This window comes from Panthera uncia, assembly GCF_023721935.1.
Source record: "Panthera uncia isolate 11264 chromosome A1 unlocalized genomic scaffold, Puncia_PCG_1.0 HiC_scaffold_16, whole genome shotgun sequence".
Taxonomy (NCBI): Eukaryota; Metazoa; Chordata; class Mammalia; order Carnivora; family Felidae; genus Panthera; species Panthera uncia.
The window spans coordinates 9,439,580-9,582,066 of NW_026057576.1; the positions used below are offsets into that span (position 1 = coordinate 9,439,580).

The following is a 142,487-nucleotide window of genomic DNA, read 5'->3' on the forward strand; positions in this document are numbered from 1 at the left end:
TTTGCAGCAAGCAGTACTTTTAAGGAGCCAGTGATGAAAGGCGACGGCAGCAGTTTCCTGAAATTACAGGTAGAGGGTGGTAGGTGGTTATTCTCCACTTGGTCTGTCTGGGGCCAGAAGAGTGCCCGCGTGAGGTGGCGACTTGGACAGCCCAGTGTGCGGAGTTGTGGGTCTTGGCCGAGCACAGCGTAACCGTCAATGCTGGCCTCTCTTCTCCAAGTCTTCATCCCCCTGAGAGAAGGGTGTCTGGGGAACGTGTAAACTTCTGCGGGGAGTTTTACAACGTGTGACTCTTCAGTAATGAATATGCTTTCATTTATTTATTAAAAAAATTTGTTTTAAATGTTTATTTATTTTTGAGAGAGAGAGAGAAAGAGAACAAGCCAGGGAGGGGCAGAGAGAGGGAGACACAGAATCCGAAGCAGGCTCCAGGCTCCGAGTTTCGGTACAGAGCCCAATGCGGGGCTCGAACCCACAAGCCGCGACATCATGACTTGAGCCAAGGTCGGCCGCTCAACCGCCTGAGCCACCCGGGCACCCCAAATATGCTTTCATTTAAAAAGAGATGTGGAGTGCCTGAGATTTTAGGTCACTCTTATATTTCTTCTTAATGTTCAAAAACACTTCTTTGCATTAATTGTCTTTTTCTACCATGAGTCGTTTTCATCTGGGAAGCATAACCCAACCTACTGGAGAATATTAAGACTTTTCTCTTTAACGTTGGTGAATATACTATGAAAAATTTAATACATTTGGGGCTAAATGACAGTCAGCAGATACTTCTTGAATCTTGTAAGGAACTGGGCTGGATGCTTCGGGGACCTCCCTTCTGCCCAAGACTCTCTGACACATCATTCCTGCCCACAGATCGCTTTAATCTACTTTGGGAACCAGGAGATATATAAAAACGTTTCAAGACAGCATGTGCCAACTGCATGGCACAGATGCTAAGTGTTTTAGGAATGTTAGGTGGGAATAATCACTGAACAGTCAGTAAAGAGTCAGTGGAAGAAGTGGGTCTTGGGCTTGTCCTTGGCAGGATCCTTTAGCTGGGGAGGAGAAGGAACAAAGGCGGAGAACAGAAGATCAGCCCAGAGGAAGCACAGGATTTACATAGGCTGCGATGGGACATAAAGAAAGCTAATTGGTGACAGAGCATGGAGGGCCCTGAATACCCAGCGAGAAAATTTGCGTTACGAATGGTATCGTTCATAAGAGTGGAAAATTTTTAATGACTTAAATACTCATCAAAGGGACAACGTACACATTTCTATGGCATATTTATCCAAAGTGCGGCGAGGATGCGGTGAAAATTTTGAGCAGGAGGCTTGATCACAGCCAGGTTCGGGAGACGTTTCGTCCAGCACGGGAGGATGGGAGAGCGAGCTGGAAGGAGGATGACCAGTTGGGTGACTGTTTCTATAAACTCGATGTGGAGAGAGGAGGCCTTGATGGGGCCACGGAGAATGGAAAGGACACGAAAGACAAAGGCTTAAGGAGAAAAGCAGTGGGATGCGGTTGATAAACATGCACGTTAGAGCCGTTGACTTGGTGCTACTGATGGCAATGACTCTGGCTTTCAGATCTAATGATTGCATAGGGGTTTTTTAATGTTTATTTATTAAATTTTTTTTTAACGCTTATTTATTATTGAGAGACAGAGACATGAGCATGGGAGGGGCAGAGGGAGGAGGAGACACAGAATCCGAAGCAGGTGCCAGGCTCTGAGCTGTCAGCACAGAGCCCGATGAGGGGCTCACACTCATGACCTGAGATCATGACCTGAGTCAAAGTCAGACACTTAACCGACTGAGCCACCCAGGTGCCACCCCCTCCCCCCCGCTTTTTAAAAAAGAAGTTCCACAATTTTTCTTACAGGTCTGCCATACAATAGAGGCTCAGTACAATTTTTTCAATACATGGGCTGCTCCAGGTGCCCTGTTGTATTGCTGTAGCCCTTACTAGCAAGATTGTTTTTCTGATTTCTAATCTAAACATTGCTGTATATTAAAACCCCATTTCTCAAGTGCATCTTTTGTGAAGAGGAATTAGTTAGTCTCGCTGGTTGTACACCTCCGTGTGTGTAAAGTAAGGCATGCTTCAGCTTGGTTTCATTATGATAAATGGTAACAACCCCTTTAACATTTGTCTTTAAGTCTGATCTTGCAATACAAATTTTCTTGTATGAGCAAGGTGCTTGTACAAAATAAAAATTGGATTTGTGTAATGTCCCGGAGACCAACAACCTGGAAAGACTTTATTTATTCGTATATTTATTCATATATTAACTGAAGTGTTACTTTGTGCCCTAAGGAAGACAGCATGATGACCTCAGGGTAAGAGGGGATTTCATAAACACAACGTAAGTATGAACATAAAAGGTTGATGTATTTGATTACATTTAAAATGTATGTTAAATGAATGAGCAGAAAGTAAACAGATTTAAAAAACAAATAGACTGAGAGAAGACCTTGCAACACGTGTGCCCCACAAAGCCTTAGTATCCAGAATTCGTAAAAAATGCCTACCAATTAGCAGAAGATAAACAACAAAACAGAAACGCAGGCAAAGCATCAGTGAAGAGGAAATCCGTATTGCCAGTAAACTCATGAGAAGACCTTCAACTCTTCTAATAATCTGGGAAGCAGCGTCACAGTGAGACGTCATTTCACACCCACCGGACTGGCAGAATGTAAGAGACTTGAAAAACAATTGGTGAGGGTGTGGAACACTGGCGCTTTTATCTCTTATGGATGAGAGCTGGCCACATGCCCTGGAGAGCAATTTGTCAGTTTCCTGGTGAAGTTAGACTCTTTCCCTCCAGTGCAGAGTATCCCTCCTCCAGACTTGTACAGAAGGATGTATACAAGACTGTTTGATCCAATATTGTTCTTAACATGGAAACATTTTAAATGACTCAAATAGTCATCTAAAGGATCTATATAAATAAACATGCTATATTTAGACACTGCAATGCTATATAGCAGTTTCAATGTGTATATATCTAAAAATGTAGTGTTGCCGAAAGCATAGGTACAGAAGTCCATGTGACTGGCAACAGATCAAATAATACAGAGCAGGTTATAGGGGGAAGTCGTGGACTTCCACATTTCCTCTCCTCCTTGAATCCCAAACTCAGAGAAAATGTTTTCTTTTCTTTTCCTTCCTTCCTTCCTTCCTTCCTTCCTTCCTTCCTTCTTTCCTTCCTTCCTTCTTTCCTTCCTTCCTCCCTTCCTCCCTCCCTCCCTCCCTCTTTTTCTTTTCTTTCTTCCCTCCTTTCTTTCCTACCTACATTCCTTTCCTTCAAAACAGGTTCTTTATTTAGTTCTTCTTGTGGCTACCTTCAGAACTCTAGATTATATGTTGTTACCTCTATTTACTTATTTGGAAGACTTTTGACATTATCTTTTAACTCTTCAATATGAAGATTTTACTTTGCACTGCCCAATCTACCACCCTCTTCCCAGTATTAATATTTATATTTGTGATAGGCAGAGTTTTTAAGTTTATAAGTACTCCTCTGTGGTTCTCTGAATGTTCCATTTTCATAGCAACCTGTTCTTGTTGCATGGATACAACAGGGCTGGGGGTGGGCCTATGGTTCAGCCTACAGACTTTCACTTAACATTTGGTTGTGGGTGTGGCTTCAGCTGAGATTGCATCTGACCCTGCAGTAGAGCCCCTCATTTGCCTGGTAAGCCCCAACGGTTTGCTCATATATAAGGCAGATAGACTGCCTAGCTGATGTGGACTTCCACAGTGGTCTGTTCTCAAGCCAGTTACTTTACCAACTAGGATTTGGATTCAGAGCTCTGGGTAAAGTGGGCGAGAAGGGGGCTGTCAGGCTGCAGGGGCCTCCAAATAGAGGCTTAAAGAAAGAAGGCTGAAATATTTTGTTTAGTATCTTTGGGTTTTGTTTTGTTTTGCATGGGAGTAAATGCTGAGTGCTGGCTTTCTGGGTCATGATGGGAAAAATGGTGTGAAGGGTAGTTGTCCATGTAAGACATTCACGAGTTCTGTCTCTTTTCAGCCCACTTCTTGCTTCTGTCTTCTAGCCCAGCTGCTGACTCGGAGCCCAGAAACATGTTAGGGTTCTAGTAGGTAGATCAGCTTCCAGCATCTCTGCAACAACCACAGAAAATTCGAGACTGTGGCTTCTTTTTCAGTTTCATTAGTTTAATTTGTTTCATTCTGTCTTGTAGCTTTCAAAAATTTTTCCATACCTCTCTTGTTGGAATGGCAGAAACCACCAGCTGAGCACCCAATATTCATACTATCTTCCTTACTCACAAAACCCCTCTATTGGGAGTGGTAGCTGAATAACATAGCCTCGCTTTCCTTGCACAGAGAAATGGCCAATGAAATGTAAGTGGAAGTCTTTAAGGCAGCCTGCCAGAAAAGAAAAAAAAAAAAAAAAGCAAAAAAACCCCCCAATAACAACAACTCTTCAAAGAGACATTGGGCTCCTGGCTGGCTCAGTCAGTAGAGCGTGTGACTCCTGATCTTGGGGTTGTGAGTGTGAGACCCACACTGGGTGCAGAGATTACTTAAAAACCTTTAAGGACACCTGGGTGGCTCAGGCGGTTAAGTGTCTGACTCTTGATTTTGGCCCGGGTCATGATCTCATGGTTTCGTGGGCTTGAGCCCTGCTTTGGGCTCTGTGCTGGCAGCACGGAGCCTGCTTGGGATTCTCTCTCTCCCTCTCTCTGCCCCTGCCCCACTCGTACTGTCTCTGTCTCTCTCAAAATAAATAAACTTAAAAAAAATTTTTTTTTAAATAAAAATAAAAATCTTAAAAAAGAGAGAGAGAGAAAGAGATTGACAGACTCAGCCAGCATTTCTTCCTGCTTATCCTTCCCCCTTTCTTTTCCTTCCTGTGTGGAATAGTTCTGTTTCTTGTAGCCGTGGCAGCCACTTTGGCACAACTAGGAAAGGTCAAGAACTCTTGGAGACCTCAGCCCTGGCATCTTTCTGTATTTTCAAATATTTGCCCCTTCAGAGGAGGATTAGATATCCTTGCCTGCTGCCTTCGGACTGTGGGAAGAATATACTTCCATGCTTCATTGTCAGGTTTGGCCGTGTGATTTGCTTCGGCTAATAAAATATGAGTGTCAGAAACTTGCAGAGCATTGCACATGTCCACTCGCATTTTTGCTCTCTTCCCTTTGCCGTTAAAAAGGCACATCAAGGAGAGAAGCTGTTCCTTTAGCCCAGTTTCCGTTATGGGAAGACATCTAGAAGTGACGGGTAACCTATAAAATCAGTTAGAAATAAACCTTTGTTGGGGCACCTGGCTGGCTCGGCTGGTAGTGTGTGTGACTCTTGATCTTGGGGTTGTGAGTTTGGGCCCCATGTAGAGCTCTACGCTGGCAGCATGGAGCCCACTTGGGATTCTCTCTCTCCCTCTCTCTCTGCCCCTCCCTCACTTGCGCTGTCTCTGTCTCTCTCAAAATAAGTCAATAAACTTTAAAATAAATAAATAAACAGGTAAATAAATAAACCTTTGTCGTGGTAAGCCACGGAGATTTTTAGGTTTTGTCACCACAGTGTTATGTAGTGAAAGTTGGCTTGTGCGATACGTAATAGGATACAGAAATCGTGTGTAACAAACAGCATATTAGGTGTTGGTGTTTCAGAGCTGAAGGAAAAGAGTGAAAAGCGCTCACACATCCCAGAGAGAGACACTCGCTCAACCCGCGGCATTTGGCCTGATTTGGGGCGACCAGTTCTGAAATTCTGCAGTTGTGACTGTTTGGATCCCCTTGGGAGCAGATACTGAACTGGTTACCAGTGCAAGAGGTTTATGGCAGAGCAATGGCTGTAAAAGCTGATGGAGGAAACAGGATTGGACGGGGACGCCCCAGACTATGGTGGCAATCTGAGGAAGTATTAGCCAACCCAGTGGGGAGCTCTGGGCCAGCAGTTGTCCACTAGTGGGTACCACGTGGGGCAGGCATAGCGAGGTCCTAGGGTTCCTGTCTGAGGTTCCACAGTGACCCCTCTGCTGGGGAGTCTGTACGTGTCTATCCCTTCAAGTGGGTGATCCTTTTCCGGGTGATCTGCCACCACTCGGCTCAGTCCCCGTCCTCAGAAGCAGTAAGCGCTGGCCTCTTCCTGCTTGTGTGTCCCCACGGCAGGCAGTTCTCTGGGCAGGGATCGTCTGGGGCTCCCGACAGCTACCTTCCGCAGTGCCCATCTGGGCCGTGGAAAACCCTGTGCATCTCTCCCCTTTTTGTTAAGCTGTGGTAAAAACCATATTGCAAACTTCACCATCTTGATCCTTTAAAATGTACAGGTCAGTAGGGTTAACTGTATTCACACTGCTGTGCAACAGGAACCGTGTGCGTTTTTAGCCGACGAATTCCAGGAGCTCCCGCTGTTACCCTCATCCCATGCCCCTGGCACCAGGGTCCATGCTTCCCAAACTGAAGAGACACAAATGGAGCTCTAGCAAGATCCATCCCGCTGCCCTCTGCCCATCCCACAGCAGCACCAGGCACATGTCCTTCCGCGTGCGAGAGGGGCTCCCGCTTTCTTCCAGCGGTTCCCTTATATCTCCTTTCACTTGTTGCTTGATCTGGGGGGAAAAGCATCCAGCTCCTGTCTCAGGGAGGGGGAAGGGGGCAACTTTAGAACTTTAAGGCTAACGTTTCTTAAAACTCCGTTCCTGGATCCCTAGAAGTAGGTGATTTTTAGGGGATTGTGGAAGCCATGCAGGTGCTCTGGATTCTCTCTACAGGAAAGAACTCGCAGGGGCACCTGGGTGGCTCAGTCAGTTGAACGGCAGCCTTTGGCCCAGGTCGTGATCTCACGGTTTGTGAGTCTGAGCCCCCATCAGGCTCGCTGCTGTCAACACGGAGCCCACTTGGGATCCTCTGTTCCTCCTCTCTCTGCACCTCCCCCACTTGTGCTCTCTCTCTCTCTCTCTCTCTCTCTCTCAAAAATAAAGAAAGAACTTGCTGCCAGAGGGGAGGGGTGGGGGAGATGAGCGATATAGATGAGGGGGATTAAGAGGTACAAACTTCCAGTTATGAAATCAATAAGGCACAGGGATGAGAAGAAATCGTCAATAATATTGTAAAAACGTTGGATGGTGACAGATGGCAATCACACTGGAGGTGGTGCGCATTGTATAATGTATAGAACTGTTGACGCACTACCCTGAACACCTGAAACTAACATGACATTGTACGTCGACGAAGCTCCAATAAAAAGAAAAAAGTAAAGAAAGAATCTGCCGGGTGCCGTGAAGAGTGTGGACCTCTGGCCTCCAGCCGTGGCACCCTCAGCGTCCGCTACAGTATTTGAGCCAAGACCTTGTGCTTCTGTGAAGTTCCCAACGGAGAGCTTGTCCACGGGACAATCACAGCGGAACCTCCAAACTGGCTCGGAAGAGAAGTAGGCACGGGCTACCATGACAGTGGCCGCTGGACGGCAGAGAGAAGAGCAAACAGGACCAGCTAAGTAAGGAAACAGCACAGGCACTCCCTTCCCACCCCCACTCCCCGCCGCCCCCCCATCTCTTCTTTCCTCTGGTCCTGAGAGGGAGCTGGGGAGGAGGCAGTGCGGTGGGGGGGGGGGGTCTCGCTGCTGGCCTTGGCCTGTGCATGTTCTCCATGAGCAAGCTCCGAGTCTCTGCTCTTGGCTTTTGCTCCGCACGCCCACTCCAGGGAGGAAAGGAGAGCTCCCTGGCCTTGCACACGGAGTGCTGGTGTTTGGTGATGTCTCACAGGGAACACCCTGATTTCACCCGGAGGGCTTGGTGAAGTCTCTGATGGGAGGAGCACAAGCAAGGCGGGACTTACCCACACTGGAGAAGGCACTTGGAAGACAGAGGCTTAAAGTCTAGCCCAGGGAGACATTTCCTTCTACTCTGGAGCAGAATGAGGACGGGCTCTTGGCAATGTGGTTGAGGACAGACACAGTGGCAGAAGGAAATCCCCGGTGAGGGGAGGTGGAGGGGAGGTGGACAGAGAGGAGATGACACAGAGAGGACAGAGAGAAAGAGAGAGAAGGCAACAAGGAGAGGAGAATATAGAATGGAGAAGGTTCAGGATACCCTGATGCCAGATCTAACACTCGTATCCCAAATTAAAGGGCGTGGGGATCTTTTGTTTTTAAATTTTTTTTTAACGTTTATTTTTATTTTTGATACGGAGACAGAGTGCGAGCGGGGGAAGGGCAGAGAGGAGGGAGACACAGAATCTGAAGCAGGCTCCAGGCTCCAAGCTGTCAGCACAGAGCCCGACACGGGGCTCGAACTCACGGACCGCGAGATCGTGACCTGAGCGGAAGTCTGACGCCCAACCGACTGAGCCACTCAGACGCCCTAGGACATGGGGATCTTTATGCGTCCTGTGAGATACCTCCAGGTAGTGTTCCAGAGTCTTGAACCGAACGATAGGTGGCCCCCCCACCACCAATGCTGTGTAAGCACACTCTTTTCCATAATCACTCCTGCATAGCATTTTTTCATTTTTATTGATTTGCCTTAATTTAATACATGTATAAGAATATCTTCCATTTAAAAAAAATTTGCATTTCTTTAATAGCTTTGGAGGCTGTGCACTTGATTCTGTGGTGATTTACTCTGCCAATAAACATGTAATCCTACCGTGAGCATGTTTTATCTGTGTAATAAACCATAATAAAAAATAAAAAGGAATCCGCTGACTATGAATGAGACACGTTGACAGGTACCGGGGTTAGAGAGGTTCGAGAGCGACTTGCAGTTTGGTTGGGGACCCTGGGCCTGTGCATCAAAGGGATTACAATCAAAAAAGGCAGAGTTTATTGGACGCTGGCTGAGCGTTCCAGAAGACAAATGCTGGAGGCGTTTCGTGTAGGGAGAGAGCAAGACTGTCGTGAGGGATGAGAACAGATACATTTGTGACCTTCATGAGCTCACCCCTGGCACCGTGGGCTGTGCCTGTCGGGGTGGGGATGGGAGTTCAGGCTGGCATAGCGTCGCAGGTCTGTTCTCGGGGAGGCAGGAGGAGGTGGGCGCACAAAGGAAGGGCCGCGGGAGTGAAGGGACAGATGGACCAACGGCCAAGTGGAGGAGGGTCGCCCCACCCGCACGCCTGGGTCGCCTGAGCAGCCTGCCCTGCTTTGCCAGCCCTTCCGACCAATGTGTCCCGTCAGGAGCTGCTTCGGGAGAAGGAAGCCGGGAGGAAGCTTCCAGCACAACGACCCAAAGGGAAATGGCTTTTACGCGCACGGGACTGTTGTCCTATCTTTCCATATGGAGTGTATCCTAGAAAAGTCCCTTTCTCTGGCAGCGGTGCTAAAGGGAGGGAACGTCCTCTGCGACAGAATCCACAGCAGCGTTCATTCTCCCATTTATCAACCGCGGACGCCGTACCCGCCTCAGACCGTGTCCTCGCCGTTGCCTGGAGGGCCCCTCGCTTCCGTCTTGCAACAACCACGCTCACCTAACTCTTCCTTGAAGTCTTAACCAGGGTTCGAAGGGGGGGGGAAAAAAAAGGAGGCCATTTCCCCAACCTGGCTCGGCTGGCCTTGCAGAGATTCTGAATTCCCTTCTGTGAGTCAGGCTGGGGGTAATGGCTCTTGCCCCAAGTGCTGAGCACACAGTTCGAGAGCCCGGCTTCCTGTCCGTGTGTGCCCACTGAAAGCTGTGAGGCGGAGGGGAGGGAGGCTCCGAAAGGCCGGCCCCAAAGTAACAGCAGCATGGCCTGTGTCCCCCCACCGTGGAGCCCAGGCAGGGGAGAGAAAAGCCACAGGGGGAAAGAGGACGATGATAGGCAGATGGTGAGAAGCGGTTTCCAGAAACTGGGAAACAGCCCCATCTGACTGCAAGAGAAAGACATACCGAGGGAGGGCAGGACGGAAACAGAAAACAGCTGGCCCGGCTGGGCTGGCAGGGACGGGCTTTCTCATTTTGTGGATGAGGAAACTGAGGCCCAGGGAGGGGAAGTGGTTTGCTCAAGAGCAGATTCTTGAAAGAATCATCTGCTTTCGCCCTCCCTCTCCACTTCCTCACCTTCCCTGCTGTCCTGAGTCTGAACCGAAGGGCAGGCAGGCTGGAAACCCCGTACAGAGGGGCCGGGGGTGAGGGAACGTGAGAGAAGCTGAGTGTCCGGGCCTGCGTTTGATTCTCATTCCGGGCCGGGAAGGCAAGATCTTTAAGACTGTCTCTGCTCCCTTCTGCTGATCTCCCTCGGAGCTCTGCACCTCGAGACAGAATCCCCGGGGGAATCGTAGCTGTGTGAGCTGGGGCGGGGAGCCACAGGCGTGGTTGTGTGCAGAGCTCGGGCTCCCGCGGTTATGCAAGCGGGTGCTGAAACTCTCCGGCAACCCTTTCTCCTAACCCCTGTGAAGACATCTGTCCTGAGCATTTCACGTGAAGCTTCGGAGATAAGAAAGGCAGGACCCTGCACTTCTGCTCAGTTGCTGCCTCCTCCGGGAAGCCCTCCTTGTTGCAGCATGAATCTGGCCTCCCCCCAGGGGTCTGCTCACCCATAGTATTAGCCCTACTTTTCTGCCTTAGCCCACTCAGCCTGGGTTTGTTATATGGGCTTCTGTCTGCTTCCTTCTCTAGACGGGAAGTTGTCTGGGGCCAGGAGGACCCAGTCTCGTTCGCATCTGTACCCTGCCTGCCTATGTCCCTGCACAAATGTGCTCCATGCTTTGGAGCCCGGAACCAGCTGTTAATGGAGGCACATTACACATCTTCGGTGAGCTCCCCGAGGGGTCTGAAGGGTGCAAAGAAGAGGCATTTGGGTGCAGAAATAGGAGGTGATTGTAAGAATGGGTGTGGAAGGAAAGACAAATGCAGTGCGTGGAGTGGAGGGTGAGTGGGAGGAAAGAAGTGAAGTCAGAAGGGAAGAGCGGAGAGGAAGAACCCAAGCACCAGGAAAGGAGAAGGGGAGGGGAAGGAAGAGGGGGACGGACCTCGCCCACCGGGCTCTGCAGCAGGCTCTTTCTCTGCCCCGGAAGCCTTGCACAGACGCACAACCTCAGCCAGACCTTCCTGGCGTTTTGTCTGGCATTCTAAAGCTCAGTCTTTTTTTTTTTTTTTTTAATTAATTAATTTTTTTAAATGTTTATTTATTTTTGGCAGAGAGAGAGAGAGAGAGACAGAGCATGAGCGGGGGAGGGGCAGAGAGTGAGGGAGACATAGAATCTGAAACAGACTCCAGGCTCTGAGCTGTCAGCACAGAGCCTGACGCGGGGCTTGAACTCACAAACCGCGAGTTCATGACCTGAGCCGAAGTCGGATGCTCAACTGACTGAGCCACCCAGGCGCCCCTAAAGCTCGGTCATTTAAAAAGATCTTTGATTCCCACCAATACTCTGATTTCGGACATTTGGAAAAAAAAAAAAAAAAAGTCATGGCCCTTGCATGCCGCCCTATTGAGATTAAGATGAATATATCAATTGAAACCATCTTCCCCTTAATTGTTATTTGTGGAATCAAAAATTCCCATGATCATTGAAGCTCTAACATCATGTTTGGCTGTTTCAGGATAAAGTTTGCATTTGATGCAAAATAACCATGAGGTATATGTGTCTGTAGGTGCGGGTAATAGGATTTTTTAAAATCATTATACCTTTTGCCCTGTTGTTTCTGCCTTTACATCTTTTAAATCTGCTGCTGTTTGGCAACGATAGCCTGGGGCTCAGGAGTTTTTTGTTTGTTGTGGTTAGGAAGGCTTCTGCCCCCCAACTCACCCTCCATGTAAGAGTAGGAGTCAGTAGAGACATTTGGTTTGCATACACGTTTCATCTTATGGTCAATTTGTCCCAATATCCTGTACAGCCAAGGGCCTCTGTATAGTGTAGTGATTTAAAGTGTGGGCTCTGGGGGTACCCAGGTGGCTCCATCGGTTGAGCGTCTGACTTTGGCTCAGGTCATGATCTTGAGGTTCATGAGTTCGAGCCCTGCATTGGGCTCATTGCTATCAGCCTGCAGCCCAGAGCCCTCTTTGGATACTCTGTCCTCCTCTCTGTGCCCCTCCCCGGCTTGTGCTCTCCCCAAAATAAATAAATATTAAAAAAAAAAATAAAGTATGGGCTCTAGAGGCAGACTGTCTAGGTTTCTACCCCAGCTCGACCACTTATTATCTGTGTGTCCTCGGGCAAGCTCCCACACAGAGGCTTGTTATTCCATTTATGAAATGATAATAGTGATGCTTAACATATAAGGTTGTTGTGAAAATCCATCAGATAATATATGTAAAGTGCTTAGAACAGTGTCTGGCACATAATAAGTGCTTAGAAAATATTAGCTCTTATTATTAATAATCAACTGACATATATTTCTTGAGTGGGGTGGTGGGTACCCGGTGTTCATTTTATTAAGCTTTAAAATGTGCATATGTCTTATAAATCCTTTTTATGTGTATGATATGTCTTGCATGCATTAAAATAAATGCATTAAAAATAAATGAGCATTTATGAGGTTTGTTTTAGCAATCATATGTCCCAGGGTTCCAGGAAAACAATGAAATAAAATATTCCATCCCATTATTGGATTCATGTAGCAAACAATGGGACCGCCCAGGTATTCTTATTCATGATTCAAAAAAAAAAAAAATACGGTAACTATAGAAATAGTACCGATTTTCTAGGAATTGATATATGAGCATGTATTTATTTTTTCCCTTCTTGGACCGTCGGCAGGTTCTCGATTCATAGAGTCACTAGTATTGAATCATTGGTATGCCTGTCCTCTCCAGGCCGCTTCAGAGCGGGGAAGGACAGTACTCAGGTGAGGACTGATCCATTTACCCAGGGAGGGATGCTGCTGAGAAGGCTCACCTGGCGAACTTGAACTTGATCTTAATTGACAGTCCTGTTCCTGTTTCCCTTGTTGGCTCTCAACGCCTTGAGTAGAAAGATGGAGAGGTTGGCGGTGAGGTTTCGTTCTGGGGACCAGAGGAGGGGGTCCAGATCTTTCTGGACAAAAAAGACACAGCCGTTCGTCTCTGATGTAGCTTGAGGAGGTTAATGTTGCCCTCAGCAGCTTCTACAGCAGACGCGGGGGTTCCGCCCCCTCACCGTGCAGGCTGGAGAGCATCTTCTGAATTGCCCTTGAAATCTGTTGCTGTCATGCTCCTCCCTTTCCTGTGCTAACGGTTGGTTGTGTTATAGTGCTTTGTGTACCTGTTTGTCTCCTCTGCTGGATTTCAAAAATCTTAAAGGGAGACACTTCATCTCGTTTATCTTTAAATACCCACAGTGGCTTGCTCAGCGAGTGTTTGTTGAATGTATGAATGGCTGATTAGGTAGGTGAATGAATGAATGAATGAGTAGGAACCATCATTAAAAAGCTGAGGATAAAGCGGAAAGATTGGGCCACAAAATCTTCCAGGTAAAATATTTTTCAAAAATTAGGAATATTCTCGAATATTCCAATGTGCTGAGTTGACGGCGTAGAGAATTTTGAATGTGGCTCCATTTGTCTGGTCATTCATGAGAATTTACAAATGTTTCACTAGGCTGAGACACTGTGGCAGCAAGGACCATGTTTATCCCCAAAAGCTAGCACATAGTAGGCACATAGTATGATGCTAAGTGAAATATTCTCTTCTCTTGTAGGATTTAACCCAACCAGTAACCCTGACAGGAAGGAGGACACATTCAATTCAATAAACCCATATACAGCATCTACTTCTGTAAGTACTTTCCCAAGGACTGGGTGAACAAGAGAATAGATCATGGGTCCTTTCTTTCAGGGGTTTTCGGAGGTAGTTAGTTACATTTGTACCCAATTGTAACACAAGGCAGAATGTGATAAGCACTACCATAGAGGTCGAAATGCTAAGTGCTAAAAAAAAAAAAAGAAAAGTGGGGGGTGCCTGAGTGGCTCAGTCAGTTACGCGTCTGACTCTTGATTTTGGCTCAGGTCATGATCCCAGGGTCTTGGGATTGGGCTCTGTGCTAGGTGTGGAAGTCACACCTTAAGATTTTCTGCTTGAGATTTTCTCCCTCTCTCTCTCCCTCTGCCTCTCCCCTCTCATTTTCTCCCTCTCTCTCTCAAAAAAAAAAAAAAAAAAAAAAAAAAAAAAGAAGAGGAAAGAAAAGAAAAGAGAAGAAAAGTGAAGAGAAAAGAAAAGAAATGCTAAGTGGACCAGGAGGGGAGGAATTTATTAAAGCCTGTGGGATCTGGGAGGACTTCATGGCCGTGTGAGTCCTGGTTGGACAGGTAGGATTTTGTCAGGTAGAAACGGGAGGAGGATCATTTGTTCGACTGCAGTTCAGGGTGTGTAGGAAGAGACGGTGAGGGTCAAGGTGGAAAACTGTCTCCAAGATGGCGCCCAATGATCCTCAACGCCTGCTATTCATGTTCTTTTGTAGTCCTCCCGGCATTGTCTCAGGGGTGGTCTGTGTGACCAACGGAACGTGGTGGAAGTGATGGTGTGTGACTTCTAAGACTGTGCCACAGAAGATGTCGCCACTTCCCTTGCTGTTCTGTGGACTGCCTGCTGTGGGGGAAGCTAGCTGCCTTGTGGTGACGACACCCAGCAGCCTAGGGATAGACCCGCGTGGGGAAGGAACGGAAGCCTCCCGCCATGAGCCAGCGCCAACCTGCTCCTGCTGTCTGTGTGAACCAGCCTTCTTGGAAGCTGATCCGCTAGAACTGGGTCAGAGCTCCAGGTGACCACAGTCCCAGCTGATATCCTGACTGGAACTTAGGCGAGACCTTGAGCCAGAACCGCTCAGCTAAGACGCTCCAGATTTTCTGACCCACGGTGACTGAGAGACAGTAGGTGTTCTCTTGATGCTTTAAGGCTTTGGTTCTGGGAGTCGTTTCATAGACAGCAATAGACACACGCACAGAAACGAAGGCTTGGAGAAGAGTTTGGGAAGAGCCTTCCTTTTCAAGGCGCCATACTGGTATGCGATGGGGGCGATGTTTTTTTAAAGGCGTAAAAGATGATGATGATTGTGAGGATGTGTGTGGCCTAAGTTGGCAAAAGGAGTGCCGGAGCAGCAAGAAAATGTAAGAGGCCACCGCAGTCGTCCAGACGAGAGGTAATGAGAGAGCGGAAGCGGAGGCACCGCCAGGGGACCGGAGAATGGCACGTCAACGCAGGGGGGTGAAGGCGAAGAAGTCACGAAGGTGACTCCTGGGTTTTGAGCTCAGGAACACGGGGGAGCCATGATCTCATTTACCCGAAGAGGAAACACAGAAGGGAGCCCGCGTGGGTAGGAGTCAAGAAGTGGGGGTGTCTATCTCCTGGCGAGGAGAGCTCCCTGTGTTCAGAGCTCCGCGGAGGGCTGGCCACCAAGGCTCCTTCACGGATCGGGCCGGTCGAGAAACCTCTCCCCGAAGGACGAGGCTGTTCCATTTCACAGCACATCTTCCTCACTGCCAAGTGTTCCCTGGTGACAGCCTCTGCCATCGATATTTTTAGCATGTGGCCTTTCTGAGCCTGAAAAACAACATCCACTTCCTGGAACTTCTCCTCCAGCTGACAGCCAGGGACCCACGCAGGCGGGAGCTTCAGCGGGGCCTGACAGGCGACAGTCTGCCAATCTGCTAGGGGAGAGGAAGGCAGGCCGCGAGTTGGGCACAAAGGCCTCCACCCCGCTCCCTTCTGTCCTGCTCTTGAGGCCTAACGACGTCAGTGCACGTCAGAAGCTGAAAAGTAAGGAAGCCTGGGAATAAAGCCCAAGAGGCAGGAAGCTTCTCCTGCAATTTCCTTCTATGACAGCTACATCAAGTCTGAAGGTAATACCTGGCCAGGTGACCTTAGAAAACCACCAGGACATAAATATCGCTTTTATAGTAATCCTAGGACAGGCCTGCGTGAAAACCCCCTGGGACTCGTCACACGTGCTGTTGCATCCCATGGAGTCAGATCTGAGGCAGAGCCAGAAAAACATCGAGGGAAACGTGAGAGAGGGTGAGGGGTTTCTCCGATGGGGTCTGCAGCCCCAGGCCAAGGCTGGGGGCGGGCGAGAACACACCGGACTGTTCCCCAGAGTTGTAAGAGTTCTCTGCCAGGATTTTAGAAATTGTGCTTTTTAGAGTTTATGATCGTCTAAACGGGTTGGAATAAGCGTATTCGGTGCTGATTGACCCCTTATGTAGGAGTACTACCTCGCCCCTCAGGACCCATATCCACAAATGTGTTTTGATGCTAAGTGGCATTTTATTTTATTTTATCATTTTTTTTTAAGTTTATTTATTTATTTTGAGACAGAGAGAGAGAGAACAAGCAGGGGAGGGGCAGAGAGAGAGAGAGAGAGAGAGAGAGAGAGAGAGAAAATCCCAAGCAGACTCCACACGGTCAGTGCCTGGAACCCAGTGCGGGGCCAGAGCTCAAAACCCACGAGCTCCTGACCTGAGCTGAAGTCAAGGGTCAGACGCTTCACCGACCGAGCCACCCGGATGCCCCCTCCAGTGGTGTTTTAAAAGTGGTTGCAGACCGATGGAAAAGACGAAAGGGTGGTTTTAGTACGGAACGAAGCGCTGGTGTCCCGTGGAGACCGGGTGACATCTCCGTGCCGTGTCTCAACAAAGGTGTAGCAGCAGCTCAAAGCAGGACTGCCAGCAAAGCTGCGGGGGACAGGCAGGGCCACTTTCTTGGTTTGAGGGATGTGCTGCAGATGGACAACTGCAGGATTTTCTTTCTGGGGCCTCAGCGGGGGGATAGGGGAGGATTTGGGGAGAACGCTTGCCCTGGAGCCGGAGGACAAGACTATGTCTGTTGGGTAGTGATAAATGGGCAAGGGAGGAGATCTTCCACGGAAGGGCCTCTACTGCCTTGAAAACTGCTTCGAGCTAATACCAACTCACCACATATGTGGCTGGGTTGGATACCAGGGTGCAGGATGGGGACAGAACCACCAGCGGGACCTCAGAAGGAGTCCAAGCACCAAGGATACGCCCCCTCTCCTCCGTTGGCAAACCTGACTCCTATTCTAGTTTGGGTCTCTTGGAACTTCAAAGATTTGGGTACGTTTGGTTCACACACCCAGTTTTCCAGCAGTGAGTTATTTTTTTTAATGGTTATTTACTTTTGAGAGAGAAAGAGAGAGAGAGAGAGAGAGAGAGAGAGAGAGCAAGCAGGGGAGGGACAGAGAGAGAGGGAGAGAGAATCCGAAGCAGACTCCAGCCTCTGAGCTGTCAGCACAGAGTCGATGCAGGACTTGAACTCGAGAGCCGTGAGATCGTGACCTGAGCCAAAGTCGGAGGCTTAGCCAACTGAGCCCCGGGCGCCCCTGCAGCTGTGTTTTTAAAGCTGGTCCCAGGATGTCAGGAACATCTGGTAGCCCACCTTCCCCTGGGCCCTGAGCTTCCCCTCAGGAATAACCATATGTGTCCTATTTCCATGCAACATGACTGGTACACAAAGCTGACCCACCTACACGAGAAACTCCATTAAACTATATGAGGAATGCAATTAATTTTACACGCTTTGACATGATTTAAGGACTTGTGGACGGAGGTGTGCTGCGTACCACACCGCCTGCTGTTGATTCTTCATTTTTTCTGTTATTATCTTTATATTTTTTGCTCCAGGTTTTCCTTCCTGAATCAGGATGGATGGCATTAGCCACATTAAAAGAAACACGACTGCGGGGACTTAACCAAATAAGGTTTTTTGCTTAGTTTAGGTTAGTTTTGTTTTTGAGATACTTACATGATGTAAATCCACATATTTTCAGTGTACTGTTCAGTGAGTTTTGGCAAAGGTACTATATAGTTTATGAAACCACCCCATTGATATATAAAACATGTTTATCACCCTAGGAAACGATCCTATGTCCCTTTCTTGTGAATCCTGACCCCTTCCCCTAGGCAGCCACTGTTGTGATTTCTCTTACCATGGCTTAGTTGTGCCTGCTTCTAGAACTTCATATAAATAGAACAATACCGAATGTATCCCTTTGTGTCTGACTCCTTTGATTCAACGTAATATTCATAGTATTCATCCACGTGGTTGAAAGTTTCAGTAGTTCTTTCCTTTTCATTGCTAAGTAGTATTCTAGTGAATAAACATGCCACACTTTTTGTACCCATTCTTTTGTTGGTACACATTCGGGCCGTTTTCAGTTTTTGCCTGTTGTGAATAAAGCATTTAAAAACATTATTGTATACGTCTTTTAAGTTTTCACTTTTCTGGGGCAAATAGCCAGAAGGAAAATGGTTGGGTAATAAATAGGTGCATATTTAATATTTCGGGAAACTGCCCATCGGTTTTTCCAAACGCCCACGATAATTTGAACAGCAACGTGTGAGCGTTCCGTTGCCCCGCATGCTCGCGGACAGAAGTGTTGCCAGTTTTAAACGTTTTGGCCATCCTGGCGGACGTGAAATATCACGTGGTTGTGACTACATGCCTTTCCATGCGCTCTTTGGTCATTTCTGCAGCTTTCACTGTGACGTGCCCTTTGAAGTCTTTAGCTCATTCTTTAAAAACCCTGGGTTGCATTTCCCTTTGTTTTCTTTTCTTTTTAATTTACAGCGGTGTGTATATTGTGGATACAAGCTCTTTGCCAGATAAATGTGTTGTGAATATTTCCTCTCAGTTTGTGGTTTGCCTTCTCATATTCTTAATGTCTTTGATGAGTGGAAACTTTAAATTTTGATGAACTTCAGTAGATCAGGTTTTAATTGTATGGCCAGCATGGATCTATTTCTGGGCTCTCTGTTTTGTTCTATTGATCTACTTGTCTACTCTCACTTATGCCAGTTTCCACCTTCTTGATTCAGATAGGGTTTTCAGTTTGTTTCCAGAGGTAGGTGGACCCGGGCTGGTCAAGCTGCTCAAGGGAGTTGTCTTCGCAGAGCCAGGTTCCTTCTGGCTCTCTGCTCCACCGTCTTCTTTGAGCGGATTTTGTTTTCCTGGAAGCAAGATGGCTGCTTCGTCAATGGCGTCCCATTCTGGCCTCTGGCAGGAAGAAGAGGACAGACACGTTAAGACTCAGCACGCTGCTGAGTCTGCCCCTTTATAATCGAAGAAAAAAAAATCCCAAACCCAAATAACCAAACCATCATAAAAACCTTCCGGAGGCCCCAATCAGGACTCTGTTCACATCTCAGAACCGATCACATGGCCACCCCCTAGTGGCAATGGAGACCAGGGAGAGGAATATTTTCACGCTGTGCGACGACTACATTAGTGTACCCACCTCTGCGGCAGAAGGGGAGTGATCGCACCTATCACTTTGGACAAATCAGAACCCACCCTTGCAGCTGGATGTAGGTCAATCTCACAAACCAGGAGAGTGCTACAAAACGTCTTGGGGGAGGGGCGCCTGGGTGGCTCAGTCGGTTAAGCGTCTGACTTAGGCTCAGGTCACGATCTCACGCTCCGTGAGTTCGAGCCCCGCGTCGGGCTCTGTGCTGACTGCTCAGAGCCTGGAGCCTGTTTCAGATTCTGTGTCTCCCTCTCTCTCTGACCCTCCCCCGTTCATGCTCTGTCTCTCTCTGTCTCAAAAATAAATAAACGTTAAAAAAAAAATTAAAAAAAAAATCACCTAAAAACGTCTTGGGGGAAAAATAAAGAGTGAGGACAGGGGTGCCTGGGTGGCTAAGTCGGTTAAGCGCCTGACTTCAGCTCAGGTCATGATCTCATGGCCTGTTTGAGCCCCGCATCGAGTTCTGTGCTGACAGCTCAGAACCTGGAGCCTGCTTAGGATTCCGTGTCTCCCTCTCTCTCTGCCCCTCCCCTGCTTGCGCTCTGTCTCTCTCTTTTTCTCAAAAATAAGTAAACATGGAAAACTTTTAAAAAGAGAGTGAGGACAAAGAAACATCCAGAATATATATATACATATGTATATATGTATATGTGTATATATATATATATATATGTGTGTGTGTGTATATATATAATATATATAAGTTATTATATATATATGTTTACTTATATATATATAATATTATACATATATAAGTTATTATATATATGTTTATTTCATGGCTTCTCAACCTGGTAAGGGGTACACAGGAGGGCATAAGATTCATGAACGGAGTTTTTCAACCTTCCTTCCACAAGGCTGCCCCTATTTGCAATAGAAGCAGCACTGTCTTATTCAGGTCATTAATTACATTTGCAAGGTTTTTTTTTTCAATATATGAAATTTATTGTCAAATTGGTTTCCATACAACACCCAGTGCTCATCCCCAAAGGTGCCCTCCTCAATACCCATCACCCACCCTCCCCTCCCTCCCACCCCCCATCAACCCTCAGTTTGTTCTCAGTTTTTAAGAGTCTCTTATGCTTTGGCTCTCTCCCACTCTAACCTTTTTTTTATTTTTCCTTCCCCTCCCCCATGGGTTTCTGTTAAGTTTCTCAGGATCCACATAAGAGCGAAAACATATGGTATCTGTCTTTCTCTGTATGGCTTATTTCACTTAGCATCACACTCTCCAGTTCCATCCACGTTGCTACAAAGGGCCATATTTCGTTCTTTCTCATTGCCACGTAGTATTCCATTGTGTATAGAAACCACAATTTCTTTATCCATTCATCAGTTGATGGACATTTAGGCTCTTTCCATCATTTGGCTATTGTTGAGAGCGCTGCTATAAACATTGGGGTACAAGTGCCCCTATGCATCAGCACTCCTGTATCCTTTGGGTCAATTCCTAGCAGTGCTATTGCTGGGTCATAGGGTAGGTCTATTTTTAATTTTTTGAGAAAACTCCACACTGTTTTCCAGAGTGGCTTCACCAATTACATTTGCAAGTTTTGACTCTTTGAAAGGTAACCGCCTCATTAATATCTTAACCGAATCTATGTCTTAAAAACTTAAAGACAGAGAAAGCATGATGGCAAATGTTTGGATCCTAGAGATGTCGGGGAGAACAACAGCCACTTCTGTTCAGAACCTACTCTTCGTGCACTTAGTGACAGACTGTATTACCTTGTCCCACAGCAGGCACTGCTCAAGTTCCCGGCATGGATATTGCACAATTTCTTGCCTTGAGATCCCGTAAGTCCGTCTATACTGCCTGCTATTGAGTAATTCGTTTAGCCTTTAATATTAACCTATCCTTGTTCTTTGAAGAAATTGATTTGAGGGATAGGCAAGTGCCTAGCAGGCCTCGACTCAAACAGTTTTCCATTTGGTGGGGTGAACTGAGGCACAAGTATCTCCTGTCGCAGTGATAGCTAGTGACCGTTAAGAGTCGACTCGAGTTGGAACAACCCGTATTTACTGCTGTATTCATTTCCTAGAGCTGTCATAACAACGTACAATAAACTGGGAGGCCTCACACAACAGGAATTCATTCTGGAGGCTAGAAGTCCCAAATGGACATGTTGGCAGGCCATGCTCTCTCTGAAGGCTCCAGGAGAGAATCTTTTCCATGATTTTCTCTCAACTCCTGGCATTGCCTGCAAACCTTGGCTTGTAGATCCATCACTCCAATCTGTGCCTCCATTGTCACATGTGCCTCTGTTGTCACCCCCCCCGTCCCCCGCCCCGAGTGTCTGTCTTCTTATAAGACACCAGTCATGTTGGAAAACGGCCCCCCTGACCCCAGGATGATCTCATCCTAACTTAAATAACTACATCTGCAGTGACCCTTTTTGCAAATAAGATCACATTCTGAGGCTGCAGGCATTAGGACTCGAGCGTATCTTTCGGAGGATGCAATTCAACCAGTAACAGCTGCTAAGACATGTCATGGAGTTTGTAAGGTGGGCCGGGACCAAGGTGCCAGGATTTTTTATTCTGCAAGGCCCAGGAACAAAGCCATGCTAACAGGAAGAACACATTTGCCTCAAGTCAAGCCAGACTGGGTTGCTACTCCAGATTACAACGGATACTGTCTGTCGTAGCTCTCTTTGTTGGGGACTCTGAAGTGGAGTGAAACACCCACCACCACCATTGCCCTTGAATTAGAGCCCAATCCAGCCGGAGGGGAAGAAGCCGGCTCGCAAAGACACAGAACTGTAGGCAGGGAGCATCGTCGGGAGTTTTGGGTCCCGGTCCTGGATGTGCCTAAGCCAACTTGCCTCCAGCCATGCCTGGGCATAAGAGCCCACACATCTTCTTTGCTGCATCTCATTTTCTCCACTCCTAAATTGGCAAAAGCTGAGCTGAAGAGAGGTTGTGCATCTGAGCAAAGCCTGAGAAGCTGGACTTCCCAAGACATAAGAAGGAGCACTTTCTGGGGATGCGGGATGGAGGAAGGGGCGGGGGTTGAAGGGCTGGAAATGGTGGATGGGGAGGATTAGCTTTCTAAAGAGGGGAAGGGGCGAGGACACCGGGCTGCGAGGGTAGAGTAGGAGACAGATTAAGAGGGGGTGGCACAGACGTTTGAAAAGAGGAAGTGTCCACGTGGGACACTTGTCCTTCTGTGGACCTGAACCTATGAGCCTTCCTCTCTGCAGGGTACAAGGAAATGAGTAAGTGAGATAACATTGCAACTTCGGGTCCTCTCCTTGCACTGCCTCTGACCCCACAGTCAGAAGACTGTACCAACCCCCATCCTCATCTGAAGTGTGTTTTGTCTGGTGAGGCTGATGAGGCATGAGGCACCCAGGAAAGGAACAGAAATCGCTTCCCGGCACATGGGACTAGGGAAGTGGAGGTGCCACAGCTCTGGCAGAGGTGAGGCTGAAGGGGCACCCGCTCCCACTGTGGGGGCTCTGCAGGCCCTGATTTCCCCACCCCCACCTCTGCCCCTCTCTCCCCTCCCACCCCCGAGCCCCGTGCCAAGGGGGCGTTCCGACACAGCTGGATGATCTTGCTAGAGCTCTGTAGAGTTGTCGTCACTGCAAACAGGACCTCGCACAACTCCGGGAAGTCAACAGAAGCAAAAAATGCTGGCATTTAACCGCAGCTCTCATGGAATGCACGGGAAAAATCTGAAAACCTCTGAATTTGGGAAATCTTTAGGCCCCCTGGGGAGCCTTGGGAACATAGAAGATGTTGGCTGTCTCTGAGGTGCTCGTTGTGCATGTGTGCATGTGTGCGTGTGTGTGTGTGTGTGTGTGTGTGTTGGAGGCATCTTCTACGTGCCCCCCTACAAACCCACCTGAGTCCTCGGGCACAGGCAGTGGTTTTAAGAGCCGACGGCTCCCAGAAGCGCGAAGGTCCTGGGATGTACGTCCAACTCCACCTACTTTCTGAACCAAATTTCTTCTCCAGTCTTGTTCCATAAATCTGCATCCTGGGGTCGCACTCCTAATCAACAGCTAAGGGATTCTTACTTGCCTTGCACTAAATAATGGCGAGTCCCTGAAAGCTACTTTGTCGAGGGAACTCCCAGCCCTGGCTCTTTCTAAAAGGATGCTGAATAAGCATTAGGATAAGTGATGGATGTACTAACCTTAACAGAAAAAACCTGAGCCGCGTGTTCCGAGATTCATGAAGGGCTTAGAATATGTCTCCGTTCCTCTGGAGGGAGAGGCCAGAGGACCCTTTTTCCTCTCTCCTGAGAAAGACACCTGGGCAGGGAAGGGCTCCTTCCCTCCTCACAGAAAGGCTTTTGCTGCGCAGGGGGAGGGGGAGGGCAAGGAGAGGGAGACATCCAAAGGTGCGGAAACCAGGGGGGTGAGCGCTTCGTTATGGTCGTGTGTGAGTGATCCCTTTCCGCAGGCTGCACTCGTTCTGCCCCGCTCTCCCTCCTCCCCTGGCTCCTGCCCGAGAGGCAGCGGCTGGCAGGGGGCTTGTCGGGGGGGGGGGACCCCTGCCAGGCTGCCAGCTGCCCGGGAGCCCAAGGGGTGCTCCGGGGACCAGCACGTGGTGTGCAGTCCGCTGTCGGGCTCTCGTGGCCGCGCCAGAGGGGAGGACCCTAGACGTGGGAAACATTGGCAGGTGGTTCCGTTGGGGGACTTCTTGTGGCCTCTTAGACGACCGCCTGCCAACGGGCCCTGGGCATTTGGCAGAACGTCTCCACTTAGCTTACGGTCTCTGGTTCCTGTTGGGAAACTCAGGGCTTGCCAAAGTGTTCATTTTACTAAGCGAGCAACGCCGTTCTTGGCTTCTGTCTTGCTACTCACTGCAGTCTTGTGCCGTGCTCCCCCTTTTGAGCGTCTGTCAAGGTCGTAAGAGATTAGCCCTTGGCGGGGGCGGGGGCCCTTCTGAGGTCAGATCGTTTCTCAACTGGCTATGGCATGTCGCAAGGTATAGGAGGGCTGTCCTGGTCCTTGGGCTCGCCACCTTGCTCCTTCTCCAGGTCGACGTGCGCCCATGACCGGTTGCCTAAGCCCCCCGGGGCCTCCATGAAACACCTAGGTCTCACTGGCTTTGGAGACTGACAAGTATGGCCTTAAGTACCGTGCTCGAACTTGCTGTGTGACCACGGACAAGTTGCTGGGGTTCTCTGAGCTTCACTCTCCTCATCTGCAAATGAGGGCAGTCATCATAGGGACTTTGGAGACGTTGAGTACGAGCCACCTGGTACCGTGCCTGGTGTATTTACCACACCTGATCTCTGTTACCTTTTGCTACTGGGAAGATTCTCTGCTGTGAGGAATACGGCTGTGCCACAGTGCCCTGGCCAAGGTGAAGGTGGTGCTGCCTTCTCAGGCAGTGGGCGTGCCGAACATCTCCACGTGCATCCGGGCTCGCTCAGGAACCTGGATGCTTCTCTGTCGGCGGCGCCGTGCAGGGGAAAAGGCAGCCGCAACCTGTTAGCAATTACGTTGTTATGATTCTCCGAAGCCAAAGCAACCTTGACTGGGACTTCAGTTTCACCTCCTGTTTACCGGGTGACCCCTCAGTCTCAGTGTTCTTCTCTGGATAAGGGGACAACAATACCTCTGCATAGGGTTGTTTTAAAGTCTAAATAAAGTAACGTGTGTAAGAGTGCTTGCATTTAGCTGCATTCGATAAATATTCCCACATTGTCACTCACCTGTCTCCTTATTCTAGCTTTTGATTCTCTTGCTGGAAGTATGGACTTCAGACGACTAAGCTTGTTACGATCCTATATAAAATGACCAGGCTTCTTAGGGCAGCTCAGAGAATCAAATGCTGTTTTGTTTAGTGAATAGTCTCCGTTAAATCTGTTTGAGCTGCTCAGGGTTGTCTTTGCTATGTCGGACTTCGCGGAGTGTGCTGGACAAGTGGGGTTCAGGGACAAGTTCCACGTGAGTGAGGAGGGACAGTTGGGGCAGTTCTGCAGGTAAACTTGAGGCAACTGCTCACTTGTGCATGTAATTCAAACACAGCCTGAGGACAACGAGGCTGTGGTTCAAATGCTCCTTTTTCCCTCTTTCCAAGGATACTTTTAAAATGTGTGTTTGCGTTTGGAAAGTGTGACTGGCATTTGTTTTGCATTTTATAGTGTCACACACTATCGGATAGTGTGGATTACTTAAACCTTAAGCCCTCTGGCCGACTAAAAAAAAAAACCTCTAAGTGGTTCTCAGCAACCTTCATATACAATGTAAATTGCAATATCTATCAGGATATGTGAGAACATCTGTTTTTCTTCTAATGCAGTAAACATATAAGGGTCTCTGGGGACATATTTTAAATAGACTTAATACAACATGCAGGAATGATAAGCAAAATATAATCACGGTCTTAAGGGAATGTGAGCATTTCATATTAATAACGTTGGAAACTTATGTTTAATGCAGTGCTAAAAGTTGACAATTAAGCATGTAAGAGTCAGGAAATTCAATTAAAATTATCACAGTAATATGAATTTAGCCACATCCTGTATTGGTTATGAAATCCATTTAGCACCGCAAACAATAATGTTTTCGGCTGGTTTATTCAAAAGGAAAACAGGAACAAAAACACTCTAATGCTATATATATTCTGGTACTGTGGTCAGGCTAATTTTGCTGGGGGAAGAAGCTTAACTTCTGAATCTTTAAATGCCCCGTCATTTGATCTGAGCATTCTCTTTCCTTGCCTGTTGCATCATTTCTGTCAATAAAATAAGGCCGAGCAACCCCCACAGGACTTCTCGCCTCTCCCTGCTCTCTGCGGAGGACGAGGACCCGTCTGCCGCCCGAGGGCCCCCTCCTGGGATTAGAGCCGCTTTTCTAATTTGTCCCTCCACTTCTCTGCGGGCGCTGTGGTCGCAGGGATGGGAATTCTGTGTGGATGCTCCGCCCCTCATCTCGAGCTGGGAACCCCCTGTGGCCATGTACTTGGGGGGAAATGAAGCTTGTAATTCCATTCTCGGTCACGGCACAGGGTTCGTGGACCCTTCACCGAGTCTACTCTACATGCCCCCCCCCCCCCCTTCTGCCGGCCGCACACGCCTCCCTCTGGTCCTTTGCTATCCGAGACCACGGAAGACGGGCGTTCATTTTTAATACACACACGTCCGCAGCAGGTCTGATATTGCCACCTCGCTGTCGTGTTGCCATGCGACCGTGTGCGAGCTAGGGTGCTTATCAAGCATTCACTCGACGGTAGCCCGAGTCAACGTGGCACCGGGAACTTAGGCTGTGTGCCCACACGTTCCCCCCCCAGCAAAGGGCTGCAAGGGCAATGATAATGAAGAGTCTCGAGGGAATTACACCAAGACTCATCTGGAAGGTTGTCAGACCTCTGAGAATCACCCTTGACTCCTCTTCCTTTTATCCCTCATCCCTCGCTAACCCTTGCAGTTACTCCTCAAGAAACAGTCCTCCAACCCACCGCCTTCTGCCCAAGGTCACTGCCACCACGCCAAGTCTAACTCATCCCCTTTTCTCCATAGACCTCTGGCGCGGCCTCCCAGCTGCTCTCCCCGTCTCCACCCTGCTCAGCTGATGGCAAATGCCCATCCTGTTTCGAGACAACTCCCCTTAAAGTCCTGGAGTGGCTTCTCTCTGTTCCCAAGATCATTTTGAAACTCCTGGCCGCACTGGCGAGGCCCTCGGTGAAGTGGTTCCCCAGGCCCGTCCCCTCCCATCTCCTCAATCTAGTTTCCAGCTAAATGCCGAGCGTTTCAGTTCCTCAGCTGCCTTGTGACCTTTCTCCTGCTCGGGATCTTTGAACACATCATTTCCTCTTTCCTCCTGTCTCTGCTAAGCTGATTCCTACTCATCCTTCAGGTTTTAACGTAGATGTACAGGTTGAAGATTTGTCAACCCTGCATAGAGCAAGGCTATGGGGGCCATTTTTGCTCACTTAGTGTCTCTGTGTCACATTCTGGTAGCTCTCATCGTATTTTATTATTTTATTTTGATGAAAAAATTATTTTAATGTTGATTTTGAGAGAGAGAGACAGAGTGTGAGCAGGGGAGGGGCAGACACACACACACACACACACACACACGCACACACACAGAATCCAAAGCAGGCTCCAGGCTCTGAGCTGGCAGCACAGAGCCCGACACGGGGCTCGAACTCAAGAGCTGCGAGATCATGACCTGAACCGAAGTCGGGTGTTCAACTGACTGAGCCGCCCAGGCGCTCCTCTCATGATATTTTAAACTTCTTCATTATTATCCCATTTTTTACGGTGATCTGCGATTAGGGTTCTTTGATGTTATTATGGTCATTGTTTTTGGGGTGCCGGGAACCACGCTGATATAAGAAGGTGAAACGAATGGATAGATGTGTGTGTTCTGACTGCTCCCCTAACCAACCGTCCCTGTCTCTCTCCCTCTCCTCAGGCCTCCCTGTGCCCTGAGACGCAACGATATTGAAATAAGGCCAATGAGTCACCCGACAGCGGCCTTTAAGTGCTCAAATGGAAGGAAGAGTCGTATGTCTCTCACCTTAAATGAAAAGCTAGAAATGATGAAGCTTCGTGAGAAACGTGTGTTGAAAGCCGAGGCAGGCTGAAAGCGAGGTCTCTTGGGCCCAACCGGCAGCCGAGTTGCGAATGAAAAAAGAAAGTTATTGTAGGCCCTTAAAAGTGCGGCTCTAGTGACCACACAAATAAGAAAGTGAAGCAGCCTTATTGCTGATGTGGAGGAAGTCTGAGTGGTCTGGATAGAAGGCCAAACCAGCCACAGCATTCCCTGAAGCCAAAGCCCGATCCAGAGCAAGGCTTAGCTCTCTGTAACGCTATGAAAACAGAGAGAGGTAAGGAAGCCACTCGAGTTTAAAACCAGCGGAGGTGGGTTCGTGAGGTTTAAGGAAAGAGGCCGTCTCCGTAACATGAAAGTACAAGGTGAATGTGTAAGCACTCGTGTAGAAGCTACAGCAAGTTCTCCAGAAGATCTGCTGAAGAGAATTCACGAAGGTGGCTACACTCCAGAACAGACTTTCAGTGTAGGCCAAAGTGCCTTCTGTTGGCAGAAGATGCCACCGAGGACTTTCAGAGCTGGAGAGGAGAAGCCAATGCCTGGCTTCAAAGCTTCAAAGGACAGGCTGACTCTCTCGTTAGGGGCCAGTGCAGCTGATCACTTGAAGCTGAAGTCAACGCACATTGTCCATTCCAAAAATCCTGGGGTCCTTAAGAACTATGCTAAATCTGCTCTGTCTGTGCTCTATCAGTGGATCAGCGAAGCCTGGAGGACAGCACATCTGTTTACAACATGGCTTACTGAATATTTGAAGCTACTGTTGAGATCTTCTGGTCAGAAAAAAAGATAACTTCCAACAATTCCGCTCATTGACAATTCACCTGTCACTCAAGGGCTCTGAAGGAGTTGTACAAGGAGATTAATATATTTTTTTTGGATTAATGCTGTTTTCAGGCATGCTAATGCAACATCCATTCTGTAGCTCATGGATCGAGAAGTAATTTTGACTTAGGAGTCTTAAGAAATACATCTTGTAAGGCTAGAGCTGCCATAAATAGTGATTTCTCTGATGGATCCGGGCAAAGTCCATTGAAAATCTTCTGGAAAGGATTCACTGTTCTAGATGCCATTAAGAACATTCATGATTCGTGGGAGGAGGTCAAAATATCAACACGCACAGGCGGTTGGCAGAAGTTGACTCCCACCCTCCTCTCATCTCCCTGCATAGTTCTGGGTTAGTGTGGACTACAGGAGGCATTTGACATGAGTTTGGAAGGTAGACGCGAACCAGCAGCCATCTTTTTATGCTTAGCAGTTAGGCAGGGCACATGGCTCTCTGGCACACACATTCTTGCCTATCTGCTGGCTCAACCGGTTGACTTAGGGCAGTTGGCTGGGCCCTCAGTTCTTCCAGCTTGTTCTAGGAACTCCTTCAGCTTCTCTGACTGGACTGTGACGAGGCTGCCAGATTCTCCGGCAGAAAGCCGCAGTCATTGAGGTTTGGGCTTAAAGTCGGTGTGTGAAAGATATGGGCTCCAGCCTGTCCTCGTGGTTTCCTCACAGATTTTAGCGTCTGTCCAGTTCTTGCTTCCCCCGCTTCATGTACCTCCCTACCTGCCCCTGTTTGCCTGTCGGCTTGCCCTTTTGGATTTGAGGCTCCAGCACCAAATGGAGAACCACTTGTTCCCCACCAAGTGGAGAACAGAAGCTGCACAGTTAAGGGTTGAACTGTGTCCCCCAAAAGACCTGTTGAAGTCCTAACCTCCCGTACCTCAGAATGTGACCCTGCTTGGCAATGGGGTCGTTGCAAATATAATGAATTAAGAAAGGTCACACTGGGGTAGGGTGGACTTTTGATCCAACATACTGTTGTCCTCATGAGAAGATGGCCATGTGAAGACAGAGACCTAAGGGGTGAGCACTAGGTAGTGACAGGTACAGAGACTGAAGGGCTGCAGCTGCAAGCTAATGGACAGCAAGGACTCTTGGCCACCACCAGAAGCTGGGGGGAGCAGAGAGGGACCTTCCCCTTATAGGTTTCAGAAGCCGATGGCCCCGCCAGCACCTTGATTTTGGATTTCTTCTACTCTCCAGAACTGTGTCCCGATAGGTTTCTATTGTCTTAAATTTCTTTACAGCGACCCTAGAAAACAAATACATTCACATAGACAGTTGTGTAAGCTCGGATCCCTATGACACATGCATATACGTGTATGGATTATATGTATAAATATAAATATATAAACACGTACATAATCTTCCAGCAGCTCTGCTTCTCTGGTGAAACCCCGACTGCGACAAGACACGTGTTTTCATCCCTTTTGGACAAATATCTGACAAGGGACTGCCAGGTCATAGAGTAAATGTGGATTTAGCTTTTTAAGAAACTACCAAACTTTTTCCGAAGCGTTTTTATTTGTATTTAGCCCTTTTTTTTACATTTACCACTTTACGCTCTGACCAGAAATGGGTTAAAGTCCCACTTGCCCCACGTCCTTGGTAACCATTCCAGAAGGTTTATGGTGGGATCTTTTACTTTGCGTTTCCCGATGACTAATGACACCGAGCATCTTTTCACGCGCTTATCGGCCATTTGTAGATCTTCTTTTGTGACATGTCTGTTCAAGTCATTTACCCATTTTTTTTTTTTTTTTTTTTTTTTTTTTTTTTTTTAAAACGGAGATTGTTCATCTTCTTATCACTGGCTGGGAATAAGTTCTTTATATATTCTGGAGAGACTACATCCTTCATCAAGTTTATGTATTACAAATATTTTCTCCCTGTCTGTGGCTTGCCCTCTTATTCTCTGAATGGTGTCTTTTGAAGCACAAATGTTTTAAATTTTGATGTTTTTCTTTACCCAGCTCAGACTTTTTGTGTCTTTAAAAAACAACGACAACTTTTTACAGCCTAGGGAATCTAGTCCATGGCATTGTAATAGCATTGTCTGGTGACAGATGGCAGCTTCACTTGTGGTGAGCACAGGATAACATACAGACAAGTTGAATCACCATGTTGTATACCTGAAACTCATGTAATGTTGTATGTCAACTGTACACAGAATGAAAAAATGAAAGAAAAAATAAAAAGATGAAAAATAAAAAATAAATGAAAGAAATAAAATGAAAAATAAATGAAAGAAAAATAAAAAAAAATGAAAGACAAACCACTTTGCCCTCCATACGGTCACAAAGACTTCCTTTTATGTTTTTCTTCCAGAAGCTTTGCAGTTTTCGTTTTTAGGTTTGGGTTGAAGACCCATTTCTAGTTATACATGTGCGATTTGGGTGTAAGGGTCAAGGTTCATTTTTTCCCCCTCATGAATGGCCAGTTGTTCTAGCACCCTTTGTTTGAAAGACATTCCTTTCCTCATTGAATTACTCTGTCAAAAATTAACTGGGCGTATATGAGCCTCACAATTTTTTATTTCTATTAGAACTGAATGCGTCCACATCTGGTCATGCCCACTACTGACCTCCTTTCCATAGAGAGCCTGTAAGACAAGCTGATAGCTGGGGAAAGGAACCCACACAAGATACTGCTTTTGTACGACACACATATGATGTTTTCTGCTCTTATGGGTGACTTACTTAATCTTGCCACAAGCTCATAGCCACACACTGCGTTTTGTGTGTTTGTGATACGGGAGGGAAGACATTTCCTGGATGCCACCTCGGTTTCTTACAGTCTGCAGACTTTAGCTTCTATTCGTTTCTTTGCGCTGGTATTATCAGCTTATAGCTTGAGACTCTAGGACATGGAGATCGTATCTGTGAATGTCATTTTCATTTGTAAAGCACCTAGCTCAATGCCCTGGGCGTGTGTGCGATTTAGTCAGTAGGACTGAGGTTATGGCCAATTCACTATCCCTCAGTTTCCTCATCTATTTATTGGCATGAAGGCTCATCTCTGTTTAATTCAATTCAAGTCAGGACCATGGGCTGTTTGTTCATGTAAAGAAAGACCATCTGATAGTAGCTGGGGAAGGAGACTTGACAACTTTAACCAGGCTGATTTGGTTCTCCTGGAGACTATTGATGTGTGTTATCTAGAACGCACCATGGCCTGGTCTTTGTTGATATCACCTATCTTTCAGATCAATGTGGTCTGAATAGTTTTTAGAATAGCTGAAATTAAAGGAACTGCTTTGTACCCCTCTACAGTGTGCGCCCGTGGGCCTGGGCTATATCTCTACGTCCCAGCTAGAGTTGATGGCCCCAGCCCGGGAGAATTCTGTGCCCGCTGCCTCGCTCCCAGCACGTATGTACAGGGAAGTCTTCGTCCTGATGAACACGGAGGGCCACCCTGTCTGGAAAGTGAAGGGAAGAGATATCATGGAACGGCAACATGTACTGGAGGTGAGATGAAGGATATGTGAATGTTGTTGCTTGACAGCCTAGGAAGTGGCCCCATGTTGCCATGGTGACGGAAGCCTGTTGACGCTAAGTGTCTGAGCAGCTCCCATGTTTTTTATAGCAGCTGGTCAGTGCCACTGCCTTCTCTGAATTGCTGCCCCCCTGAGTGGCTGCGTGGCCCCAGCTGTCCTGATCTCTGTTGACAAATGGTTGTCCTTCACAGTCAAACTACCAGCAGTACTCTAATTAATGAATGTGCTAATTATCCTTCCCTACTCCCAGCACATTTGTCTAACTAACCTGTCACACGCTGTAAGTGCAGCACAGGCATGATCACGGGGGTGCTGGGAGCAGGGATCTGGGAGCAGAGGGCTGGGCTCATAGCTCAGAGCCGTGGGATAGTTCTAGTTAAACTACCCTTACAACAGCGGGGTGTCTGGGGAATATGTTATTTCCTGTGACGTGTATTTGTTTTCCTTTCCTTCCTTTTAAAAAAATCTTTCTTGGGGCGCCTGGGTGGCTCCACTGGCGAAGCCTCTGACTTCAGCTCAGGCCATGATCCTGCAGTCTGTGAGTTCGAGCCCCGCGTCGGGCTCTGTGCTGACAGCTCGGAGCCTGGAGCCTGCTTCGGATTCTGTGTCCCTCTGTCTCTGCCCCTCCCCCTCTGTGCTCACACACTCTGTGTCTCTAAAATAAAATAAACTGAGCATTAAAAAAATAAAAAATAAATCTCTCTTTAGGGGCCTTGGGCCATTGATGAATGAATGCCCTAGCCTCTGAGGGGCCCGCCCAGCACCGATGCAGAAGCACCAGCGAGTCCCAAACTCTGAAAACTGTTCCAGAAGCAGCATTCAGAGCGGTTGAGGACCTAGCCTTTGAAGCTAGAGGAGCCCGGGTTTGAATCCTGGTCCTGCTCCTTTACTACACGGGGGTCCTTAGGCATGGAGTTTAACCTCTCTGAACCTCTGTTCTAGCCCTTTGGGCAATGGGAGGAGTAACCTGTGCACAGAGGGCTGTGTTGAGAAGCAAAAGCACAGGCCGATCAGGGCCGCGGGGCCTGTGCCCGGTCTGGTCTGGGCCCCGCCAGGCCCGGCTGCCCACCCGGGGACCATCTCGTTAACAGTGGGAAAGGAGAGCCGGCCGTGCGCTCCCCTCCCCCGCTCCCCGGGCGCCCCTCGTCTTTTTGTTCGGTCTCAGCAGCTCTCTATTGAGATGAATGGCATTTCCAGAGGCTTCACCTCTGATAAGTGTTCCTCTGCGGCGGCAGCCGGAATCTTAATGCGCGCCCTGTAATTTAACGGCCATCTCGGCTGACTATTAAAACGCTCTTCCCGGGTGAAGTGAACTCGCTCCATCGGCACGTGCTCACACTGCCAGGGTGACTCCGGGGAGCTCGGATGTGGCTGGCCCCCCGTGGGAGGGAGGGGGGTGCAGCTCCTGAACTCCTACCAGGGCCTTCTCTTCTAAAGGGGAGATGGCTGGGCATCACCCACCCCCACCGCCAACCCCCTCCCCCCACAATCCCCATCCCCCCACCCCACCCCACTCCCACGTTGCGGGGGCCCCTGGAGGCTTGGGAAGCAAGAGGAGAGGTTGCCCTTCTTGGAAGGCAGGAGCCCAGGCTGGGATGATTTTCAAAGACATCGTTGGACTCTGTTGATGCTGTTTGTTGTGTGCCTGCGGACACACACTCACACGCCAGAAACACAAACGCCCGAGCAGGAAGGAGACTAGGCTGAGCCTTCAAGACACCAGGCTGTATGAGAGAGACACTTCTTTGATAACTGGGTGTTTCAATCTGGAATTACAAGGAGTCGACAGTCACAGTGTGATAGTGTTTACGTACACCTGGCATGCCTCCACCCCTCCCAATCTTTCTTTAGGGAACGATATGGAAACCACCAGTTCGTTCGTTTTCCTGCCATCTGGTTGTCCAAGGAATGATATGTGACTACCCAGAGCCCGTGAGATCGTTCTAAGAATTCAGATGAGAGAAGTCAGTCCTTTAGAGTGTGGGGAAAAGTGATCTGCAGAGAGAATAAAGCTGACAAACCAAGAGAAAGTTGAGAGAGGAAGAGAGAGACTGAAAGAGAGAGAGAACTCTATTTGAGAGAGAGAGAGAGAGAATGCCTGACCTCCAAGGCCCAGCCACATCTCTGTTCTTTTCAACTTTTGGTTGCTTGGTTCCTTGGATTTTTTGAGCCAATCATTTCCCCCCTTTTCTTTTTGCCCACGCTAGTTTGAGCTAAGTTGCCACTGTTTGCAACGGGAGTACTTTAAAAAGGGACTGGCCTTCGCCTCTGATGCATTATCTCTAAGTTATGATGAGCATTAGAAAGGCAACCTCTTTATGAGGGTCAGGCTCCTTATCTACACGGCCCTAAGCAGCTCCTGAAACTTAACCAAACTTCCCATACGAATCAGATCTCATTAAGGTGAATATACAAATCTCGCTGGTGCTGAGCCCCCTAAGCGGTCTTGTGACATCACACCTGGCAGAGTGCCCCAGGCACTCAGAGAGTACTCAAGAGTGTCAAGACCATATCTGGATCGCCCTAGCTACTGGCCTCCATGCGTCCACACTCTGGACACTGCCTCCACGGACGTCTGTCTCTTCTCAGTAGAACGGAGGACACCCAAGCCGGCCTCTCCCACACTACGGTGCAGCTCCCTGCGGCCACCAAGTATAGTGGCTAACGTTCTCTTTCAAAGTGAGGTTTTGATAAAGGCTCCACTCTGTCCCTGCTAAAGAGTTGTTGGGTCTGGGCCGAAGATCGCAGGAATCTCGCATTTTCTGTGTGGCTTCCGAGGGATTGCCATTTACACGGAGAAAGCTGTCCCGTAAAATGCCAGGTCACCACCTACCTTCCCCAGCGGGCTCACTCTTACACCTTCTCTCCTCTCTTATCATTAATTACACTGAGGCCATTGCAGGAAGGTGTTTCAACAATGAGCTCTGAGGGGTCAAGCCATGGTGTTTAATAATACTTCTGTTCAAAGTTTTCCTTACGGGTCATCTGTAACCTCATTTCTGTTCCTTATCTACATTCTTTGGTTTAGTTTTAATTCTCTTGTTGCCTTTTTTTTTTTTTCCCTTGTGGAAATAGAGATGTCAGCTGTCCCCCTCTTACTCATTCATCCATTTATTCACCCATCCAGGCCTTATTCTGTGGCTGCTACTCTGGACCCTGCCATGTGTTATGTATTCTGGGTTTTTTCCTGGGAATTCAAGAAAGCAGTCACAGCATTCAAAACACAGATCTTTTTGGTGCTCTCTAAATAAAACACAAGTTTTGTTTTTAGTTTATTTATTTTTAGAGAGCGAGAGAGAGAGAGAACCCAAGCAAGTTTCATGTTGTCAGCACAGAGCCCGACGTGGGGCCCCATCTCATGAACCGAGAGATCATGACCTGAGCTGGAATCAGGGGTCAGACACTTAACCAGCTGAGCCACCCAGGAGCCCCTAAGACATAAGTTTTATTTTGTCTTCCCTTCCTGCTCGTCTTCCAAGCCCTGCTTCTCCTGGCAGGTCACACTGAGCCAGGACACTTTGGTGGCTAGTTAAAAAAAAAAAAGAAGAAGAAGAAAAAGAAGAAGTCACCGTGTAACTGTGCTGGGACCTTTGGAAATTCTAGTGATGAAAGGCAGGGCCCTCACTTCCTCTTTCTGAGCAGCACAGGGTGTCACCAGACAGGAGCAGTCCTTGCCGGAGAGCCTGAAGCAAACATGGATCAGGAAACCGTGGGCAATATTGTCCTGTTGGCCATTGTCACCCTCATCAGCGTGGTCCAGAACGGTAAGGGAACGCCCTCACTCAGAGGGGGAGACAAAACAGATTTTGTTTGTCAATCGCTTGAAAGTCAGAGGCTCACACCGTTCTCTGTGTCTGTGCACACTTTTGCCCACTTTCCCCTTATTTGTATTTGTTTTCTTTTTGCTTTGAATGTATAGGATATATGCATTTATGCATGACTTTGGGGGTTTCCTTCTGGTATTTCTTGCACTTCGATGTTGGTGACTAACCATGTTTGTAAAGCCGGGACTGCGATCTAGAAGCTTTATAAAAACCCTTACTAAAGTGTCTGCAGTCAGCATTTTAACTATTAATTACTGTGGCCAGAGACCGGGTGGGAGGCAAGAAGCCTAGAAAGGGAAAGTGAAATACATGTTGTCTCAAGACACTGGGCTTTTGTTAAGCGCAGCTGGGCTGACTTCAGTGAAACTGACGTTACCTGTCACCTGTAGGCTAAAAAAAAAAAAAAAAAATTGAATTTGGATGGTGGGAGGAAGAAATCACCTTATTATCATTTATCTCTGTATTGCTTCTTTTTTCTTTGGAAGAAAGAGATTCTTTGTAATATTTTTTTTTCCTAGCGATGTATAGTTTTGAAGCATTTTTCATACGCATTATATATTAACTATTAATGTAAAGAGAGAGAGGAAACATTTTTTCTTGCACGGGGTTTGCATTTCCATCCACCTCGCTATCACTTAAGAAAACCGAGCAAGGAAGAAAGAAATACGCAAGGTACCGGGACCTGAAAAAGACAAGACTGTGTAACATTTTCTCTTTCAAGTTCCGAGTTAGGACTGCCACAGATTCTTTTTCTAAGTATTTCCAGTGGCTTTGTGTTTTGCAGTTTATTAAGATAGAGGAAAAAGGAAAGTAACTACCAAGGGCGGCTGTTACCACTTAATGGTAATTATTGCGTGTTCACACACTGTTGTCACACTTCGGAAATTTGAATGTTTCACCAATTTGGGATCCTCTGTTATTTCCCCCCAACTTGAATCTGGACAGAGGCTGAGGATTAGCCTTCTGAGCCCTGAGTAAGGCCTCCCTGAGACCTCCCCACACCAGAGAGACCCGCTTTCCCCTGTATGTTTCCTCTGTGGAACAACAGTTGGCTGCTTTTTGACCCAACTATTTTCATGTTAAATCCACACAATAAAGTTGCAGCTCCGAGAGGGAACAGGTGGGTTGTTTAGTCTGCCATTCCTCGAGCCATTGCTATTTCCTGCAGGCATCAGGAGCTCCCTTGGCCTTGCGAATCAGCAAGGGATTCATTTATTCAACGTGCAGACACCTCCAGGCTCCAGGGACCGCCCCCCCCCCCCACTGCCCTTGTGATGGTCAGAGTCCTGGCTTTATGGGGACATAGCTGTGGGGTGGGTGTCCCAGGAAAGAAAGGATAGGGAAAAGAGATGACCAGGCAAGGTCAGTAGGAAGCCTTCAAAGACGGTTCTGGTTGGGTGAGTGGGCGGTGCTTTTCCAGCTCTGTGTAGGGTCTCCCCTCCCACCCTCCCCCTTGTAAATGGCAACGTAACTGACAAACACCGGTGGACCTGGGAGCCAGTGCCTTGTCACTGGCCAGTGTGGATGGGGCTAAGCTAGCTGGAAGGCTGTAGGTCACCCCAAACTGCTGCCTCTCGGTTCAGAGCTGAGCTGGGGGAGGCCGAAGGGTCTCCTGTTGTGAGAATAGAGTCTCTTCATCGCTCCCGAGATGCAGAACCCGGTCCGGGCCTGTCGAGTGGGTCCCGGGCTTTTCCCCGAGTGCAAAGCAAGCCCTGATCCGACTTGAGGGGGACGGCGAAGTTCCTAATTATTTTTGGCAGATGAGATTAAGTCTTCTTCCTTGGTACGGTGTGGAAGGGGAGATGATAGGCGGCCAAATGTCTGAGCCTTAACAGCCGCGGCGTGGGGGCCTTGACTTTTGGCAGGCCATTTCAGATAGATGGCGACACAACACAGTGGCCTCGCTGCTAGAGCTCCAGCCGCTGATGTGGGATGAAGGCTGCCCGGTGGGGAGCTGCAAACCTGGACCAGGTGGAGCCACCGTTTGGGGCCCGGAGACTTTTTCAGGCTCTTTTTGAAGCCACATAAAAGCCATGCTTTCCCTCTGAGGCCGAGACCCGGACTGCCGTGTGATGTGGAGACCGCTGGGTGAGGCCTTTTACTTGTGACCGTCAAATGTGCCCATGTCGGGGAACAAGACAAATCCAAACGACCCGGAAGAGAATATCTGTGCTCGCTTACACCTGGGCTTTCAGGTGAACGCAAAGGTTCAAGTGCCTGTCCCGAACCTCTCTTTGCAATGCTAATTAACCTCAAGGTTGCAACCATGGGTCCTCCTCAGAGAGTTCAGAAAATATGCAAAAACGGTGCCTTTCTCTCCCTGCCCCGCCAAATGCCACTTCAAACCCTTCCTCTTAGTTTTAAAAAATATTTCCGTGTTGTCGCCCGGCACCATAGACGTTGTCTTTGCCCCACGACAGAGAGGTCCGGTCCGCATGTGTCCATGATGGTGTCCAGGGTCTGTGCTCTCTGTTCACTGTGTGAGAACCTCATTTCCCAGAAAGAGGCCAGAGCCCGGCCTGCCCGCTGGAACTTCCCCCTCCGACTCTGAAACGTTGTTGAGTCATCAAGATCTTTGAACCTGTGGCCCTCTTCCAGCTCGATCCAGCAAAACACAGATCTGGAAGCACAGAGCAAGTTTCAAATACGTCGTTCCAAGAAAGCTGGGCCAGAACCACCAAAGGCTGGTTTCCCAGGGAATGCAGATAGATGCATTTCCTATAAATAGCATCCAGAGGGCCTCCGACCCCTCCTGCCGAGGTGCCAGCAGTGTTGACATGCAGAAACACGCAGGCAATAAGCATGGATTTGGAGAAAGTGATTTCCATAAGTAGCCCAACTAGTTAGATTGAGAGGAGAAGGTGAGCCGAGGGGAAGGGCCACTGAGCCCATGCATGGAAGCCTGAGTGGCAGCAGAGAAGAGATGTCCTCCAGCAGAAGAGCTGTTCCTGCCGCCCTTCTGGTTGTGGGGAAAGGCGGTGGGAACTGGCATCATCCTCTCGCCTCAACTCTCTTCTTACCGTGAAGCCAGGAAGGGAGACATCGTGGCCCTGCTCTCACAGGGGTTTGTGAGCATAGGACAAGGAGGGCTAGAGAGCTGGCAGGGAACACCTCCATTTCCGTGACATCCCTGGTACTCCCACCCCCACCACACACACTTGAAGTGAATCTCACGGGCACCATATTGGAAGACCTAACGGCCCAACGTAGGGTTAAATGGGCCGTGGAAACAGGACTCAGGAGGCGCCCCCAAGGCAGAAATCTTATTTGCAGCATTCTCAACAGCTCCGGCCTGGACCCTCCCGTGATAGAGAGCTCACAGCTACTGAACTCCCCCTTTCCCTTGTTAGGTGTATTGGGAGTTTGCTTTGTGTCGAGCATGGTGCTTTGTGCTGGGCATAATACTATTTCACTGAATCCTTGCAGCCTGTGAATTATATCTATATCTATCTATCGATCTATCGATCCTATTTTACAGATAAGCAAAGTGGGGCTTGGAGAGGTTAGAACAATGGTTGGACTGAGATTCAATCCAATTCCAAAAAGTAGACGCTTATGCTATATTTATTGCCTCAAATTCATTTATTCAAATGCTCCCTACTCAAGAACTTCTTTCTTACACATGCTGAAATCTACTGCCCTGTAACTTCTATCCACTGGTCCTGTTTCTATTGTCTGGAAAAGCTTGGGCTATGCTTGCTGCTTCTAGGTTTACAGAGTCAGCTATCCTGTCATCAATGTATCATTTCCTTTGTGACTTGGTTTCCAGAGTCCCTTGTCATTGGGTTACACCCTCCCACCCATCTTGCCCTGAGCTTTCTAAGATGCAGACAGACGCTTCCTGTACAGGGAAACTCACTCTTCCTGAGATCCAGACATCAATCCTATTAAGATAATCACAGGTGCATTATTCTTTTGAACACTTGTTATCGCACTGCTGGCTCGTATTAACTTTGTGCCTAAGTCCTCAAGATCTTTTTATGTGATCCTGAGAAAGCTGTTTGCCTTCTCTGGCTCCCAGCTTCCTCAACTGACAAGTGGGGCTACGATAACTTCCGTACGTGTCTGTTGAATATATCGCACGGAGAGGCGCCCGGGTGACCCAGTCGGTCAAGCGTCCAACCTTTGATCTCAGCTCAGGTCTTGATCTCAGGGCTGTGAGTTCAAGCCCCGCACTGGGCATGAAGCCTACCCAAAAAACAAACAAACAAACAAACAAACAAACAAACAAAACCACCCTGCAATGGAACAACCTAGGGAAAGTAGCCTGCGGTGCCCGGCATGCGGTGTGTGTGCTCTTTAGTGGTCGGCAGCCTTTTCTCTCTGTGTCTCTGACTCTGGCGCTATCTCTCTGGTTTGGCTTACCATCAGCAGCTGGCCAAGATAAGCGTATCAATGGTCTCTGTGCTCGAGGTTTCTGTAACATGGTAGAAGATAACACGGGGGTGGGGTGTGAATGGGGGGTGAGGCGTGGGCAAAGGAAGGCAAATTCGTTCAAGTGTAGCTAAGAAGGAGGGAGAGGGAAAGCCTCGTAGGCTGGGGCAGGCTTGCTTTTTTGTTTAATGGGTAGGAAAGATCCGAGTATGTTTCTAGGGTCAAGAGAAGGAGGAAAAAAGAGAGGGAAGGTTCAGGAATTGGGGAGAACACTGATGAGACAAAGGCCTGGAGAGGCGGCAGGAACGGGCTGGAAGTCACAGGTCGAGGGCAAGCCCTGCAAACGAGGAAGGCGTCTGTCTGAGCAAGGAGAGAGAGAAGGCAGGCAGGCACGGAGAACTATAGCCACGTCGTGCTGCTGGTTGCAGAAATCACCTCTGACTTTCTTAATGTTATCTCTGCCACCTGTTCAGAGGCGAGGGCCTCTTAGGTTCTGGGCCCTTAGGTTCAGAACCCTTAGGTTCTGGAAAGTCAGTGAGCAGGACTTCCTGCTGTCCTTTGTGCTAAGAAGAGACATTCAGAACAGACAGATGTGTACTTAAACCCCGTGTGGCTGGTGGGTCCCCTGCAGTGAGCTGCAATGTGACAGCAACAGGAAGAAAATATTCTCATCTGCCCCCTTGGATCTGAGTCCCCAGCTTCACTGTTCCCCAGTGGGGTGGCTCTGGGAATGCCACCCAACCCCCCTGAGTCACTGGGGCCTTGTCTACAAAGGGGAGACAGCATGGCTCACTCCGAGGAGTGGGCACAAGGCCCATCGAAGGAATAGATGTCAGGGGTCTGCTGGAGGGTGACGCCCCCTGCTTACCAGCGGGCCCGTAGCTGCTATGCCCCCAGACGGGCACGTTGCTAGGGTACAGCTGTGCTTTTGCCCAAAAGGAAACCAGAGAAGGCTTTTATTCCTATACACGGTTGATAAGGCTTCCATTTCACAGCTTTTTGAGGAGGCTAATATCAAGCTGATGAAAAGGCATCCCACAGGGACCCCTGATATTCTGGAAATAGGAGCAGAGGCGTAAAAGAGGAGGGGAAGGGAGAGAGACCTTCATCCCTCCCCGCTCCATCCAATCTATAGACAGACCCTTGGGATTCTGGCTTCTCGGCAACCCCCCCGCCCCCAGCCCACCGCCCCACCTTAGCGGGCTCCCTATCTTCCGTTGTCCTGGTCCTGACCCCTCTGGACGCTCCCCATGCAGAAGACCGAGTGGCTTCCTGCTTCCACCACTTGCTCAGCTTATCCCTGCCAGTGACTCCTTGTGGCTCATGAGATGGGCATGAATTCTGATTTTCTTACCGCGGCTCACATCAAGGTCACAGTCACGCCACCAAATCCGGCAGGCGCTTCTCAACTATCCTCTTCTCCAGGCCTGGGCTCGCTTAGTGCTTTCTCGCTCTGTCCACCCTGTGGGCACTGCACGTGGCCCCCCACCAGGCTCTGCGTTCCCCTCCATCCGCGGCTGGGCGCACTGGATAAATTTCATCTAAGTGTTTTGTTCGCGGTTTACCGTCTGCCTCCTCCTCTTCCACCCCCGCCAGAGCATGAGCTTCTCAGGCCAACGTCCTTTGTGTGTTTTGTTCTCGGATGCAAGCTAAGTGTCTGGCTCGTGGCAAGTCAGAGGTTAGTAGAGACAGCTGCTGAGTGAATTTCTGGCAAATGACGTTTGACAGAAGACATTCGGGCTGTTTGGAGGGCACACCGAGGAAACATTTAACGTTCTAGTAAAATAAGGGGACAACAGGCTCATGAACGTGCCCATGGTAAACCAGATCCAAACCTTTCCCTCTGTCAGGGTTCTTTGCCCACAAGGTGGAGCATGAAAGCAAGACACAGAATGGGCGGAGCTTCCAGAGGACGGGAACACTTGCCTTTGAACGCGTCTACACTGCCAAGTGAGTTCAAACCCTGATACTGCAAACCAACAGAGTGGGGCCCTGGGGAAAGGGGGCCTTCCTACTGGAGTGAAGGCCACCGTCAAGGCTACATGTCTGTCTGGGTCGACCTTCAGAGTGCCAGGAAGGCAGAGCTCCCAGGGACGATTGAACCTCACCTGGGTGGGGGGTGTTGGGGGCACCCTTGGTCATCTTAATAAGGGCTAGTGTTTAAAGAAAGGAATCAGGGATAGTGGGGGCTGGAGTGGGGAGAGGTGCGATCGCCACAGCTCCCCCGTGCTCCAGAAACCTCTGAGCCAGTCACGTAGCCACAGCGTTACCGATTTCCTGGGGAATTCGTCCGAAGGGACTACCATGCAAACCAGCCATGCAAACTCATCGGCTGGCTTTGGAGGCAACAGGTGGGATGCGATGGTGACAGCCTTCAGCTCACTGTCCCTTGCGTCCCCCTTGGGGGGACATCTGGAGGTGTGCCAGGACCTTTGGTAACGCCCACTCTCCTTGAGCAACCAGAACAAGAACAGAAAGAATGGGGGAGCTGTGCAATTCCTCCCCATCCCCCCCACCCCCCCACCCCCTGCCATTCTTTACTTTTGAATAAAAAAGCTGTTTGAAAATACCTGAGCAGCTCAGAGAAGGAGATGGGAGCTACTCGGGATGCAAATCTGAAGGGACGTTATTCACACACGCGTTTTTCCTTTATGCAGAATGTATTTGAACAGCAGTTTCAGGCAGTGGCCTGTCTGCTTCTCTGTGCCTGTGACCAGGGGCCTGTCACGGGGAAAGGCTTCGGAGAGGAGCTGGCCAAGGAGCTGGCCTTCAGTCTCAACTCGGAGGTGGCTCTGATGGCCGCAGAGATCTTTCCACAGGGGCAGTCGTGGATACCCAAGGAAATTGGCACAGGCTGATATCCAGGGCCCCTCACCCTTTCCGAGCCCTTTGCCTTTTGGGCTCGGGACTTGAGGCCACTCCCGAGTGCTCGAAGCCCCTCCAAGACCTCCCCTTTACTCGGGCCCTCGCCACCTGCCGTGGGGCCCCCCTCGCTCACACTCTGCTGTCCCGAGTAGGGTCATTCCAGCAGTCTGGTCTCAGGGAAATCCTTTGCTAAACTACCTACGGGGATATTTCTCTTTTAACATGTGGACCTTCGGGGTATTAATTCTCAGAATCAGTCGGAAAAGTTTAAAGATGTGTCTGAAGCCATTTTAGACACCGACGCTTAAAGGAGCGTAGGGAACGTACGTAGGGCGCATCTGTCTTTGTGCCATTTGCAGGGTGAGCCGTGAGAGCGCCTCTCAGACACTCTGCGTGCGAGAGGTGCGAAGAAGGTGTCTTTGATCAGGGACGACCCGAATCGCTCTCTGCAAACAACCCCGAAGGGCACATTGACGCTATTTGACTACTTGGGAAAGAGAAGCTTCTTTCTGCCCAGATCTCCGCGTTATTAGCAGTTGCACCGGGTGGCTCCGTTCCGGAGAAGCCGGGCGGCGCAGGTGACCTGCGGTGGTTTCCCCGCACCTCGTGCGGAAGTTCAGTTTCCGTTTTGGCAGCAACGAAGACGACGTGGAGGAGGCCAGGCCGTCCGGGTTCTGCCGCGTCCCCCAGGGGGGCGCTGGCTCTGCGCCTAAGGAGTGGCTCCGCCCATACCTGGCCCGGGGGCGCCAGCCTCCAAATTGCAGAAGTCGCCCTTTGGTGGCCGCTGCGCTGCGTCATTTGGGAGGGCGGGTTTGGAAGTTCCGCAAGGCTGCGGGGTTCCGGAGGGAAGAAGGCGCTGGAGGACCGTGGTGGCCCATCCCGGCTGCGCCGGGGGTCCCCACGGTGTGGGCGCGTGGCCCAGCTCCCCCAAGCCACGCGTCTGTGCTTCACCTCCGTGGGAGGAGAGCCACAAGAGTTAGGAGGAGAGGGAGTTGCAGAGCGGGAGCAGCTAAGGGGGAGAATTTTCTGGAAGAGGGAGGCGGCCCAGACGCTGCTGTGGTTCTGTTACAAAGACCACTTCCTCCCTGACCCAGCTGACGGCACTCTGTGTGCCTGTGGTGGTTTGTCCAAGGGCTGAAAGATCAGGGCCACGGGCCACCACGTGCTGGGAGAACCCAGAGGCGCAAGTGTGCCTGCGTCTGCCAGGAAGTTCCTGCCAAGGGGTCCTGTGTCATAGGGACTCTTCTCCGGCCGTAGCTCGTCTGGCCCCCAAAGCACCAAAGAGGGTGCGAGCTGAGCCGTGGACGTGCAGCAAGAAAAGAACAGGGATTTAATCTTGCTATCAAAAAAAAATAAGAAATTAAGCTTTGCTCGGTTTTAATACACAGGTTGAGAGTGCTGTGTGTATCATACCCGTCACAGGGTTGCACGATCAGATCTTCTGGTTGATGGGGTGTGAGATCATAAATGTTTCCAGACCATGGCTGTAAAGAAAAACTAGCATAAAGGATAAATGATGCTGGCGGATTGAAACGCCTGATGCAGATTTTTCAGCACCAAATATAACTGCTGAGTGATGCAGACGGTTCGAGATCAGGGGGTGGGGGGGGCAGTTGATAAACGGGTATCGCGGCTGGGTGTGGCCCATCGGCTCCAACGGGGCCCCGGTTAACGGTCTACGAGGGTAGAGCCGAGTCAGGGTTTGAGAGATAAAAAGAATCTTGACCTTGACTCTGTTCACGTGTGCAAGGCGTAGTCCAAAGCCGTGTTCCCAGATGATGAGCACAGCTGGAACAGAGCTTGATTTCTGGAGAAAAATCTCAGTTAAACTGACCCAAGATTCTTCCCCATGATGCTGGTAAGCACGGGCTGCAGAGAGGTGACGGGTCTCCGGAGAAATGTAATTTTCTACACACGTCCCATAGATTACATGTTCCTGGGCTGGTAACAGGTATTACAGAGGAGAGCAAGTTCTGTAAAACAGGACTTTTGAGAACTTCTAAGGTACTGAGGAACACTGTGATTCTTGGTTCTCCAAGAAGGGGAAGTCTTTTTTAACTACAGATACACCCCCATCCCTTTTTTTGGGCAGATCATATCCAGGGTTTAGTGCTTTACAAAATGCATTTTTTTGGAAAACGCCACCCTAATGTCCCTTCTCCCCTGCACCTCTCAAAATCCACTTTGTTTATTTTTATTTTTTTTTAACATTTATCTATTTTTGAGAGAGAGAGAGAGAGTGGGGGAGGGGCAGAGAGAGAGGGAGACACAGAATCCGAGGCAGGCTCCAGGCTCTGAGTTGTCAGCACAGAACCCAACGCCGGGCTTGAACCCACGAACCGCAAGATCATGGCCTGAGCTGAAGTCGGACACTTCACCGACTGAGCCACCCAGGCGCCCTTCAGAATCCGCTTTAGGCTCACTTCTAAGTAGGGTGGACTTGTAAATAACTTGAAGCGAATAGTTCTGCATTGAGTCCATCCATTAGTATAGCTACTATTACTATTATTAGTGATCATTTACTTGCTTGCAGTCAACCTAAACAAAACCCTTAGTAAGTTCTCCTGCACTTCTTCCCGAAGGTGGAGAAAAACAAAAGGGAAAATATGAGTCCTTTTCTCCACGAACACAGCAGAGTGACTTGTCGACAAATCGGGCAAGTGCCTCAGAATCAGACCTGGGGAAATGAAGAGAGCCAAGATGGGCCTGTCAATTTTGTCTCGTAGAAAGAACGGCACAAAACCCTCCACAAAAGAAAATTTGGAGTAATAATAATTTGTCCGCAGGAAGGGCATTTCCACTGGGGACTGTAAGAAGGAAGACATTGGAGAGGTAACAGTCACCGTTTATTGAATGCTTGTTCTGGGCTGGGCACCGCTCTCTCATTTTATTTTCATAAGCCAGGGCGGTAATTACTTACGTCTCCACTCACCTCTTATAGATGAAGAAAACTGAGGCTCAGTGCACTCACGCAGCGGCAGACTAGGCATCGGACCCAGGCTTTGTGCCTTTAAAGAGCGTGTGAACATCCATCCGGCTCCACCTCAAGGGACGGCCCTGTCACTGACCAGTGACACTTGAATTCAGCCCGGCGGTGGCTCTCTGTCAAGGAGGGACATATGCTTGGGGAGCTGTGGATCGAAGACGGGTCAGAGACTCTGGATCGGAAAAAGACTGGCTTGAGCTAGATCGAGGGACAGGAGTTGGGAGTTTCATTCCAATCCAGACAGACCGTGTTTTATGAAGGACTCGGGTGACTTGAGACAACAGGCAGGAATGACTGAAGGACTGATCCAATGTCACATTACTATACCGTTCTCTCTAATGAGCAAATTCCTTAGATAATTAAGCATTTTGAAAAACTGCATCACCCAGCCCAAGCCAGTACTCAAATACAAACAAAACCAGAAGCATGTGAATGAGGAGGACGTAGGGGCGATCTTTGGCATTAATAGATCGTCAAATTGTTGGAGCCTCAGGTATTAGATCCCATCAGACATAGAACATTATTCAATTAAATAAATAATTTTATTAATTCAATTAAATAAATACATAATAACGTGACCTAGTTTTCCAGGGTCACATTCTCAGTCCCAAGGCTGTGGGTTTGTTCCTCTAATATGTAATAGCTGTGACGTTGGGGCGCTCCATAGCTGCGTACGGGACCTGTTTGTTTGCTGAGTACTTCACCCCAAATGATAAGTCGGTTCAAGGCTCCTGCCCTTCCTCCGGGTCTGATTCCGAGGCGCTTGCCGGGTTTGTGGACAGGTCACTGTGCTGTGTTCAACATGATGCACCACACCATCAATGTGTTTGTGGAGAAAAGGACTCGTATTTTCCCTTTTGTTTTTCTCCACCTTTGGGAATGAGACACAGAAGTACTTACGTAAGTACTACTGTGTCCGCTAGATCAGTGAAACCCCTGGGTACCCAGCAAGCTCAGCGGGGCTGTGCTCTCTCCCCTGTGCCTGTATCCCAGGGTAGGATACGCTGCTTTCTTACCTTTAATTTCATTGACCTCTCCGGTGGCGGATCTTTTGATCGTCAGAGGGACACGAAACTTCCTGTGGTCAGGGACACGGCACATCCTCTCTGGGTTCTCTGCGGGGGATGGACCAGGGCTCGGTCATTCCAGAGTTCTCAATGGTACCACTGAGGCATGAGACGCTATCAGTCTGAATAAGGGTCCGTCGCCGATTTAGGAGGAAAGTCATGAGAACCAGATCGGGGAGGGTCCAGATGAAGGAATCCAAGGAAGGAATTCGGATAAAAGGCCAAATACGTTTTGAAGAGTGCATCTTTGCTTTGCCTGTTAGTTTGAGTGACATTAGACCAGTGGTTTTCAAACTTGAGTGTGCTTCAGAGTCACCTAGAGGGCCTGTTAAAACAGTCAGCCCGTTAAAACACAGATTGCGGGGCCCCACCCCTGGAGTGTTTAATTCTGTAGGTCTCAGATGGGCATTAACACTTGCAGTTCCCAGGTATTTCTGATGCCTGCTGATCCAGGGACAACACTTTGAGGACCACCGCACTAGAGCAACTCTTAAAGCTTACGTGGATCTTAGAGTTACTATCAGTCTCTTAGTGTTTCAGGTGAGAAAACTACATCCAAAGTGATTATTTTGCCATTGACAAACAGATGGTGAATGTCAGGTCAGAGGTGAAACCTTAGTCACATGCCCTTTCCACTCCATTGCACTGCCCTTCCCCATTCACACTTCCATGTCTCGTAAGGTGGTTTTTCCACGGATGTGCGTGTATTTTTTTTCTTTTTTCAAGTGTTTATCCAAGGTATAGTTAGTTCAAATATAGTGTAATATTGTTTTCAGGAGTAGAATTGAGTGATTCATCACTTACATGCAACACCCGGTGCTCAACACGACAAGTGCCCTCCCTGAATGCCCATCACCCATCTAGCCCATCCCCTACCCACCTCCCTCCCTCAACCCTCAGTTTGTTCTCATCATAAAGAGTTCCTTGTGATTTGTTTCCCTCTCTCTTTTTTCCCCCTTCCCGTATGTACATCTATTTTGTTTCTCAAATTCTATATATGAGTAAAAGCATAGGGTATTTGTCTTTCTCTGCCTGACTTATTTTGCTTAGCATATCCTCTGGGTCCATCCACGTCATTGCACATAGCATGAGTAATACTCCATTGTATTTATGTATACCACGTCTTCTTTATCCATTCATCAGTTGATGGACATTTGGGCTCTTTTCATAGCTTGGCTATTGTTGATAGTGCTGCTGTGAACTTTGGGGTACATGCACTGCCTTTGAAACTGTACTTTTGTATCCTTTGGGTAACTACTTAGGAGCGCAATTGCTGGGTCGTAGGGTAGTTCTATTTTTAACTTTTTGAGGAACCTCCATATGTTCTCCAGAGTGGCTGCACCAGTTTGCATTCCCACCAACAATGCGAAAGGGTTCCCCTTTCTCCACGTCCTCGCCAACATCTGTTGTTTCCAGAGTTGTTCACTTTAGCCGTTCTGACAGGTGTGAGGTGGTATCTCAGTGTGGTTTTGGTTTGTATTTCCCTGATGATGAGTGATGTTGAACATCTTTTCATATGTCTGTTAGCCATCTGGATGTCTTCTTTGGAAAAACATCTATTCATGTCTTCTGCTCATTTTTTCCTCTTCCTTCCTTCCTTCCTTCCTTCCTTTCTTTTTCTTTCTTTCTTTCTTTCTTTCTTTCTTTCTTTCTTTCTTTCTTTCTTTTCTTTTTGAGGATGGGGAAGGACAGAGGAAGAGAGAGAATCTTAAGCAGTTTCCATGACCAATGAGGAGCCCGGCATGGGGCTCGATCTCATGACTGTGAGATTGTTACCTAAGCCAACATCAAGAGTTGGACTGACTTAACTGACTCAACCTACTGAGCCACTCAGGCACCCCTTCTGCCCATTTCTTAACTGGTCTTTTTGTTTTTGGGGTGTTGAGTTTGACAAGTTCTTTATAGATTTTGGATACTAATGCTTTATCAAATATCTTCCCCCATTCTGTAGGCTGCCTTTTAGTTTTGTTGTTTGTTTCCTTCACTGTGCAGAAGCTTTTTATCTTGATGAAGCTCCAGGAGTTCATTTTTGCTTCTTGCGACATGTCTAGTAAGACGTTGCTACCGCCGAGGTCAGAGAAGTTGCTGCCGTGTTCTCCTCTAGGATTTTGATGGTTTCCTGCCTCACATTTAGGTCTTTCATCCATTTTGAATTTATTTTTGTGTATGCTGTAAGAAAGTGGTCCAGTTTCATTCTTCTGCACCTTGTTCTTCAGTTTTCCCAACACCATTTGTTGAGGAGACTGTCTTTTTTCCATTGGGTATTCTTTCCTGCTCTGTCAAAGTTGAGTTGAGCATGTAGTGGTAGGTCCATTTCTGGATCTTCTATTCTGTTCCACTGATCTATGTGTCTGTTTTTGTGTCAGTACCATACTGTCTTGATGACTACAGCTTTGTAATATAGCTAGAGGTCCCGAATCGTGATGCCTCTAGCTTTGTTTTTCTTTTTCAGGATTGCTTTGGCTATTCAGAGTGTTCTGTGGTTCCATACATATTTTAAGACTGTTTGTTCTAGCTCTGTGAAAAATGCTGGTGGTATTTTGATAGGGATTGCATTACATGTATGGATTGCTTTGGGTAGTATAGACATTTTAACAATGGTTGTTCTTCCAGTCCATAAGCATGGAATATTTTCCCAGTTCTTTGTGTCGTCTTCAAGATACTCCATAACTGTTCTACGGTTTTCAGAGTACAGATATTTTACCTCTCTGGCTAGATTTATTCCGAGGTATCTTATTGTTTTTGTGTGATTGTAAATGGAATCAATTCCTAGATTTCTTTTTCCGCTGCTTCATGATTGGCGTAGAGAAATGCAACAGATTTCTGTACATTGATTTCATATCCTGCGACTCTGCTGAATTCGTATTAGTTCTATCAATTTTTTGGTGGAGTCTTTCCAGTGTTCTCCATAGAATATCATCTTGTTTGCAAATAATGAAAGTTTGATTTCATTCTTGCCAATTTGGATGCCTTTTATTTCCTTTTGTTGTCTGCTGAGGCTAAGACTTCCAGTACTATGCTAAATAGTGCATGGTGAGAGTGGACATCCCTGTCTTGTTCCCGACCCCAGAGGGAACACTCTCAGTTTTTCCCCATTGAGTATGATATTAGCTGTGGGTGTTTTCATATGTGGCCTTTATGATGTTGAAGTATGTTCCATCTGGCCCTACTTTGTTGAGGGTTTTTATCAATGTGGATGTGCATATTGATGGTCCTGACCGAGACTGTCAACTTTTCCAGAGGATATTTGCTATTTTTTTAGTGTAGTCGAAAAGCTAACAGATATGGTTACAGAGTTGGACTGACCAGGACGTGCATCCTGGTCCCACCACCTTGTAGCTCAGTGACACTCAGCAGTTAGTCAACTTCTCCCAACCTCAGTTTCTCATGTGAAAATGAGGGTAACTGTGGTAGACTGAATAAAGAGCCCCCAAACATCTTTACATCCCAACCCCGGGAACCTGTAGGTTCTGTTACATGGCAAGAAGGAATTCAGATCGTTAACCACCTGACCTTAAAATCAAGAGATTACTCTGGATTATTTGGGTGGAACCAATGGGATCACCAGGATTCTTTTCTTTTTTAATGTTTATTTATTTTTGAGAGAGAGCCAGAGAGTGAGTGGGGGAGGGGCAGAGAGAGAGGGAGACACAGAATCTGAAGCAGGTTCCAGGCTCAGGTGTTAGCACAGAGCCCGACGCGGGGCTCAAACCCGTGAACTGCGAGATCATGCCTTGAGGAAGTCAGACGCTTAACCGACTGAGCCACCCAGGCACCCCTAACAAGGGTTCTTTAACTGTGAAGGAAGGAGGCGGAGAAGTGGGTGTCAGAAAGACCCTCTCGGCCACTGCTGCCTTTGAGGTTGGAAGGGGGCCACAAGCCAAGGAATGCAGGTGATCTCTAGAAGCTGAGAAAGGCAAGGCAAGACCGATTCTTCCCTAGGATCTCCAGCAGGCTTGCAGCCATGCTGACCCACCTTGACCATGGCCCAGTGAGACCCATTTGGACTTCTGACCTCCAGATGATTTGTCTTGTTTTAAGCCCTGATGTTTGGGGCTACCTGTTCCAGCAGCCGCAGAAAACGCATGCAGTCACCCTGCGCGCTCACACGGCTGCGGTGAGTGTCCGGGGGGGACAAAGGGTGTAAAATATCAGCATGGTGGCTGGTGTGAGGGGAGGGCCCCTCCCCGAGAGTGAAGACTGAGCCCTGAACACGGCGATCGCACCACCAGCACGAGACTTTTCTGAGCGTCAGCTTTTCTGAATCGACCCTGGTTTCTTTCACGCTCGAAGCTCATCTCCCCGCCCCCCTCCCCAGCCTCGCCTGTGGGTCTGAGCTGACTTGTGTGTCTGACAAAGGTTTCTCAGTTGGGCTCCTCTCTCCTGCACCCCCCACCCCCCACCCCCAATCCTGACAGCTGCCACAGCCCTGCTGTCTGTGTTGCTCACTTTTCAATTCCAAGAAGCACTTTGGCACAGCCAGGAGCAGGAACCCTGCCAAAACGAATCCATCAAGAAACCGAGTCTCCGACTGGCTTCACTGAGGAAGGGACTAAATGGATTCTGAGCATGTATTTGCTTTATACCACTGCCTATGTCTCATAAGTGGAGTCATGAATGGGGTTCGTGCTTCATGCGTGATGGTGATTATCGGCTTGGGGTTTCAGGTGATTTTCAGACGGTGCCGCGGTAGCGTGTTTCCTAATGCTTCTTCTCCTTATTTATTTATTTTTTTTATTCTACAGCCAAAACTGTGTGGACGCGTACCCCACGTTCCTTGTCGTGCTCTGGAGCGCAGGGCTGCTCTGCAGCCAAGGTAACTCTGGCTTCTCCTTGTGTGTTCTCTTTCTGGAGCGTGCGCCGTGGGGAGGTTCAAGCGCGGGCTCTTTTGTTGAAAAGACTTTGCTTGACCTCCAGCTCCGATCCCCGTGAAGCCCTCGGAGAGGTGAGAACCCTCGGGAGGTCGTGTTTCAGGCATGCTCTGCGCCTGTGCGGAGCGGGTGCGATAATGCATTGCTAATGCTTGCTCTCCGGTGGCTGGTTGAGAGCTTCTGCGCCGACAAGGGTGGTTTAAGGCTAAATGTGACTCAGAATCCTTAAGCAGTGTTAGCGCAGATACAAGGGCATTATAAATGAGGGCGCCTGAGGGATCTATTCTGGGACCAACGTCACTCTGCTCTTCTGCTAATAAGCTGGCAGGGTGGCAGGTCCTCTGTCGGGCCTGGGTCTGCAGAGCCACGGGCCGGATTCCAGGTCCCCAGCCTTCTCTGGGGTTAGCAGCCGCCCACGGTCTTGACTTCAGCAGGTTGACTCCCAGAGTTGACTTAAAAGGACCAGGAAACCAGAGTCGTGTTTTTCGGGTCCCCTTTGGAGATTGGCACTGTGCCTGGCGGGGGGCGGGGAGGGGGGGCTGGCGTGACCTGGCCAGCTTCCACAATGCGGCCCCCCGCGGGGGTGTGTAAGAAAGGGCCACAAGTGTCCCCCGAGGGACTCTTTAATCCTTACCTCTTCTCCCACTTGAGGGAGTAGGTAGAGGGCATATTATCTCCCTCTGTTATCTTTTTGTTAAGTTTCTTTATTTCTTTTTGAGAGTGGTGGAGAGAGCGAGTGGGGGAGGGGCAGGGAGAGAGAGGGAGAGGGAGAGTCCCACACAGGCTCTGAACCCAAACCGAGAGCCAGACGCTTAACCCCGCGGAGCCACCCAGGCTCCCCTCCCTCTATTCGCCTGGAGAACACTTTGGTTAGGGGAGATGAGATGACGGGCTCAAGGTTACTCAGCTGGTGAATAACAGAGCCAGAAACAGAGCCCAGGTCTCTGGCGCTAAGTCCTGGATTTTGCACCAGGGCTTTTCTGCATTATCCACGTATATGATGCATAGACCTTGAGCACCTCCTACGTGACAAGCCCTGTGCTTAGCTACACGGTGATAAATAACAAGACGTAGTGGCCGAGCACATGGCACTTGGTGAGATGAACCACAGGAAGAAAAGCGAATGGATACATTGTTGCCGAGAGTGAGAAGCGCCATGAAGGAAAGAAATCAGGCGCAGGGACAGAGAACAGAGGTGAGGGATGGCAGCAGAAACTCCTTCAGGGACAGCATGTGGTCTCCTCCCGTGCTCCATAAGGCCGTTATCACTCACTATTTATTTACCACTATCTATCCCGAGTGAAATAGGAAACGTGTCTGGCGTCACTTGAAAAATCAAGCCAAACTATGCTTATACGAGGAGTTACGATTCCTTTTAGGTCCTAGATGATACTCGATAGAGATGGATGTAGAGTTGTTCTAGCTAGATAAATACAAAGGGAGTGTGAAGGTGTTTCAGAGCCCCGGGACTATGCATTTTCTGCCAAGCAGTTGTTGGCATTGCTAGGGGTCAAAAGTGTCAGTAAACCCTCTTCAGTAATCGTCACTTCTTACGCTCTATAGTAAATTACTGGATTGTTTAGTCAAAAGGAACCTCAGAGATCATTCTAGCCCAGATTCTTCACTTTACAGGAGCAGGAGCCCGAGTCCCAGAGGGACAAGCGGTTTGCTCAAACCTCAGAATTTTCGAGTCCAGATTCGAACCCACTGTGCTTTTCCTACTGTTCCAAGCGGCCTGGTGGGTCCACGAGGCATGAGCACAGCCATTTTCCACCCCTGACTCTTGTGAGCTCATGTTCAGTTTAGCTCCCGTTGAGAGAGAGATGTGCTGGTAAGTTAGAGCAGAGCCATCCAGATGGGACAAACCAGGAAAAACTTTGTTCAGGGCAGATTGTGAATTGTGACAGTTTCGTGACTTTCAGATAATAGCATGAACTTCATAAGTGGTTTCTTTTGTGTTTTGGTTTTCTTACCTGTCACATAACACTAGTATTTTGGGAGGGTCTGGGGACTGACAGACTGGAGACGGTTCTTTTTTTTTTTTTTTTTTTTAAATTCTTAAGTGTTTTCTTTCTTTATTTTGAGAGACAGAGGGACAGAGAGAGAGAGAGAGAGAGAGCACACATGCATGAGCAGGGGAGGGGCAGAGACAGAGGGAGAGAGAGAATCCCAAGCAGGCTCCGTGCTGTCAGCGCAAAGCCTGATGGGAGGGCTCTAACACACGAACTGTGAGATCATGACCTGAGCCAAAATCAAGAGTCAGATACTTAATCAAATGAGCCACTCAGGCATCCCTAGAGACTATTGTGAGGACACTCATTGTTGGTGTTGTGACCCTGGGCTGTTCTTCACTCATCCTTCCTAAGCCTCAGTTTCCCCATTTGTAAAGCAGGAATAATTGAGTTCCCAGGATGCTTGAGAGACTGTGCATAAAGTCCCTGACATAGTGCATGGCATATATCAGATTGAACCATAGAAAACTGCTGATGCCTGACAGTTTAGGATCCACAAAAATAGCAGTTTCATATAGCTCAACCTAACAATAGAAGCCCAGTAAATGTGATTATTGATGGCACGGGTGGTGGTAACACGGTTTTAAAATTATACAAACTTGGTTTCAGATTCCACCTTGTTAAAAAATAAAATTCAACCGAATAAATTTGAAGACCTAATCGGCTTCATTAAAGGATTCACGATTCCGACACCCCATCTAGCAAGCAGAGGGGGGTGCAGAGGGGTTGTACAAAATGGAAGGTTTTTATAGGAAGGAGGGTGAGGCAAGAAAGTTGTCAGCAAAAGAAAAGGATTTTTTCCGGGCAAGGTTTCTTTCCCTTAGAGAGGAGAGGAGGGGCCCTTATCCTGCAGACCTCACCTTCCTTCCATCCCCCACGTGGGAGAGGGCCCATGCGACCCATGACTGCCTTGGCTCGGATCAGAAAATTCCTGACTACAGATTAAGACTGCATTTTGGAGGGAGATGGAAATTGCTATCAGGTTAGATAGGAAGCCCAGTCTGGGGACTTGGCCTAACTGATGCCATCTTGGGTGTGTGGTTTTCTTTTTAACAATCTTTTCTTTGGCTTACTTGACGTTTATTAATTCACTTAACAAATAATTTTTGAAAGCCACTATGTGCCAGGCGCTATGCCAAGCACAGAGATGATGGCTGGCCAAAGATGTGTGTCCTCATGGGTCTTTTGGTCTGGTAAGTGCAGCTGGGCAAACTGACTTCCTTGAGCCTAAATTTCCTCATCTGCCCAATGGCGACAGTGATACGCTCTTTACCAGGGGGCTGGGAGGATTGGAGACCCAAGTACCCAAAGTGCCTGGGGGCAGTGCCTGACATATAAAAAGCACTCTGTCGACACAATTAATTTGGCATTTGAATAATGCTGGCAGGTCTTCAGGGTGCTTTTATACCCATGCACTTATATCACCCTCATAATTATTCCTGAGAGGTAGGAAAGCTGCAATCAGCCCTTTGTCCAGATGTAGAATGAGTTAAGTATTAGCTCCTGATCTGAATGGTTCTTGTGGGGTTGGGTTTTCTAACTCTCAAATCCAAGGTTCAGGACTCCCGATGCTCACAGATGCTCCTCAGGGGACTAGAAGGCAAAGGGAATCTCCTTCCCTACAGATGTTTTCTGAATTGGCAGCAATTTTTCAGAAAAGGTTGAGCATTGCACTGCCTGGTGGCCCAGAGGGGAAGGGTATACTTTTAAGAGAGCCAGCCTAGAGCTGGGCTTGGGGTTCGGGTCTGGTTCCCCATCCCCCGCCCCAGACCACATCACGCACACACACACACACACACACACACACACACACACACACACCACCCATCCCACCTGGCAGTCTTACACAAGCCCTTTGACCCCTGAAGCCCAAGTTTTCACATCTCGAATAAGCAAAGATGATATTGGGCAGGTGCGAAGGATTCAGATTAGATGATGGGCAGGAAAACACTTTGTAAACTGTACCACGATGCCCGTAGAAAGTGACATTACTATCATCGAGGTCCTAGGTTTCTACCAGCCCTGGGCGTTTGCTGAAGTTCAGCCCCAGCTGCCAGCACTTGAGGCTTCTGCTAGATTTTGTGACCAGCATTCGTTGTATAATGACTGGATTAATACCATGCTAACTTAGCATGTTCTGGCATCTGTGAAACTCACACGGGTGTTTCCTTTTCTCCACTCAGTTCCCGCCGCCTTTGCTGGCCTGATGTACCTGTTCGTGAGGCAAAAATACTTCGTCGGCTACCTGGGGGAGAGAACTCAGAGGTAGGCCACTGGGACTGTTTAAGAACCAGGGTGTGAGCCACACTTTTTGAGCAAGAAGAGGGATCGTTCACCACCATATTCTGCCCAAGATTTAAGGCTCTGGGCGGGGGGTCACTCGGGGCTGGAGGGTGAAGGCTATAGTATCCCTCCCCCTTTTCCCCCTGAACTTTGCGGGCTCGGCAAATACAGCTGGGGGACTTGATTCCTACGCCCAGTAACAAATTCCTCTACGTGGCGTCGGGCCCACGAAGGATGCTTTCACACCGCCCGCTGCCCATTCTTGCACCCCCTCTGCCCCCTGCTCTACTCCCACCCTTCAGAGTCTGACTTTCTGGGTCTGGCTTCCCAAGGCCTCCGGTGAGTGAAGCGTTTCATTGTTTGCCTAAAGAAGTGAGAACTAAAACGCGCACCTTGTGATCAGTTCTCTTGAGTAACAGATTTTCCAGGGACCAGCAGGAAGAATGTTGCAAAAATAGGACGCACGAACACTCAGAGGACGGAGCCTGTGAATAGAGTCCCCGTTGCATGGCTGATGGAGGCTGCCAGACGGAAAGCCCCAGAGCAGCAGCTATAACTTTGGCTACACCCGGTTTGGGAAATCCGGATTTCCATAAAATAAATGAGGATACTTACAGGAGACATGTTATAGTCTACCACCAGTTCCTCAGGATTCTTGTTAGAATGTTTTTTATTTATTTATTTTTTGAGAGAAAGAGAGAGAGAGAGAGAGTGAGCAGCAGAGGGGCAGAGAGAGAGGGCGAGGGCGAGAGAGAATCCCAAGCAGGCTCCGCGTGGCCAGCGCAGAGCCCGATGTGGGGCTTGAACTCGTGAACCGTGAGATCGTGACCTGAGCTGAAATCAAGAGTCGGGCACTTAACTGACTGAGCCACCCAGGCGCTCCCACTTCTTTCGAATTCTTAACGTACCAGCAGCTCCAGGAGCCAGGCGTGTGTTCTGGGAGGCTGCCGCCTGCCCGAGTGGTGACTCCAGCCCTCCCCTCCATTTTTCTCCCTTGTCTAGTTTCACGTACCCCCCTGTCTCTTACGATAGCACCCTCCTCTCGCGGTTAATGGGCTCTCCGTTTAGATAACATCTGCAGCGGTGACAAAGGCATTGACATCCTGGGAGGTCGGCAGGTGAAAGCATTCTATCTGGGGACCTTGGGAGCCTGTGAAACTAAATGGCTGGGGGCTGGGGGGTGATGGCGAGCTGCAGCCAGGAGAAGAATGACTCGTCTCTCAGAGATTCTTTCCTGGGCTCGTCTGCTATTCATTCCTCTCTAGTGGGGTTCTTATTTACCCTTGAAAACCACAGTTCCATTATCTCTCTTACCCTTATCAACACTCTCATAAATGATATTCCTCATTCTCTTCCACTCTGGAAAGCCTCTATTCCGCCTTTTCCCGGGAGAGCACCTGTTGTCAAGAAGCGAGGGGTGGTGGGGTGTCTATCAGTAAAATAAGGGGGTTCTGCTCTCTTGGGCTGCCTCCCCGTGCATCCCTGTCTTCCTCCACAGAGTCTTCGGGGTCTGGCCCAGTCACTGTTCTCTTCGCCTGTCACCTCTCGCCTGAGATCTTAAAGTCGCTTTAATTCTAAGACAATCTGTGGAGCATGACAACATTTGTTGATTTGCCCGTAGGCTCTCTGCATTTTAAAGGTAATCACTGCTAGGGAATGAACCGAGGTGGCAAAAAATAATAAGATCTAGACTTAAAATCTTAAAAATACTAGACTTCCCTGGACCTCATTAAAATGTAATTGGCCTAACGTCTTAAATCCTGTCCTAGTCTCCCCCGTGAGATCCCACCGGCCCCTTTACCACTGTCTGTGGTGCCTTCAGAGCCTTCTCACCTGTCCCACACCCACAGCCTTCATTACTCATCCATCACGGTGCTCCTTCCTGCTGAGACCAAACACGGCCTCACAACACTTCTGAACACAGAGTTCGGAGCTATTGGCATCAGGAGAAATGACATCTATGGGATGAAATGTCTAATCCTAATCTAGACCGACATATAGTTTGAGGTAGATGCAACCCCGAGAGCCTCTATGGCTAGGTCCAAGAGGATTTTCAATTCTGCCTTCTGGAAACTATGTGCTAATACCCTCTTCCGCCGTGGACCCCCTCTTTCGGATCCCCAGTTCCGTCCCTGGGCCGTGTCGCACTTGTTCTCTGCAGATGCTCTAATGGCCAAATGTCTTCGGGATCTGCTTTAGTTCTTGGGCTCACCATAGAGGAAGATACTGCTCAGGGAGACCCTTCCAGGAATTTCTCCCAGGGGCTGTCAATCATCTTTGCTCCTCCCCAGAAGTTGCTTTGGCCCTATCCACATCAGAAGTTCTAGTGTCATTTTGGGTGCAGTGGGTGGGCATGACATTCCTTGATGTGTCTCCCCCACCGAAGCTTCTTCCTTCTGGAATTTTGGAGCCCCCACCTTTGTCCCTCCTAGAAGCTTATGGCTCTGATTCTCAGCCCCACATCCTACTCCCTGACACTTTTCTTCCTGTTTTGATTAGGTAGTTTGTAGCATCTCAAACCACGTGAATTTCAGGGGCGCCTGGATAGCTCAGTAGGTTAAGCGTCCGACTCTTGATTTCAGCTCAGGTCTCAGATCTCAGATCTCAGGGCCGTGAGATCGAGCCCTGTGTTGGGTTCTGTCCTGACAGCATGCAGCCTGCCAGAGATTCTCTTTCCCTCTGTCTCTCTGCCCCTCCCCTGCTCACTGTCTGACTCTCAAAAAAAAATGAATTTTAGTTTCTTCCCCTTTCATTCTAAGCTACTATCGGGACCCAAACTCAGCGGCAGTTGGCATTATATTACAAGACTGCTTGCCTTTTATCATCTACCTTTACTTGACTTTTTAAAAAAAAATGTTTATTTATTTTTGAAAGAGAGAGAGAGAGAGAAAGAGAGAAAGAGAGAGCATGAACAGGGGAAGGGCAGAGAGAGAAAGAGACATAGGCTCCAGGCTCTGAACTGTCAGCACAGAGCCCGACGCGGGGCTCGAACTCACGAACCGTGAGATCATGACCTGAGCCGGAGTCGGACGCTTAACCGACTGAGCCACCCAGGCGCCCCTCAAGGCTGGTGTTTCTAAAGTCCAACCCACCAACCAACAACCAAGTGCACCAAGAATTGCCTGGGGGTGCTTGTTAAAAATAGACATTCCTGGGCCTCACCCTCAACGTACCGAATCAGAATCTCTAGGGTGGGAGCCTGGGAGTATGCATTTTAACAACTTCTGCACACAGTGTGGGAATCACTGAAGGCTGTTCATGCCTCTTTTCTGAGAATGATTCATTTGACAAAAATCTCTGGAGGGCCTGATTTATTGGAGATATGTGGGTGAGCAGAGGAACAATATCTTGTTCTCGTGGGCCTTACAATTTTTATTCCCTTTAGAAGTTACCGGGTTTAAAGTGGTATTTCCTTTCTGAAAAGAACAGAATTTTAAGGCCAGATGGGACCATGCAGTTTTATTTTTCCACCCACATTTTATATATATTTTTATGTGAGGCGGGGGAGGGTCAGTGACTTGCCCAAGGCCACACAGCAGGGAGCGGGGGCTGGAGCTCAGGGGTCCTGGTGCCTGGCCCCAGCTACACCTCACACCACACCTCCTCCTCCTCGAAGTTTTAGGCACATTCGAGATGGGAATTGTCTGTCATAATGCCTTTTTGAATTTTTTATTTTATTTTATTTATTTTTGATAGAGAGAGAGCACAAGTTGGGGGGCGGGGGGGCAGAGAGAGAAGGAGACAGAATCTGAAACAGGTTCCAGGCTCCGAGCTGTCCGCACAGAGCCCGACGCGGGGCTCGAACTCACAAATTGTGAGAGATCGTGACCTGGGCGGAAGTTGGGTGCTCAACCGACTGAGCCACTCGGGTGTCCCTGTCATAATGCCTTTTTGATGTTTTCACGTAGGTTTGATGCTGTGTGTGTGTAAAAGAGGGGGGGTACATTTATTTCAAAACGTAACAACAAAATCCTAGTCTCCAAAGGAGCCCTCGGGAAGGTAGACAGAGCAGGACTCTGGCCTCACCCAGACAGGTTTGAATTCCCACTTTGCCTCTTCCTGGCTGTGTGCCCTTAGGCACATCATTCAACCTGTCTCTTCTCAGTTTCCCCACCTGGATAATAGGTTACCAATACCCCACAAACGAAGTCACAGATATAAAATGCCTGTCTCTCAGATGCTTCGTTTAATTCCGACCTTCCCCGCCCCATTTAGAGAGAACTGTGTATCAGCTTCCAGAGACAATCACAGAGATGCCTTGGGTTTCAGTCTAATTATGCAGGACGTGTCCCGCGGGCCCCCCACCCCGGCCCTTCCTTCTGCCCCCACCGCGCCCACCGCCAGGCTGGACAGATTTCAAACTGAGGCTCCCGAAGTGCCCGAGGTGGGGACCCCCATTCACACTTAGCCCTGCGGGTGGTGGGCACGTGCTGAACCCTTGCTTTCCACGCCCTTCGCACGGTCCGGGAAGAGTTAAGGCACCACCCAGCCGTCTCCTCGGGGGCGGGATGCCTTGAGACCTTTGAAAAATGCTGCCCCGAAGTCAAGAACACCACTATTTCAGCAGCAGGCGCTGCCATTTCATCCTTCACCGCAGATTTATCTCGAGCACATTCTGAAACAGCTTTGCAGATCGCTTTTTCTTGTTTCTGTAATGAGCATATGGTGGCCTCATTCCTGTGATAAATCTGAGCCACCACAATATTTGACTTTTCACAAGTTAATTTCTCTGAACCCTCTATTCTCTGGCTAAAAGATAGCCCTTCCTTAGACTCTGTTACTTTCTCATCAGCATTAGCAGGTGACTGTATTTGTCCGCCAGGGCCACGGTAATCAAGTACCGTAGACGGCGTGGCTCAGACAACAGAGACTGTCTCCGGAGGGTAGAAATCTGAGATCAAGGTGTTGGCTGCCTTGTTTCTTCTGACGCCTCCTTCCTTGGCTCACGGGTGGCCATCTTTCCCTTGTGTCTTCCTTCTGTGTGGGTCTGTGTCCAGATCTTCTCTTCTTAAAGGACACCAGCCATATTGAGTCAGGGTCCACCCTGGTGATTACAGTTTTACCTTAATTACCTCTTTAAAGATTCTGTCTCTAAACACGGTCATGTCCTGAGGAATTGGGGTTAGGATTTCAACATATGAATGGGGGGGGGGAGGGGAGGACACAATTTAGCCCATCATGCTCTCTTTAGAGAGCATATTATTTTTCTCCCCAATAAAGAAACAGGAGGTCTCACTTCATGAGCATGACTGTAAACAGGGAACCGAGGACAGAAGAACAGGTCAGAACAGGGCAGAAGAACACAGCGGGCCAAGGAGCAGGGACAATGTCGGCCAGCCATGTTTCTCAAACTTTAATGGCCTGTGAGTCACGGAGGGACTTGTCAAAACGCAGATTTGGATCCGCTGAATCCAGAGAGGGACCTGCGATTCTGCATTTCTCAACAAGCCCCCGGTGGATGCCAACGCTGCTGGTCCGCGGCCCACACTTTGAGTAGCAAGGAAATAGTCGCACCGCTGAACGTTTTTCAGACTCTTGACATAGGGAAGTTAGGAGTTCCGTGATGAAGCTTTGGGGTCCATTTCAAAAAGATAAAATTTCTAACGTCGAGCCTGGGGATGCCAAATTCTGCTCTCTCTCTTGATTATGTCAAAAACCATAATGCTCAGCAGCACTGACGAACCTGTTTAGCTGAGTTGGCTGTTCTTGTTGAGCAGCCATGATTGCCAAAGGGTCCCCTCACTGGGTCGTTACTAACAGCCTTAACGAGCCATTTGGTTGGACTTTCCAAACGCGCTAGCGCTACCCGGGTTGGATCCGGCCATGGCAGTCACAAAAGGATCGTTCAGAGGGAAGCCAGGGCAGCCGCTGTGCACAATTAGGTGGTCACCTATCACTGGGGAGCTGCCTCCTGACTCCAGCTGACGATTTGCCTAAGCAGCGTAGGATTTAGAGCCTTTGAGAGAAGAATATGAATGTACTAAAGCATCTCTGCCCCACCTCCATTTGCTTAAAATGTAAGAGCCTGTCTTCCGCTGCTCAGGGTCCAGCTTTCATTAGCGTGAACATGGCTCATTCCCAAGCAGCCTCAGGAGAATAGATTGAACCCTCGGATCCTGAAGCACCTTTTAGATTCCATCAGCCTCACTGGTTCGTGAAACCAGCCCCTGTCTCAGAGAGGCACTTCAGTCCTGGGTGAGACACAGCGGCCAGCACGGCTTCGCAGGCACTCCTGGAGCAGAGCGGCTGCAGAAAGGGTCGGAACGAGTCACTGGGGTTCCTAATCCCGGGTCAGAATGCCTGACGACCGACCGACAGCACCCACTGCCTTCACGCCATCAGGGTTCAGAAGGACACTGGGGGAACGCAGAGAAGCTGTAGAGCAGAGCCCTAACGATGATGGGGTTTGGGGTCTCGGCTCTCGTAGCTTGGTTCTGAAATACGTTCAGTGATTAATAGTAGCAGAGACCCTTCCGTTCTTCATAGGAAGTCAATGGAGCATTCCTGAGTAAAAGGAACTATAATTGAAACCCCTTGTGTCTCAAATTGATAACGTTCTTTGTTAAGCCCATCTCAGTTGCCACTTCTACCGTTTTCTCTCTTTTCCAGCACACCAGGCTACATATTTGGGAAGCGAATCATACTGTTCCTGTTCCTCATGTCCCTTGCCGGTATCTTCAACTATTATCTCATCTTCTTTTTCGGAAGTGACTTCGAAAACTACATAAAGACGGTAACCACCACCGTCTCCCCTCTACTCCTCATCCCCTGACTCTCCGCCGAATACAGGGTCGGCACTTCTATCTGATCGATACCTAAAGTCATCATAACTCAGCCCTTGGAAAGATACAGCTCCTCTTTAGACAGTTGTAAATCGAATGACCATCTGGGCTCTGCAGCTTGAGTTAACCTTGCTTTCCCCGGAAGAAAATAACTTAGTGTCCGCTCCCCCGCCCTTGAGAATGGCAGTGGCCCCGTGTCTCTTACTCAGACCCGTTCGCTAGTTCTGTAGGTTTCCTGAGTTACCCCACTTCCCGAAGATGTTTTGTGACCACATTTATGTTTTCCTCAAATAAAGCACAGAGACATGTTTCAGGCTGGGGGTCGAGTTTTTGTGTGGGTTTCTTGCTACATTTGAACACCTAGTCGGTTTTCCTCAACCTCGACGGCGATAATAGAAAATACACTGTCCTTGCACGCAGGCGTGCCTGGAAGGCATTCACCAAAATGTCAATTAGGATTATCTTGGGCTGAAGCGATTTGGGGGTGAGTTTTACTCCGTGTTTATATTTTCATGTATTATTTGCAGCAAATAAATGGCACTCAGCACAGAACCAGAAGAGACAATAGCCGGAGCGTGGCCTTTCTGGGAAGCCTTTCCCATCTCCCGGTTGGTCTAGTGTTGCCTGCCCTCTGACCTCCCACAGCACCCTCTGAACATCTCAACCGCAGCAAATCCATATTACAATGGAAAGATGTTTATTAGTGCGTGTCGCCCCGTCCCACTAAATCATTAGCTCTTGGATATCCCTGATGTCCCATCTATTTTGCTTTTCCTGTGCCAAGCTCGGAGACTGTCACATCTCAGGCATCCTGCCTCAAGCTAGTTCGGAACTCAAACAGACGTCCTGCAAAGTGATATATGGTAGGGGACAGTTGGGGTGTTTTATGAGATTAAGATGTTTTCTTTCGATGTTTTAATGGGATTAATTGTGGAGAAATGCAAAAGCAAAAACGAAAACCAACCCCCCGCCCCCCACACTATCCTTCCTTAGACAGACAGACTTCCTGAAGGATCTTTTGTTGACTTCCTTAAGAATCCTTCACACACCCCATGAGGATTAGGTTGGTATCTTTATGTGCTAGCATCGTGCCCAGCACCCATCGTATCATCTCAGTTTAAAATGTGCTGTGGGGTGCCTGGGTGGCTCAATAGGTTGAGCGTCGGGTCATGATCTTGTGGTACGTAAATTCGAGCCCCGTATCGGGCTCACCGCTGTCAGCGAGGAAGCCCACTTCAGATCCTCTGTCCCCCTGTCTCTCTGCCCCTCCCTTGCTTGTGTGCTCTCTTTCGGAAATAAACATTTAAAACAAAACAAAACGGAACATGCCGTAACTCAGTGTCAGAGCCTAGGATAATGCCGGGCCCATTGAGGGGCCCCCAGGTATTGGTTGAACAAATGAATAAATGAATGAATGAGTTTATAAATCACTGGCTAGCAGCATTTAATAAAATATGTCTGTAGAGCCATTTCCCATATTGCGGATGGATTCACGGTGGTGCAACCAACTGTCACACACACACACACACACACACACACACACGGTGTCCCTTGTCACAATTTAGATAATAGCTGGGTGTGGTCAAGAGTCCAGGACTCCCGACAGAGAGAAGCCAGCAACTCCTGAGGACTGAGCTCTCGGCTGAGGTGAACAGCGATGGATGAGTCCCTGCTACCCCCGCTGAGTCTCATGATGGTCACAGTCTTAGGCAGAATGAGACAAATCCAGGGGCCACAGCTCCCCAGTTTTCTCGGAGTTGCCTGCTTGGGGTGTGGAGGGAATGAAACATGGAATCCGGCCCGTGTGATGTCTGGATCAAGGTGATTCGCGTGCGGTGCCCAAGCAGATTTCTCAGTTCGCGGGAAAACCCCCATGTGGGCATGGTTTTCTAGGCCTATCTGGTGGTCCAGACTAAAGCCCCGCTTGGGCTTTTCTGGCCAAACCCCAACCAGCAGAAGCTTCTCCATGCCCATGGCTCCAGCAGAGTTGCTTCCGCTCTTAGCCCTCTGTAGAGACCAGGACCCAAATGTCCTAGTGGGCAGTGGGAAGGAAAGGGCTTCGCAGACCGCAAGGTGGAGGGGGCTCCAGGGGCCACCTCATCCTGGCTTGGTGTGGAGGGCAACAAGGTGACCAGGCATCCATGTTTGCCTGGGACTAAGAGATTTCCTGGGAGGAGACGCTTTCGGTTTTAAAACTGGGACAGTCCTGGGAAAACCAGGATGAGTGGGTTGCTCTAAGGGCGAGCTGGGCCAGGATATGCTCGGGGGAGCCTGGGGACCCCTTAGCTCCCAGAGGCCGCACCGTCCGAGCTGACCATGGGACCTCCAGGGTGCAAAGACAGGAAATGACGTAATGGCCCATCAGAGGCTCTGCGGACTCCGGCTTGGGTGGAGAGTCCACGACTGAGGGCACTCAGGGGTTGAGGTGCAGGTAGAGGAGACTTGACTGTTATGAAGAAGAGGGTCTCAGGGCAGAACTCCTGCTGTCTGGTTGGAGGCGACCCTGCCTAGTGGTCAAACTCTGTCTTCAGAGTTCCAGGCCTGGGCTCAACCCTTGCCCTGTCACCCCCTCCATTCTGTGACTTCCCCCCAAGCCTCCAGTTTTGCATTTATTAAATTGGGATAATAATAGCGTCAAAATATGGGGTTGCTATAAAGAGAGAAAGCAATTGAAAAATTTTAGCATATAATACGTGCTGAATATTATCATCTGGTATTGCTATACTTATTATATTTATTATCGTTACGTTGTTTGATTCATTTTCTATTGCTGCATAAGAAACTCCCACAACCTTAGTTGATTATCACCCCATACGTTGCCACCTCACCGTTTCATTGGGTCAGAGGTCATATGCTTGAGCTGGGTCCTCTGTTCAGGGTCTCAGCAGGCCATAATCAACATGTCGGCCTGGGATGCAATCTCCGCTGAGGCTTGGCATTCTCTTCAGGCTCACTGGTTGTAGGCAGAACTTGGTTCTTTGCCACTCCAGAAGAAAAGCCCTCAGCTCCTGGTAGCCCCTTCCCTGACACATGGGCTTCTGCACAACATGGCATTTTTACCTCTTTAAGGCCAACAGGAGAGCAACATTGGTGTCTTTTTCATCTCTGACCTCTAGACCCACTTTTATAAGGTTCTCCTGATTAGGCCAGGCCCACCCAGGTCAAGCTCACCTTTGATGAACTTAAAATCAACTGCTTTGGCACCACAGTGACATTGCAAAACCCCTTCACTTTTACCTTATAATGTAACTTAGTGAGATTACAATCTAGGCCCTGCTCACCCTCGAGGCGGGGGGCAGATGATACAGAAGGGTGAGTCATTTTAGGATTCTGACTACCCAGCTTACCTTCCAGTCTCAGAGGAGCCAAAGGGAGCGGGATGGATGGTGAGATTATGGGTCTTCTGGGCAGAAGCAGGGTGGAGTGTGTGTGTGTGTGTGTGCTCGTGCACGTGTGAAGATTTGGGTGAGAATTCTGTTAGGAAGGAGGCTGGGGTCTCTCCAAATTCCTTAGGAGCAGGGAAGCTTCATTCATAACCTTTTCTATCCCCTGTGGGAAACAGTGCAGTGATAGAACAGATGAAGCTGAGACAAACAAGAAGTGAACCCCACCCTCCCCTTCCATTTTGACTAAAATACGCTATTTTCATAAGAATGTCCCTGACTGGCTGTCCCCGTTGCCTGAGCCGACGTTACCTCTCTCCTGGACCATTTCCGTAGCCACCTCCATTGGGTGTTACATCACATGCCCTCGCTTGAAACCTGCCAGGGCATTTTTATCACTCTTAGGATAAACCCCAAGTGCCTTGATGTGGCCTTCCAGGGCCTGTGCAGTTGGTGGCAGTGTTCCTCTTCGAGCTGCCCGCCTTGGCTCACTGGGCGTCAGCCCCGCTGGCCCTCCTGCTGCCAGCTGTAATGCGGGGCTCCTCCCCCAGGTGCTCTGTGGCTCCCTCCCTCCTTGTGCTGAGTCTGCCAGTGGTCACCTCCTCACAGAGCCCTCCAAGACCAGTGCGGAGTCTACATAGACGTGCAATTCCTCCTCTGCCCCACCCTCCATCTCCTACCCGTGTTTTACTTTTTCTTCTCTGTCGCCTGAAGTTAGATCACCTATTTAGTCCTCTACTTGTCCATTGTCTGTCTCCTGCACTAGGATAGAAGCTTCCAAAGGGCAGGGATTTTGTCTGTATTGCTCATCCCTCTATTCCCATGGCCTAGAACAGTGCTAGGCAGATAATCAGTGCTCCAGACATACTGAATGAGTCAATGGAAGAATGGACTGGGTTGGATGATTATGTCTACTGGCTTAAGTGACTGGGAGGTAGGTTGCAGTGGTGATGGCTAAAGGGCTGTGAGCAAATTCAGGACAGGGAGCCTTACAGATGATCTTAAATTTGAGTAAGCCAAACTCCAGCTAGGGGACCCATTAGAAAATGGAAATCCCTCGGCACCACCCCCAGAGATATGATCTGGTAGGTTAGGGATTGGGCCCAGGAATTCACATTCTTATTAAGATTCTCTGGATCTTCCTGATGCAGACAGTTGAAGACCACTCTTCCAGAAGCTTTTCGTTCTACAGCTGTACCACCCAATATGGCGGCTACTGGCCCTTGAAAGATGGCTCCTCTAAACTGAGATGTGCTGTAAACGTAGAGTGCACGCCAGATTTCAAAGATTTAATACCAAAAATGTAAAGTATCTCATTTATAATGTTTATGTATGGATCACATTTTGCAATGATACTCTCGTGGCTGTAGGTGTTAAGTAAAATGTATTATTAGAATTAACTTCACCTGTTTCTTTGTACTTTTCTTAATCTGACTACTAGAAATTTTAAATTACATATACAGTTCACATTATGTTCCTATTGATCTAGAAGTTCTACGGGAGCCAGCAAGCCTCACAGCTGAAATAAGTGCTGGACCCCACCCTGCGCACTTATCTTCAGGGATGATCTCTTGCAGACAATATTGAAAAATGTGCCGATGAAAGTTACCGCAAGAAGCAAACTGGTCCTGTCTGAATCTGGAAGTAGTTCTTTGAAGCTTGTTACCATATGATCACGAGAGTGTTTCATTAAGTATTTCTGATCACAGATGTGGCACATTATTAAAATATCATTTTTACGGTCACCCTAGAGGCGAGGGTTATCTGAATATGGAGAGAGAAACAGCTTGTGGGAGCTGTTGTATAAATGAAATTACTAGAAAGCAGTGCACTCGATTGCATATTGGCTTGGGGGCTTATTCTTATTAAAATGTTTAGATAGCAGTTTCTGTTCATTTTCTGCAGAATTGCTCTCCAAATTAAAAATTTGGCTTGGCACACCAATAGACCAGAGTCCCGGGAGAAGTTTATCCTCCTTTTCTTCTCGTTATCCTTGCCTAAGCACTTAGATGCCGTGCTGATAGGGCGCGCAGAAGGTCTGCACGGAGCACACGTGTTTGAATTTCCTGCAGCCCTGCAAATGGGCGCGCTCGAACTTGCCTAAAAGAAGTCAGCGCGGGCTTCAAGCATATCAGAAGGTCTATCTATAGGAAAGCAACCACTCTGTCTCTCTTATGATAATTTTTAGAAACAATTTTTAACGGAAATTGGCCTTCCTAGTTGAAGACTTGCAAAAATGGACTTGCTATTAATAGACTAGAAGCCACTGCATAAACAAAATGAAATATAAGCCTTCGCAGAATTCGGACTAATAAATGGCTTCTCAGCCAATGAACAAGGCAGCAGAAGACTGAACCTTTGGTGCAAGATGACTTCCTTCCCTACGTGTACGTTTGCTTCCTCGACGTCAACACGATGGCCACCAGAACGCGGCCACAGCAACTGTCTGGAAACGTCTATTCTCACCCGGAGCCCAAGAGCCACGCCCACTGGGCACACAGCCTCCCTCCCTCACCTCAGTTATATTCAAACTTACCAATGCTTCAGCTGGTGTGAAAAGAGTGCTAGCTGATGCGATTGACCGTGAAGCGGGATGATTCTTGTAACTTCTGTCAGCAAAAGGCCTTATTGGCAGTGGGGTTGGGGAGCTGGGGAAAGTGTGTGTGTGTGTGTGTGTGTGTGTGTGTGATTCGTTCGCGCCTACAGAGAGGACAAAACCCACAATAACATTTTGTGATTCAGCTGACACATCCTTTCTCTCTGTCTCTCAATCACCTAGGTTAATGAGGACAACAGAAAACATAGTTAATGCCTGAACCTACTCTCATCATAATCCTTTGTTTCAAAGCCCATCCTTTCCTGAGATCCTTACCTTCACTCTTCCCTGTCGTGAGGCTGTTATTGAGGAATTAAATGGGGGGAGGCCAGGCAGAGAAAGGAAGTGGGCCGCCAGAAAGTCAAGAGTTGCGTGGGTACTCTTCTAGAATGTTCCGCATTACTTCAGTGAGGGATTCTTAACTAGTGTGTTACTATGAAACAAGTCAAATAAATCTCTGACCTTGATAAAGTGCTAACGAATTAATTAATTTAACAAGCAGCCATTACTTGTTACTTACATTCCTCCTTTTTTTCAAGTTTACTTATTTATTTTAAGAGAGAAAGCAAGCACAAGCTGGGGAGGGGAAGAGAGAGAAGGAGAGGGAGAGAATCCCAGGCTGGCTCCGCACTGTCAGCACAGAGCCCGACTCAGAACTCGCACTCACAAGCTGTGAGATCGTGACCTGAGCCGAAATCGAGAGTCTGACGCTTAACCTACAGAGCCACCCAGGCGCCCCTCTGTTGGAAGCATTTTAAAGCATCACATCAGAAAAGCTCCTACCACCGACAGATATATATGCAAGATAGATATGGCTTTTCATATAAAACACAAGGCTTGAAAGTCACGTCTCCCACTGTGTACTTGAGTCAACCTCCTCTGTGATTTGGGGAGACTGGTAGGAAGGTTTGAGAGACGCTGGACTGTGAACACAGGCATCAACGGCAGATCATGAGTAAACCATTTTGACTGGAGTGAAAGATCGCCCAAAAGGAAGGTCCACGGGTTAAGGTCGCAGACTCTTCAGTGCCGCCCAGCCTGTGGGATTTGGATGCTCTCAGTTGAGGGTTGTTGAAAGTGTTTGTTTTTGTTTTTAAGAGAATGATGCCTTGTGCAAAGCAGGATTTTCATAGAAAAACCTGGCAGCTTTACTGAAGATAGCCGAGGAAAGGAAATATGTAGATGGGGGAGGAGGAACGTGCTGGAGATCATTGGTAGGTGAAAATTTCAATGGTTTAAATGCAAGATGGGGCCCGGATCCAAGTTCAAGTCTATCTTTTATTTATTTATTTATTTATTTATTTATATTTTAGAGAGAGAGAGCATGGGGAGGGGGTAGAGGGAAAGAGAGAGACAGAGACAGAGAGAGAGAGAGAGAGAGAGAGAGAGAGAGAATTTTAAGCAGGTTTCACGCTCAACACAGAGCCCAACGTGGGGCTCGATCCCACGACCCTGGGATCATGACCTGAGCTGAAATCAAGAGTTCGATGTCCAAACTGACTGAGCCACCCAGGCTTCTGAGTCTACCTCTTTTTAAGGTCATTGTGAACTGACCTTACCACGACTCGTGGGTAATTTGGGGCATATGATGGCACTGGGGCATTGAAGGTGGGTGAGAGTTAGCTATGTCCTCAGCCTCATTATCTTGTTATCAAGGAAGCAATTCTCAGGCCAGATTTGGCCACAAATATAGATCTTTTATTAAACAAACCTCCCTTTAGAAAGCAGGCCTGGGACAGTTCATATAACTGCGAGCTTGGGGATTCCTCTCGTCTAAAAGCTTCTTTTGAGTCAGATGCAACAACATTCGGTGCCGTCCCTAAGGACATGGTCCCAAGCCTCACTGGATTCCTACAGCCCGTTCACACCCGGGCTGGGGAGCACCTGCCCCATATTTACCCAGTCCTCAAAAGATGAATACGTTTAATTTGAACACTGAGAGCCCATTTTTGACATTCATCATGTAAACCAGCAAGCCTCTCTTTTCACCAACAGAAACTCACTTCTCACGGGGGCGCCTGGGCGGCTCAGTCAGTTAAGCCTCCAACTTTGGCTCAGATCCTGATCTCACGGTTCGTGAGTTTGAGCCCCATGTCGGGCTCTCTGCTCTCAGCACAGAGCCCGTTTTGTATCCTCTTTCCCCCTCTCTCTCTGCTCCTCCCTCTCTTGCACTGTCTCAAAAATAAATAAACAGGGGCACCTGGGTGAGCTTAGTCGGTTGACCGTCCGACCTCATCTCAGGTCATGATCTCACACTCCGTGGGTTCCAGCCCCGCGTCGGGCTCTGTGCTGACAGCTCAGAGCCTGGAAGCCTGCTTCAGATTCTGTGTCTCCCTCCCTCTCTGGCCCTCTCCTGCTCATGGTCTCTCTCTGTCTCAAAAATAAATAAATAAAAACATTTTAAAAAAAAATAAAAAAATAAATAAACACTTAAAGAAACTCACTTCTGATACTCACTATCCTGAGTTTTAAAGCCTCAAGTGGTGATTGAGATCAGAAGAGCTGATGGCTTTCTGCTTTCAGCTTCGAGGCTGAATTTCTCTATTGCCCTTGAATTTCTTTCTTTTCTTTTCTTTTCCTTTCCTTTTTTTTTTTTTTTTTTACATGTATTTATTTTTGAGAGACAGAGAGAGAGCACAAGCGGGAGAGGGGCAGACAGGAGGAGACAAAGAACTCGAAGCAGGTTCCAGGCTCCGAGCTGTCAGCACAGAGCCGGCTGCGGGGCTCCAACTCACGAACCATGAGATTATGACCTGAGCTGAAGTCGGACGCTTAACCGACGGAGCCACCCAGACGCGCCACCCGCCCCTGAATTTCTAAGGGCTACTAAATGCCCCTGGAGTTGAGACTTCCAGTAATACAAACTCATGTTCTCATGCTCAATGTCCAACTATTTTAAAGTAAATTAGGAACATTGTAAAATAAACCCATACGTTGAACTGTTTGTTATTCCATAAAACTGTAATATGGATTTTTAAAAAATGGTAGCAATAAACTGTAAAGCACCTATATTATTCTTTTTGACCAGGAAATCTTGACCTCACGGCCCAGGCATGAAAATAACACATAACAATAGCTGTCATGATGGGTGAGAGACTGTGCCAAGGGCTTCAGATGTATCCACTCATTTAACCTTCGGAACAAACCGATGAGGCAGGTGTCATTATTCCATTTTACAAAGGGGGAAAGCGAAAGTGAACCTTAAAGAGAACAAGTCATTTGACCCAGGTCGGACAGCTTGAAACTCATGGACGTGGGATCCAGGTCTGGACCTTGGGGGTGGGGAAGCTCAAAAACCCTGAAATTATCGTCAGGACTGTGGATGTGTGGGCATCCGTATCGTGCATGATGTTTCTGGGGATGGAGGGTAGGGAAGGGCTGTGGTAAGTTTCTATGACTTTCAATGGATTCTTGACGACTTTCAGCCTCACGATCTAAACCAGCACCATCAGAATCCAGACGCCTTGCCTGACATCTGCCTGTCATAAGTCCATCTTCCTAATGGATGCACGAGGTAGACGTTTCATTTTCTCTTCCGCGGATAGACATACTGAACCGGGTCTTTGAATCTAAAAACACAGCCACATTATCTTAATTTATGGAAAGCATGTCAGGTAAGAAAAATCACGTTCATAAGAAATCAGTTGATCTTTTATATTTATAATTGACTTTTCTGGATTTTCCAATTTAGGATTGGGCTCAAAGAGAACAGGATGGCTCCACACTGTGAAAAATAAAAATATGTTTAAAATTGTTTAAAATTGTTTCTCTGCTAAAGACAAGAGACTTTAAGGCATTTTCCTGATAATGGCCTTACAAGCCTTCCAGACTTTATAGGTAATTTCTAACTCTATGGTCCTTTGCTGTTTGAAAAGATAATCTACTCCCCGTATTTATCTGGACCAAAGCGAAATGATCATGTTTCCTTTGGTTTTGGTGGGGTGTTGACAGAACGGATAATTGAAATATCTTACTGTTGCTAAGGCAAACTGACTTGAAGAAGAAGAGGCGGGGGGAGATAGAGGAAGTAGATATTTTCTTGAAACAATTTGTCCTTCAATCTTCCTTCTGAGCTATTTTGAGCTGTAGTGAAATAGTATTTCAGGAATTCGTACAAAAAGAGAATATACGGTTTCTCTTATCCCTTCTCTACTCTGGTCATACACAGTTATCTTAAAAATTGTTTGAATTGATATAGAAAAAGGCACATAACTTGTACAGTAACTTGAAGCATATTCTGCTTACGCGTGCCCAGCAATCCACTGCTTTACCGCCCAGCCCGTCCGTACTCCAGAAATGAGGCTAAAAGAGGCAAATCCTTGATTGTCCTTTGAGGCTCATCTGCCCCTTACACAAAAAGTTCCAGGGAGCACCGAAGCTTGGCTCAGTCTAATATGAGGATTGGGTTATATTATGCAGAAATTCATGAACTTCCCACTGTAATGTTTGGGTATGCAAAATTGAGAAGTATTTTGGGTTACTATATCAGACTGAGGGAGAAATTGGTGTGGAAATTGATTTTTCCAAAGCCTCAACATTTCAAATGCAAAACCTCTTTTATCTGGTTACTTCTGGGGAAGTAACAGCTGGGAGCTAATGAATGGGAAGAGACACCAAGATAGCTCCGCGTTGGTTGGCCCCGATTCCACTCACACCACCAGTCCCAGCAGATGCTTAATCATGAGGCTGAGCACCTAGAAAAAGTCTCCTCTGACTGGCAGCGGGTGGCCGGTGTGCTTTGGGGCCACTTTCTCAGAGGCTGTCACGGTCAGATGCTGATTTATTTACATCTTCTTGCCTGATGGCCGCCTTCCGTGCCTCTCCCATCCCCCACGCCTATGTGAACCACCGCAGAGGGGAAGCATTTCAGGCGGGAGCTCAGGAAGAGAGGCTTTTTAATATGAATGGTTTCCTCCTTCCTCAGACACCTAGGGCATTTGCCTTTATTTCTTCTCTAAATATTTCATTTGTGTTTACCCCGGTCCCAGTTTCCTCTACTGCACTATAAATTCCGTGAGACAAATGCCTTTGTTGTACATTTCTCATTTCTCATATATAAGTGTGTGTGTATATATATATATATATATATACACATATACACACACACTCATATATCTGTGTGCATATATATATATATATAGAGAGAGAGAGAGAGTTTATTTACTTATTTGGAGAGAGCACATGCAAGTCGGGGAAGGGCAGAAAGAGAGGGAAAGAATCTGAAGCAGGCTCCCCACTGTCAGCACAGAGCCCTGGCCTGATGCAAGGCTTGAAACCATCAAATACGAGATCATGACCTGAGCCGAAATCGAGAGTTGGGTGCTTAACCAAGTGAGCCACCCAGGCTCCCTTCTCTTGTATATATTTTATTTTATTTTTATTTTTGAGAGAGACAGAGCATGAGCAGGGGAAGGGCAGAGAGATGGGAGACACGGAATCAGAAGTAGGCTCCAGGCTCTGAGCTGTCAGCACAGAGCCCGACGTGGGGCTCGAACTCACAGACCGTGAGCTCAGGACCTGAGCTGAAGTCGGATGCTTAAACTGACTGAGCCACCTGGGCGCCCCTCCTTTGTATATTTTTATTTATTTATTTATTTATTATTTTATTTTATTTATTTATTTATTTATTTTTCCTCCCTTGTATATTTTTAACCATAAGGAGAGTGCTGAGTTTAGTAGATACCCAATGAATACAGATGGATTAATTCCTTCTTTTGATGTGACAGAAATTTTTGGGGATATTGTGTTTTCTCTAGCAGAAAGCTTCATGAGGACAGAAACTATGTATTTATCATTTTTGCACCTTATGTGAGATCCAGTTTAATTTATCGGTCAGGATACATGCTCAGTAATTATCCTGGAAGAGACTGAACAGATAAGGCAATGATGGGCGGGCCAAGTTTCGTGATGGCCTCACCAGAACAATTCATAGTGTTAGAAAATGGCAATGGGTGGTATTTAGATTTCCTTCCTTGCATGGGACCCCTTACCACGCATGGTTTGACCACTCTCTTCTCCCGAAACACTTTCTTCCTTTGGCTTCTGACACGACTCTGCATGCCTGCTTATCTTCCTAACTCAACCTTCTTTGCTGGCTCCTCCCCAAGCTCCCCAACGGCGGAGAGTTTGGGCTTGGGGGGGTAGGATCGGATGTGTTCTTACATTTAAACCGAATCCCTGAGTATTCTTCTTTACATGTGCCAATTTCTAAGATTCTCTCTCTTATTTTTTTTTTTCATCTCCAGGCCTTTTGTTTGTTTTCAAACCTCCAGACTAAAATATCCAGTTGCCCACTTGTCTACGTCATACATCCAAAACAGAACCCCCCTTGCTCCAGCCCCCAAATCACTTTCTCCTCCAGGGGTCGTCATTTCAACCCATGGCAGATCTGTACTAATTGCTTGGGACAAAGCTTTGGAGTCAAGTCTGACTCTGCTTTCTGCACATCCAGTTCTGAGCAAACTCTGTCAGTGTTACCTTCAACAGACATTCAAAAAAAAAAAAAAAATCTGACCGTCCTTACCCCCCTGCCAATCTCTGCTCTGTTCTCAGCTTCCGCCATCACTTCAAGGGGAGCTCCGTGAGGGTGCCCACCTCGTCTGTTTTGTTCGTTGTGGTATCTTCAGTTCCCGGTGCATTGCCTGGCACATCGTAGGTGCTTGGTTCTTGCCTAGATTGTTGTAGTAATTCCCTGACTCTGGATTTCCCAACCTCAGCGCTACTGACGTTCTGGGCTGGGTAATTCTGTTGTGGGGGCTTTGTGTGCGCTATAGGAGGCCAGCATGCATCCCTGGCCTCTACCCACTGGATTCCAGTTGCACTCTCCCCTTCCGCCTCAAGTTGTGGCAGCCAAAAATGTCTCCAGACATTGTCAAATGTCCACTAGGGGGCAGAACCACCACCATAGCTGGTCTGCTTTCTGCGGGGACCCCATGGTGTCTGAGCAGCCGGAGTGATTCTTTAAACACGATGAGTCAAATCATTGCTTCCCATCCACTCAGAGTAAAATTCCAATACCTTACAACACCCGTAAGGCCTCTCTCTTCTCCTCTGACCCCGTCCATCACCACTGCTCTCTCCATCTCAGATCCACTCCTTCCTCGTCTTCCAGATATGCCAGGCGTGTTCCTGCCTGAGGGCCTCTACACTTGCTGCCCCCACTGCCTCGAATACCCTGCTCCCAGACCCCTCATGGGCCTATAAAGCAGCATGGTTCTATTCCTGGGTGCTCCATATTTCTCGACCTTACTGCCTCTTGATGGACAAATGTGCCTAGAATAGCGCCCGGCAGTGGTTAGTTGGTCAAAACACGTGTGTTGAGTCAGAGACAAATGGATGGATGGATGAGACGCAGAAGACACTGGTTTATTGAGGCCTTCATGGCCTTCGTCCTCTTCTGTCTTTGGCTCTCTTGTAATTCTTGCCAAATCACAATTGGTTCTCCTTCTTCCTAACGTTGAATATATGACCGAAACTCTACAGATGAAACAAACTAACATGGACAACCAAAAGCTTCACGGGGAATATCTTTCAGAAACTAGCTTGGACTCTGCCCCATTTATGTCCCAGGATTTGGGTTTATTTGGGGTTACCAGCACAGCTCAGTGAACGGTTCCTACAGTTTGGAGGTGGACTTCCTGGGTGCATCCAGGCAACTCTTACCCCGGTGTGGTCATGGGCAAGTTACTTTTCCCACCTGTGCTCCAGGCCTTTGTCTGTAAAATGGGATCGTGTATAACAGAATTCCTAGAGCTATGGTGAGAATTAGGGGAATTAATTATACATGTCAAGTGCTTAGGCATGTGGTAAGCCCTGGATCAATATTCACTAGCATGATCAGTCTGTGTATATGCTGTCTTCATGAGGGTTTCTTCATGATGCTGCCTTCAGAAGGATCTGGTGCCTGGTGATACGACAAAGCTTTGAAAAAGTTTCTGCAAGACTCATATAGTGACAGCCTACATGCCGTTCTGGGCACTGGGGATATGGGTTGAGTAGGACAAATAAGATCTCTGTCCTCTTGGAATTTAGATTTTATTTTAAGGATACAGACAATAAACAGATAAATAACAAATTATGAGCTAGTGGTAAGTGTGATGATAAAAATGAAATAAAATAAGGTGAGGAGAGGGGGAGGGATGGGGGAGGGAATTACTTTAGGTTTCATGATCTCGAAAAGCTGCTCTCCAAGGCAATTTTAAGCTGTTACCTGAATGACAAAAGGCAGCAGCCAGCCAAACACCGAGGGCAAGAATTTTTCAAACACAGTAACCAGTTCATGCAGAGCCTTGAGCAGGGATCAGGCTTGGTGTGTTTGAGGAGAAGAAGGCAGGCCAGTGTTGGTAGGGTGGGGTGAATGCCGTTGGGGAGAGTAGAAGAAAGTGAGGTCAGAGAGGTCGAGTCATGAGCATTGTAGCCCACACCAAGGGGTGTGGATATATTTTTTAGAGGGCTGGGAATCGTGGGAAGGCTTAAAATGGGAGAATGACATTTTACAAAGATCCCTCTGGCTGCTGCTGGGTTGAGCATGGCCTGCCGTGAGGCAAGCCTTAAAATAGGGACACCAGTGGGGGACAGTGACAAGTAAAACACGTGGCCAATGAGGGTGATTATGATGGAGGTTCTGGCACAATGTGATGCTTAGATGCAGCTCCGAATCTTGTTACTAACACGAGGCATCATAACACCAGCCAGCATGTGGTGGTAGCTGTCTCAAACCAAACCTCCCGACCCAGGATGGTGATTTTGCCTTACCCCTTCAGCCCTCTTGCCTTTTCTCTCGGAGATTTTCCTGTAAACTTGTCATGTGATCAGTGTGGGGGAAAAGGGGTGAGGTTAGATTCCTTTTGCCTCTAGAACTTTCTCCCATGGCTGCTAGGAATATTAAGATAAGCTAAAATTGTGTCGAATCCAAAGGGAGAGAACAACAGTGTCTAAGTAAAGACCCACCAAGAATTCTGGGCCGACAGTGGACTATTTATTAAATATCAGCTTTTGGACAAAGACAGTAGCTATATGTGAATGATATTTGTTTTGAGAATCTTGAAAAAAAACACAGAGAATTCTTCTAAACGTTGAAAACAGCAAGGCCCCTTGTACCCCCGTTCCATAAATTCTGTTATGAATGAGGTTGTATGTTTCACATTTAATAAACAGTCACTGGCTTGGAAGGATTTCTTTTCTGGATCTAATGGACTGAAGGCCAAAGTTGTTTTTTTTTTTTTCCCCCCGTTCTAATTTACACCACTATTTATAGACCTGCCATTTTCCATACTTAGCATGCTTTCCAGAATGCAGGAAAGAGGCCAAATGAAGTTGCTACAGGTCTTATGCCTCCTGGTTATCCACACGAGGCAAACCGCCCTGACAGTGAGACTGAGTCCCTGAAACAATGGTCTTTGATCAGCCCATGTCAGCTCCCTCCTCCATTTGTCCAGACTAGATCAATTATTGGGCAGCCTGCTTTAGGGTTGCCAGATGAAATTACAGGACATGCAGTTAAATTTGAAGATAAGATTTTAAAAGATGAATAATTGTTTAGTACCAGTATGTCCCAAGTTTTATAGGGACAGATAGTAGTTGTTTATTTGAAATTCAAACTTAACTGGACATCCTGTGCTTTTATTTGAGGAAGTGGCAAGCCCAGCCCTGGCTGGGGATGGGTGTGAAGCATTTTCAGCAGTAGGGGCCACTTAATGCCACACATTGGCTGCCTCGTTGGGCCTGTCCATCTCTGGTCACCTACTGCCCTCAACCCAGCTGGATTGCAAATGGGTATTGTCACTGGAGAGACCAGCTCTCTTTACCTACCTTCCGGTGTCTCAATTAGACTCTCAGCCCTATATTTAGGACATTCTCTCCTTTCCCTATAGTAGGAACCCTATAGTAGAAGCTATTTTCCATCCATCCATCCATCCATCCATCCAATAAGTATTTATAGAACACCTTTTAAGTACCAGAGACCAGGCAGAAAATCCATAATCTCCCTGGGAACATGTCATGGGGACAATTCATGCTCTGTCTTGGAGCCAGCTTCTTGGAAGGCCTCCAGAGCATAGGAAGCAGCTGTTGCAATGAACAAAACAGCTCTGATCCCAGCATCTCTGGACTTGTCCAACTGAGCCTATATATCTCAGATGCCACGAGTTGCCCTGGAACTAGCCCTGACCTGTGAGACGTGGCACAACGAAGCTGAAAGCCAGACAGGACTGTCCTGTCCTATCCGTTAGGGAAGGCTACTTGTAACAACAAACAGACTTCGACATGTAACATCACACTAGAAGTTTATTTTCTGTTCAAGTAATACTTCTGGGCAGGTACAGAGATTTGTGGGGGAACCCACTCAGCACAGTCATTCATGGACTTGAACCGGTGGAGGCTCTGTTATCTTCACCAGGTCACTGATCATTTCCAAGGTTGCCTGGGGGTCATCATCAGCCCACCCGGCCATAAGAGGGTCAGGGCGTGGAGGCGTGCGTGGGAGATTTGACCAAGCCTGGAAGGGGCCCACATTGTTTCCTCTCAGATCCCTTGGACAGCCACATGGCCGCTCCTAATTGCAAGGGAGGCCATGCAACGTGTGCCCAGGAAGAAGAAACCAACACTGACTCAGCTAACTTCTCTGAGCCTCAGTTCCCTCATCTGCGAAATACTCCACCGATTGCCAGTTGGTAAAGTGACTGCTGGGACCCACCATCGGCAGGTCTGACGACGTTCCCCAACTCCCCGATTTGCCAGCATCGGACTTGCCACCCCCAGTCTGGAGATAAAGGAGGTCCTATCCCTCTTCCATTTGCCCAACTGCCTGCTTCTTGGTTCTCACCCTTCTCAGACCAGCTGCCTAGAGCCAAGCCCCTTTATCTCACAGGTTGTGTTCCAGGAGTTCACTTACTGGAACTTTGCAACTTGGAGTGCACTCTTCCATAAAAGCAGCTGTACGGGGATCACGGCCAGGGCCCGGCCTCCATCTTCTGGCCCGAGGCAACTCTAAGGGGTGGGCTGGAGAGAGTCGCTGGCACCCGGGCCGTTCCCACGGTAGCATCTGAGAAGGCTCTGCAGCAGGGAGCACGGGTGGAGTTCGGGGCCCCAGAGGCTTTGTGAGTGGCTGGTTCCCATGGCAACCATGGGGTGGCCTCCACAGCTGCCGGGAACTGAGTAGCCCTGGTTAGAAGCTAACAGTAGGCTTGTAAGCCTGGAGCTGCCTGTGGCTGCAACCCAGAGCAAGGTGCCCTTCCAGCTGGGGTCGTTCATTACCACACGCCCTCTGCAGCCCCCCTGCGTCCATGTCATTGAAACAAATACCTATTGATCATCTGCTTGCCAAACACCGTGGTGGATCCTGAGAACCCAGGAATAAGACACAGCCCTGGTGTGCCAGCCTCGAGGGGTGAGATAAACACGCATCCACAACAGAGAAGGACAGTGCCATGTGACCCAGGCAGGGGACAGGTAGTCGGGAGGCTCTGGGAGGAGAGCTTTGGTCTAACCCATGGCCACGGCATGTGCAGAAGCATGGAGGGAAGCTGCAAGGACACTTTGACGAGGTCATGTGGGGTGTGTGCGTGTGTGTGTGCGCGCGCAGGGGGATGGCATGGGAGCTGTTGGCAGGCATCGGATCTGGAGCACCCTAAGGAACTTGGGTCATGTGGGCCCAGAAGCCTTCTTAGAGATGAGCATTCGAGGAGGGTGAGTCCAGGGGATCCATGAATATTTTCAAAAATTTTATCTAGTTTTAGATTCCTTGAATTCACATAAAGGGAAGAAAACCTTAGGGATGTTTCTCTAATGTTTGGCAAATCTTACCCACTGACAAAACCCACGTCCACTATCCAAATGATCATGACGGTGCTCTGGACTGGAGACTCAAGTTGTAACCCTCCGCAAAGTTGGAAGACTTGTCATTGCAGGGTCTGTCCTGCAGGGGGCTTCTCTGTACATAGTGGATATTCTTTCTCTTGGCTCTTCACCCCCTGGCATCTGCACTCCAACCTGAGGCCCACCTTAAGGTCCAGATGTCCACCCTCCCTCGATGACCAACTGTCCCGGTTTTAGTACCAAAAGTCCCACGTCCCACGAAACGTCTCAGTCCCAGCGTTAACCTTCAGGCCAGAGAGGAAAGTCTGAGCCCGGACCTCAGGTTTATAGGATGTTGACCGGCAGGTGAGGAACAGAGAGGGAGTTGGCTTTGGAGCCAGGCCTGCCCAACGGAAGCTTGATTTCTCTGCCCAATCTTTTTCTGTGTGATGTTGGAGAAGTTACTTCACCTTTCTGAACACTAGCTTCTCATCTGTTATAGGTGAAAAAAGAATATATATCTTTTTTTTTTTAATTTTTTTTAACGTTTTTATTTATTTTTGAGACAGAGAGAGACAGAGCATGAAGGGGGGAGGGGCAGAGACAGAAGGAGACACAGAATCGGAAGCAGGCTCCAGGCTCTGAGCCGTCAGCCCAGAGCCCGACGTGGGGCTCGAACTCATGGACTGTGAGATCGTGACCTGAGCTGAAGTCGGATGCTTAACCGACTGAGCCACCCAGGCGCCCCAAGAATACGTATCTTAAGGGAATGGAAATAATGTACGTTAAACACTATCACGTAGGAAGTGCTCAGTAAATGGTGTTATTTTCTAGGGGAAGGCATATCAACAGTCACCATATAATGTGAAAAAGCGTATTGAGCTTTTATACTGAAGGTTGAGGATACAAAGGAGTAGAACTGCCTCTGGGGGTCAGAGAAGTCCTTCAATTGCTACCACCTGACAAAACTCCCAGATGTGACTCTCCTGCCTCTCACACACCCACTGTGGACTGTGATTAAAAATTCGAGAAAAAGGAAATGCAAAATAGTGAGAACGTACTGAATAGCAAACAAAATTTGAGGAGTGAGCCAATAGACACCGAGTACAAGCAGTCTCCTAACTCCAGTTCAGTTCATGTAGGGGAGGAACCTGTAAGTGGGAGAGTGTAAAACCTGCACGTGCTCTGGAGCAGAGAACTGGGCAGGCCTAGTGGGAGAGCACAGGTATTCTAGAATTCTCAGGAAGTTCTGGAATATTCCAGTATATTCTGGAGTGCACTTCCCGTGGGTGAAGCCAGAGGGCAGGGTGAAGTTCACACAATTATGTTTGTGAGGAGTGGGTTTGTTGACTTGTCTGCTTGTGGGGTGACCCGAGGAAGATCACAGCAGCCTTGTAGTAACATCTGGAGAGTTCTGCCCCTTTAAAGAGACCGGGGCTCTAGGTAGTGATGAAAACTTCCTCTGAGAGTGTAGCCAGGTCTCAACTGTACCACGATTTCTTTCCCGGAAAGCCTGAATAATATTAAATGTGGAAAATGGATCCCCCCCCCCACCCCCTCCATACTTGGATGTCTCCTCTTCAAGTTCATCTTCTGGGCTGAAGCTGTTGCGAAGATACTATTCTTTCTTGTTCAGGAATTGTAGCTCCATGACACCCGAGAATGTCGTTGACAATCACATGTAGCAAGATGAGTGATGAGCACGTCTCCAGCCTCTCAAGAATCCAACCTTCCAAGAATGCTTCATTTCTTAGGACCAATGGTTCCAGTAATGGTGATGGGGAAGAAGGCTCTGGAAGGAACAGCTGGATCTCGTGCCTTTGCCTCAGATGCCATCCAAAATGGTGGGCAATTAAGCATCAGCCGCATACCCTCCCCAGAGCTGTGTGAGGCGGCAGCTTATTAACAAGGGCAAGTCTGGGTCTGCTGTCCCGCGGGGACCCGAGCACATGTTCTGCCCTGACTTCTCTGTAAAATTCCCAAGTAGGGCCCCCGGAGCTCGGTCCCATAAAAGGTGGGCGTGTGCTGTAATGAGTTAGGCGGAATGGCCAGGAGAGGTGGGGGTAGAGGGCAGGAGCCCATCACCTTCTCTGTCTATTCATCCGATCTTCTGTTGTCGTGAGTGCGTTATCATGGGGCCTCCTTACGTATCATATAGAAACATCCTTTCCACCAAGTGCAAAGAGAGCAAGCTTTCCCCACCTTTCCGGGTGTAGTTTTGTGGTAGTGAGAGATTTGCAGGCAGATAGGTCATGGTTTGAGCTGCGGGGGGAAGAGCTCTGTCCAGATGGGCTGACCCCAGCACCACAGCCCCTTCCTGTCACCCTGCAAGGCGTCCCTGTGCGGGATGGGGCTGACTCTGGTGCACACCTGCTGAGCCCCCACGCTGGCAAGCAGCCCTTCAGAACAGCGCCTGGGTGCCCCCTCCCCCGAGGGCCTGCTAGCGAGCAGGGTAGGGCTTCTGGATCCCATTAGGACGCAGCTGTCCCGGTCTGGACACCGCGAGCAGAGCGTGGGCCTGGTTTCCATCACTTGGGTGTTGATTTGGCCTGTAATCATCATCAGAGGGCACATTCCAGGTTCGTGGTTTAAGAAAAAGCACACTTTTGCCTGCAGTTGAGGAGCCGTTCTGTTCCGAGCCTTTAATGCTTCTGGCTGAGCACCGTGGCTCCTCCCATCTGAATCTGACCATGCAGCTTTGATTTCCGAGGCAGGCGGCCGTGGTGCTTGGAAAGGCACACCGGCCCCTTTTCTGGATAGCCCCAAGTGCTTAAGAGTGCAAATGTGGCCAGATAAATGTGTGCCGGGTTACTGTGCCAGGGATTCCGCTGGGAGGCCTCGGGCTCTGCATCTTTACTGGAAACACCCAATAAACCACCGGCCTCAAGGCTCTGTTGTTTTCAGTGCAGGGCTTACTTACATGCAGTCTCCTTCAGGCCGCCAGGGGACCTTTGGCCAGATTGCCGTTTGAAGCCCCACGCCAGTGCAGCTTCCCGGACCCCCAGCCTGCTCCAACAGAGCCAACTGGTTTGCTCTTACACGCAGGGGTGGGTTCTCAGTGCTTGAACTCACTCTCCTCTGCACATCAGGATGACACTCGGGGGCAGGGGAAGTGGATGAGCTCTGCTCTCCCCATTCACCCATCTGAGACTTTCCAAGCCGGCTGGCTAAGGCCCAGGATGTACCCCGGGGGCCAAGGGACGGAGTTTGTCTCCGGGTGCAATGAACCCACCTTCTCCGTTTCTCTAAGTGATAACTAGCCCGGGCAATAGCAGTCAGCTATCTGACAATCAAGGACGGATGGAACTTCTATTGGCCAGCTAACCAGAAAATTAAGGCTTCTGTTTTAAATAGCCTCCCTTAAGAAAAACATAGCACACTTTAGCCACAGGCAGGTTCTGTCATTGCTGCGTCCCCCAAGGAGGCTGTGGGCTTGGCTGACCCACAGTTAGAGGGTGGCCTTCGAGGCTGAGCTCAGGGTATCACAGCAGATGACACAGCGCAGAAAAGCCAGCGCTGGCCGTGGGGGCCAGTGACAAACAAGTGGGAGCTAGATTCTGATGCTCTAGAATCTGGCTGCGGTCAACTCAGGATCAGTGGTGCAGGAGGATTTGAAACAAAAATGTAACCAGTCGGGCGGCCTCTGGTCTTAACAACAGCTGAAGGCAGGAGGTGCAGGTACAATTGCACTATCCGTAAATTCAGTCAACATTTCACGCAGCGCAAGGCCTTTTTCTCAACAAGTGAGCTCGCCCACGGCTAAGATTTCACCACCTGTCAGGGCAATGACCAATGACCCGATCGGTCACCGTGGATGTAAAATTTGTAGTCATCGGGGGCGGTGTCTGTCAACTTCTGATGAACAGTTGAGGGCAACCTAATCTGATCTCACCCACGCACACCTTACATTTTTAAGCTGTAGGATCTCGTGAGTCTTTGACAAGAACGTTAGGCCATGATATGTCTCTCTCACTGCTGTGCCTACCTGACATAATGTTAACTTGATGGTAAAGTTGAATTTTTAAAAAAATGTTTATTTATTTTTGACACAGAGGGAGAGAGTGCATGCACACAGGTCGGGGAGGGGCAGAGAGAGGGGGAGACACAGAATCCGAAGCAGGCTCCAGGCTCTGAGCTGTCAGCACAGAGCCTGACGTGGGGCTCGAACTCATGAACCGTGAGGTCATGACCTGAGTCAAAGCCGGCCGCTTAACCGGCTGAGCCACCCAGGCGCCCCCAAAGTTGGATTTTGAACTGCAGGCACCGGGAACTTCAGAGGACCCCATGCAGAGGGAAGTTGGGGAGAGAGCGGAGACTGACTCCAGTGAAGGGATAAGTGAGTTCTCCTGGATTCGCCAGGAATCAGAGGCCAGACGGGACGACCTGGGAACACAGGCTGTGATGCCCGAAAGAGAACAGAACCCTTCCAGGCCTAGCTTTGCCACAAGCTGTTGTGCGAATCCTGAAGCTGGCTTGCCGGCCCGGAATAGTGCCTTAGTGTTCTCGCTACCCAAGCCCTTCTTTGATGAAACTACCTGCTGTGTCCCCCGACGCCAGCCACTTGGACCAAAATGGGGCTGTCGTCCCTTTCTGTGACTCTGCCTCCCTGGCTTCAGTCCCCTTGAGGGGAGGACATTGGAGACGGTCCCTCCCTGACATTTATCGGAACTGCAGCTGGTGGAGGAGAGGGGTCCTCACTGGGAGGGAGAGAAGAGCCTGGACGCCGCTGGTGGTCGTGTCCCCCACGTCCTGGAGGAAAAGATCCACTACCTTTTGGTGACAGTGATGCTAACATGCAGAGAGAAGCATGTGGCAGAAGTGGCTGGAAGGTTCTGTCTGAATTTGGGTCCCTGCTCCAACCGTCATTCGGTTGTCTGAATCGAAGTGCGCCTCGTTTCACCCAAGTTCAAGTTGTGGTCCCTGCTATTCATTCTACTTGCCAGCAGTTTCTTAGCATTCTACATGTCCTATTGTTACCATTACTTCTGGTGCACAGTTTTGGGCACCTTTTGGCAGCCAAGCACCCATTTTGCTCGGCAACTCCCCGCGTGCGGGGTTGGCGTGGGCAGGAATCCTACTGTGCTAAGGCTCAGAAGACAGAGAAGGCTTTGCGTCTTACCATCAGAATCCGGTGCCGAAATCCCGTTTTCAGCTCCTGTTTCAACAACTGAGTCAATAGTCAGTTATACTCAGTTATAAGTAGCATTTAGATCAGAAACCAGATTTCCCCCCCTGCCTTCCTATCCATCCTACAAATCTCCGTTCAGGTCAACAAATAACGGAGGAGAAGCTGTCTGCTGGAGACAGAAAGGTAAGTCCCGTCTTGGAGGCAGACCCGTTAGTGTGTCTGATACACTGATGGCTTCCTACTACCCAAAGGGACCCTTCAGCAGACTCCCCAAATACGCTCCGAATAAAGTGTTGTCTGGGACGAGCTTTCAAGGCCCCACATGACTTTCTACAGCTAGCCCATCATCCTTGCCTTCTGGGCTCCTGTGGCTAGTCCCCACGCTCACCCAGTGGCCTGCCTCCGGGAGGACTGGCCTCCATGATGCTGAGAAGGTACTTCCCTCACCCGCCGCCCCCAACCGTCCATATCCTACCCACCCGTAGGGTCCAACTCATGTTCTTCCCTCTTTAAATCTTCCCAAATCTGGTTCTTTTACACCTTCCTGGTGGAATTTCGCCACCATTTATTCTTAAGCTTTCTCAAATATGGTGGTTTTACATTGTGTCCTTACCCTGTATCCAGTCGTCTCTGGGTAAACCATGCTGTCCTTGAGGCCTGCCAGCAGCTAGGTCACGTGCATGCAGAGTATCCCCAGGGCAGCAGACAGGGCTAGGGCAGAAGGTCTGGGTTTGAGTCTCGGTTGTGGGATCTTGGGCAGCTGTCCAACCCTTCTTCTCTAGAGGGCTGCCTCCGTGCACGGCTCCCCCTGGTCCCTCCGCCTGCAATATACCTAAACCCCTCCTCTTGCCGGCCCGGCAGCCTCTGCTGTCTACAGTTCTTGGCTCAAGGCTTCCTTCATTAGAGGGACCTCCCCAGTCACCCTGCTTCCCACCAGAGATCCTCCCTCTGGACTCCCAATCCTGGGCATGCCCCTAACTGAGTCTTGTCACCCCGTGCTGGCCTTCATGTTAAGCTGCCTGCCTTCCCTGCCTGCCAGGAGCCCCTGAGGTCAGAAAAGCCATTCAATTTCTCTCTGGTCCCCGGGGTTACTGAGGACCTGGGGTCTGGCGAGGACTTAATACTGGTTCGTTTTATGAATACGGAGGGGGTCTGCCTACCCCACAGCAGAAGATCTCCCAAATAAAGAACAATAAAATAAGAATTATCATAACGACAGCTGACTAAATGGCCACGTGCCTGGCGCTGTTCTGGACCTCTGTCACGTATCATCTAACGGCAGAGCCCACGAGGTAAGGAGTATCCTTATCTCTGTTGTAAAGATGCGTGTAATAAATGACACAAACCTAAAAGTCTAAAATGGACGTATCAGCAAGACTATACTCCTTCTGGATGTTCTGGGAGAGAATCCTTTCCTTGCCCTTTTCAGTTTCTGGAGGCTGCCCATTTTCCTCGGTTCCTGGCCACATGGCTCCAACCTCCCAACCATGGGCTTCTCTTGTCTCATCCCCTACGACTGACCCTGACCCTCCTCTCTCCCCCTTATAAGGACCCTGGTGATGACACTGAGTCCACCCAGATAAGGCAGGGTGTTCTCCCCACCTCAGGACCCTCCGTGTAATCACATCTGCAAGGTCCCTTTGACCATGTGAGGTCACACATTCACTGCAGGTGTTAGGACAAGGGCACCTTCTGCAGCCGCCGTTCTGCCCACCTCGTGAAGACGCCGAGAAACACAGAAGCGTTCCGCGACATGTGCTGAGGGTCATAAAGCACTTTCTGTGTAGAAGATCTTAATTTCCCCCGGAGCTTCAAGCACTCGGGAGGTGCTCAGTGAATGCTTTTGAGTTACTGAAGTGACTCTTACAAAGTGAAGTGAACTGTCCCAGGAGCTACTGAAATACTTGCTCGGAAATCTAAAAAATAGTTTTTCAGCGTTGTTTATTGTCTTTGAATTCTAGAGGCCCTCTTCGTCTCATTTTTCAATGATCCTGTGAACATTCAACCACTGCTTAGTTACTGGTTATTCCCTAGGAGCTCTCCACGAGGCGGCGTAGATGTTTACCATCTCAGGGAACAAGGTCGTCCTGACTCTCTCTGAATAAGAAAGCATTGCATTCCGTCTGCAACGAAAACAATGACCAGACAGATCCTTCCGTCTGGGAATGTGGATCGGAGGCACGAAGTTTCTATTCCCAGGCCGCCATCCCTTCGTTCAGCCTGACATTTAGCATGTGTTGTGTGCCTTCCGGGGGCCAACCCTTGGACGACAACCCTTGGAGCGCCTCGGCGGAGCTCACCGTTCGCAGAAGGGACGAGTGTCTACACGTGCAGTTATGAGGTCGTCCAGAAGGAGTAGGAGCGGGTGAGAAGAAGCAGGCTGTGCCAGTCTGGCTGCATCGGAAGAGCCGAGGCGCCGACCCATGTAAGGAGGAACTTCCAGAAGTAAATGTGGCTGCGGGCAATCCAGGGAACAGAGGGCGGAAGGGCCTGGCCGGTGGATCCAGAGGTCTGTGTGAGAAGCAGAGGGACAGTGCCTGCCAATGGGCGGGGCTTGAAGATGAAGGTAGAGTGGGCTTCCTCTCTCTCTGCCTACGGGTAGCACAGTACCTCAATCCTGCATCTATTTTCTTTTGTCTCTGATGTCTTTCCATTCCCTTGAGTCTTAATATATACATCTTTTGAGATAGCACAGAACATATTTTCCCAGTGGGCATCCACGAGGCATCAGGAAGGGGTTTAGCATCCACCTAGTCGGGAAGCTCGGAGGCATTCCCTGGAGACAGGAGCCTTCTCCCCAGTCTCAAGGATAGCCAGTCTCCGAGAGCATGTCACCAGCAAGGCTTCAGGGTTAAAAAGAGCAGGACTGGTTCCCTTTCTCCGTTGGTACAGGTCCCAACTCTGGCTTCGTCCCCTGGTTCCGGCGCTGAGTAGCTGTAAAACTCTGAGGACACTATTTAACCTCTCTGACCTCTGTTTCTTGGTGACAACCTCAGTCCCTTCTCTGGCTGTTGTAAGGATTAAAACATTCAATGTATGTGAAGTTCTTAGCCTAGCGCCTGGAGCTTAATGGGCACACAAGAAATGTGCCAATTCCCTTCACTGGGAAGCTCTGCCCAAGGAAAGCTTTAATTACCGTTGCTTTCTCTTCCTCCCAATTCAAGACTTTGTTTCCAAGACAATGAACAGACCGCAGGATTCTGCTATGACAGCCATTGGTAGCTGACAGACTCCCCATCTTTGGCCTCAACGCTGTCTCTCGAAGCTGGGACCCTTGGGTGCCAGCGTGTTTCTCCATGGCTCCTGGTGCACCCAGATCCACGATAGTTACACAAGACATGTGCATAAATATTTACCGCGCTCAGAGCCACCCCCAGCATGGGGGGCCTCAGAAGAAAATCTGAGGGGCAAGACAGCTCTGGCATCCTCCACCCCTAGCTTGGGGGATCATATGTCTCGATGGGAGGTCGCATCGACAGACTGGGCAACTTGTTGCTTTGAGAATCGAGCGATAATTATCTCCGCTCAACATCAGGAGTAACTAACTATCAGGGCACGACAGATCACTGGTGGAACTTAGGCAGTTCGACTGGTTCCCTGACCCCATTTCTCTGAGTGTGCAGGTACATGCCCAAGTTCCTGGTGTGGACACCCAGCAAGAATGCTGCCGGCAGGCAGGGGAGGAATAGATCCGCTGAAGCGCCAGCCAAGCACTTGGTATGAGATTTCATCTCATTGATGCCGCAGGAATATCATGACTATTATTATTTTTTCTGTTTTGCAGGTAAGGCCATCTGTGGCTCAGAGGAGGAGACTAATGTACCCAAGATCGCATATCTATAAAAGGCAGGGCCAGGATCTGGCTCCTGGCTCCTTGCCTCTAAAGGCTTGGCACAGAGGAAAGACGAACACAAGAAGAAAATCCCAGCATCTTTGAAAGCCTCCCGAGGAGGTGGGTCCCACGTGGGTGCTACAGTGGCCAACATGCCCCGGGTGCATCCGATAGTCAGAGGTTGGGAATTCTTCTTGCTACAGGCATCCCTGATCCCCGTGCCTCTCTGTAAATTTCTTCCACCCAATATGGCTCCCGCAGTGTCTCTCTAGGAATGTGAATAGGATAGGGCCAGGCCCACATGCCAAACAGGCAGCCCCGGGGGGACAAAGGCCATCTCCAGGGTAACTGAAATCCACACTCGTAAGCACTTTATGGAGAGACTCTAATACTCTCTTGGATTCTACCCGGGAGCATTGAGGTGAAGACACCAATGTGCGCAAGAAGATTCAGGGTCCAGAAGGCTGGCAGGCACAGCCTGCTGACTGCTCCATGGGGACAGCGTGCCTTCGGGGTCCCCTGTGGCCTTCGGGCATGCCCTCTCCCATGGGAGCCCAGTATTTCTACATCTGGAGAGAAAGCCTTCGGGGACCATCAGAGGAGGCCAAGAGGCCTGCATGCCTCAGGGGCTCAGAGGCAGGTGCAGGAACGCTTCCTGGTCTTTCCTGCCATTCCCCTAACCCTCCGGAGAAATTCTGAGTTTGTAGCGGGCAGTGCTGGTGGTGGTCGCTGTGGGGGAGAGTCTGTATTTTTAACAAGCTTTGCCGGTGGTTTTGATGTGGGAGGTCTGTGGGCCCTATTTTGAAAACTCCCGCTTTCCCCGCCGACACAGCTTCCAGTGGATTCTCTGGCCACGGTGACACTTCTGAGAGCCATTTGGAGTCTCAGGACATTCTCTAGAAAACAAATCTATGCCGAAGTCCGTAGGAATCTTTACCGGACTCATCATTGGGGAGTTGTGGAGGGTCCTGTTAAGGCCCTGGGGGCTGGGCTGTGCAGGGAGCAGTGCCCAGACCAAGAGTAACGTCCCCTCTCCTTCCCCCAGAACCCACCCAGGGATGGCCAAGCAGGAGCTCGGAACAGGAGGGTGTCCCTGCAGGGTTAAGGCCCTGAAAGGGTTAACAGTCTCCCCAGAAGCCTGGATTCCAAGGAGAGTTGGAGCACTGGGCCTTTCTGCTGGCCCTCTGGGCACACCAGCCAGCACCTCTGTTCTGGTGCCTGCCCCTCGGGGCTGAGACCCTGAGCCTCCCCCCTCCTCCCTTCCCCCTTCCCCCATGCGGGGTGCTCCGTTCCGGACACAGTTAGCCAGAACCCTCGGGACAAAGAAGCTTCCTTTGAGAAACACATGCTTGGAGGGGGACTAGGTCTGTGTCTACACAACAACACTTCCCAGTGTTCTGAAAAGGAAAACAAAATAAACAAATGTGTGAGGTAGCGATGAAGACATTCAAAATATTTCCCTCTAGAGCCGGAGAAATCTGACGGTGAAAAAAGAGAACTGATTTTGCTGCCCCCCCTCCCCCACCTTACACCCGCTTCAATTTAGGCTCCTTATTGCTTTCTGGATCTTTCAGGGTTATAACCGCTATCTCAATGACTAATAGAAAACTCCATTAGGCCCTTTCTTTATGAAGGGAATTAATGACTTCGAAAATTTAGTGCTTTGTAAACATAGTAGGGAAAGCATTTCCCCAGGCTCGCGGATTCCTTGGCAGGGAGGGAAGCTGGTTAGGAAAGTAAATGTTTCCAGCTTGCTGAGAGGCCCCCCTTCACCAAGCACTGTCTGCTTCTTGTAAAGCCCGGCCCCACAACACTGGGATGTTTCAGAGTCCTAAAAAAAGGAGTCAAAGTAAAACCCAAAGAAGCAGGAGGCAGAGAGAATGAGACGCATCTGCGGAGTCGAAAAAAGACCAACTGGTGGAATTTTCTAATATAAATGAACTTTTTCGGTAAAAATGTGCGTCCTTGGTACATCCACCTTTTGACCCGAATTAGAGAAATTGGTTGTTTACCCAGCCCAAACCCACAGGGTAATTACCCTCTCTGTTCTCTTAAATTTTTAGGCCTGGCCAATGACATAACACCTTCAGAAATGAAAAACCTCTCACAAAAAATAAAAATAATAAGAAAAAAATAAAAAGCCTCTCAGGACAGACATTCAGAAGCGAGCCCGGGAAAGAAGGGACTGTGGGATCAGGACCGTGGGGTTTCATTGCTGGCATTCACATGGCAAGTTGCTAACACCTGAGGGAGGGGAGGTGATGGGGGAGAGAAGGAAAAAAGCTTTCCTTGTCCACCAAGGCTTTCTCCTTCAAAGCTGCCTTTTCCAGAGACCAGCCTTTTCTGGCCCAGTCCCTTCCTCCTCAAGAAAACCGCAGCAACACCAGTTCAGCAAATGCTCACATCACTGAAAGTCAGTCAGTCCCACTCGAGGACCCGGGTAATTTAGGAACTACCCAGGCCCGACCCAGGGGATTCATTCATTCCTCCCCTGCATCTTGGTTAGGTTGTGCTAACTCATTCGTTCATTTACCAAACAGTGTTGAGCACCTATTGTGTCCAGTTTGGGGTCAAACCTTTGAGATTCAGGAAAGGAGGCCTTCAAAAAGGCTATCAGTCCTTGTAACAGCAACACCAGCAGCCAAAACGTGTATTGCTTTGGGAGTATCTGAGTTTTTGAGACAAACCGCTGTGACTTTCTCTTCGTTTCTTAATCCGTTTCAAAGGGACCAGCCGGGTTGGTGAAATGATATTGCTGGTTTGTAGTACTTAGGTCTTCTGAGAGAGAGAGAGAAGAAAAAAAAAAAAGTTTAAATGTGTAAACCAAAGTGAATTTTTTTAAACAATGAATCTGTTGCTTCAGCCACCCGAGACGTTAGAATATACTTTCCGAAATTAGAAAATCAGAAAAGTGAGGTTGGGTATGACATACAAAAGAGAAAAGTCTAGAAGACGCGACTTGGAGGTGTCCAAGTAACAGGGTAAGCAAATTAAGGGTGATAGGAAGTGGAAAGTTATCGGAACATGTCACCAGTCAGGCAGTCTGGCAGAGAACTTTAAAAGTCTCCTTTCCTGCCTAGGATCACAGGTAACAAACATTCACGCACACTTCGGCCTGGTGCTGTGCCACAGAAAGAATGTATCTGATGTCTGTTTTATTTTATTTGCCATTTGCTCTGTTCCACAAAGGATTTAAGGCAGTTTACAAAAGAGACACAAGCCATAAGCTTCATACACACTAAAAACAAGAGCAGGAGAAAAAAAACAAAGAATGGAGACGTAACAAGGAGCCAGGAGTGAGGTGAGGAAAAATACAAAGTTTACCGAGCTGGGTGACAGACTTCCTTCCAAAGGGCCACAAGCCGGGCACCAGGAGTAAACAGAAAAGGGAAACGGATGAATGTTGAGATAAAAGCAGGTCAACTGCTTGGAAATCACTATTTTTGGAACCAAGGAAAGAGGGGCATTTCTCCTAAGCGCCTTTCCTCACCCTCTGGTTAGTTACTAAGCCACAACCTTAATGGCATCCTGTGTCTGACCCACCCCTCCAGCAGTTCAGAATTTAGACCTGTGGCTCTTGCTTGAGATTTCCGTTCACTTTTTCTTGGTGCATCGTGTGCTCCTTGAACACCCCACACCTGGGAACATGTTTATTCAGTGTGGACCTACTTTGGTCCGGACGATGGAACCTTCCAGAATCTGTCCTACACATTAGGTCAACAGTGTAGAAAATATCACCAGTGGCCCAATTTTTCAGCGCCCACATTGTAACGAAGGTGCTGACAATGTGCGTACTAATGAGAAAAATTAGTACGAAGCAAGGCTACTCGACAGGTCTGGAGGATCTGGACACCATACCCAGGCAAGCCCCCCAATCTTCAGCCTGTTTGAGGAGGGGACAGGACTCGGCGGCATATAGACAAACATGAGACCCATCCCAGAGCTGATCTACACGCCCTGGAGACCGAAATGGGTGGTTTAATGTTTCAAAATGGTAACAACCCTTCATTCTATCCGTTAGCTGTTTTCCCGCTCTGGTCACATTAAGCGTGTTTAATTGATGCTGTATGGAAGGTCCCTCATGTTAGAGGATAAAGAAGCTGTTCCCTTGATTTATTTATTTATTTATTTATTTATTCGATATATGAAATTTATTGTCAAATTGGTTTCCATACAACACCCAGTGCTCATCCCAAAAGGTGCCCTCCTCAATACCCATCACCCACCCCCCCAAGATGTTCCCTTTAATAGAAGCCTGGAGCTTTCCTTGGGAGGAGGGCACTTTGGGAACAGCCTTCTCATTAAAGGGCCATGACAACCAAGGGTTTCCCCACCCGCGCCCCCTCGGACGCTCCCGGAGTAGGGAAGGGCGGACGCGCCCTCTAGTGGCCGCTTTCGGAACGTCCCCCTCGGGCGCGCTCTGCCGCTGCGGGCGCTCTGGGAGGAGAAGCCCGGCATCGCAGAGGTTAACCAAGAGCTTGCTGGAGGCCGCTTTGGCTCCTTCCAGCCAGGCTGAGCCTTTCCGGGAGGGTGATCGCAAAGAGGCCTGGGCTGATGGCAGGCAAGAAACCCTGTTAGTAAAGAGGCGGCGTAACCTCACTGCACAGAGCAGCGTGCATTTGCTGCAGGATCCCCCCCCCCCCCACCTGCCGCAGACCCCGGGGGTCTCCGCATCCCTGGGTTCTGTCTCTCTACAGCTAAGCCCCTCTCCCTTTACTGCGGAAGTCCTGGGACGCCCTTGCCAGCCTGGATTCCTTCAGACTGCCTCTGCCCCCTGATGCTGGCAGATTTTTCCTTTTCCTCCGCTGCTGCAGGATTCCCTGGACAACTCAGAGGTGGGATGGGGGTGGGGGGGGGGTCTTTCCGGCCTCCGACCTCAGGATGACCCTTCCTATTATTGAAACCTAGCTAAGAATTTAATAGGTTTTTGCAAATGAGCCCGGGGAACCATTTCTAATAGGATTTCCGTGAGAAAATGTTCCCAAATTTCAAACAACCATCATGCATATAATCCATTCATGAGATAAAGACTTCCCTTGCTTCTCCTGTCCAACATCCCTCTGGCTCTCTTCCGCAGGTCAACTTCAGGGACTCCTATTTCCTAGGTCAAGGGCAAGGGGCCCCTGGTGTGGCTTAGGCTGGGCCACTTGGATCTGGATCTACCTGGGCAAGTCTGATGGACTGTGAGGAGGACGGGCCAGAAGCTGGGTGCAGTGGCTACCCAGGGCATGTAAAGGGCACCGGGGTGTACCGCCCAGACCCCCTTCCAGGAAGGGCTCAGGCCCCGGCCACAATGAGCATGGCGGGGTGACGGGTCCTTCAGGATAGACCTCAGCTTTCAAACCTGGCCTTACTCTGCTTAGGACTGCGGAGCCCAACATGTGGTCCAGGGGCCCAGCACTTCTGTCCAGCGCGGGACCCTTCTGCTAGTCGTCTGTGCTCCAGAACCCTAGCGAGCAGCTCCTGGGTAGGTTTCCCTCCTGCCTGACTGCCCCCCAATTCTGCTTCTCCAACAACGCCCCCCCCCCCGCCCCCATCTCTCCCGCAGGAGTTTCTCAGCTACCCCCTGCATGCCTAACTCCAGCTTGGGGCCTTTTCTGGAGAGCCCAGCCCAATAGATTGACGTATCCGATGGAATCAATGCCAGGGTCCCTGACGTTTGGGGGATCGCAAACCCCTTTTGAGAACAGGACACTAACTGTGGAAGTCTCCCCAAGAAATGCGTGCTCGCGTGGGCGCACACACGCTCAGTTTCGCAGACTGCAGACCCCCTGGCCTCCCAGGGGCCTTTGCAGTCACGTTGAGAACCCTGGACTTGAGGGAGGTGGGGAGGGTGTGAGGGCTGGAGGGCTGGAAGGGAGGGGGAGGGGAGAAGGGGGTGGGGAGAGCTAATGGCAGAGCTTCAAGCATTTGGAGAGGAGGCTTAATTCTAATTTCTGCCTCAGATCTGACCCTCAGCGCAGCCTCCCATGAGCTCCTGGATGCGGTGAGAAAAAATCGGAAGCCAATTCCCTTAAGTGCTCCGCAAGGCCCTGGAGGCAGGCTGCCCGGCTTGGCCCCATATGGCTCTGGCACAATGAGGGCTCACAGAGCAGACTGGCTCGGCCTTGGAGTGCAGGGGCCCAGTCGCCCATCTGGCAGGGGTGGGGGAAGGGACCCCCATTCTCTGGGGAGACCGCGTTAGACACACAGCACTTGCTGTAGCCCAGGCACAGAGAAGCACTCACGCGTAGTGAGTGGCTGATTTCACGCACACGCAACCCCACGTGGTGGCTCCTATCGTTATTCCCAGCTTATACCTAAAGTGACTGATGCACAGAGAAGCTTGGCAACCTGCTAAAGTCACACAGCTAAAGAGCAGCAGAGGTAGGATCTGAACCCACGTTGTGTGGGTCTGTGTTTTCTATCCCTGTCTGTGCTGGCTCTGTGCTTGTCAAGAACTTAGACACTGGTGTCAGAGGGCTTTGGATACATTCCCAGCTCCTCCTCTGCCTAGGTCACGTGAACTCACTAGGTCTCCTGCCTCTTTGTGACTCAGTTCCCTCAAGGCAGTAGAAAGTGATATTAATCCTACCTCATAGAGACATGTGCGGTGTGAGTGAGCCAATCATGTCAAGGGTTTTTGCTGCCACACAGAAAAATGATCCAAATGATGTGGCATACAGGTGAAGTCTTTGGACTTATGCCATCCACAGAGCTCGACCGACGTGCCCTCTTTCTTTCTTTCTTTCTTTCTTTCTTTCTTTCTTTCTTTCAAGTTTATTTATTTATTTTGTGTGTGTGTGTGTGTGTGTGAGAGAGAGAGAGAGAAAACACAAGCGGGGGAGGGGCAGAGAGAGAGGGAGGGAGACACAGAATCCGAAGCGGGCTCCGGGCTCTGAGCTGGAAGCACAGAGCCCGATGTGGGGCTCGAACCCACGAACCGGGAGGTCACGACCTGAGCCGAGATCGAAAGTCAGACACGTAACTGACTGAGCCACCCAGGTATCCCTCAGAGTCCTTTGTGCCCCAACTCCTTAAGCCAGCCTGGCCCAGCCACATGAGGCCTTGAGGTAGGAGGCCTGAATCCAGCCACAGAGTGAAGGAAACCAGGTGAGGTTTTTTCCACGGATTCCTTGCCCGGCACGCAGCTCCAGCTCTCCTGATTGCCTCAGTGCTGTGTCTTCCAAGAGTTTCCATGCCAGGAGCCTGCCCCAGCCCCTCCACATTCCTGCCAGTGCCTGAATTAATAATGCTGTTGTTTCCCTCGGAGACAAGGGACGTGTGGGAGAAGGCTTGAGGGTATGCTGTCGTCCCCCCAGGCCTTCTGGAAAGCCAGAGTCGACCCGAGGGAGAAGGGAGGCCCCATGGCTGTGTAGGTGCCACCTGCCTTACATCGGCCCAGTCTCCCAGTCTGTGGACTTAGAACAGTTATGGGGAGTGTTGCTTGCTTTTGTAAAAAGATTCCCTTCTAGTGAGTTTAAAGGCCTGGGATTAATACAAATTTAATCAACACGAAACTTTTCTACCACACATGTTTTTTGTGTGTAAGGGCATATGCACTCACAATCGGGAGCACTGAGCACCCGTTCCACAAATATATTTCTACAGGCAGATGAAAGAGATTCTCAGTTGTGAAGACAGTTCTAAAGTCAGGTTAGATGAAAGGTAGGGGCTGAGGGTAGGGGCTGTGTAGACAGCAGAGTGCGGGATGCAGGACCGGGAAGAAAAGAGGATTTTTTTTTTTTTTTTTTGGAATGGATTTTCCCCATTTAAAAAATCATGTCTTTAAATTATGTTTTATATATTTGTTTTAAAACATGATATGAAATAATTAAACGCACAATGTAATTTCACTGTAGAATCTGAGTTCTATCAAATAGGACCTCAAATACTCAAACGCCTTCAATGGAGGCTTTTCTTAAACGAACTAAATTTCTGTGTTTTACTTCTCATTTCAGAATTCATTAATCCTGTCTCCTTAGAGGCCTTTCTCCCCCCTGGCATGTCAAGGCATTAAGAGCAAGAGAGTGTGGTTCTCACATTAGCTGCAGCAAGGAGGTACCTCTAAGCACTAAAAATAGCCAGTTCATCCCGAACTTTCTTTCTCTGTTTGCGGATTCAGAACTCAGCTCACTTAGGATCTTTCACAGGTGCGCATGTCTTTGCACGGTGAGAGGTTTTGTCCCTCTACCCCCGCAAATAAATTGGTGCGCATGTATTTTTCCTAACAAACGACGTTTAATTAAATCCGTTAATTTGACGGTAAGTGCACCAGGAAAGTTTGCTTTTTAAAACTGTCCTAAAGTTAATACTTTTCATCTGTATTCTTTTCTGTTTGCTTTTACTGCATACATGGTGAGTGCTTATGGGGCACCTGGGTGGCTCAGTCGGTTAAGCATCTGACTTCGGCTCAGGTCATGATCTCGAGGTTCGTGAGATTGAGCCTCGCATCCAGCTTTGTGCTGACAGCTCAGAGCCTGGAGCCTGCTTCGGATTCTGTGACTCCTTTTCTCTCTCTGCCCCTCTCCTGCTCATGCTGTGTCTCTCTCTCTCTCTGTCAAAAATAAATAAACATTGAAAAATAAAATTTTTTAAAAAACATTAAAAATCTTAAAAAAAAAAAAAAACTGCCCTAAAGTTAATACCTTTCATTTGTATTCTTTTCTGTTTGCTTTTACTGCACAAATGGTCAGTGCTTATGATATGCCAAGCACTTTATGGGGAAATAACATTGAACAAAATTATGTTGAACAAAGCTTTTCTGAAGCTTTGATCTATCTATTATCTATCTATCTATCTATCGATCTTCCGATCTATCAGTCTATCTATCCATCTATCTATCTAAATATCTATCTATCATCTATCAATTATCTATCTATCTATCTTATATGTCTATTAATTATCTATCAATCATCCATCTATTTATCTATCTATCTACTATATATCTATCCGACTATCGATCTATCATCAATCTATCTATGTATCTGTCTGTCTGTCTGTCTTCCTATCTATCCGTCTATCCATCTATTTATCAATCATCTATCAATTATCTATGTATCTATCTATCTATCTATCTATTTTTCTTAGTAGGCTTCAGGCCCAGCACGGAGCCCATCAAGACCCGAGATGAGACCAAGAGTCAGACTCCCAACTGACTGAGCCACTGGGCGCCCCTGAAGCTTTAATTTTAGGACGAGCAAACTTTTGAAATGAGTGAACTGATTTCAGAGTCTTCTAGTGGAGAGTGTGTCGTTAGAGGTAAGGGGCTACCAGGATGGGTCCCCTGGGAAGACCTTTCAGAGGGGTGGGGCATCTGAGTTGAGATGTGAATGCCAGGGTAGAGCCAGCTGAGTAGACGTAGGGCAGGACGGCAAGGGTGGAGGCATGGAGTTGGGACAGGTTCAGTGAGTCCAGAGAACAGAAGCACCGAGGTAGCTTGAGCCGAATGAGGAAACGCCCCCAGAGTGGTTAGCAGGGCTCCGAGTGTCACGCTCAGTGTAGGCTTTCACTGTCAAAGCCTTGGGAAGTTGTGGGAGATTTTTAAACTAGGAAGTGACTTGATCCGATTTATAAAGACCCTCTGTTGTCAAGGATTTGCTGCAAGTTAGTTGCGGAAAAGGGGGAAGGGGGTCGTGGTATAGTTACAACAAGACTGGCCGTGGGTTGATAAATACTGAGGTGAGGTGATAGCTGGGGCTGGGGGATATTATACCCTCGTTTGTTTTGTGCGTGCTTGAAAACGGCTATTACAAAATACACGAGAGAAGTCTTTAAACTGCAAAGAAACAAACTGGGGAAGGTACCCTCTAAATGGCAAATGGGCATACCAGACAACTAGGGACAGCTTTGCCCCAGAGCCCTCCGAAGTTTATTCCAAGTAGCCAATCCTAAGCCTGCTTCCCCTGCCTTGTCCATTCCTTCCTGTGGGAAAAACCACAATAAAGGCTCTTACCCGCAGTCCCCTGTCTCTGCCACCTGCCTGACCCTGATGCTTCCCCGGGTGGCCCTCCTCTTGGGAACTGAAGGTCACAGACTCTGTTTACAATGCAGTTACCTCGTGATCTGCTGGCCTCACCATACCTGAAGAGTCATGCAGCTTATATCTTAAAGCAGAGGGCAGGGGTGCCTGGGTGGCTCAGTCCGTAAGCATCCGACTCTTGATTTCGGCTCAGGTCATGGTCTCATGGTTGTGAGATCGAGCCTCACGTCAGACACTGTGCTGGGCACGGAGCCTGCTTAGGATTCTCTCTCCCTCTCCCTCTGTCCCTCCCCTGCTCTTGTACATGCTATCTCTCAAAAATGAATGAATGAATGAATGAATGAATAAAACAGAGAACAGCTACCTGTTGCTACTTAAGAGCCTGGAGCCTGCATCCAGTTCTGTGTCTCTGGCTCTCTCTGCCCCTCCCCTGCTCACACTCTGTCTCTCTCTCTCTCTCTCTCTCTTAAAAATAAATAAATATTAAAAAAAATTTTTTTAAATGTATGCCTTCCTACCTTTTCAGTGGGCAGAATCAGGAATCATACATTTTATTTGTTTAAGATAAAATATATCATGGGCCGCCTGGGTGGCTCCTTTGGTGAAGCGTCCGACTTCGGCTCAGGTCATGATCTCACAGTTTGTGGGTTCGAGCCCCGTGTTGGGCTCTGAGCTGACAGCTCGGAGCCTGCTTCCGGCTTCTGTGTCTCCCTCTCTCTCTGCCCCTCCCCCGCTCACACTCTGTCTCTGTCTCTCTCAAAAATAAATAAACACTAAAAAAAAAAAAAAAACCTAAGTAGGTAAAACAAGAAATAAAACAGCTAAGTTGTATCAAGGGCTATGATGGAGTCCAAAAAAAAAAAAAAAAAATCTGAGACAGAATAACTGATGGAGATTATAAGGAGGAGGCGGAACTCTCCCCCAGGGCCTCACGGAAGGAAAGGGGTGGGCTACGAGCAGAGGCGGGGTGGAGGTCAGGACTGGGAGAAAGAGGATGCAGAAGGAGGGCATGAGGCATTCCGGGCAGAAGGGGCTGCTTGTGCAAAGGCCCTGAGGCCGTAAGGCTGTATATGTCTGAGCAGCTGAACCGACCAGTATGAGACAAGGTGGGAGCGAGGGAAAGTGGCATGAAATGAGGCAGGAAGAGCGAAAGGCTGGACGAAGCAGGGCCTGGGCAACGGTGAGAATTTGGGCTTTTACTCTCCTTTCAGTGTCATCCTGGCCTTTTTGTTTCAACGGGCCCACCTTCGTCTTCATCCAAACGTTATGGAAATCTTACAGACGGCCCCTTTCCGGTTTTGCCCTGAGTGGGTGTTCATCCGCTCCAGGCTGGGCGAATCCCCACGGAGCTTCATTTTCTCCATCTCCTCTAATTCCCAGCTGAGGGGGGCTGGCACCAGACGCAGACTATGTGGCTTCCCGACACACCAAAGGCAGGAGCCGGGCTTGTTGGGTAACCGGACCGGTCACGGCTGCTGGAGCTTTCCATCGGCGCTCCCCCAGGAGCCGAGTCAGCCGGCTGCTGCCGGGAACCTCCACACCCCGTGCTTTGGGGGTCGGGAGAGGCACACGCGTGCACGCACACACCGGCACTGTCCCCCCAGAGCGCAGGCTTGAAGCCAGCATCAGTGGGGAGGACCCCGGGAGGACAAGAACGCAACAATTCCCTGGCCGCACTGCAGAGCGGGCCTGACGCCTCCCGCCCTGGGCGTGGGGCCAGGTGGGCAGGCCCTGCCAGGGGGTGACGGAGGCCACACCAGGGCATGACCGAGGCCTGCCCTGACATGCTCTCCGACACCAGCTGGCAGCAGCCACGCTCTGCCCTTAGGAGCGCTCGCACGACACTCCAACCCATCAGCTGCCGCGAGAGCCACATCGCTTCTGACAGGCGGGCCGCGACGGGGCCAGCGCCGGCCAGCGGGCAGGTGCAGAGGGCTCCATCCTGCGGCTCTTCTCCGAGGGGGCACCGCATGTTTCTTCCCCGCCCAATTAACTCCCCAGAGACCCATCCAGAAGGACTGGATTTGTCATGAAAACGACACGACAGGATTCGTAGAGAGCTGGCTGCCACAGAGCGGAGGCTGGGATCCAAGGCGCTCCTTCCCAGCGGGTCATTTGCCTGACTTCAGCAGAAATGCACAGCAGAGAACCCAGAGCCGCACGAGCACCTGCAGTGGAAGAATTCAGAATCACAAGTAATGGGTCTAAATTGGCAGGCTTTCACGACAGTCCCACAAATCTCCAAGTAGACAGCTGCCATGGGTCACGTAAAACGTACGTAGCTTTAATATACAGTTTCATTTTGCTTGAATATCAGCCTGGGTGCAGAGAATCAAAGAACGGCTCGGGGTAGAGAATTCAATATGAGAATCCAGACGGGGCTGCCAAGCCATATATGTGCTAATGTTGCAGTGTCGACACTGGACGTAAGGTCAAGATTAATTCGGTGAAAAACAATCATTTCACAATGTCATAGACACCTTCTGAGTTGCAGAGCAGAAGGCATCCAGGAGGGTAGATGAGGCATGGGGTGTGTTTTGCCAAATGGCCAAAGTGGGGAATTCTTTGGACGGACAGCCATATTTTTCTTTGCCTCAACTGCTCAAGTCGGCTGCTGCAGCACAAAGGCAGCCAAGGACAGTGCGTAAATGGTGACGCTGTGTTCTAATAGAACTTTATTTGTGGACGCTAACATTTGAGTTTCACATAATTTTCACATGTTGTGCAATACTCTTCTTTTAACTTTTCCCTAACATTTAAAAATGTAAAGGTCATTCTCAGCTCATCAGCAGAGCAAAAAATAGTTGTTATTCTGACCCCTGAAATGATATAAGAATTCCCTATAGCCATTGTGCACCCATTTTCAACAAAAAAACCAACTCACGGTCGACCTCAGTTTAGCTGTTCTCTCATCCCTTCTTCCTCCCTGCTGCAGTCTTGGAAGCAAACTCTAATCACCAAATTATTTCATCCGTATCCGTATTTCAGTATTTATCTCTAAAAGAGGACTCTAGGGGTGCCTGGGTGGCTCAGTCAGTTAAGCGTCCGACTTCAGCTCAGGTCACGATCTCGCGGTCCGTGAGTTTGAGCCCCGAGTCGGGCTCTGGGCTGATGGCTCAGAGCCTGGAGCCTGCTTCCCATTCTGTGTCTCCCTCTCTCTCTCCCCCTCCCCTGTTCATGCTCTGTCTCTCTCTGTCTCAAAAATAAATAAACGTTAAAAAAAAATTAAAAATAAATAAATAAAAATAAAAGAGGACTCTAATTTTAAACATAAAACCACAGTGTCATCATCACATCTGAAAATATCAATGATAATTCCTTAATATCAGAAAATATCGAGTTAGTATTAGATTTTTCCAGCTGTTTCATGAATGTTTATTTTTATTTTTATTTAAAAAATTTTTTTTAATGTTTATTTATTTTTAAGAGACAGAGACAGAGCATGAACAGGGGAGGGGCAGAGAGTGAGGGAGGCGCAGAATCCGAAGCAGGCTCCAGGCTCCGAGCTGTCAGCACAGAGCCCGACGGGAGGCTCGAGCTCACAAACCACGAGATCATGACCTGAACCAAAGTCGGACACAACCGATTGAGCCACCCAGTCGCCCCTCATGAAAGTTTATTATTACAGGTTTTGTGTTTTCTTCCCCACCGTTTATTTGGGCTGGGATCTAGAGGAGATCCTTAAATGGCAATTGCACGATCTGTTCCTAAGTCTCTTCATCTGTGAGTTCCTTCCATCTCTCTGTTATTTTTCTTTACAAATGATTTGCTAAAGAAATTGTGTTTTGTTCTGCAGGGTTTCCTATAGTCTGTATTTCTGATTGCACCCCTGTGTTGTCGGACATAATGCATTGTTCTCCGTATTTCCTAGGGTACAGCGGTATTTTCTGCCATTTGGAAGTTAGAGGTAAGAGCTTGATGAGATTCGAGTTTTCTTTTGTTTTTGGTCTTGTGTTCTTCCATCAGGAGGTACGTAACGTAACGTGTGGTTATTTCTTTTTTGTGTGTGGTTGGCAGCTGTTGACAATTATTGCCTAGATCAATTCTTATTTTTTTAAAAATAGGCTATTTTTTAAAAACAGTTTTAAATTTACAGAAAAACTGAGCATTAGTACAGACAGTTTCCCAGATACCCCCTCACTGCTCCCCACAGTTTCCCCTAGATTAACATGTTGCTTTAGTGTGGTACGTTTGTTACAACTGATGAATCAATATTGATACAGGCTTATTTTGTCCACAGTTTACATTAAGGCTCACTCTTTGTTTTGTACAATTCTATGGCTTTGACAAATGTATAAGGCCATGGACCCACCATTACAGGATTGTGCAGAATAATGTCACTGCCTTAAAAATTCTCTGTGCTCCACCTGTCTTACCACCCCACACCTCTAAACCCTTGGCAACCACTGATCTTTTTACTGTCTTCACAGTTTTGCCTTTTCTGGAATGTCATATAGTTCGAGCCATACCGTGTGCAGCCTTTTCAGACTGGCTTCTTTCACTTAGCAACATGCGGATGTTTTTTTCCATCTCTTTCTGTGGCTTCTTAGCTCATTCTTTTTATTGCTGAATAATATTCTGTTGTATGGATGTACCGAACTTTGTTTACCGTTTCAACTACTGAACGTTCCAGTTTGGGGCAATCATGAAGGAAATTGCTATAAATATTTGTGGGCAAGTTTTTGTGTGGACATAAGTTTTCAACTTACTTGGGTAAAAACCAAAGAGCACTATCGTTGGATCATGTGGTGAGAATATTTTAGTTTTCAAGAAACTGACAAGCTGTATTTCCAAGTGGTTGCATCATTTTTGCATTCCCACCAGCAATGAAAGAGAGTTGCTGTGGTCCTATATCCTGGCCAGCTTTTGATCTTGTCAGGTTGTTTGATTTGAGCCATTCTAATAGGTGCATAGTAAAATCTCACCATTGTTGTAGTTTGTGATTCTCTAATGACATTAGGGGAAGTAGCTTTTCATATCCTTGTTTGCCACCTTATCTCTTCTTTGGTGAGGTGTCTGTTCAGACCTTTTGCCCATTTTTAAAGTGGGTAGTTTGTTTTCTTATTCTTTTCTTTTTCTTATTCTTGAGTTGTAATGGTTCTTTAAATATTTTAGATACAAGTCCTTTGTCAATTACATGTTTTGCAAATATTTCCTCCCAGTCTGTGGCTTATGTTTTAACAATGTCTTTTGCAGAGCAGAAGTTTTTAATATAATAAAGCCCTGCTTCTTGATTTTCCCCCCCATGGATCATGCTTTTCATGTTGTATCTAAAAACTCATCACCAAACCCAAGGTGATTTAGATTTTCTCCTTTGTTGTCTTCTAGGAGTTTTATAATTCCGCATTTTACATTTAGGCCTGGAATCCATTTTGAGCTTGTTTCTAGGAAAGGTGTAAGTTCCGGGTTCATTCTTTTTTGCATGTGGACGTCCAGGTGTTTCAGTATGATTTGTGGAAAAGATTCCTTTCCTCGCGGAGTTGTTTTGCTTCTTTGTCAAAGATCAACTCACTGTATTTATGTGGGTCGGTTTCTGGACACTGTATCCTGTTTTATTGATCTCTTTGTCTACTTTCTCACCAATACCACACCATGTTGATTAGCATGGCTTTCTAGTACGTCTTGAAGTCAGGTAGCACGACTCCTCCCACTGTGTTCTTCTTCAGCACTTTGTTAGCTATCCGGGGCCTTCCGCCTTTCCATAAAAACTTTAGGATCCGTGTTTTGATATCCACAACATAACTTGCTGGAATTTTGATTGGGATTGCATTGAATCTATGGATCAGGTTGGGAAGAATTGACTTCATAATAATATATTTTTTTAATTTTTTTAATATCTATTTATTTTTGAGAGAGAGAGAGAGAGAGAGAGAGAGAGAGTGTGAGCAGGGGAGGGGCAGAGAGAGAGGGAGACACAGACTCCAAAACAGGCGCCAGGCTCTGAGCTGTCAGCACAGAGCCCGACGCGGGGCTCGAACTCATGAACCATGAAATCATGACCTGAGCCGAAGTCAGACGCTTAGCCGACTGAGCCACCCAGGCGCCCCGTAATAATATTGATTCTTCTTACCTGTGAACATGAAATATCTCTCATTTATTCAGATGTTCTTTGATTTCTTTCATCTGAGTTTTGTAGCTGTCCTCATATGGTTCCTGTGCGTATTATGTTAGACTTGCACCTGTTACATTTTCTTGGTGCTAATGTAAATGATATCATGTGATTCAGTTCACATTCCAGTTTTTCATTCATCCATTCATTTTTTTAGGAATTGAAGAATGGTCATGCTCTTCCATTCCTTCTTCATTTATTAGCTGACACACTTTTATGTAGAAAAACTCCTCTTATCAATTCGTTGGCTACTCAGACACACGGAGCATTTAGCAAAGGAAGGATAAATGGAGTGGTTCCCTAACACCTCCAACATTTACCAATGAGTTTTTCCTTAAGCATTATCATGAAAAAACATTTTGTATATTTCAGCCTATGGCATGTCATATCCGTAATGGTGCTCAAAGCATCCCCTTAGCAATGGGAGCCTTTTCAATTGACATCTGACGTGATAGTTTCTCTGATAGTTTCTTTATTTCCTTAGGTGACAGGATGGTCCTGATTCCTCCTCTTGACCTGTTATCAGCCATTTCTCCAAGGAGCCCAAGTGTTTAGAAGCCACCAAGATATGCCTCTCTGGGGCACCTGGGTGGCTCAGTTGGTTGAGTGTCTGACTTCGGCTCAAGTCATGATCTCATGGTTTGTGAGTTCAAACCCCGCATCAGGCTCTGTGCTGATAGCTCAGAGCCTGGAGCCTGTATCCAGTTCTGTGTCTCTGGCTCTCTCTGCCCCTCCCCTGCTCACACTCTGTCTCTCTCTCTCTCTCTCTCTCTCTTAAAAATAAATAAATATTAAAAAAAATTTTTTTTAAATGTATGCCTTCCTACCTTTTCAGTGGGAAGAATCAGGAATCATACATTTTATTTGTTTAAGATAAAATATATCATGGGGCGCCTGGGTGGCTCCTTCGGTGAAGCGTCCGACTTCGGCTCAGGTCATGATCTCACAGTTTGTGGGTTCGAGCCCCGTGTCGGGCTCTGTGCTGACAGCTCAGAGCCTGGAGCCTGCTTCAGATTCTGTGTCTCCCTCTCTCTCTGCCCCTCCCCAGCTTGCACTCTGTCTCTGTCTCTCTCTCAAAAATAAATAAACTTTAAAAAAAAGATAAAATATATCATGAGTTTATGCAGATACGATCATTTTAGAACTGTGAGGTTTTTACTTAATCTTATTGGCTTTGTAGATGTCTTTTCTTTCTTCCATGCTGAAATTGCTTTATCCCACCATACGCACGTATCATCTCAGAATAACAGTGTTATTGAAAACGGTTTAGGTTTTGTTTTTTTTTTTTTTTCTTTTCCAGCCCTTGTCCTTAGGGTATACCTCATTAGACATCTACAATAAAATAATGGTGTTGGAAAATTTGCTGGTATAGTTCCTCTTTGTGTGGTTATGCCACCAAGAAGGTGTGGAGTGAAGTTTACCTCAACTTGGTTTTGCTTTTTAAAAATTCACGTATTTAAAAATAGTTAACGTGCATTCGTCTCTTCATATTTTTTAGAAATATTTTTGCTAGCTTATCTTTGGAATGAATTCCTAAAAGCGAAATCACTGCTTCCAAAGGCAAGTACATGTGTGATTTTGCTCAATACTGCCAACTCCCCCTCTATTTGGTTATACTATTTCACATTTTACTGGAAACAAGAATCTGATGTCCCACCTTGAAGTTTCTTTGTAACGTGTGTTAGGGCATGTTATGTGTTTCCTTATATTTTGTTTTATCCTGGAAACAGCCCCAGGAGTTAGTTATTGTTCTCACCCTGACTTTATAGATGGGGGAACTGAGGCTCCAGAGGGCTGAAATGTCCTGCACACAACAAGAAAGGAGTTGATTATGGCCCTGATTGTATGCGTAGCCGCAAAGGACCCTTGGGTGAGACTCAATATCCTGCCTCTACGCCCAGTGGCTGTCTACCTGCCAGCTTCCTGGAGGCTATGGGAATTTGCCAAGTATTTTTCCAGTGCAGGTTAGAAGTGTGAGATAGCCGGGCGCCTGGGTGACTCAGTCGGCTGAGCGTCCGACTTCGGCTCAGGTCATGATCTCGCAGTTTGTGGGTTCGAGCCCCGCGTCGGGCTCTGTGCTGGCAGCTCGGAGCCTGGAGCCTGCTTCGGATTCTGTGTCTGCCTGTCTCTCTGCCCCTCCCCCACTGGTGCTCTCTGTCTTTCTGTCTCTCTCTTTCTCTCTCTCTGTCAAAAATAAATAAACATTTTTAAAAAATTAAAAAAAAAAAAAAAAGAAGCGTGAAATAGTTGACGTGCCCTGGGGCGTGCCTCAGCCAATGGGAACAGGAGCCCTGAATGTGAAGGCACAATTGTGAGACCCTTCTACATCATTCCTCAGGAGACTCCAGTAGGATTGAGCCCCCTGTCACAGCAGTAACCTGCTCAGTAACTCAGCTTTAGTGGCTTTGCCTTCCTTCCTGTCTCCTTCCTTCCTTCTTCCTGGGATCACTTTCCAAATAAGTGAACTGGACCCGAGTCTCTGATGTCGGCTTTGTTTCTGGGGAAACCCAAACTAGACAAACAGAAAGAGCATCTATCCAGCTCTGAGCCATGCTGAGCCGTGCTTCTGGCACCTGGAGGGCCTGGTGTGTAGAATGTAGCATGTAGACTTTGGTTTCCCCGGAATGCAGCCCCCCAGTCCTATGGGGCCATCGCATAGCCAATCCATGGTCTTCTTCCCTATAACTATGGTCACATCGCACTCCTGGAGCAGATGTGCCAGAAAGTTCGGTTTTATCAAGGACCACTCCGTGATGTTTGCTCTAGAGAGTCTCCAGCCCTACCCCACCCCCAACTGCCCCAACTATTGCTTTGTATGAGCTAAAAGGCTATGTCTGGAATAGGACCATAGGTTCTTGATCACTGGTGTGGGGATAGGGCTGTGGCTCTGCACTGGCCTCAGTATTCCTTGGTTAAGAAGGTATTTGCTCATGATGCTATGGTCTTTCTTTGATGTCTGGAAGGGAGCCATTGGACACGGGGTCTTCTAGGTACAAAGCCTAGGAGAAGGGAAGGAGACCCCAGGATCTATTGGTAATGCCAATGGGGTTGCCTAGGTGCCTTGATTGTCTAGATGCCCTCTGCAAAGGCTGAGTGACCCATGAGGTATGTACTTGAAATTGTACTTGAATTGAGATTGCTTAATTCAGAGAGGGACCACTTCTCAGAGACAGAGTCACTCTCACCTTACATGGTCTGGCCTGGTTGGTTCCCTTTGAGGCCATATACCCAGAGCCCTTCACGCTCATGGGACAGCTCCTCACCTGAACCTCATGGGGCATTTCCCACCTCTACCCATGTAAACCATTCACACAGAGACCAAAGTGCTCCTCTGGAGGGTTGCAGACTCAGTCCTCTCTGCCCTTTGGTAAGAGGAGGAGAGAAATAGGTTAGATGAGGTATAGGATTTGTACTCAATAAATAGCTCTTTGTGTTTCTTTGTTTTGTTTTTGGTTGGATTCTCCTCTCCCACATAGAATCTGAGGGTGAGGGCATAGCCCCGGCAGGGACGGTTGACAATGAATTTGTTCATTCATGTATTTACCAAATGGCTCCAGGCAAGAGGCCCACAACAGTGACGAGGATGGTCCTGTGGGGACTGACCCAGTCCTTTTGGTGGAGAGGGGATACACTTAAGTAAGAACACATTCACAAGGGAGTGTCAGTTAGGATGAGGGGAGTGGAGGGTACCATGGAAACAATGTGACAGGAGCTTTAAAGGATGAGAGGGGACCAGGGGATTCCCAGAAGGGAGAGCTAAGCCGAGGCTGGAGGTATAAGATTGAGTTCCACCAAGAGGCAGGACTGGGGAAAAGAAGATCCTGGACAGGAGCAGATAACACATCCGGAGGCAAGAGAGGAAACAAGGCATTGAAGAAGTGGAAAGGATTGCCGAAGGCTGTGAATTGTAGTCCGTGTGAATATAGTTATCAGAGTTGCAGATGGCTTCCTCTGAAGTCTGGCAGCAGCTTCTGGGCCACCAGGTTCTGAAAATTCACATCCATGGTATGATGGTACATATCTTACATTCTACCACTTTCTGGGGCGTGGTGCTGCCCACTGAGACATTCTGACTTAGGAAGAAATACCTATCTCTTCACATCTTTTTATCTCCCAGCCTGGCTTGAGCCACGATGGGCCAAAATGTGGGAGTGACTGGGTCCACTGGGAAATTGGGAATGCCTCCCAGGGAAAAGCAACATAAAAAAAAAATGCAGGCTACACAGCGGTTTGATTATAGAAAACTCTATCTGGGAAGAGAGAGGAAGGAAGGCCTACTTTTCAAGAGTGTTCAAGAACCCGAATTTGCATTTGTTTACGAGGACAAAAAGTTGGCTGGTGAGTTAAGGGACTGGTAATTATACTGTACCTCTGTCGACCTGTTCTCAGGGGGCTGCTAAATAAAAATAAAGATCTTTGCCCCAAGATCATATGTATCCTGGACCTGCCTGATAGAGGTTAATAAAATTAGTGAGCAAGATAAATGTGCAGAGAGACTGGAGCGCGCTTCTTTGATTTTGTAGAAGAGAGCCACGAAAATAAAACTCTGGGGCCCATTCCATCTTAATCACGACAGACACTGAGCCGGCCTCCTGCTTCGCTGAGTCAGCCTGATCTCTTGGAACGGACCAAGGCACAAGTAAGCACATTTGACCGAAACTTTGTGATAGATGACTTTAAAAAAAAATTGGAATCCTGTGTTATTAGTGGTTCGCCATAATTAAGCCTACTTCTGAAGGCTTCTCTTACGAAGAAATAGCAATGACCCTTTAATTTAGCTGTTAAAATCATAGATGGATTGCATAGAACAATGAACCGGTGTGCATATTAAATTTAGGAACGTTGATTTCAAGTTCCGTGACTCATACCATTTCTACATGGCAGAATTATTTTCCAGAAACCCGAGTTTCCTTCTATTCTCTCTCTCTTTCTTTCTTTTTTTTTTAGTGTTTATTTATTTTGAGCATGAGAGAGAGAGAGAGAGAGAGAGCAAATGGGGGAGGGGCAGAAAGAGAGGGAGAGAGAATCCCACGCAGGCCTGAGCTGTCAGTGCAGAGCCTTACTCCGGGGCCCGACTCAAGGCCCGACCCGGGGCCAGCGCAGGCCTTGAACCCACAAACCTTGAGATCATGACCTGAGCCGAAACCAAGAGTTGGATGCTTAACCAACTGAGCCACCCAGGCGCCCCATCGGGGTCGTATGGCCGTGGACCTATTCTCTCTTTTGTCTTACTCGTTTATGCCCGTGACGTCAATGACCAGCTAGACAATGATGAATTCCAAACGTCTTCTGGTTCACATCTCTCATCCACAGATCTCCAAATGGCTGCTCAGCATCACCATTCACATGCTTCACGGCCACCTCATCCAGCAAGTCTGGTCCACTTCTAGCCAAGGACACCACGTCCGTCACATTATGCAAGTCAAAAGTCTAGAAGTTCTTACTGACGCCCACCCTCCTACCCAGAAATCCAATCATTCCCAATGCCTGCCTCTCCTACCTCCTATTTAACTCTTGCATCGGTCCCTTTTTTTCCAGCTGCCCTCCACCCACTTTCCTAGTCTGATGCCAGCTACTCACGGCCCAGCTGGCTTCCTGACTGGTCTCCGTGTCTACCTCTGCTTTTGCACCTGCTTCATTGTGTTCCCAGGTTGCTACCTGAACATTTCTCCTGGGTGAACGTCTGATTGCGTCGCTCTTTCTTCGAAACTTTCGATAGGTCCCAGTTGCACTCCCCAGTGCAAAGACAGCGTTCTAAAGACAGCTGTCTAAAGACAGCGTTCTCGAAAGGGGCTCCCAAGGCTCTATCACACCAGGTCCTACCTGCACCTGTCCTGGAAGCTCCTGTTCAGACCACACCTGTCTTCTTTGCACATCGCATCACAGGGCCGTGTCTTCCGCCCGTTCTTTGCACATGCCGCCCCTGTGGCCTTCCTGATCCTGCCCATCCCTCGTGTCTGAGCTCAGGCACACCCCTTTCTCACTCACACCCTCTGTGACCTCCAGCCCGGGCCAGGTGTCTTGTCACGTGTCTCAGAGAGCCGCTCGTCTGTGCTAACACTCGGCGCGGCCTCTGGATATACGTCGATCTGTCATTACTTGAGTCTCCCTTGCTAGCCCGGGCCTTCATGAGACTAGGAACTATGTCTGTTTTTAACCAGTGTATGCTCAGCCGCTTGCAAGGTGCCGGGCACGACGTGCCTGCTCTATACATGCCCGTTGAGTGAATAAAGCCACCAAGTTGCCTCCAGAAAGGGCCTTTGATGTCTGTGCCAACTCATCAGAATAATGGCAGCTCTGGAAAAAAAGTACATATTTGATGTCACAGAGAAGAATCCTAACAGAAAAGAATGCTCTGAACCTTCTAAGGCACATATACGAGGGAAACGGAGTCTAGTTTCTCAGCTTAATGATGAGTGTGATGCTTTTTTCCCCGTAGGATTGTGACGAATGTAACATGACCGTAGATATAATTAGCCCTGGTGTTCGTGCCTTACCTTTGGCACTTATCAGTTGTTGTGGAGGTAAATCTTGAGTCCTAATGTATCATTAAAGTAGATGTTAAAATTGCCATGACATCATAGCGATAATGATGGGAGTATTTATGACGGAGCTTTCTGACGTGTGCACTTGCAACGTCTCCTCTGTTAAGCGTTACTCTAACTCCGGGGTAATTGTTGGGCTGGTTATCTGTTAAAACAATGCGGAGACACATTTCAGGCAGGAACTGGAAGCCATTGCACGATCGCCTGCTCTAAGCGGAAAATAATGAATACATTGAGATTTGCTCCCAGCGGTTCAGAACTAATCCTGAACGAATAATAAACTAGGTCATACAGTTAGGTCTACAGAGACTAAGTACATCCTCTGAGCCATTAAGACCCTCTGAAAGCAGTAGTGCTTCAGAATGGGAGAAGCTAGTTAATTTCCACGTAGACGGATGACCTCAGGGAACCTCAGTCAGATTTTCGAAATGTCACAAAGACATTGAACGCTGGTGTCTTGGATTAAGCAAGGGTCAAGAGTACGGTGGGAAGAGGAGGAACTCCGTGTGTGTGTGTGTGTGTGTGTGTGCGCGCGCGTGGTGCGTATATGCGTGTTGGCCAAGAAAAAATTTGCGGGTATATTTTGGGCGCATAACTCCCGTTGATAGTCATAGGAATTGAACACCCAGACAAAGAGAGAAATGCAAACTCATCCCCAGTGCAGAGTGTGTATGAGCTACATAAAAGAAGATAGAACCGGGGACTTGCCAGGTGAGTCCAAGAGGAGGAACATATCTTGAAACATTAATAGGCATCGCCTCCTACAAAATGGAGAGACGGAGACATGGAACATGGCACACAAGACCCATCCGTTCAACAATCTTAATGCTGATGGATGTGGTAGTATTCTCCCAGCAGTGTGTGTGGCCCGAGAGATGCGCTGTTCCTGCTTTTTGCGCTTGGAACACCTTACACACCGATGGACATTTTTCTGGAACTGGAGACACAAACTGACATAGCTAAATAAGAAAAGTGAGGGCCTTAATCTGGCTTTGCTCCAGTTTGCTCACAGCTTCATCTTCCTAATATTTCAAATAAAAAGAAAATCTCTCATTTTCATTCATCAGGCTGGGCCTCTGCCGTAAAAGCAAAATCTAATTCATTTTAGCCAAATTTTGACCATTTTGACTCATTTAGGGGGTCAAGGAAGTAGAATGTGTTGGATTGATTTCTTTCCCCTGGGACTTCTCCAGGGGGCCCGTTGTACAGGGATTCGCAGGTAGAAGTCATATCTATTTTCTTGGTTATTAGACGCCTTCCCTTTCATCCTGAAAGGGAATGTCTTTGAAATAAATCTAAGGGAGTAGTTCCTAAACCCAGCTGATGAATAGAATCACCTGGGGGACTTTAAAAACATACAGATTCCTGGATCCCATCCCAGAGCTGCTGAAGTGGAGACTGTGGGCAGGGCCGGGAAAGATTGTCCCCAGGAGATTGTCGTGCAATCAGCCTGGGCCAGCAATTGGCGGAGGCCTCCGGCTTCTCCCCCAGCAGAGTGACCTGAAGGAAATAACCCTAGGGTCACGTCCCGGCCTTTTAGAGGAAGAGAAATTAGCCTCTGAGGCAGCAGGTGGCTATTATCTCCAAGTCTTTAGAGCATTTAGAGCATCTCTAAGTCTTTAGAGCATTTTCCGGCTGTTTAATTGGGAGCGATTCTGGTCCAGTGTATAACTGGATGTTCAAGGCTTCAGCTTTCCTTGGGTGGCTCCCAGGTAGCTGCCGCCTAATAGGTTCGTTCCACTCCAGCCCCTGTGCTCTGCTTCCCAAATCCAGAGCGTTCTTCAAGGCCCCGCCAAAGATCCACCTCCTCCATGAAAACAGCAATGACTGCGTTAGCATCGTCTCCCTCTGAGAATACCCTGGGCTAGTCAGAGGCATATAATTTAACACTTAATTGTTTTCTGATTGCTTCTGATCTGTTCTGTTCCCTCACCCTATTATAAGCAGCTCAAGGGTGGAGACCGCGGTTCTCAGTGACTTTAACAAGGCCGGTTGCCTGCTTGGCTCACCACCCTGGCCCCAGAGTCCCAAATTGGCATGAAGCTGGTTCTCCATGAATATTTGTGGAATTAATGGATTTGGTGGTGGAATGACTACCGGAACATTTAGTAAGGAAACCAAGGCCTGTTAACAAATTACCCCATAACGTGCTCTATTCTATTTCATTAAATCACCTTGTGATAGATACGCACCAAATGCCTCTGCTGTGCCTGGCACTGTCCTAGGTGCTGGGGATACCGCCATGAATGTCTTTTATCATGCAGGATGTGCTACCTTTTCAAACAGGGCAAATTAAAAGCTTACGAAAGTGGAAGTGCTCTTCCAAGTTCTGGAAGCTATGAGAAACAGGGCTGAGATCGGCTCAATAATAATCATAACCCAGAGAAACATAGGATGACCATCCAGTGCCTGTGATTAGATTTCGCAAAATTCTAGCCCAAAGTAGCCCGATGTACTAGAACAGAGCCACAGAGAAGACTGGTTTTCCTCCCTTCTGGAGCCTTCTTCACCACACTTTTGGAGCGATAGAGGCCTCTACAAACTAGCATTGTGGCTCATTTTCAGTTTGGTGTGTTTTCTGTTAAACGTTCAGCTCTGGGGCAGCATGCGCTGGACAAGGCCAAGTCGTGCCCACAGGCCATTGGCGTCCTCTGATGTCTTGTCCCTGTGTGGCAGAGTTCTAGAGCCGAGGTGTCATGACCTCCCTCTGGGCAAGTTGATTTAAAACCAACCAAGACTGGATGATTTGGCCTAAACAAAGCATAGTATTGGTTTTGCAGAAATGAATTCCCTTTTTCTATAAATTGACTTTGGTTTTCAAAATGTGTGGAATCTGTGGGCCCTTCCTGCTCCACATTTCACCTTTCTGTTACCTTTCCGTGCACACATAAAGTCAGCGGCAGGCATGTCAGGGACCCAATGCCATGCTTTTCTCAGCACATGGCTTCAGCCACTTGGGCTTGTGGTAATTACGGGACGAACTGATTGCAGGAGAAGCAGCCCACAGAGATTTCTACTGCCAAGTAATTAGGGCCAGAGAGGTTCCACAGGCCATTAGTGTCACTTTCGGGAACAGGATTTTACAAACATTGTGGCAGGCACTTGATCCAAAGTCCCATGTCTTTTCAAGTAGGAATGAATATCAAAAAGAGAGAGAGAGAGAGAGAGAGAGAGATGAATGAAAGAACAAAGGGAGAGAAATTAATCCAAGCAGAGATCAGGAGGAAAGAAAGAAGCAGAGAAAGCCTTAGGTTTGGGTGGTTGTCCATTTATCAAAGACGACAACCAATGTATGTATTCATGTAAAGAATCGTTTAGTTGTTTTGACCTCGTGGTTGTCCCTGAAGAAAGGGGTGATTGTCACAAGGGAAGGCAAACTTTGCTAGGCAAATTGCTATCCAAATGACAGCACTTTGTTTCACATTGGCATCTCTTCTATTGGGAGTCGATTGTTCTAATGCGATCCCTGGAGTCCTAGGCAGGGGACTGCGTGTCACCGAGCCTCTGGTGGTTCACTAGGTCATCCTCAAGAGTTCAAGTCATTCTTCCCTGCAAAGGGTGTCTTGGTGAAGTTTGGGTCATTATTTTGAAGCATTAGTAAAATAGATTCAGTTTCAACAAATGGTCTATCCTCTGACGTCCAGGGGGGGATAGGGCTGGGAGAGGCAGGGAAAGGACGTGTCCTCCACTATCACATTCCAAGTATTTTCAGATATATTGACATTCTGATTTCCTTTCACCAGAGATGCCACCACATTCTACCATGGTGAAAGTCAGGCCTGTCCCTGGGTGGAGCCCAGCGTGGATTTCTGGCCACGTGTACACCTGTAATTTCCTGATCTGATGTCACTAAATATTTTCAGTAAAGGCAACTATTATGTGACAAAATAAAAAAAAAACCCTTCATTTTCATACCTTTGTAAAACTTGATGATAAAACAGATCAGAAAAAATGATGGCAGTCTGTGCTGACATTTTTGTTTTAGAAACTGGGTCACTCCAGGGGACCCCAGAAATCTTAGGCTACGTACTCTCACCTTGGTTATCTATCTACCTATCTATCCATAGCTAATGTATCAATTATCTATCTCTTATCTGTCAACCATCTATCATCTACCTATCTTTTGACCTATCCATCTATTCTACTTATCATTTATTTATCTATCACTCACCTATTTATCTTGTCTGTCGATCACATATATTATCTATCATCTGTCTATCTATCTATCATCTATCTTTGTGGCATTCATTTCTGCACAGCAAACTCTCCCCCAGGTTCTGGGAAACTCTGCATCATGTCCTCATATACATCTCAGAGTGCAGCATTGGTCTGTAATCCTTACGTTATTCCTCCAGACTGGGCTGGTTCCTCGGGGTTTAGGCCTCCTGAAAAATACTGAAAGCTGAGGCCCAGCCAATCAACACCTCAGTAGGGGTTGTGCTAAAATTGACTCTGTTTGATACGGTCAATGAAGCTTGTCTTGGGAACAACCGGTTAGTTCCCCAGCTTGAAAACGATTCTCCTTGTGAAGTTCCTGTGGACAGGCTGTTCTCTGGCACAGCTAACATTAGCCAGCCGATGACCTCCAGGGGCCAGAGGCCTGCTCTGTCAGACGAGGCTGGGCCCTGGGCTCACATGAAGTCACAGGTGGGGCCAGAACCTGTGAAAGCTAATGGATTCCTACTCTGTATACATCTCAGGCTTTTCCACAAAGCCCTCCGCAAAGCCCACAAAGCCGCCAGAGGCAGAAGGTCACTCTTCTCTGGTGCTCCCCTTGGCGCTCTGTCTTTGGGTCTCCAATAATACTTGCATAGTGACCATCTATTTTCACGCCTGTCACCCGTGTCACCCAGCCCACGCAGACCCTGGGCTTCCCCAGGACGGAGGCTGTGTCGATTCATCCTTGTTTTTTCAAGACTAGAAGAACTCTCAGGTCTGCATGGCATTGCTTTTATTTCATGTTTGTTGCATAAACACATGAAGCATAAATGAGAGGGCGCGGGTGCTGGTGGTGTGGGACTCCTCTCTGACAGTGTCGCATCTGATTTTCAATCTCCCTGTCTCACCAGTCTCCACCGAGCTCATACCGAGTCTTTCCCTAACCTTCGGATCTCTCCCAGTCCTCCTTAGTTCCCAGGGAAAACGTGACAGGGGCGGGCGAGAGGGCCAGCAACGTACCCTGCATCAGGTGGCAGAGACCACATGATGCTGGGGTGACAAGCCACCCCCCCCCCCCCCCCCCCCCCCCAACTCGGTGCTTAGAACAGCAAAGCGTTGTGGGTTTTTATTTTTTTTTAATTTTTTGAAATTTAGTTTCTCACTCTAAATGTGTATCACTGATTGTCTGGACCTCTCTCTGGGACCCGCGTGAGGGAGAAGCTGCTCCGATCAATAAGACGGGTAAAAATACGGCAGCGAATCTCTCACTGGCTCGTGAAATCTCCTCACAGAAGTGTGAGGAGTGTTTACGTTTCATTGTTCAAACCAAATCACACAGCCACACAAAATTTCTGGGGCGGGAGGCGGCGCTAGGAAATGCAATTCTGTCTTGTGCCTAAGAGGAAAACCGAAAATATTTGGTAGAAGGTACTCGTGATTACCACAGCTCGAACAAGTGTGCCTGTGTGTGTGTGCACACGTGTGTGTGTGTGCGTGTATGGGGGGGAAGGATGGGACTCAACTGCCTTGCTTCCTGTTTTGCGGAATGTCACCTTACTATGCTGGGGCTCCTTTGCTCCAAGTTTTCTGACCCTTTAACACCTCCTGCCACAAAAGGAACCCCAAAAGGAAGGCGACACCTAGGATTCTCCTTACCCTCTGTCCAAATACTCAGACCTTGAGAACCACCCTCTACGAGGGGCGCTATCCGGGACTTTCCTTTATCATTTATATGTATCAACCCCACCCCCAGATCTACTGTGGTGACAGAGGAGGGAACAGGAGGGAGGGCTGACAGCCTGGTGGGAACGCAGGTCGGCAGGGCTGAGGGCCCCCAAGAGCTGGGGCTTTAAGGCTCAGGCGGTCTCTACAAATGGTCTGTTGCCCTGTCCCGTCCTATGAGCTGGAACCCACTCCTCTCCTGTTTGTTCCTGCCTCCCTGCGATTTCAGCCACTGGGTGAGAGTCTCCTGTGTCCTGACTCTTACCTTTTGTTCTCTTTCGGCTTACCTCTCCCTTTCTGACCCTGGGCTGATAGTCACCCCCATTCCAAAGACAGCTCTCAGAGGTGGCTTGGACTTTAGCTCCCCGGCCATAGTCTTCCTCGACTCTATCCTTCACCACCAAACCCCTCCAAGTAAAATAGAATCTCAATAAGACTGGTGCACCTGATAAGAAGTCAACGCCTCAAGACAGGCCTTCCAGACCCCCATTCCAACCTCTTTTAAGGCCTCTTGCACAGGTAAGTGTTGTGGTCACATCTGTTCCTGGACTCACTTACTTGACACTTTGGTTTGATGGCCTGGACAGAGCTGTGACCTGCCCCCAATCAACTTGGCCAGGACAGACCTGCGGTAGTTCAGGTCCCTGACGGTCATGCCTTGTGGGAAAGCTCCAGAGAATTAAACATAATATGATCACTCTTTCTCAGTAAAGGTAGGATTGAGAGGGGAGAGGAGAGGAGTGAATCTCTTAACGCAAAGGTTCTCAAAGTGTGGCCCCTGGACCAGCAGTACCATTGCTGTCTGAGAACTGCTTGGAAATGTAAATTCTTGGGCCTACCCTAGACCTACTGAAAAAACTCTGGCGATCAGGAGGCAGAAATCCGTGCTTTACCAAGCTCTGTGGGGAATCCCGATGCATGCTGAAGTTGGAGAACCACTGGCTTCAACTGGGATTGGTCTTCAGCCTTCTGCGTTCGAAGCGCTTGGGTGGCCTTTTAAAAACTCATATCCCTGTGGGGCACCTGGGTGGCTCAGCCAGTTAAGTGTCTGACTTCGGCTCAGGTCAAGATCTCACGGTTCGTGGGTTTGAGCCCCGCACGTGGCTCCACACTGTCAGTGTGGAGCCTGCTTGGGATTCTCTCTCCCTCCCTCTCTCTCTGCCCCTTCCCCACCCGTGCCTTCTCTCTCTCTCTCTCTCAAAATAAATAAATAAATAAATAAATAACTCACTCACTCATTCACTCACTCACTCACTCACTCACACCTTGAGACCAACCTCAGACCTACTGGATCAGAGTCTCTGAGATCTACCAAGAATCTCCATTTTAATAAATGCCCCTGGGGAGCCTATGGTCATTAAAGTTTGCAGAAACACTGATGGAAAGCCTAGGGAGTCGGGGCCTGGAAGGCTTGGGAAAATCGGAGTTATTCCAACCACAGGAAACAAGACCAAAAAAACCAGACAAGTATTGGGCAGCCAAGTAGCATAAATGCGGTCAGTTTTTGACCATCTGGTTGGAGGATTTAGGGGCCCTTTAACTCCCGTACGTTTCTGTTTAACCTCAGTTATGATATCACAAGCTCCCAATGGCTTTCTGGCTGGACATTGGTATCTCTTGAAACATTTGCCTTAGTTCTTTCTGAGAGCTGGCCTTAAGGAGAGGTCCCAGGGCCCCCGGCCCAATTCCTCAACCTGCCACCGTGCAGGTGGAGGCCCCTTGGGGGACCTGTTCCGTGGGCACCGCTGTCACCTTACTCTGACCACAGGGCGGGAGAGGACGTCACTCTCCTGGGTGTAGAGCGGTTCCCTCCCTTAATGCCTCTTTGTAGAGCAGAGACCAGGCTGAAATTACAAACAGGGCTCTACCGAAGGTTCTGGGGCAAATGGAAGGGAAGCATAACACAGAAGATGTCCCCCTGTCCCGTAGACCCAGACCCACCACGGCATATCTCACAGGACAGGCCTCCTGCATTCTTCCAGACTTGCATAAATGTTCCCCAGATCTCTGTGCCTCAGAAAGAGGAGCAACATGGACCTTGGGCTTGGAAGTGAGCTGGACGTTTCCTTTCCTGTCCGGGGTTGGTTGCCTCTGGGCACGGCTGGCTGGAGGGGCATTAGTTCCTTTCAAGGAAAGGTCCGCTTTCACCCTCGGTCCCTTTTAGGTGTTCTGAGAAGCGGAGGCCAGGACAGGATGACACATGAGAGACGGGTTGGGGGGAAATGTGTGGAAAGCACAAAGGGGGAAAGAGTCAAAGCGGGCAGAGCCTGCGGACAGGGAGGCAGGGCCGACATCCGCGGAGGGACAGGGAAGGAAGACTGGCCGGGCAGGGTCTCCAAACGCTGTACAGTTTGAAGAGGGTCTTTCCAAGCTTCTGGGGACACCTCAAGCAAAGGACGTCTGTTGGAAGAGTCCGAGACGAGCAGCAATGTCCCGGCCCTAGGACCCACGAGGCTTAGTCATTGGCTGGAAGCCTCCAGGGGAAGTGAAGTCTTTGGAGGGGCCAGAGGTGCGGCAGCTGGAGACCCTTGGTCAGCTACGCCCGCCGCAGCAGTGGCTCTTGGAGGCAGAGCTGAAAGGCACTGTCCGTGGCCGCCACGGCACGCCCTCCTTGTGCCAGGCTGAATTCCTTCTCCAGGCACGTGTGGGGAATATGGTTCTTGTGGGCCTTTCTTCCCAAGGAGAAACTTAGGAGGAGGCTAGAGGGAAGAACTCCGTCTTCTATCAGTGCAAGCAACACTACAACTATCAACGTCTTTTTTTCTCTGCTTCGCCTTTTAAATTCCCTCCTCCCAGGGCGCCTGGGTGGCTCAGTCGGATAAGTGTTTGACGTCGCCCAGGTCATGATCTCACGGTTTGTGAGGTCGAGCCCCGCAAATCCTGGAGCCTGCTCCGGATTCTGTGTCTCCCTCTCTCTCTCTCTCTCTGCCCCTTCCCGGCTCGCGCTCTGTCTGTCTGTCTCTCTCTCAAAAAATGAATGGACGTGAAAAAAACTAAAAAATAATAATAATAAATTCCCCTCTCCCTAAGCTATCAGCTCAACAGGTCACCCCCTCATCACTGAGGCTCTGGGTTCTTGGTGACCCCATCCTTGTTGGGGCCAGGACAGATGCCACATGTGTTCATCCACAGTTGCAATTGGGCGAGGGCATGCCATGAGACATGCCAAGGCCCATCTGGGGCTCCCCACATATTCCAGCCCACCCTTGTTGAAGAAAGGCAGTCCCGCCTCCTCCTGCCGACCAGCCAGTCAATCACCCCTGCCAAGATGGCGGTTCTTCTTCCTATTGGCCATTGGACACAAGGTGTCCAAAGTGCCCTGGCTGCAGCCATAACTTGTACTTCAAAGGGACCCTTGTGGTGTCCCCTGGGAAGAGTGTATCCCCTTTGGGGGCCAGGGTCTCTAACCCTGCAGAGCCCAGAGTTGTGGGGACAGAAAGCACAAAGTCTCTTCTGTGGCCTGAATGTGTCCCCTAAAAATCCATGTGCTGAGATCTGCTAGGGAAAGCCACACTCCTGTGCCTCTCAGCCCTCCCCCACAGTGATACTTCACCTCTGACACCAGACACGTGGGTCTCCCACACGTTAAGCAACCCTGCACCACCCGCTGGGTGTCCTCCAATTTAACTCAATTCAGACGCTCTCCCCCTGGAGCAGGCTTCAGATCCCACAGGTTGTGGGCTCAGTCCCACAAGACTGCCCCCTGCCTTCAGACGCCAATCCAAGTCGTTACCTGTCCTTCTGACCGGTGAACTGGAAGACTCCCTTCTTGGGTGTGATTAATTTGCTAGAGCAGTTCACAGAACTCAGAAAAAACTACAATTTATTTACTAGATTACCAGCCTGTTACAAAGGATATTAAAGAATACAAATGCACCATGGACGGGCCAGGCTGCCCCCAAATGTGTCGCTTTGGCATATTGACTATTTTTCTTTATTTTTTTTTTAATGTTTATTTACTTTTGAGAGAGAGAGAGACAGAGACAGAGCGTGAGCAGGGGAGGGGCAGAGAGAGGGGGAGACACAGAATCTGAAGCAGGCTCCAGGTTCCGAGCTGTCAGCGCAGAGCCAGATGCGGGGCTCGAACTCACCGCAAGGTCATGACCTGAGCCAAAGTCAGACGCCCAGCTGACTGAGCCACTCAGGCGCCCTGGCATATTGACAACTTTAAATAAAAGTTACTTAAGAGCCAGCCTGTGCAAAAAGGACACTCTCCCTCCTCTGTCTCCCTGGAAGCAGGAAATAAATCTCCTTTGTGAAAGGTACCTTCCCTGCACCAGGAGGTAAGAGACATCCTTATCACTAGAGGTGAGAAATTCAGAGCAGAGGAGGCTATATAAACACTTCTTGTTACTTTTACTAATTTACTCCCCCAGTCCAAATCCTGTTTAGAAGTCCTTACTAAATGAAGTTCCCCAAGTTAAATTTTCTCTGTCCTGTCAACTCCTCACAGATTTACTGTCTTGTCTAAAAGGGAGAAAAACTGCCTACTTTGGTCATTTCTTTGAGTCTCAATTTCATTCTATTGGGGCTCCTTGCCCACATAATAAAACTGTTTTGTTTTTTTTTTTTCCTCCAGTTACTCTGTCTCATGTCAATTTAATTCTTAGTCCTGCTGGAAGACCTGGAAGGCAGAGGAAGAATTTTTCCTTCCTTTCAACACCCAGGTGAAGGGATACACAGGGCAAGGTCCAGAAGGGTCCAAAGCTCAGGAGCTTGTGAGTTTGGGATGTACCACCCTCCTGACATGTAGATGCATTCTTGTTTACCAGCCCAGAAACTTTCTGAGCCCCATTCTTTTGGGTTTTTTCCTGGAAGGTTCATTGCATTGATGTAATTGATTAAATCATTGGCTATTGGTTATTGATCTCAATTTTTAACCCTCTAATTGCATAGTTGGGTTCCCTGGCACCTTTCCCAAAGTCACCGCATTAACATAAACTCAGGTGTGGAGGAAAGGGGCTTGTTATGAATATCAAAGACACCCATTTCAGCTTTATCTCTTTGGACTATTTTATTGTCCTTTTTTTTTTTCTTTTTTAGTGGGGGGGGGGGCAGGTGCATGCACGCAAGCAAGAGAGGGGCAGAGGGAGAAGGAGAGAGAGAATCTCAAGCAGGCTCCACACTCAGTGTAGAGTCTGACTCAAGGCTCGATCCCACGAACCGTGAGATCATGACCTGAGCCCAAATCAAGTTGGATGCTTAACCAACTGAGCCACCCAGGCATAGGAGCTGGGAACAAAGATGTCCCTATAGCTCTTATCACTCAGGACATTACAAAGTGCCAGGAACCATGGAAGAAGACCACATATAATAAATTTCAACATCAAATCCTAATGCCCATCATAGGTATTCGGAGGTGAGGTCTTTGGGGGGCGGTGAGTAGGTCATGAGAGTGGAGACTCATAACTGAGATTAATGCCCCAATAAAAAAGGCTCTAGAGAAATCCTGGGCCCTTCTGCCACATAGGAACATAACAAGAACTCTGTGATGCAGAAGAGGGCCCTCACCTGAGCACGCTGGCACCCTGACCATGGACTTGCAGCCTCCAGAGCCAGGAGAAAGAAGTCTCTGTTGTTCATAAGCCACCCAGTCTCTGGTATTTAGTTACTGCCCTGAAAGGACTAAGGCAGTCCCCAAGTGGGTCATTGGGAGTCATGGGAAGTGGGTTTTCTATTTGCTATAACTAATTACCTTAAACTTAGTGGCCACACTAAGCAACACAAATTCATTATCTTATAGTTCTGTCGATCGGCAGCTACCATAGGTCTCACTGGGCTGAAATCTAAATGCTGGCTGGGCCACAAATCTCTCTGGAGGTCTTAGGGGAGAATCTGTTTTCTTAACTTCTTCACCTTCTAGAGGCTACTCACGTCCCTTGGCTCGTGGCCTCTTCCTCCGCCTTTAAAGCAAGTGACATTGATCTCTCAGACCATTCTTTCACAGTCACACGGCCCTCTGACCTTAGCTAGGAACGATCATTCAACAGTAAGGACCCACATGACCATGGCATTACTGGATAATCCTGGACAATCTCCCCATCTCAAGGTCCTTGACTTAATCCCATCTGCAAAGTCCCTTTTGCTATCTCAAGTAACCCATTCACAGGTCTGGAGACTGGGCCATGGACATCTTTGGGGGGCCCTTTCTCTGCCTGCTATAGTGGGGTGGGTGCAAGGCCTGTGCAGCATCTTGCCACTCAGGAGAAGTGCCAGTTCTGAACCACCTCTGTAGGTGCTGAGCATTCAGGGGGTCTGCAGAGCTGAAATCCTAGAGGACATCCCAAGTTTCAAGATCCCCGATTTTTTCCAACCATTGCCCCCCAATTAGCATAAAGAACCCACTTTGAGCAGGCTGACCTCACTCTGTCGTCTAATCTGCTAGGGCTCCCACTGACCACACCCAACCAAAGACCAGAGGGTAAGGCAGCCCCTCATGTGGTCAGACAGGTGAGTTTCCTAGGACAGGGAGCGGATACTGAGCAGCCGGGGCCGGGGGGTGGGGACGGCAGCCACGTATCCCCTGCTTGTGTAGGTCAGGTGCAGCCCAAGGTCACGCAAACAGCTGAATAAAGAAGATAAATAACAATTCATCTTTCATTGGTTGACTCAGCAAATATTTTTTGGAGTCAGTGTAGTGCTAGGTGCTGGAGATAGAAAGATGAGGAAGTAGGTAACTTTGCTCCTTGTTGGGCGTTCTGAACAGTTAAAGCCACTGAATGAAGTAAGGCTTGGGAGCTGCCGCAGTGTTTATCCGGGCCTCCGACTGCTGACAGATAATTGAGCTAGAAGACACAGGTGCTATTCTGAGTAAGAACCTGCCTGTGGATAATGATTGAGAGATGCTAGAAGGATCCACTAACCCACCTGAGACCGAATCCCATAATTTGAGTTCAGAGATGGGTCTTAAAGGATTTTTTGCTTTTTAAAAATTTTTTTAAAATGTTTATTTATTTTTGAGAGAGAGATAGAGCATGAGCAGGGGAGGGGCAGAGAGAGAGGGAGGGCCCAACGCTGGGCTCAAACCCATGAATCGTGAGATCGTGACCTGAGCCGAAAGCAAGAGTTGGACGCTCAGGAGACTGAGCCACCCAGGCGACCCCAGGATATTCCGCTTTTAAGGGTCCGCTATGAAAATGCAAATCCAGCCCTAGGAATGAGTAATTCCTTCCGTCTTAGGCTCTTAACCCTGGCTGGACTTGGTAATCACCAGGAGAGCCTTAGAACACAGATACCTGGGCCACCCCTAGAGCTCCTGTTCAGTTGGCCAATGGCAGTCGGGGCTGAGAGCCATGAGCGCCACTCCCTGAAGCCTCCATCGGTTGAATCTGTTCTCCGAGAGCCAGCTATGAGCAACACTGGGGCCAGGGGCAGAGGCAGACATAAGAATCGAGAGGGGAAACCAGAACGCCAAAGACCTTTATGGTTCTGTCCAGTGCTGCCCACACGAGTAGAGACGGCTCCAGAACCTGCAAAGGGTCTTGTGATCTAACTGGCATGCCAGGGCGGGGCAAGGGATCCTGTCTGTTGGGATGAAGATGTTTCGGTGGATGTGTATCCGAGGGTGCACATTGTTCCACGGGAAGGGGGGTGCCCTCTGGGGCAGGGCCAGTTCAGGGTGACATGAGGGGGGGGGCCCTCAGGACCCACAGACGTGGGCTGGGTCCTGTCTTTATTCAAAATTTCGATATTTTTGTTCATCATGGATGTTTTGCATTAATTTTGGTGTTTTAAAACATTGCATTAAAATATTATTTACCCTGATCGCTAAATTCTTTGGCGGGTGTTCAGTTTTGCACCAGACGCCAGGGAGACCCACGCTCCTTTCTCCCGGGGCTCTCTTCTGGGAAGGGGAGCACCGTTCACTGCAGCATTAGTGGGGGCAGCTTAAGGCTGTGGGACCCGGCTTTCCCGTAGGGAGGTCTTGGATATGAACCTCGGCCTCAGCTGGGTGACCTTGGACAGGTCCTTAACCTCTCTGAACCTCAGTTTCATGCTCTGTCACTTGGGGCGAATAAATCCCCTACTGGTAGGGTTTGCCGTGAGGGAGAAAGGAACGAAGGTGGTCTAAGGGCAGTGGGTACCCCGGGGCCTGGTACGCGGTGAGGGGTCAATAAAGGGCCCCTGTTTCAGGACCCGGCCCTGCGCCAGCCGCGTTGGCTCCAAGGGCGGACGGACGGGGTTCCGCCGCTAGGGTCCCAGCACCGGGCCTTCCCTGCGGCTCCGGGTCTGCTTCTCCTCTTTTCGGGTGTGAACGATCCTTGGCAGCCCAAGGATGGCCCCAGGTTTCCCCCTTCTGGGCCAGGGGTGCCCGAAGGGGAGGGGGGGAGGGGGAGGGGGAGGGCGAAGGTGCGGCCTCCCCCGGCTCCCCCTCCCCCGGGGCTGCCTCCCCCAGGCTCCTGCCTCCGCACCATTGTCTGGCTCCTTCGGCGTCCTCCGCCCGCTGCTCACAGAAGGCCCCTTTGTCCCGGCCGCACCTGACTGCTGGCGGAGGTGGCGACTGGCGAGGCGCTCCTGGCACGCAGCCAGGGCGCTTTCAGCAATAACAGCATTAGTCATGCCTCTTCCAGAAACCGCCTCGTAAACCGCTTCTGGGTCTGGGTGGCCCTGCGCGAGTGCTTTTCATTTCCTCTCCGTGTTGATTTTTAAAGGCAGGCTGCTTTTTGGTGCCAGAGCCAGTGCGGGTCAGGCTTGGGTCCGCTCCCTGATGGTCCTCGGGAGGGTCGCCCCCACCCCCCCCCGGGGGCCCCTGCGGAGCTGGAGCTGAACCTTTTGCTGCCACGGCCACCCTGGGGGCCTGAGGGCTCCAAATGTGCGTCTCCAGGGTCGCCCTTGGGTTCTGACAACGAGATCACTTTGGAGCCAGCTCCTTTGTTCCAGCAGCGGGACGCTGCCTCAGGGGGGACACTGCTCAGGGCTACTGGGTTTCCTGGTCATCGCCAGCCTACCATCCCGAGGGAGAGGGCATCATGTGAGTCTTTAGAACAGGCACGATGGGAGTAAAGCTATTTGCCCTGCGTGTGAGAATGTGACAGCCCTGAACTAGATGGGGGGGGGGGGGGGGGGTTGCTTAGGGGTGGGGGCAGGAACATTTGAAGCAAGGTCGTCGTGCAACTAGAAATGGGAGCAGGGTGGCTGAGGGCGTCGTTAGGGTTGTTCACAGAGACCTGCGCTTTCCTCTTCTCCCAGGCATGAGGTGGGATGGCATTTTCTTGTCTTGTTGAGCTCGGGCATTTGCATGGGAGTGACTGTAAGTTTTCAAAGCCTCTGCTTTGCTTTGCAACATTCTTTCCCTTTGCCATGGCAACTGGCGATGTCCTAGATAGTGGCCTCCCCCTCCCGCACCCCCCCCCCCCATCAGCCTGGGTCCTGGAGCGAGGACCCGAGAGAGGCGGACGGCTGGCTGGCTGACGCTGGGGGTTATTTGCTATCTCAGCGTGACCCAGCCCTTGGGGACTGCGGCACTGACCCGCCCCTCCCAGCAGCTCCCCGGCCTCGGTGACAGGCCGCAGAAATAAAATTTCCTGTCCTCCTGTTAAACCTGCAGAGTTTCCCTTTGCGACTGTGCAGAAGGAAGTCTCTGCAGGGGGTCGGAGGGCATTCTGACCCTGTGGCAGACCGCGGCTCTCTACACGTCCCCGTCCTGCCCATGTCTGGGAACTCAGATGGAATATTATTTATACCATGAAGTCTTCCACAAATAGGGGAGACAGGTTGGGCGTGTAAACACCCAGGACCCACAGTTAAATTTGATTTGCAGATAAACAGTGCAAAACAATGCGTAATTTTTTAGTGCAGTATGTCCCAAGCAGTGTTTGTGCTGTAGTTATATTAAAAACAACAACAACAACAAGAAACCAGCGTTGTTAATCTGGAATGCAAGTTTAACTGGGCATCTTGATTTTTATCTGACAGTCTTACCCATAAACCTTCCTTTCCTCTAAATACAGAACATTTTAGTTCTATTTATCGATTTCTATCAGACACTGTGACAACCGCGGTCCCGCTTTATCTGTCCCGTTGGACTTTGGGCGTCTGGAGGGCACAACCATACGTGAGGTGCTGTCGTCTCCTCCACGGCACCGAACCCAAACCCCTCACACAGCATGGGGATTAACTCAGGGGATTGGAGGCGACAAAAGGCTCCCTGAGGTCCCGAAAGAAAAAAAAACATCAAAAGTAGAGAGGGTTAGACGTTTGTGCCCTGTCCCATTTTCCTGCCTCCTTCCGAAGGTTAGCAGGACCTAGCGTTTTATATCTTGCTGCGGCCGCGGTCCCAGCCCCTGGAACAGAAGGCCTAATTTTGTTTTAGGTTGCCCTCATCATTTCCAAGCAGACCCATTTCCGACCGCTTTGCTTCAGGTCCCCCCGCCGCTCTGGGGAGGGCACGTCCCTGGGCACAGGAGGCACCCTGTTTGGGAGGGTGAGAGGTCCTGGGGCCTTCCAGAGCCTCCAGCTGCTACACTGACTCCCAAGGCACCCCTGCTGGTGCGGGGCTGTGGCAGTGACCCTAGGAATGACCCCCATGGCGGACTCTGCCCGAGCAGCAGGGCCTCTGGTGGAGCGCACGCCTCCCCCTGCAACCTTGCAAACTGGCGTGGGAGCCCTTGAGGTCCTGCAGGCTGGACTCCTGCTGGCACCTGTCATTTAGCCGTCGGAGAAGTGTCAACATCTTGAGAGCAGACGCTTCTCGCCTCTCAGGGCCAAGACTCAGCTGAACGTTTACCTGGCTCTTCCTTCTCAGGGTGAGAAGGTGCATATGCCTCTCCCAAGCTGTTTCTGTTCCTCCTCCATCACAGAAGCTTGGATGGGACGGAGCTCCCCCCGCCCCCCTTGCTAGCCATGTTTGCCCACAGTTCCTGGGATATTGTGGGGGAAGGAGAAGACTAACCCGATTTGCAGAATGGTGTGGAACCTTAGACTACTACCTAGTACCGCGAGTTGGGATCCTTCTAATCCGACTCAGAAGAGTAAACGTTCATGAAAGCTTATCCAACCAATGAATTTCTCTGCATTGCATTATTTCCCCCCAGATTCATTCCAGTCTACATTTCCTGCCATCTCCATAACAGCCTGTACCCCCAGAATGAGCACAGGGAGCCATGATCAACAGAACTGGAATGGGGATGCTCTTGGTCCTTCCGCGTGTGGGTCTCTTATCTTCTTCTTGTAAGCCCTTGAAGTATGACACTTGCATTTGGCCCCGAAAATGGGCCGAGGTGGATCTCCTACGGGCCCCCAGCACTCCTGGTACTTACGTCCCTGTGACGACATCCCAACGGCTAGGTCCCAACAGCCAGTGTCCGTGCATCACGCACACACAAGGCGCACGCGAGGATACACAGCCCTGCAAAGAGAACATGGCGACACTGAAATGAGGAAGTGAGTGTGAAGACGAGCACCGGGTTCCAGACCTCCTCCGACTCCAGTTCCCAGTTTCTTCCGAATTTTCCTTCTCCTCCCTGAATCTTACAGGTGTTCCTTGACTTCTGCCCCAGAACAGCCCAAGCATGGGACAGACTCCTCCCTCTTTTTTTTTTTTTTTTCAATTGGGGAGAGAGAGAGAGAGAGAGAGAGAGAGAGAGAGCAAGAGCCAGTGGGGGATAGGCGGAGAGAGAAGGAGACACAGAATCTGAAACAGGTTCCGGGCTCTGAGCTGTCAGCACAGAGCCTGACATGGGGCTCGAACTCACGAAGCTGACACAGCAGATCATTGAAATACAAATACTGGGTTTTCTGTGCTTAAAAATCCTCTTGGCCATTTCCACCACTGCCTGCCTTAGCCTCCCGTGGTGCTGGGGTGTCCTCCCCTCCAGTTTCTTCCTGCCCCAGACCCCCCACTCACAGGAAGTTGTGACCAGGAAGGAAGGGCTTTTGAGATCCTGCTCATGTTCCGTCTTGACTTTGGTGATGGTTACGCAGAGATTTGCTTTATAATTATTTTTAAAATGTCTGTTTATTTATTTGGGGCGGGGGAGGGGTAGAGAGAGAGGGAGAGAGAGAATCCCAAGCAGGGCCCAAGCTGCCAGCACAGAGCCAGATGAAGGGCTCAATCCCACGGACCGCGAGGTCATGACCTGAGCCGAGATCAAGAATCCGACGCTCAACCGACTGAGCCACCCAGGCGCCCCAAATAACTGTTTTTGAAACGGGACATATGTGACTCGCTCACTCTCCTGTATGTATAATAAATACACCTTAACTCTTCTATACGTACAAAAAAAACCCCGCTTACATTAAAAAAAAAAAAAAAAGGAGGAAAAACATTCCCGTTCATTTCTTATCATGGTTCTGCTATCTCTTGTTTACTTCCTTCTAACCACATCTTAGGGCCTAATCTTCGAAAAAGAGCAGTTTATCTGGGTATTTTGCTAAGTGGAGGCAGCTCTTCCCTGAAGAGGCATGTCTTAACATGAGATAAAACTCAGCAGGACGGGTACCACACAATCCTGACAGCAGCCTGGGTCCAGGATGGCCACAGTGTTGGGTGTGAGGGGCAAAAGGCAGGGGACAAAGATAGAGAGGGCAGCTGGGCTCAGTCTGAAGGGCCCGGTAGGCCGGGCTGCGGCATGTGCCTCTTACCTTAGGGGCAGAAAAGGGCCATGGGTCTGAGCGGGGGTTAGTTCAGACTGCATCAGAGGCCTCGATGGGGGTACTTTAGAGCCTGGGGGGCCAGCCGGGAGGGGATGCAATGAGTTCAGGTGGGAGGGTGGGCAGGAGCTGGCTCAGCGGGGTGCAGAGAAAGGGACGGACAGGATCTGGGCTTCGGGGATAGAGTGTGCAGGGCTGAGCGGCCCCTTCAGTGTGGCTTGGTGGCGGGGAGAGCCCGAGATGCTGTCAGGTTTCTCGCTGGTCCCGTCACTCTGTGAGATGGAGAAGGTAGAGGGGGGTAGCCTGAAGGTGGGCGCGCACAGGCAGATCGCAAGGAAACGGGGATTGGAGACTCAGAGCCCCGAGGCAGGCGCAGAAACAGGCTGCTAGCTCTTTTCCTTTTCGCTCCTCCGGGGATCGGAATCTACCTCCCGGTTAGTTCAGATGGCACAGAGCCAATTGTGCCCCTCCGTCTCTGTCACCATCCTAGGCAGGGACGAAAGTGGAGAACAGGCAAGAAAGAGGAGAAGAAAAAAGAAAGGAGCCCGAGGCAGTACAGGCAGAGGAAGGCAGGAGGCAGGAGGGGAAGAGGGAAAGGGGGGGTGTGGGAAGGATGGAATGGGGCACGAGCGGCTGTGCCTGCCATAGGCAGTAATTCCTTCCACAGAGGGTTCGTTCATTCATTCACTCATCCGTTCACTCCTCCATTCGTTCAGGAAGTGTTGTTTGCGTACCTACTACGTGCAAGCTCTGTGCACAGGCTCCGTGGAGCTTCCCCGATAAACGGATCAGATGTGCTCCTTATCCAGGTGGAGTTCATAATCTGATCGGCGAGGCAGCTAATGCGCAAATAAACACAAATTAAACATACGATTACAAATTTCGATAAAGCTGTCTACGAAGGAAGAGTAAAGGAGGCTATGGGAGAATACCAGGGGGGCTGAGCTTCCGGAAGCGCGTGTGATGCTCTAAGGCAGAGTCTGGGAAGGCCTGTCAGTGGAACGATGAAAACTTCCCGGCCAGGCTGTGATAGTCAAAATAGCTGGTAACCACCAACCCCAGATCGCTATGGCTTAACATTAAAAGTTGACTTTTCACTCGCATTAAATTGGCCGAGGATCCGGGTAACCCTTCAGAGCAGCTGTCCTCCACATGTGGCTCGGCGGGTCTACGGGGCTTTGATCTTATGGCAACTCCACATTCACTTGTCTTCCAAGAGCGCTGCGGTGGGGAATGGAACGTGGAGACGTGCACCCCAGCTTTGAATGCCGCTGAAGTGACACGAGTCCGCTGACATTTCACTGCCAAAGCAAATCTCATGGCCACCCCTAATTTCGAGGAGACGTGAGCCCTTGAAATTGGCTGTCTCCTGGAAGGAGAGAGACCCAGGAATCTTGACGAGTGCCAGGAACGTCTACCGCATAGGCCAGGAATGGGGAGAAGGGCATTCCAGGGGGCAAGGGGCTCAGAAAACACACGGTGGGTGGAATGGAGTGAGCAAAGGGGGGGTAGTGAGGGTTGATTGAAGAGGTGGCCAGGCTTAGCTCGTATACGGAAAGGATTACATGTTCTAAGTACAAATGAATGTTTTAAAGCAAGGGACTCTGGGCCTATGATTCATTGTTTAAGAAGGTGGTTTGGGCGATTGTATGGAGAAGTGGAGAAAGAGGCTCTTTGACATAGTCCAGGCTAGAAACCATAGTGGCTCACAGGAGGCTGGTAGAGGGGGAGACATGGTAGGATGGAGAACTTGGTGGTAGAACTGGTGAAGTTGGGTGGTAGATCGGAATGGAGGGAGAAGAAGGGTCCGGGAAGACAGTACGTTTTGTGGCTTAAGCAACTTGAAGAATGGAGATGCCATGTACGAAGACAGGGAGGCTGGGGGAGGCAGAGGCTGTGAGTGTGTGTGTGAGAGGTGTGTGTGTTCATGTGCACATGTTTAGGGGGAGCTTGGGGGTTGAGTTTTATACAGTGCAGGTGGCGCTGCCTATGGAACAGCCAACAGAAATGCCAGGTGGGCAGCGGAATAGAAGTTCTGGATCTCTGGGATATCAAGACCAGGTGAGCGAAACCTCCCTGTTGCACCTATAGAGAAGCAGGGGACTCAACACAACACTGGATTCTCTTCTCTCACTCCAAGGCCAACTACAAATGTTGCTGGCTGTTTTAAAATGTGGGGTATTGGGACACTTGGGTGGCTCAACCGGTTACACGTCCGACCTCGGCTCGGGTCACGATCTCACGGCTCGTGAGTTCGAGCCCCACGTCGGGCTCTGTGCTGACAGCTTGGAGCCTGGAGCCTGCTTCAGCTTCTGTGTCTCCCTCTCTCTCCGCCCCTCCCCTGCTTGCACTCTGTCTCTGTCTCTCTCTCTCTCTCTCTCAAAAATAAACATTAAAAAAATTTAAGTATAGAAATTTGGGGCATGGGAAGGCCAACAGAACAGGAGACGACTGCCGTGGAAAGACAATGAATCAGACCCAGTTTCCAGGAAAAGCAGGCCTGTCTTAGCACACAGGGCCACACAGGGAATCACCAGCGTCAGTCAGGAGACAGAGGGAGGAGGGGAGAGCTGTGAGCCAGGGTCTTCATTGTAGTTTCCATGGGAAGGAATGGATGAGGCAGGGTCAGCAGATTTAGGGTCGGCTAGTTTGAGTAATTTCAGCAGGCTCTGGGACACAGGGCTGACCCCAGTTGTCCGGTCCTTGGCTCTGGGGTCATTAGTACAGATGGATAGGGGCCCAGGGTGTGAGACCCCAGTGGAGGAGGTGGAGTGTGTGTGTGCGAGCTCTGGATTAGCTGGTTTGCCTTTGAAGAGCCTGTTCCTGGGCCAGTTATTTACCAACTCGAGGACTCGATTCAACCCGGAGAGGTGGGGGTCAGTCCCTCCGGGGCCAGCAAGGCCCCACAGGTCAAAGCGTCAGAACGCAAGCCGATAAAAGACACGGTTAATGACCTGTCACCTTGCGTACCACATTTCCCCGCTGTGCACCTAAAGGTGACCTGACGTGCAGCCACGCTTCGAGGAAGGATGTTTAATGACATTTGAAAAAGCACTCACAAGCTGTGTTGTCAAGAGATATATCCCCACACACTTACCACCCACACTCTGGCCAGTCACCTGCTCTAAGAGCTGCATGTCACAGCAGGGCCTACATAGCTGCCCCCTCCCTCCCAACCCCCACCACACCGCCGCAGAACAAGTTCGTCTCTTGGCCTCAGTGACCCTGTAAATGAGGCTGGCGTAGGCCAAACATCTGAATACGATGCAAAAGCCTCGGTTTTATATTTAATTCTAATTTGCTCTTCTGAGAAGTGTTATATTCTCGAGAGAGAGATGGGTTGCCTGGGAGATGTGGTTCTCAGGCCAGAATCTCTGTTGTCTACGAAGCGGTGTGGACATTATTTAAAGCCCCCATACAATGGGACGACTGGAGAAGAGATCACTCGAATAGATGAAGGTGTTGGGGAGGCAGAGGCATGGGCGTGAGCCTCCCTGCACGTTCTTGTCCTGTGTGCCAGACTGCAGGGCTTCTGAGCTCGTCGCAGACGCCTAAGTAGGTCAAGGTGCCCACGGTGTGACTTCCACACAACCGCAACCGTTCGCTCCCCGGGAGGAGGGGGAGAGGCTTGTCAGTCGCTTGCTACGAGGTTTTCTGCTCCCTCAAAAATGCCGGCCCTTGACCCCGAGTCCCTCTGCTGCCGTGCTATCCAGTGGGCGCCCAGCACCCATCCGGGCCCGTCGTGTGTCTCTGCAGAGTCGGGGCGGGGAGCTGGTGCAAACATAGCGACCCTCCGTGAGGTGAGGCTGCTGGGAGTAACAGAGTGTCTCCATCTCTGACCCAGGAGACCCATGTCTTCTGTCGGCATCCGTGAAAGGTCTTTGCTCGCACGGAGGTAAGATCTCAGCCACTCCCCCGGTCTTGACGGAAGAACGCAGCCCTCGTTTTCAAGTGTCACTAGCGTGTGCAACAAAGCAATCATCAGCCCCCTAACAAGGGAACTTGTGGCTTTGGTGAGAAGGACACCTGGTGATGAACGCTAATGGCTCTTTTAACAAAGAACAGCAGCTTCGACTTCATTTGGATCTTGGGCTTGGGGCATAAATAAGATGACATTAATCTGAAAGAAAGAACCAAAATGTAGTCAGAACGCTCTGGGTTTTCTTTTCTTTTCTTTTCTTTTTTTTTTTAAAAAGCATTTCTTGTGATTACAATGTTCCTGGCAAATTAATGATGCTTTGTGTTAAAAAATGAAAACTCCTGTGGCAAGAAGGCTGGCGGGAGAGGAAGAGCTTAAGCTCGGGGTCGATCCGCCGAAGCCAGGGGCCACAGCTTCGTGCCGTCAGCGCTCCCCACCCCCGGGCGGCCCCCCTGCGCGTCCGGGCAGGTTGTTGGAGCAGGTCCTGGCGGCGGGAGGGTGGTGGGCTAGCCCAGCCCTGCCCTGCACCCTCCCTGTCTGAAGTGGCTGTCAGTTAACAGTGACACTCTCCTCCCATCCCCGGGGGGGGCCTGGACGACGCCCCCTTGGGTACAGGGAGGGGAACAACACGACTCCTCATTTTCCTGCGTCTCTTTCAATCGCTTCTCCCTTGCACCCGGGTTCAGTTGGAGACTCAACAACTGTCCTCAGCCCCCAGCGCCTCTCATTGCTGGGGCAATTTGACGAGTGTGAGAGGAAGGCGAACCCCCTGCTAAGGGATAGTGGACACCCTCTCCTTTGTCAGTCTCCATCTCTGACCCGCCAGTAAGTGAGCCTTGATGTGGCCGGTCTTCCCCAGGTGCAGAGTGAGGGCAGCTAGGTAGGTGTCTTAGCCTATTTGGGCTGTGCTGACGTAGTCCCACAGGCTGGGTGGCTTGGGAACAAGAGTCCTGGAGGCCGGAAGTCCAAGATCAGGGTGCAGCATGATGGTGGGAGCCCCGGCACCTGGCTGTGTCCTCGTACGCATACGGTGGCCAAGGAGAGCCGGAGCTCTCGGAGCCCAAGCCCGTTCCCGTAGCCTCTACCTTCATGACTTAAGCAGCACCCAAAGGTCTCACCTTTGAATACCATCACCTTTCGGGGTTAGGATTTCAACGTACGAAGTTAGAGGGACGCGAACATTTCGGCCGCGGCAGCAGGTGACTGAACGTTTATAGTCTCCTTCTAGCCATCTTTGCCAGGGCACAAACGAACAACAAACCCCTAAGTCCCCAGAACCCTGTCCGCCTGCACGGTGGCCCCTGATTGCCAGGGAAACCGGAGCCGCAGAATAAAAAGAGGGCAGTCCTTGCGGCTCTGGCGGGGCTCCTGAGACATGAGGACAGTGGCACACGGTAGGACAGGCCTCGTGGGGGCGGCGAACGCCAGGCGCGCTCTGCTGGTGGGTGCCTGTGCTCGGCGTGGTCCGTCCCTGCTGCTCGGTCATGCCTGCCCCACCTTCCTGAGTGTCTGCGTCCCCATCCTGGGACTCCTGCCTGCTGTCTTGCCCAGGGCCTCCTTCTCTGCTTCCTTCTTAGTCACATCGTGGCTCTATTTCTGTCCTTTTGTTCTTCCTATGTTTTTGTTTTTTTTTTAATGGTCTGGTTTGAGTTCTTTGTGCACCGTGTATATGTGCGAATCATAAGTTGAAACAATTTTTTTTCTTTTTTCTTTTTTTGTTCCATGCGATTAGGCAAAAAAGCCCCCAAGTAGCTTGGAAACACCCAAGCCTACTCGGCTCCTTGCCCACTCGGTACCTTACCCGATCCTGCAACGGTCCTCTGAAATACCAGCCGACTCATTTTACAGAGAAGCTGGGGCTCACAGAGGTCAAGTAAGCGGCCCAGGGCCGCACGGTGGTGTGGAGCTGTGACTGGCTCCCATGCTCGCACTCCTCATCCCTGTAGAGTGGTGCCCCGTTAAGTGTGGCCGAAGGGGCGTGAGCCGGGAGCGGAGGGAAGAGCTTGACGTTGGGGCCACCCGCTCGCGCGTGTGGGTCTCGACCCCTTCCCCTACCGGCTCCGTGACTTAGCTCCCCTGGGGTTCACAACGGGGGATCTCAGAGGGTCGTTGCAAGATCCTCGTATGCGGCAGCCAGTGCTCCCACGACCCGCACCCCACGCCCCTGCATCTCCTCTGTTCTTCCCCTTGCGAAGCCCACCCACCTTCGTCACTGGTGCCACCTTCTGCTGCAACACACCAAGGGGGCCTTACCTGAGGATCCTCGCTTGTCCCGTCTCTCTGTATCCGGGACCTCATTTCTCCAGTTACACGGTTGGCTCACTCCTCGTCTGCTCTAGGGTTTTACTCAAAGGTCGCCCTCTTGGCGAAGGGTTCCCTGGCCTCTGTCCTTGAAATCTCAAACCTTCCCCCCAGCGACACTCTCAGCCTTCATCCTCTGCTTTATCTGCTCCCCAGGACGCCCGGCTTTCCAACATGGTACACACCATGCTAATTCTGCCTGCAAATCTTTCCCAGCTGGAAAGTAAATTCCGTGAGGTCACACAATTTTGTCTTTTTGTCCAATGCTGTCGCCTCGACTCCTAGAACACCACAGACAATAAACACTTGTCAAGGAAATCAGTATTATTATGATTACCTCTTTCTTTCTTTTTGGGTAGGACTGGATCAAGAGCCCTCAAAACAACAGAAACAAAACCAAAACTATCTTCAGTGGCCAGCAGTTCCTTGGCCCATCTCACAAGGGGTTCACTGGCTTCTCTGTGAGTAGAATGTCTGCAATTTCATTCTTTTTTTTTTTTTTAATATTTATTTATTTTGTGAGGGGGGGAGGAGAGAGAGAGAGAGAGAGAGAGAGAGAGAGAGAGAGAATCCCAAGCAGGCTCCATGCTGTCAACACAGAGCCCGATGCGGGGTTCGAACTCACTAACCATGAGATCACAACCCGAGTCGAGTGGGGCTGAGCCACCCACGTGCCCCTTAAGATTTTGTTTTTAAGTAATCCCTACACCCAACGTGGGGCTCTAACTTACAACCCCAGGGTTAAGAGTTGCACGCTCTGCTGACTGAGCCAGCCAGGAGTCCCATCGTGAATCAGCTTTCTTATTTCTTTTTATCCGTGTTCCATCTGAAATATGTGTGTGTGCTTACATATATATATTTTTTTTTTGACAAAAATTTCCCCCTAGAAAACACACATAGGGTTCTTCTTAACTTCCCTTTTGTTGGGAGGTATCCCCCCTTCCACAATCCCCCCTTCTCCCTGTATGGTCCAACTAAGGGGGTCTCTTTTCAATGACACTTGGGGTAGACTGTTTGACTCTTCTTCCGCTGGCGATGCCCCTCCTTCAGAAGGATGAAGCATTTCCACATTATTGCTCTCAGGCTGGGCCATGAAAGCAAGGAACAAAAGTGACGGGTGCCACTTTTTTTGAGCAGCAGCCCTCGGGACCACTGACCGGTCTGCCGCACTTCCTTTTCTCTTTTCTTTGGCCATGAGCGGCTGCTCCTTGAACTTGACTCCGTGGGTGAGGTTGGTGTGGAGCTAAGCCAGAGCGAGTGGTGATGAACACGTAGAGTGAAAGGGAAAAAACCTGTATTTTTATCATAAGAACAAGAGAGAGAGAAGGGCAGAGAGAAGGAGGATGAGAGCATCTTGGGCACTGTTTTCCCTGAGGCCACTGGAGGTGTCCCGGCTCGTGCCTTCCTAAAGTCCAATTCTTGGATTCTGTAAAATAATAGTTTGTTTTTCTAATATGCTTCCTGTGTTATTGTTGTTGTTGTTTATGTTTGCTCGAGTTGGGTTCTACTAATAGTAACAGTAGTAAAAATAATAATAACACCAATAATTTAATTAAATTAAATGTTTACTATGGGCCAGGTACTTCATATTTAGATGACTTTTATTCCTACAGAATAGTTTATAATATAAATAAACTATAAGATATAGTGTATCATATATAATTCCTACAGTTTACAGATGAAGAAACTGAGGCACAGAGAGATCAAGTAACTTGTCCAAATCACGTAGCCAGTAACTAGCAGAGTCGGGATTTGAGCTTGAAATCTGACCCTCAGCCTGCACCCTTGACCATAAGGAAGTAAGCTCTCTCCCCAAAAGACTCATGGTGTTCCTTCTGTGAGCAGCCTCCCAGCATCCTTTGTTTAGGGCAAAGTTTCTCACGTCTGCAACTTATATTTGGCTCATATTTACTCTGACCTTAACCATGGAGGAACCATATAGAATAAGGGCAGACATCATCTGTTCCCCCCAGATATCTTTGGGTTCTAGATCAAAACATAGAAAAGGAAAGAAATTCCATGGAAAGGACTTGTAGTCACATTACTGTGCCTGTTGTTCTAGACGCATATGTTTTTTGGTGATAGGATACTAGTTTACCGCCAAATCCTATTAAAGGCAAATCCATAAGTAAAGTAAACTTTAATTGTATTTCTGGTTTTTCATTCCTCTGCTTTTCTAGTTCCCACCCCTCCTCCATCAGCCAAAAGTTTTTGTAGCATTGAAAATAAGAGGAGAGGGGCCCCAGGGTGGCTCAGTTGGATGAATGTCTGACTCTTGATTTTGGCTCAGGTCATGATCTCATGGTTCGTGGGATCGAGCCCCAAGTCTGGCTCCACGCTGACCGTGTGGTATTCTCTCTCTCCCTCTCCCTCTGTCCCTCCCCAGCTCGTGTTCTCTCTCTGTCTCAAATAAATAAATAAAACTTAAAAAAAAAACAAGAGGATAAAAGGAATTTCATCCAACAAGAAGAAACAAGATTCAGCTTTCCTTTAAGATATTGAAGAATTACATCTCATAAAAATGCTCATAAAGGTCTTGGTTAAAAATAAAAGCACTCATATTGGCTCTAATATACACAGACATAGTGCTAAACTCCCCTAAATGTCTGAGTGGAGATTAGAATTCTGGCAGCATTTACAGAGTTCTTTATTAATAGCTTTCTGTGGCAGCAAAGTTTGTCATGAAGAGATACCCTTTGGCCAGTACAGAGAGAGGTGTTCGGAGGCACAGACGGTCAGGAGCTGGCTCAGACTGGGCCAGGGTACGGGCCTAAGTAGTATTTGGGTACGCTATTATTCTCTCATGATATGTGAGAAATCAGATGTACTTTCACCTGCCACAGCGCGTGCCCAAATATTTCTGAATAAATTAAACATAAGAACCTCTTGGGGTGCCTGGGTGGCTTAGGTAAGAGTCTGACTCTTGGTTTCGGCTCAGGTCACGATCTCACAGTTCCTGAGTTCGAGCCCTGCCTAGGGCTCTGTGCCGACAGCAGAGAGGCTATTTGAGATTCTCTCTCTCCCTCTCTCTCCGCCCCTCTCCCCCTCAAAATAAATACATAAACATGAAAGAAATTACAAATCTCTTCAACATATTGAACACTCTCTGTAGCAGGGTAAGTGTTACACTTACCTTACCTCATTTTAATGCTCTGTGACGGTTCGTTTTATGTCTTGACTTGGCGAGGCTATAATACCCAGCTATTTAATCAAAGACAAATGTAGGTGTTGCTGCGAAGGTATTTGGTAAATACGGCTAACATCTGCTATCGGTTGATTTTAGTTTATCTTTTCCCCTCTTTTCTCAAGTTTTTATTTAAATCCCAGGTGGTTACCGTACAGAATAATATTAGTTGCAGGTGTAGAATTTAGCAATTCATTACTTATAATAGCCAGTGCTCATCACAACATCAGTTGATCTTAAGCAAAGGGAGATGTCCCTCCATCACATGGGTGGGTCTCACCCAATCAGTTGAAAGGCCTTATGGGCAAACACTGAGGTTTCCTGGAGGAGAAGAAATTCTCCCTCAAGACTGCAGCGTCAACTCCTGCCTGAGTTTCCAGCCTGCCCTACGGGTTTCTGAGTTGCGAATCACCACAGTGGATGAGCCAAACATCTTCAAATAAATCTCTTGATACACATGAAGGAGATAGACAGAGATAGAGATAGACTGCTTTTCTGGAGAACTCTGACTGATATCTTCTGGCAATCTTACCATTATCTCCATTTTTGTGGTTGAGGAATTTGAGTCTCAGAGGCCTGGTCATTAAGGAACCTGCCCAGTCACCCAGCTCGCAAGAGGCCGACCTGGGGTTGTTTTCAGAATCCGGCTTAAATACAGCGATGCGTGGAGAGAGAGAGACAGACAGACGGAGTGCGAGCAGGGGAGGGGCAGAGAGAGAGGGAAACACAGAATCCGAAGCGGGCTCCAGGCTCTGAGCTGTCCGCACAGAGCCCGAGGCGGGGCTTGAACTCACGGACTGCGAGATCATGACCTGAGCCGAAGTCGGAGGCTTCACCGACTGAGCCACCCAGGCGCCCCAAGAATATGCCATTTCTGTAGCCATTTGCCGAAGGGTTCCCCGGAGTTAGGGTCGAAGACTGACTCTTGATTCTCAGAGAACCAGCTTCTTCACAGCCTGACATTGCCAACAAACCAATTGCTGGCCACTGTGTTGGCACCTTCAACTTTTCCTGCCACGGCTTAACTGTCGCCAGCCTGGTGCCCCAGCCCCACCCTCGGTACCCGGGCTGCGTGCCTCCCCCACACTTGCTAGAACCGCTATTTGTCTGTCTTCCCCACATTCCTGCCTGGAGACGAGACCATGTGTCAATCTTGTTCACCACGAGTTCCAGGCATGTAACTCAGTGCTTGGCACATGCTTCTGCTTGATAAGCATGTGATGCGGGAAGTCACAAATAGCTGCTGTGAATGTTTCCACTTTGCAGGGTGATTTAAACTTGTCTTCAGCCTCCCTTTGGGAGGAAGTGCTGTAAAGGGTCCAAGAAGGGCCCCACGACCTGCAGTTCGAGATCCAGACCTCTGATCTCCGCCCTTGGATTAGCTGTTTGTGAATGAACGAGCAACCCGCTGTCCACGATCAGTGGAACTCTGCTCTGGGCCTGCCTGCTCTGGGCAGGAAGGGGCAGCCGGAGAGCACCGAGGGTGCTCCTGGGTGGTCCTTACATGGAGGACCCACGCTCACTGCGCGCCCCTTGGAGCATGCTGTCAGAATCAATAAGTTAGGGGTGGATTTGCCAAGTCCTGTCACTGACTATATAATGAGAGTGAACCTTTCGAAAATGAGCGCTCCCTTAGACTGAGGCGACAGGCACAGGACAGACAGGCAGAAAGTGGCACTCAGGATAGAGAGGGCCGGGCCAGACAAGGATGGGGAGGGCTGGGTGTTTATCACGTGACTGTCAGGCTGTCACCCAGAGTCGGCTGAGGAAATCCCACAGAGTCGAGTGACCTGGAGGTGTCACGTAAATTCATGATGTAGCGAAGAGAGTACTGGCTTGGGAGTTTGATGATCTGGGCAAGTCCTTAAACCCTCCAGGCCTTAATTTTCATCATCAGGGTAATCGGTCACCAGGGCCTCCCTGAACATTGAGGTAAGATTGCCTCAAACGGCCACCTGGACAGCTGGGGTGTCCAAAGTCCCCGCTGAGTTTGCACAAAGCCCCGGACCGCCGCTCCTGGTTCTCTCCCTCTCTCCCTTCCCGAGAGGGCCGCCTCCCTCTCACCAAACCTGGACCCCAAGCTCAGCGTCTCCAGTCGCCTTCCTGTGCCTTCCACTCTCCCAGAGATCTGCAGACCACGAGGTGATGGGCATGCGGGGTCCACAGCTGTGTCCCTTTCCTCCTGGTCCTGCTCTCAGAACTACTGAGGTGGGGTCTGTGAGCCCAGCAGCCT

The 142,487-nt window shown here is 49.0% G+C and overlaps 1 protein-coding gene and 2 long non-coding RNA genes across 6 annotated transcripts; all 3 read left to right on the top strand.

Annotated features, from left to right (window-relative positions):
- Positions 1–7,569: 7,569 nt before the first annotated feature.
- On the top strand, positions 7,570–30,233 carry LOC125934100 (uncharacterized). Of its 2 annotated transcripts, XR_007461215.1 has the most exons (5): positions 7,570–7,944; positions 8,164–10,697; positions 13,564–13,640; positions 14,323–15,700; positions 27,504–30,233. It is a non-coding gene; the product is annotated as an uncharacterized LOC125934100 (long non-coding RNA). The 2 variants fall into 2 exon arrangements; XR_007461214.1 differs by having other exon boundaries at positions 7,570–10,697.
- A 5,336-nt stretch (positions 30,234–35,569) lies between these two features.
- ALOX5AP (arachidonate 5-lipoxygenase activating protein) lies at positions 35,570–63,341 on the top strand. Of its 2 annotated transcripts, XM_049647418.1 has the most exons (6): positions 35,570–35,732; positions 42,017–42,116; positions 51,027–51,201; positions 51,830–51,900; positions 56,151–56,232; positions 56,654–59,959. In XM_049647418.1, the coding sequence occupies exons 1-6, from the start codon at positions 35,663–35,665 to the stop codon at positions 56,660–56,662; spliced, it is 507 nt and encodes a 168-aa protein (XP_049503375.1). In that variant the 5' UTR covers positions 35,570–35,662; the 3' UTR covers positions 56,663–59,959. The 2 variants fall into 2 exon arrangements, with proteins under 2 accessions (XP_049503375.1, XP_049503376.1); XM_049647419.1 differs by lacking the exons at positions 51,027–51,201; positions 56,654–59,959 and adding an exon at positions 62,860–63,341 and having other exon boundaries at positions 35,584–35,732.
- Positions 63,342–77,148: 13,807 nt separating this feature from the next.
- Positions 77,149–93,860, top strand: LOC125934103 (uncharacterized). Of its 2 annotated transcripts, none has more exons than XR_007461218.1 (3): positions 77,149–80,397; positions 82,441–82,648; positions 89,717–93,860. It is a non-coding gene; the product is annotated as an uncharacterized LOC125934103 (long non-coding RNA). The 2 variants fall into 2 exon arrangements; XR_007461217.1 differs by having other exon boundaries at positions 77,154–82,648; positions 89,717–89,884; positions 90,810–93,860.
- Positions 93,861–142,487: the final 48,627 nt, after the last annotated feature.

Coding starts and splice junctions, on each gene's coding strand:
- ALOX5AP (XM_049647418.1), top strand. CDS start 35,663: ATGGATCAGGAAACCGTGGGCAATATTGTCCTGTTGGCCATTGTCACC. Junction 51,202..51,829: donor TGCGCGCTCACACGGCTGCG/GTGAGTGTCCGG, acceptor TTTATTCTACAG/CCAAAACTGTGTGGACGCGT. Junction 51,901..56,150: donor AGGGCTGCTCTGCAGCCAAG/GTAACTCTGGCT, acceptor TTCTCCACTCAG/TTCCCGCCGCCTTTGCTGGC.